This window comes from Rhipicephalus microplus, chromosome 5 (assembly GCF_043290135.1).
Source record: "Rhipicephalus microplus isolate Deutch F79 chromosome 5, USDA_Rmic, whole genome shotgun sequence".
NCBI classification, from domain to species: Eukaryota; Metazoa; Arthropoda; class Arachnida; order Ixodida; family Ixodidae; genus Rhipicephalus; species Rhipicephalus microplus.
In genome coordinates, this window is record NC_134704.1 from 59,242,313 (window position 1) to 59,347,518 (window position 105,206).

Consider the following 105,206-nt stretch of genomic DNA (forward strand, 5'->3'; position numbering starts at 1 on the left):
CGTGTTCGGCTGGGTTGAGTCATCGGTCGGGGACGGCCCTCGTACAGTCTCGCGCCTCTCCCCCGCCTTCGCTGCGTATCGCGCCGACGAAATGACGAAACCTTCTGGAATGTCGCGCTGAAGGTATTTAACCGAGCAGCGGAGATGAGATCATCAGGAGAAGACGGAAGTTAGCGCAAGAGCGCGTAGGGTATCCCGCCGTGTAGTCGGCGAAGGTTTTGTCCGTGGAGACAAAGCAGGAGAAGAAGATGATTTCCACTTGAGGGGTGACGACTCGAGCTACAGGCAAGAGTGGGTGTTTACCGCTATCGAGCGAAGACGCGTGGCGACAGCTGCGTGTGTGAAGCCGACGTGTTCGGGCGAAGAAGTTTGAAGCTTGGAGAGTGGCCAATTGAAGACGCGAGGCTTCCTGGAAGAGAAACTTCGAGGGCGCGGAACGACAACAACGCTGGACTTTGAGTGAGTGATTCTCGGAAGAGTATCATCCAGACTTTTGTTCCAAGAACTTTGGACTGGATAGGTTTTCTATCTTTTTAGTCTTTAAGTGTCTTGGTTGTTCAATGCATGCGACTGCATTGTAGTGCGTATCGTTGTCTGTGTCCGTTGTTTTGAGTGTGGCTGATTGTACTGTGTAGTACAATGTTTGATTGGGGACGTATTGTATGTAACTATTGTGGAGTGTGCATTCTTGTGTAGGGTTTTCGATCTGCCATTTTCGAGAATATAATATTTGTTTTGTTTATCAACGCTCGGCTCTGACTTGTTCTTTGGGCCACAGCCGGCGTCCGCTGGCACGCCAAAAAGGACCACTGCTAAATTGTCCACGCTTTCGTGGTGCGGTTCAGGGGGCCGATACTTCGGCCCTTGGAATTAGCCCGGCGATCGCCTCCCTAATTAACGGGACTGTGTGACAATTAATCTGGCGTCCGCGACACAGGACCTTTTGGTGCACAGTGTGTACAAAGTAGTGAGAAAGAGCCTCGAGTTGTTGATAGTGCTATCGGAACGATTTGGTGTGTTGTTCAGTGTTCTCGTTAACGAGTGCAGGGGAGTGCTCCGGTAGACTCATTTAGGCAGGTACTTTTTGCACGCGGCAAGGTTTTATTTGCGAGACACCATGGATCTCGAAAAGTTAGTAGCTCTTGGTGAGAAGATGGGTCTTTCTGGCGCCGAACTACGGAAGTGGGTCACCCAGAAGGAAAAAAAAGAAAAAGAGAGTGCCTAAGAAGAAAAGGCAGCTGAGCTGGAAAAAGAAAGGTTGGCGGTCGAAAGAGCCAAAGCGGAAAAAGAAGCTGAGTTGGAGAGAGAGAGGTTGGCAGCTGAGAGAGCGAAAGAAGAAAGATAGCAGCAATTGAAATTGGAGCTCGAGAGAGAAAAGTTGGCAGCTGAAAGGGCGAGTGAAGAAAGAGAAGCAAAGGAGCGACAGCTGAAAGAAGAAAGAGAGGCAAGGGAGCGACAGCTGAAAGAAGAAAGAGAGCAGCAATTGAAGTTGGAGCTGGAGAAAGAAAGACTGGCAGCTGAGAGGGCGAAAGAAGAAAGAGAGGAAAGGGAAAGGCAGCGACAACACGAGATAGAACTCGAGCGGCTCCGTTTGCAACAGCGAAGTGAAACTCCCGTCCAAGCTAGAGTTGAAGGCAGCGAACGGGAAGATCATGGCTTCCGCTTGAACCCAAGCAAGCTGCTCGTAGCGTTTGATGAAAGGAAGGACGACCTTGACGCGTACCTTCACAGATTTGAGACGATTGCAAGGAGCCAAAATTGGCCGGGACATCAATGGGCAACTGCTTTGAGTACTTGCTTGAGTGGTGAAGCGCTCAGTGTGTACGGTAGGCTGACGCCGACCGATGCAGCCAACTATGCAAAGGTGAAAACTGCTTTGCTGAAGCGATTTAGATTTACTGTGGAAGGATTCCGGGACAGATTTCGGACAGGAAAGCCAGCTGACGGTGAGACGGCTACACAGTATGCTGCCCGACTTTGCCATTATTTCGACAGATGGATTGAACTTTCAGGGACAGCACAGGAGTACGATGAGCTTAGAGAGCTCCTAATTAGAGAACAATTTCTTACTAGTTGCCACCCAAGCCTGTCGCTGTACTTGAAAGAGAGGAGAGCTAAGTCACTTGAAGACATGCTTGAATTGGCTGATCGATTCCTGGAAGCGCAAGGTGGAACTAATTTGGCCAGGGTCAAAAAGGAGTGTCCTGAAGATTCGAAGAAATCGGCTCCCGAAGAAAAGACGCGTGCACCAGAGAGCACTCCGCGTTGTTTTCTGTGTAACCGAGTGAATCATCACGCGAAAAACTGTCGAACGATCTTTACGAGCCCTACGGCGGTAAAATGCTTTAAGTGTGGTCAGACTGGGCACAAAGCAGACGCATGTCGAAACGAAGCGAGTCAAACTCACCAGGTATCCTGTCTGCAAGCGGCACCGAGATCTAATAATAATGCCGTCACCGATGGATTCGTAGAGTTGAAGAATGGGGAGAAAATTCCTATTGTGGGTTCTGTAATGTCCAAACAGCCAACCGGTGTTACGAAGGGAATGCCAACGCTGCCTGGAAAGGTTGCAGGCAAGAAGACTACCGTTCTAAGAGACACCGGTAGCTCCACGGTTATCGTGCGGAGAAATTTGGTACGGGAAAGTGAGTTGACAGGCAGAACGAAACCGGTTTGCCTAATTGACCGTACGGTTCGGATGCTTCCCGAAGCAGAGATTGAGGTGGAAACCCCGTACTTCAGCGGGAAGGTTACCGCTCTATGTATGACGACCCCCCTTTACGACCTTGTCATCGGAAACATCGCCGGGGCGTGAGGACCGAATGATCCGGAATGTTTGGGAGAAGACCCTAAGATAGAGCCCTCGCCAACCCAGGGACCGCGAGATACAGTGGAGGAGCAGCCCGTGACGGATCTCACTAGAGCCCAAGGCGAAGCCGCGGCGCAAGAGACAGTGAATGGGAAGATGATTGTGTTGAATGAGTTCACGGGCCGAGCAACTGGACTTACGTCGGCACGACCTCAACCGACCGACAGTGTAAAGGAGACGGAGTTGGCCAGCCGGGCAAAATGTAGAGACATGATAAAGCTGGTAAATAAACAGACAGGACCCGTCGAATGTTATGACCCATTAACGGTGTCGGAAGTGACAACGATGGCTGAGACGACGCCTCAGATATCGTCGTTGGAAAGGGCTCACCGAAAGAGAACGTGGAAACACAAGAAGAGATCGAGCGAGCGAGCACCGCAAGAAAGGGCGCAAGCGCCGCGCAAAGTACACAGGATAAGTGCTGAAGTCGAATCAGAATGTGTTTGGCAGTGTTGAGTGCCATATGTTGTGTTAATGTTGTGTTATCTTGTGTCGCAAGTGTCGACGTGTTTGTGCTGTGATGTATAATGTTGTATAATTGTGGTAAACACAGAACTTTGTTCGTTTGTATTGTTTGGAATGTGTGATGAAGCGTTGTACTCATGGACCTGCGGTTATATTTCACGTGTGTGAGATTGAATTGTAATATCCAATCGTATTGAGTGATATATTGTGAATGTGACGTGTCATGAGCGAAGGACTATGTTACAGTCTTTGAGAGTGTGGGGGCTGTTCGCGCTCGTTTGTGTGGTTTTGAATATTATGAGATAATATTCCTAAAGTGGGGGGCAGTGTCACAGAACGAGCGCTCAAAATTGGCGCGCCGCCAAATTCTTGCGATAACGCGCCTGAATGACGCCGCGAGGTCAAGGGAAAAAAGAAAACAAACATCTAAAGGCTCCCAGGGCGCGCGACGCTCTCCCCTCGGAAGCGTGGCTTCGCCGATGAACCTCCTCACCCCACAGCGGCGGCTGGGCAAGCACTGGAAAGTTCTAGAAGGAAAGGGGCGTGTTCGGCCGGGTTGAGTCATCGGTCGGGGACGGCCCTCGTACAGTCTCGCGCCTCTCCCCCGCCTTCGCTGCGTATCGCGCCGACGAAATGACGAGAACCTTCTGGAATGTCGCGCGGAAGGTATTTAACCGAGCAGCGGAGATGAGATCATCAGGAGAAGACGGAAGTTAGCGCAAGAGGGCGTAGGGTATCCCGCCGTGTAGTCTGCGAAGGGTTTGTCCGTAGGGACAAGGCAGAAGAAGTGAGGTTTCCTGGAAGAGAAACTTCGAAGGAGGAGACGGAAGTTAGCGCCAGAGTGCGTAGGGATTCCGCTGTGTAGTCGGCGAAGGTTTTGTCCGTGGAGACAAAGCAGGAGAAGAAGATGATTTCCACCTGAGGGGTGACGACTCGAGCTACAGGCAAGAGTGTGTGTTTACCGCTATCGAGCGAAGACGCGTGGCGACAGCTGCGTGTGTGAAGCCGACGTGTTCGGGCGAAGAAGTTTGAAGCTTGGAGAGTGGCCAATTGAAGACGCGAGGCTTCCTGGAAGAGAAACTTTGAGGGCGCGGAACGACAACAACGCTGGACTTTGAGTGAGTGATTCTCGGAAGTGTATCATCCAGACTTTTGTTCCAAAAACTTTGAACTGAATAGGTTTTCTTTCCCTTTAGTCTTTAAGTGTCTTGGTTGTTCAATGCATGCGACTGCATTGTAGTGCGTATTGTTGTCTGTGTCCGTTGTTTTGAGTGTGGCTGATTGTACTGTGTAGTACGTTGTTTGATTGGGGACGTATTGTATGTAACTATTGTGGAGTGTGCATTCTTCTGTAGGGTTTTCGATCTGCCATTTTCGAGAATATAATATTTGATTTGTTTATCAACTCTCGGCTCTGACTTGTTCTTTGGGCCACAGCCGGCGTCCACTGGCACGCCAAAAAGGACCACTTCTAAATTGTCCACGCTTTCGTGGTGCGGTTCGGGGGGCCGATGCTTAGGCCCTTGGAATTAGCCCGGTGATCGCCTCCCTAATTAACGGGACTGTGTGACACCTTCCAATCCTGTGGTATTGCAGAAGTTTCCAGAGACTGTGAAAAAATCTTAGATAGAATTATAGCGGATAACATTTCAGTATTTTTTAAGAATTTGGGGTTAATACCATCATCTCCGGGGGAGGAAGGTTTCAGATTCCTTATCAATTTGGCAACACCCACCCAGTCTATGATTAATGGATCCATGGGTAAATAATTGCAGGCAGGGAAAGGGGACAAACAGTATGGCGTACAGGTCACAAATACCGACGAAATACCGTATTTAAGGCTTCTCAGCACATTTCACTTGGGATCATACAGTCGTCTTCAGACATCAGTTCAATTTTCTTTTCACTTTTTCCGTTGATGGTTAGCCAAAATCTACGGGGATTAGTTCTAAGCATAGAAGGGAGGGTAACTTCAAAGAAAGAACGCTTAGCCTCGGCAAGCGCGTGCGCATATTCATCGGCTGATTCATTGTACGCAGCCCATCGGTCAGTTGACCTCGAGCATTTGGCTTTCCGAAAAAGGCACTGCTTTTTATTGCGTAGTCGCTTTAGGGTCGGTGTGAACCACGGGGATTGAACAGTATTCGTAATTCTACGCAGTGGTACATAGTGGTCTATTAACTCAGACACCTTGGATTTGAACCGATGCCGGTTTTCGTCTACAGAACACTGATCAAAGTTTTGAAACAGTTCTTCGGTGAATATTTCAAGCTCCCTATTTATTGCAGCATAGTCTGCACGTTTATAGTCTCTGAATGTTTTGGAGGTTTTCTGTCGTCTGGAATTCCTGTTGGGAATAGTAAAGTGGATTGCTGAATCGTCACTGAGACCAGGTATCACAGAAAGGGATGTAACAAGATCTGGGTGAGTTGTGAGGACTAAGTCTAGAATAGTTGAGCTGGTAGTAGTAACACAGGTCAGGTACTTGACAAGTTGTATTAGATTGAAATCTGAGCACACACTGATAAAAGATGCGTTTTCAGACGAGCTGGAGCTAGCACTTGGTTGGGGTAAACACCAAAAAATATCGGGCAGATTGAAGTCTCCCAGAACAAAGAACACTGCAGCAGGAAATCTAATATGTATCTCATTTAAAACATCATGAAATATCTCGGAAAAGCCTGACGAAGAATTTGGAGGCCGATAGCAGGCACAAAGAATGTAGTCTTTGTGGTGCAGGCGAATGCACACACAAATTAATACTAGTTCAGAAGCGACATTAACTTTGAAAGACACAAATTTATTTGATACCGCAATTAAGACGCCAAAACGGCTACCTCGGTCGTACCGATAAAGAACGTAGTTTTTTGCACCATGCAAAACTTCCCTGCTATCAATTTTCGCTGACAACCAAGTTTCCGTCAGTATGATTACATCTGCCAGGCACGCATGAACAAGGGATAATAATTCGTCACGCTTAATGCAGGAAAACTCACTGCATTGTATGCACTTCCTCACCGGGCTGCTTTTATGCCACGAACCATTGATGCAGAACCCATGCAAACGACGCGCGACCAGAGAATGATATGCGTGACCCGCGTTAGCATTTTATTACAGGCGCACCACGTCTGTCTTCATTTCTCAATCTCTCGGTTATTATTTCCTTTTGATTTCCCTTTCTCTTTTTTCTGTACTCGGTGCCAACTTATCTCGACATTGGAGCGAAAGCTATCAAAGCGGGGCTCTTGATGTCATTCGTATCATTATGCAAGTAGTACGGTAGCTCGCGCTTAATTTACGTTTTCTTCTCTCGCATCGATTGATTGATATGTGGGGTTTCACGTCCCAAAACCACCATATGATTATGAGAGACGCTGTAGTGGAGGGCTCCGGAAATTTCGACTACCTGGGGTTCTTTAACGTGCACCCAGATCTGAGCACACGGGCCTACAACATTTCCGCCTCCATCGGAAATGAAGCCGCCGCAGCTGGGATTCGAACCTGTGACCTGTGGGTCAGCAGCCGAGTACCTATCCACTAGACCACCGCGGCTGGGCGCGCCTGCTGTATAGGAAAATGAGTATTATGCGTCTGGAGCGACGTTATCCTGCTGCCGTCCGTTTCATACACTCCCCAGGTTGCTCAAGTCATACTTCCTTTTCATCGTTAAGGATAGATTCTTGAAATTAATCAAACTCTTTCACGCTAATAGGATGTCTGAGAATAAAAACTCAGTTTCGCCGCAGGGATGGATCATTTATTGTGGTAACAAAAGATTGGGAGGTTATACGCAGCCAGGTTAGCAGCTAACTCCCAGATATTTTCTTTAGCATTCAACCTGGCGTAACCCTATTATGCGCCGGCATGAGGAATCGCGGCCGCTGCTGCAACCACAACAACCTTTATGATGTCTGTAGCACGCAGGTATATCCACGAACTGTCTTGTAGTGAATAGGGCAAGGTGAGGCAAAACACGACATAAATTTGAATATACTGAATGCAGTTCTTTTTTTATTTCACGTGTTACCATGAAACGTCAATAGAAAAGCATTCCTTTGGGTACAAAATATGTGCTACATAAATGTGACCGTGCTACATCTGTTCGAATGGGTATTATAAAAAGAAATAAAAATGCACCATTTTGCCCCAACCTGCGGGGTCAAACGAGGCAGTGTAAAAGAAAAAAAAATCTTTTCACGTGTTGCAGTAGAGCCACTTGAAATTCCCTCCGTGGGCCCTCACGCAGTTTTTTTGAACCCAGCTTTTACTCATTTAATCCAGACAGAACCCAGCTCTCCTTTGCTCCAAACTCCTAGCTTATAAACACCGTCAGTCAATGTGCTAATGTTGTCTTTTGTTACATGCTAGAACATCACTGGTTTTTTTTTTTCACGATTGGAAGGCGTCTATGGTGTGACATGTCTTCTTTGTCTCTTTTTGCCGGTTTAATGCAGAACTGCGAGGGCATTACGGGATATTAAACTTCGTCAGCCGGGTTTTGTGAGGCAATAAATTTCGAAAATTCTATCGCTTGTGATTTTTGAATCTTAGTATAAGAAATGTGTCATTAAAACTCGTTTCCAACATGTGTTTGTGAACGGCTTGTCTTGGAGATTCTTCCCATTTTTTCATGGGCCTCTTGATAGCATTCGTGGGAACGCCGAACAACCTAAATGCAGCGTGAATGGAATAAGTTCTGTCCTTACCACCAATAAGTGCTTTTTCAAGTCAAACTCCTGCCAAGAAGCTCTATATGATATTTTCTTGTACGTCCATACCATTCTAAACAAATAATATAGAATATATGATGCGTGTAAGTAAATGTTTCACTTAATAAGACACTCTCAATGGCAGCTTCATGCCTTTTTGTCACTTTTTGCCCCTCTGGCATGCTCTAAATAAAAAAAAAATGTCTACTTTGGCCCCAGTCACCAAACGAACTAAACTTTTTGTCGTAAGTAGCTAGAAGTTTAAAGTAACACCATAAATACTTACATTGTTGTATTGACGCCGGAGTAGCTTTATGCATGAATCATAAAATTTTGTAGCGCGAAATTTTACGCTTTTTCAAGGGTCACTAACGCACTCACATTATCCGCACAATTTTTCCTGCCTGGACTATGTGAGTAATCATGCGCTTTCACACATAAAAAACGTTGACTAGAGCAAACGCCTATTGCTGAAATAGAGAAACAAATAAAAATATATTTGTGTTCGCTACATAAGTCGGCAAAGTCAAAATGCTGCCTTTTGCCCTGCAACTCATTTTGCCCCGCCTTACTCTACGAGATGGTTTCCTTGTAAATCCGTAGTTTGATCAACCGAGTGACCAGGCCCAGTTGATCAGACTAAGGAGTTCTCATCGGTTGGGTGCATCATCCCCGGATTAGCCTTCTCCCCTCTTCTGAGTGGGCATATGTCTTGTAGAACACGAGATCCCTTCCTTCCAAGCCGCGATAATCAGCTGTCCTCGCACGCTTTCTCTCGTCCATAGGACGTATGACTCGTGCAGGAATGTTATCGAGATGAATTTCATAAGGAACATTGCTATGGCAGGAAAAGCACACTGCGTTTTTTTTGTCCGTGTACATAACTGCTATCGCAGTAACAACAATAAGAACAAAACAAATGGAGAAGCCTCGTGGCACATTGCACTTACCCGTTACGTCTCCAAATGAGAGAGAGAGAAAACAAAGATACGACAACACCCATTCCAGTAAAATCAGAAATATTGACTGATGTTGCCCTTACAGTAGATGATGGCACGGCCCATAGTTCAGAACAGCGAGCAAGATCTGTCCTAAGACAGCTGTGGCCGTTTCTTGATGATGTACACAGCGGCTTGAAGGTGAGGGAACACATTTAGCTAAAAATGTTCATGCGCAATTTGTGCGTGTCTGGTGTGAATCAGTTGGCTGATAGACTCTCTCTTATTTCAGCTAGTGGACAAGAGCACAACGTATAATTTCAGATGAATTCTTCTGAAATACACATTGAGCAGGATAATGCGTTCGCGCTTATCATGAACAGGTATCAGCAGAGGCACAACTTCTAATAATAATACGCCATTCTCACACATTCTCTCAGCCTTGTTTGACTTTACCATCGACCAACGACGTTTCCTTGTTGGCGCCCTTTTTCAGCATGTACGTCTGGACGTAGAAATTTATGAACAATACGAGTCCGAGCAGTAGCTGCACGACACCAAACATCGCCAGTGGCCTTGGATAGCCGCAGTCATAGAATATCGGAATAGAATTGTGCACAACGATGAACACGAATTGTGCAATCTGCAGGCTTGTCAGGTACTTCTTCCACCACAGATACGGTCGCACTGACGGCCCGAGGGCCGCCAAGAAGTAGTACGTGTACATAATCACGTGCACAGCCTGGTTTATGAGCACTGCCAGTAGTGCCTGGCCCTCGTTACCGAAGTTCAGCCACACCCAGCCGCTGAGCACCACGAGGAAGTGATGGATGACGTGGAGGGCCGATATCTGCGAGAACTTCTTGCGGGCCACGAAGAAGAACGTGTCGAGGAAGTCGGCGATGCGGACGTACAGGTACCACCAGTTCAGCTCCGCTTCCTCCGCAGAGGGCCCGTCCCTGTTGATGCCCTGACAGAAGAAGCTGTAGCCGCCGCCGAAGTAAGTTGCTCTGGCGTACCGGTAACAGAAGTAGGCGTTAACCAACGCCGTCATGGCGTTGTAGGTCAGGATCGCGCTTCGAAGCTTGTATGGTTCACGATTCTTCATCCATCGGGGGCCACCGATCTTGGCCAGGTACACGTAGGCAAACAGAAGCGGGATGATGAGGCGCCCCTCGGTCACCACGCCCCATCTTTCTATCCTGGGGTCTCGGAAAGACCACACGTAATGGTACATGTCACGTAGAGATGCTATATATGTTAATGCGGACGTCGCCATGTAGATTTGCGTGTGAATGCAACTTGTCAAACGCCACGTGTGGTCTTACACGAGGTTTGGTGGTGACTGCAATTGCTGCGAGGCGTGGGAAGGTCTGTCGTGGGCCGTTGTCTCGTAGTGTGGTCTTCTAGTGAGAGGTCTCTGCGAAATGTCGAGCTGTCTTGCGGTTCCTTCACGTGCCTGAGCCCGGTGTAGGTGTACGGATAGACGAGACGTACTTAATGCAGGAAAACTCACTGCATTGTATGCACTTCCTCACTGGGCTGCTTTTATGCCACGAACCGTTGATGCAGAAGCCATGCAAATGAGGCGCGACCAGAGAATGATATGCGTGATCCACGTTAGCATTTTATTACAGGCGCACCACGTCTGTCTTCATTTCTGAATCTCTCGGCTATTATTTCCTTTTGATTTCCCTTTCTCTTTTCTGTACTCGGTGCCAATTTATCTCGACATTGGAGCGGAAGCTATAGAAGCGGGGCTCTTCATGTCATTCGTATCCTTATGCAAGTGGTACGGTAGCTCACGCTTAATTCACGTTTTCCTCTCTCGCATCGATTGCTTGATATGTGGGGTTTCACGTCCCAAAACCACCATATGATTATGAGAGACGCTGTAGTGGAGGGCTCCGGAAATTTCTACCACCTGGGGTTATTTAACGTGTACCCAGATCTGAGCACATGAGCCTACAACATTTCCGCCTCAATCCGCATCGTTAACGCGTTTAGAAAATTATATTCATGAAAATGTGAATGGCCTAGCACAACAAAACAGGCGATTACGTCAGGTCTTTGCCACGTTACGCAGCGAGCGTTGTAGTATAGGCGTTAATGTAAGAGTTCTGGCGAGAGGAAAAAGAATGCGATCGACACGGTTTGGGTGGATCCGTGAAACACATTCAATACGCACGCGAGGATTTTCCGGTGGAAAAAAAATAAAGTGGCCGTGGTCAAGGAAAAAATCGGGAAAGAACAAAAAAAAAGAGAGATTCTTGCAGTACAAACGTTTATAGTTGGCTTTCCTTCATCTCTCGCTACATTGTGAACGTGTTTCCCGAAAGTCCGCCGTATTGGTTATTTGCTGAGTTAGCGGCAATGAAAAGAGGGAAGAAAGGTCCTGGAAACTGTGGCATACTCCCACGCTGGGGTATTGGCCAAGAACTGGGTAGCTCTGATGAAATACTGTTAATCTGTTAGCTTACGTTTTTTTAAACTAATGAGAGAGCAACGCCAAAATTTAAATCAGAAATCGACAATTACAAATAACGGATATAGAAAATAAAGCGGATGGTTTCTGAAACAATAATAAACAATTGAATGAAGAAAGCAGTTTGGAAAAAAGCTATTTAGGAGTAATAATATTTTCTACAGTCTATATCTCTTTGAAGTTTTGGTAAACTCCTGCAAGGCATCGCTAACTTTCCCGACACTGAATCCTAGGGACAAAGCCCCCCCAAATAAAGTACATTTGGAGCGTTTAACTCCGATCTTACGAGACGGAAGACAGCATCTAATGTGATTTTGCGCAATTCAGCGTATCTTTTTACAATATATCAGATAATGGTCTGTTGTCTCAGGGACTCCACAAAAACCAGCAATTAGGGGAAGCAGCCAGATCAGCTCTGTGTAAATAAAAATTGAGATATCACTTGAATCACAATGTGTTGCACTACGTCTTCTCTTGCAACAACAAGAGGAGAAACCTGCCAAGTTGCCTATACCAAGCTATTTTGTTTAACAGACATAACCCTCACCACTGGAACTGAATGTTCAACAGGAAAAATATACTCGTTGCACACATACATTTTGTCATTTTGACGGGTGGAAGCATGGATGGACTGATTGACGCATGTACGGACGCATGGACGGAAACACAGGTGGACCGATGGACGTACGTATGGACAGACTCATGGGCGCATGGGTAGATGTATCGGTGGACGGAAGCACGGACAGACGCACGGATGGAAGGAAGCACGGACGGAGAGACCAACGAGCGCGTGGGCGCCCCACAAGTACTTCGGCTGCAGAAACTGAGACGGCGGAAGCAAATTCTTGTAGTTACAGCCTTGATCACCCAAGCACGCGCAATCGGACGATCGACATCCGCGATACAAAAATACAGAGCACGAAGAAACGTGACCGGCGTCCAGCTGCTGTGGTTGAGTAGCCTTCTCCGCCCGTGCTATTATGTCATCAAGGTAATCCTGTAAAAAAAGTTTTAGATTTACAGCAGTTAATAATATTATATCTCAGGCTCTGCGTCACGAAGCCACGATATCATGATGAGAAACGCCGTAGTGGAGGGCTCCGGACATTTTGGCTGTTTGGTGTTCTTTAACGGGCCACCGACATCGCGCAGTGGACAGGCATCTGGCAGTTCACCTCCACCTAATGCGACCCCCGCGGCTGGGATCGAACCCGCGACCTTCTGGTCAGACGGCGAGCACCATAACCAGTGTTCCAGCGAGGCGGACGAATTAAAATAAACATTCCCTTGCCCTGCAGGTCTCCCCAACCAACATTCTCCTGAGTGCTCCTTTTAGGGGCGAAGCAGGCACAGGGGATGCGATATGAGAGATAACGGTACTCGGAGTGTTCACTAGATGAACGCACGGATAGGCGGACAGACAGACTAGAAAACGGATGGACGGATGGACACACGGACAGACGAATGGGCGCATGGATGGACGCATGAATGGTCGTGCGGATGGACGGAAGCAAGAACGAACGGAGGGACGCAAGCACGGACGGGCTGACGGGGACTCTTTATAATAATATCTTCACCCGCGGGCTTCTTCGACAAGAGGTCGTCGTCACGCCAAACGAGATTGTCACGATGTGACTCGAAAATGTCGTCACGTATATACGACGAGATCGTCATGAAGTAGCGACATCTTTGCCTTGTATCGCGATATCTCCGGCATGTGATGGAACGCTTGCCGCGTGGAGGCTGTAAGTAAATCTTTGTGAAGTTTCTTTTCAGCCTCTCCATGCTCGCTCCGCGTCCTCCACCCCGGGTCTCCGGTGCCTGCAACGGCTGGTCGGAACACACATCATGGTGCACGGACGTCTACAACCCTTCGCTTCCATAGAAATGCGACCGCCGCGCCCCGAACCCAACCAATGATCGACTTTCGGGTCGCCAGTTGAGCACCGCGGCCAAAAAGGCCCCAGCGGCGACCGGTTCATGCGGAAATTCACTCGTGCTTCCCTGTCACTTGTTATAGGAGCAACGTGTCCTCCCACCAACACACCTCGCTAAGAATGAATGGCCCCGCCGCGGTGGCCTACTGACTAAGGTATTCGGCTGCTGACCCGCTGGTCGCGGGATCGAATCCCGGCTGCGGTGGCTGCATTTTAGATGGAGGCAATAATTTCGTAGGTCCATGTGCTCTGACTTGGATGCACGTTAAAGAACCCCAGGTGGTCGATATTTCTGGAGCTCTCCGCTACGGCGTCCCTTATAATCATATGGTGGTTTTGGGACGTGAAACCCCATGGCACATATCAAATCATAAGTAAGATCTGTCGCTCTGTGTGCCAGAGCAGATTATATACCCAATGGCGTTTGTAAAACCACAAAATCAAACTACATTACCATATCAACGGACCTTCATGCGTTAGCGGGCTTCACCGAAAACGCTCGCGCAAGGACAGCAACAATAGCGATACAAACACACTTAGCGTCTATACGAAGGCCTAATGCTATGTTCATCGTCGCAAACGTATACCTGTGGTGCGGCAGTAAGAAAGGCGTAAGGGCTCGCGAGACAACTATATGAACAGCGATACCTTTCAGCGTCAGCATTTCTCGGCATATAACAAATATTTCAATGAGTGCACCACTCTGATCAAAATGCCTCCGTTTGGTTTTTGTTTCTTTGTAGCTGGCTTGCTATTTATTTATTAAGTGCGATAGCGTTAAATAGCTTGCTTCGCAGAAATTTCGGCGTCGGTGTTGGCGTCGTTGGTTGTGAGCCAAAAATCAAAATGTTAGGCGTACCAAAAAAAAAATTGAGAATGATGCAAATAAAATAAATAATAAAAAAATGGCAGCATATCCACGGAATGAATGATGGAGAGTGGGGCGAAGCATTCGTCCGTGTATGCGTCCGTCTGTGTGACCGTCCATGCGTCTGTTCGTGCGCCCGTCCCTGCGTTCGTTCATGCATCCGCCCCTGCGTCCGTTCATGCGTCCATCCATGCATCTGTCTGTGTGTCCGTTCGTCCATATATTCAACACTCCAAGTCCCACCATCTCGCATCTTTTTATCATATATTCCCCATATAGAAGCACCGCCATTCAGTGAACATTCCAAGGACTAAACGAGAGGTGGCACACGCACACTTTCTTACGGCTTGCGCTTCGTGTCTACTTCCCACCTTCAACCACCTTGAGTTCATGGTATATACTAGTTCACTGTATTCATGGCACTGCGGCCCAATGCTCACTAAACCTTTCTAAAACCAAGGAGGTTACGCCCAGCGAGTGTAACGTAGCAACCTTTCCCTGTCAGATAGTGCTCAATGTACATGCCAGTGGCTGCTAATGTGAAATGAGAGACAGGAGGATTCAGCTTTTAATTTCTTACGGCTTGCGCTTCGTATCTGCTTCCCCCCTTTAACCACCTCGAATTCATTCATGGTATATACTAGTTCATTGTATTCATGGCCCCGCGGCTCAACGCTCGCTAAACCTTTCTAAAACTAAGGAGGTTACCCCCAGTGAGTATAATGTAGCAACCCTTTCTTGTCCGATAGTGCTCAATGTACATGCCAATGGCTGCTAATGGGGATCGCAGCGTGCGCGTTGACTAAAAGCCGAATGCTCCTGTCTCTCATTCTCCATTCGCAGCCATTGGCATGTACATTGAGCACTATTTTTTATTGTTAAACAACGCACAGAAGAAATCTCTCACCGGCACCACCTTGGAGGTCAAATGTTATACCTATTTCGAATATGTGCCACTGGTGGTTACGTACTACGAGGGACGCCCAAGCCCCTAAATATTCTAAGTGAGAGTAGGAACCAAACCAGGGTCTTTCGATTCGAAGTGAGGATCAAATCCGGGTCGTTCGCGTGGCAGGCGGATGTTCTACCACACGGTCACGCGTCTTTTTTTTTTTTTTGCTTTATTGCCTGTTCATAGGCGCGTACATCAAAGCACAAGCAGAACAAAGCAAAGCAGTAACAGTCCGACACAAACTAAAATTCCCTTGGTGCTGCCAAGGGCTCTACCCTCGACAACCCCTCAGGTACAATTTCCCGAGTTTTCTTGTGAATACAGTGAAAGGAACTTTCTCTGCTTGAAAATGCAGTGAAAGTATAGCTTTCATGTTTTACTAACACACGCGTCCTGTATACATTCTTCGCAATGCAACATGAAATATTGCAGTTATTGTGTAAGGTACAAGCAGCCATTGAAATCGGGCGCCAGATAATGTGATTATCATAATGACTTCGTGCTTTAAAACGGGTCACCCGCTACAAAAGGCACAGACGCTGCTCCGCCCGTTCCCTTAAAGGCGCGTAGTGGGCGCATAGCAAGTTCGAAAAGGTTTCATGATAATAAGGGTTGCAGCGCGAGCACGAATCTGCTAGAAGAAACAGACGAAAGTCGAGGTACGAAAGGCAAAGAGGACAACACGAGCGCTGCCTCTTTGCCTTCCGTACCTCAACTTTCGTCTGTTTCTTCTAGCACATTCGTGCTCGCGCTGCAACCCTTATTATCATGAATTCAAACCAGCTAGCCCAAATCGCCATTCTTCTTCGAAAAGGTTTGCAGTACGCACTAAAAACGGGATGTCGCTATTGCGTTCAACTTTTAAAAGCGAAGATTTAGGGTCTCGTAATTTTTCTATTGTTTGAGTTGCTGCGCAGATATAGCAATGTGGGTTGCTCGAGTTGTATGAAGGCGACAGCATTAGAGAGCTCGTTTCGCAGAAATTTCGGTGTTGGCGTCGTTTATTGTGAGAGAAAAATCATCTTGACCGCGACCGCACAAAATTGAAAAGCATTCAAATAAAATAAACACTTCCGGTGTTTAAATGATAATCGATACCAGGTTTTCTGCGTGGCAAATAGGTGTTCTACCACGAAGCCACAATATTTGTTTAAACTGCTTTGAAAAAAAAAAACATCCTCCGAATGCCATCTATAGTAGACGTGGTCTCCTTAAAGCGTCATACATTGTGTGGCGTAAGCGTATAATCGCGCCAGGTGTCGAAAGGTGTGAATCGAGCAACGAGAGGGTGTTTTAAAGGCGCACCCGTTACAAAGCGCTTAGGCATATTGAATCATCATCAGAGCGAAACCTTCAAGAAAGCAATCAGCTATGTAGGTTCGCGCGTTGCCCTTCAGATGCTGATTCGCATAAAAAATAGCTACGGCGTAGTGGGCACTTGACAAGTGTGCTTACAATAGGCATTCAACGATACTTCGAAACGGCTTATGTTGCGTACGTGCGCAGTCGTTCGCTTCCCTGCGGCACTGTTGAAGCATGCACCGAGAACCGAAGCGAGCTATCAGCTCTGAAGGTGGTGCGCGTGAGGCTCGATTGCGCTATCGCCGTCTACAGGGTGTTCCATATCATAGAGTTTCCCAATATACACTATAGTGAACTCTTGCGCTAGTGTCTATGGGAGCTGCAACGCATGGCGCTTCAGTGAGCATGGGAATGACGAGTAGTACACACATTTGTCTAATCTTCGTACTTGATTGATTCGTGGGGTTTAACGTCCCAAAACCACCATTTGCTTATGAGAGACGCCGTAGTGGAGGGCTCCGGAAATTTTGACCACCTGGGGTTCTTTGACGTGCACTCAAATCTGAGTACACAGGCCTACAACATTTCCGCCTCCATCGGAAATGCAGCCGCCACAGCCGGGAATCGAACCCGCGACCTGCGGGTCAGCAGCCGAGTACCTTAGCCACTAGACCACCGCGGCGAGGCTAATCTTCGTACTTCTCGCCTGCTTTGGCTCCGTGTGTGTTCGTGTGGCTTGGAGCTGTTTCCTCATAAAAGAAAAATCAGCAAATGTTCAGCGGTTGCGCTTAACCACCTTATTATTTTAGACTTAGCTTTCCAAACCGAGTCACGAAGTTCGAAAGAGTTGAATTTTTCTTTCGAAACAAAACCGAAACCTAGCAATAAACGAAGCCGCAAGCATGATTCGCCACCCGCAAGTACGAAGACTAGGCAACTGTGTGCACTACCCATCGCTCCCACGGTCGCTGAACGATGGCAGCGACAGACTCCCCTCGTGTTAATTTTAGGAAACTCTATGTTCCATATAGCTTGAGCTAAGAGTTTGAGAGTGAAAGGCACTTATCAGGCGAATTGAACAAATGCACACTACTCGCACTAGCCTGTAGGTACTCGGGCTATTTTTGATTTCTCCCGACACTAACTAATTAATAATTTTTAATTACCTATTTTTAAAAAAAATATGGGCTGGAAACCTAAAATATAAACACTGAGATGTAGAGCCCTTTCAGAAACCACCGACTAAATTGTTTCCTGTACGATACGTCTCGCGCTGTTATTTTTTGCACGTTGTGAAGAAAGCCGCGAAACGTGAAAAGAAGCTGTGTGACGGACCACGAGCGCAATGCTATAGTGCTGCTATAGGCTTTCTTTACAACGCGGAAAAAAATAACAGCGCTAGACGTATCGTACAGGAAACAATTTAGTTGGTGGTTTCTGAAAGTGCTCTACATATCAGTGTTCATATCTTGGGTGTCCAGCCCATAAATAAAATAGGTAAATAAGAATTAATAATTAATTAGCATGAGGAGAAATAAAAAAAATAGCCCGAGTACCTACAGGGCTGGTGCGAGTAGTACGAGTTTGGTTCAATTCGCCACTGAAGTGTCTTTCATTTTCAAATTCTTGGCTCAGGTTATGTGGGACACCCTGTATGTTCTTGAAGGTGAAGCTCAAGTGTCCTTCGATTTCGCATATCCGAACACGAATCTTTGCGTCCTCAGGCGGATTGCATAATGCCGTCGGCCGAGTAAATAGAAGTTGCGGCCAACGGAAGGGAGGAGGTATATACATATATTAAACCATCAGCGGTGAAGATATAAATGACTTAATGACCTTGTGGGGTTGATCCACTTGTCTGCTGTGTTGCACTGCTGAAAGGCGGCACGCGAGTGTAAGAAAATATAACTTTACCGAGACTTCGAAACAAAAATAAGCGTAGACCTCTTTCGCGGGGATGTACAGATATCGTCAGGGACAAAAGCTCTGGTAATGAAATCGGAGTGTGATCACTAATATCGGAGGCAAGCACAGAAGTTTGACAAGCTGCCATAGAACCGAAGCTCTTCTTTGTACCTATACTCTATAAAACCGACTGATCCAAGTCGTATACTACAAATGCAGTAAAATACAGTGCTCTAGACAAAAATACTTATTATCAAAGGCACTGCCATGAAATCTAAGCGGGTATACCGTGAAAAGAGAATTTTCAAAAGATTTTGGCACTGTCAAAAAGGTTTTCGCATCCACCAAATAAAACTAAAGATTAGAAAAACTTACTAACCAACCATCTTTCAAATGTGAAATGTACGTAATTGTGTACGGTCGTCGTAACAATGTACACTACATCGGCATATATTGATAATTAATACCGTTTAAAAGCCGACTTTTAGAATGTGGTGCAAGTGCTATCGATTGCAGATTGAACATTGTTTTTTTTTTAGAGGGAAGTTTGGAGGGGAAGAGAAAGTTGTTACAGGTTAACCAGGACTGATTTTGGTTCGCAATGCGACACTCGGGAGCTAAGTTTGCGCGGTTATTGCAGACCATCACCACTCAACGCACCGTCATGTTTACATAACGGTTAGATCCTGACGCTTGGTACAACCTCCGTTGCCAGTGAGTAGGGACAATAGCGAAGAGAATCGACCTGTAAACATTTAACGTGTCGTAAGATATAACTATTTCCTTCAAGTCAGCAATATTCTGGAGACCTATTTTTACTAGGGTAATCACAGTATATCTGAACCATCTGTTTGTCTACTAGATTGCGGCATGCGCAAAGACAGTCTACATTTTTATTGACGACACCTAAATTTTCTGCGCACGCATCTGCCGATTTTTGTTAGGTTTATTCTTGTTTCATTAAACTTCAGTTTTAGACAGCGCTCGTGCTGTGGCCCCGCCGCGGTGGTCTAGTGGCTGATGTACTTGGCTGCTGACCCACAGGTCACGGGATCGAATCCCGGATGCGCGGCTGCATTTTTCGAAAAAGGCGGGAATGTTGAAGGCCCGTGTGCTCAGATTTGGGTGCACGTTAAAGAACCCTAGGTGGTCGAAATACCCGGAGTCCTCCACTACGGCGTCTTTCATAATCATACGGGGGTTTTGGGACGTTAAACCCCACATATCAATCAATCAATGCAAAACAATGACGAAGATAAGTAGACGCACCGCTACGCTCCGCTGACTCGACTTCACAACAAACCAGAGTTGCGTGGGGGGCAGACCACTTGAACAGACGCACCTGGCGTTGCGGTAGACGAAACCTAAAGTGTTTCTCACTTAATACTGTACTGTTATTACCATATATAGATAATACATATTTTCGAGAGAAAAACAAGCATGTTTGCTTTCAAGCGTTGTAAAAAGGAATTCATTAAATCTTGATGCCAAATATAGAACGCAATGGCAGAGCGATGCATACTCTGATGGTTGAATTTGCCCAGGTTTCACTTTTGCCGCATTGTCACGAAAACGTTTTGCAATAAAGTTGGCGTACAAATGAATGAAGCAAGTTCCAATCAAATAATTTCATATTACTTTGTTTCACACTCAGAAAACAAGCGTCGCCAATCTCAAGAACGTGAACCATCCGAAGCAGATCCGAAGCCTGTACTTCCCATAATTCCCATGGGGGTGCAAGCGCCTCTGAAGGAGCTCGCGTAGACACTAGCGCCAAATTCCTCTCTATAGGTGATATTGTATGAAACTCTATGGAAAACTATTTGTGAAACATTTTGTTTTACAGGTCTTAGGTGTTTTTCTTTTCTAGAAATATACACTTTCGCATCGAAAAGATCCAAAAAGAGTTCCAATTATATTTCTTTATTAAATCTGGATATTTCAATGGGTTACAAGAGGTCATACATCTGAGAATCAATTGTGCAGTTCTCTACTGGCAGTGAAAGTCGTGCGTCAAATACTAAAGTAAGGTATTGCCAAATGGCCGTTACGCAAATAATATATAACGCACTACTATAAATGATAATAAAAGTGAGTGATGAACTATTGAGTGTAACAAACTCTGTATACTAATAAATAAAAGCAGCATACAAGGGAGACAAAATACTTCGAGTATTTACAGGTTACGAATACAAGCAATGGTACAGCATAAATAAATCGTGTTGAAACATGCAAGTACAGCAAATCAAACAATGTAGTCCGCACACACTAGCATTACACAGTCGGCAATGTAAACGCAATGCGTGTGGGCCCTGTGCTCATTTGTGTACTGTCCGTACTACACAGGCCAGGTACATGAACTCATGGTTTGCGAATATAAAATATCTATTACCAAGAATTGTATATTCTTTTTGTTTCCTGCCTTCCTGATTTCAGGCAGCTTCTGTCATCGCCATTTTAGATCTAGAGCAGCATGTGCTCTAAATGCATTTGTATATATAATTCTCTGTATTTCACTAAGTGGGTCTTTTTTTTTCCTTTTGGGTATTTCAGCCGCCATGTAGCGCATCATTTCCCGCCACAAGGTGTATATACTATACGCAAGCTGTGACCAGCTGTCGTAAACATGGGCCCTCCTATAGTGGTCACGCTCGTTGGTATCTGCACGACGGCGGCGAGCCATTACGAAGCCATGTCAATATAAGTGATCATCTATGACCACCTGTCACGGACAAACAGTTTTGTCTCACCTGGAGGACCGAAACATAGAACATACGACGAAGATAGGGGCGTTATACACATACCGTAAGAAATGTGATGACAAGTTATCGTCACAGAGCATCATCCACGAAAACAGTTTTTCAACACAGCTAGCGCTGAGGTTCACATTCAGTCTTGAAAGACGCCGCCTAATAAGTAGACACAGTTGCAGATTAACTGGACACTGCGTAGCGTTTCATTGGCCTTTCTCCTTCGACTTTTCGGCCAGTGGTGGTCCGGACCTGCCACCGGCCCTGTAAGTCTTCAAGTAGAAGTTCGTGAACAGGGCAATGCCAAGCACAAGCTGAGCCATCTCGAGGTAGCACAGCCCTTTCGGGTAGGCGCAATCGAAGAACAAAGGTAGGGACGAGTGGGCGCAGACCACCACGAGTTGAGCGATTTGGATGGTGGTGAGGTACTTCTTCCACCAGAGGTACTTCTGCACGCGTGGACCCAGGGCAGTGAGGAAGTAGTAGGTGTACATGATGACGTGCACGAACGCGTTGATGCAAGTGCCCAGCACGGCCTGGCCGTCGCTGCCGAAGTTTAGCCAGATCCAGCCACTGAGCACGATCAGGGCGTGGTGCGACACGTGAAGGTGCGTGATGTGCGAGTACTTCTTTCGGACCACGAAGAACATGGTGTCCGTGAAGTCGGCGATGCGTACCAGAAGGTACCACCAGTTGAGGCTAATGACGGCCATGTCTCGCTCGCGGTCAGTGTCGATTCCCTGGCAGAGGAAACTATAACCACCACCGAAAAGAGTCAGCGGCAACATGCGGTACAGAAAGTAGGCGTTCGCAAGCACGGTGAAGATGTTGTACGCGAGGATAGCTCGCCTGACGTCGTAAGGCTTGCGATCTTTCATCCACCGAGGGCCGCCAACCTTGGCTACGTACACGTACGTGATGACCAGCGGTATGATGAAGCTGCCCCTGGTGATGTTGCTGTTCCATGCGTCTATTCGCGTGTCTCGGAACGACCAGACGTAATCGTAGAGTTCCTTCGGGTACGTGAGCACGGATACCATGGCGCCGCGGTTCAAACTCTTGCAGGGTTTCAAGTAGCCGTTTCGTCCTCGCCGGAGAGCAGCCGGCGCACTTGATCTCCGAACACAGCGTTCAAATAACGTGCACCGTGGCGTGCAGCATCAGCCTGGCAGCCCGACAGGTTCGGTGTTCTCAAAGGACGAAGTGTGGCCTTTGCGCGACGCAGCAACTCGCGCCTGCGTTTTATATACGCTGTAACGGCAGTGCCGTCTTGCGTTCTGGCACAGGTTCAAAAGGGCAAGCGCACTTCGCGCTCACCCAGTATACCCGCGAAAGGCATATGTTACGAATCTCATCGGCCTACCGTTTCTTTACCTCGGTAAAAGCTGTTATCAAATCACGAAAACGACCGTCTGTAGCCCCACGCCACCGACGTCGCCACTGTCACCGCTGTTGTTCGTAACCGCTATCCACGAAAGAGGAAAAAAAAACGAAAATGCTAAAACATTACGCCGGGTAGAAGAGCATCAGTGTTGTCACGACTTTTTTTATAGAAAGTGCATCAGTAGATTTTAAAATTGCCTTTGTGCTTAGTTTTTGCATCACAAATTCAACGCCACTATCAGCAACACACCGTAATGCACTGTAGCTTTCATGAAGCAATGCAAATTGTGATTCTGAGATGGTGTCTCGAAGGTGTCAACCAAACACCATTCAAGACTGATTAAATATACAGCAGTTTCTGATGGCTCTGAGCACATTGAAGCTTCAGTGTTTCAGGCGTGAAAGCTGACCTTCTGAAGAAGAAGGGCGGATTGAGAGTTTGACTGTGTCATTTGCATGAAGGAGCGGGCAAAGCATTTTCCCGAGAGGGGATCAGCTCATGGCCACTGGCAGGGGTGTGCAAAAAGGGGCTCTTACCTCTATCAAGCCACACCAGCCCCTGAACCATAACCAAGCTACACCAGGGCTATCCGACTCGCAAGGTCACGTTCAGCATGGCTTTGCTCCCCCCCAAGACAAAATCGTCCCGATGCCCATGCTCATGGGAAGCACATGGAGAGCAATGGGAGGCCCTAACAGATCTTCTTATAAGATGTTCTTGGAAGTACACAATAAAAATAAGTGCGGTAGAGGTGGTTCTGCGTATCCTCACTCTTTGTATTCGCACCCACAAGATTGCTTTACATCGCCAGTGATTTGATTTGAAACGCTTAAAGAACCCCAGGGGGTTGAAAATTGTAGAGCCATTCACTATAATTATTTACATGCTGGCCGCAAATAGCACAAACACAAGTAAAGGAACATACAAGGACAAGCACAAGCAGCACCAACAACTAAAGTAGACCGGGCGGAAACCTAGACTTAAGTAACAACATACAGACATGCGCGGCCTTCACACAGCCATCTCCTGTCGCCGACGAGAGGTCTCGCAAGTGGTGCCCCCCGTCCTCGGACTCCTGCGACCGTGTTTCCATCTTTCCAATCTCTCCTATCTCTCTTATGTCGTCGCTCGCTGTCCTAGCGCATCTATGTATATATATATATATATATATATATATATATATATATATATATATATATATATATATATATATATATATATATATATATATATATATATATAATCTTTAATCCTATCATTTTAATCTATCCTTACCCCCATCTCTTGTGAGCTACTGTTGAGGTGTCGCACGCTGATGCAGACAGTTACGGGGCTCACGTTTCTCTTCTTTTCCCTCTTATAACCACAATCTCTTCACACAGTCTTACGCTATCTAGGTATCAAACAATCTCTTCTCCTATACGTACATCGCCACCGACGGTTCCCTGATACACCTTTCACCTTTCTTTTTAATGTAATAGGCTTCCATCCACTTACGCGCAGTTTTATACCTACCCATACCTAGAATCTTACTCATTAAAACGTGGTACACACCCGCGCGCTTTACAATGCATAGGCAAGTGCGCAAAGCCATCCTTAATTAGATTTAATTCATGCTCCCTAACCCATTCATTAATACAGCGCCCGGTAGTCCTGATGTATGAGTTGCCACAAGAAGAGGGAGTCTCATAAACAACGCCTCTGGCACATTTCCCGTACATCGTGCCACGTTTCTTGCCTCATTTCTGACGGCTTGCCTCCAACCCCCGAGCAGTTCTCGGACACAGCTGAGCCAGTTTTACGGGCGCGGAAAAGGCGACAGGTACCCCAAACCGGCATGCTGCCTTTTTCAGGTTGCGGGAGACCTTACGAACATAAGGAATCACTGCATGTCTTACGGTTTCGGCTCCTTGTTCCCCGCGACAGCTTTAGTACTTTCACTTTTTGCTTTCCGCAAAAGTGCGTCGGAGACAGCTTCCAATAACGAGTCAGAGAAATTCGCAGCTTCAAATCGCTGGAGCTGGTTTTCGGACGATGCCTGCATCATGTGCGTGCACAATTTTTCGGCGTCTCTCATACCCATGTCGTGGTTTGGGACCTTAAATGCCGGCAAACATTACATTATAATCTATCTACTGCCGATTCTTCATCGTGAATCTCAGCGCGCTATTTCCCTTGGAAGTATATACCACTTAACCAATGCCTCCATCTTAATGCAATATTTTTCCAATTACTTTCGTATATAGAATGATTTTCTCCCTCTACGTGCATTCCAGCAGCACGTTTCAGGAAGATGTGCCCCGGAGCCATAAAGGCTTTTCAAAAAGCACCACCTGGATCTCGCAGCTGTAAGCACAGTCCTGTTAATTTTGATAGAGAGAAGTGGCAGAGAGGAAGAACAGGGGAGTGTAGCGTGGAAAGAAATAAATCGTTCCGGTAGTCAAGCTTAGTCGAAGAGTGCTTGTTTGCAAACTTAACACATATGTACAGTGAAATTCTTGCCAAATTTCAATGCGATTATGAAAATGCGTGAGTGGCTTTCCTGCAAAAGTACTTCGCACGCGGAAACACTGGCTAACGGGCTCGTTTAGCACTCTGAGCTTGTTGAGTGCTTGCGCACGCCTACTCATTATAGCGAATGTAGTTCTCGAATTGAACTGTAAGGCGTACAGAGCGAAAAGGCGATATGACCTGAAGGAAAGGCAGGGGGGGGGGAATTTTTTTTTCTGATATTTAGTTTTCCATGCGGTTCGTTTGAAAACTACATCCACTGACGAATTCCCACCAACTTTCTCGCAGTGTCATTAGAGCGAGCTGATTGACTTTTTCTTCTTTTGTCGGTCACATCAAATCAAACTCGTGAAAAACTAGCAGATTTTGTGATTGTTTCTGTAGGAAGCAGAGAAAGTCAGTACGTTCGGACACCTTATCACTCAATCAGCACAAAAATTTAAAAATCAGTACATCTACTGATAAGTCAGCAGCCGTGGCAAAACTGAATGGCATTCGAGCCCGCGCCCTCTGCGAGAAAAGAACCAGTATTCTACCACGGAGCCACGCTGTTTTTGTGTTTTTTTTCTTCTTGATATTCTGGTGCAAAGGGCAGAGTAAGATTAGCATACACACAAGTACATTTTGAAACGCTGATAAAAGCTGTTCAGTCTAGAACATTTTCATATTGTTAAGCACATCAAGTATAGTAACCCAATGATGTGAAACAGCCTTGGCTTGCACAGACGTAGGTTTTCTTTGCCGAGGACTTCCAAGCACCGCGTGCCTCTGTAGAACACAAAGCTACGCTGGTGCTTGGAAATCTTCGGCAAACAGAACCACTGCAAGCTTCGTATCGGGGAAGGAATCACGTTAACATGTGTGTTAAAAGAATTCGTTGCTGTGCTCTTTGGTTCGTAATCTTAAAACTTGGAAGTACAACGTCGAAGAAGACAAGAAGGGACACAGATTGACAGGACAGGCTGCAAACTCACAACTAAGCTTTATTCAAAAGTCTCCCTAAATATATAAAGTTGAGTGGCGCACGCAGGCGCAGTGCACATCACATTCTACAATGCTAATCATTATCAGCAGAATAACAAACATTCATATCACAACGAAGTTTCTAAGAACAGTTTTTCCCCTACTGCGTAGCACAACAAAAGTGTCACTACTACAATCACCTTCTTGATTTTTAATGTAATAAGCCTCCGTTAAATTGCTCGCCGGCGCACTTACACTTCTGCCGAGAATTTGCTAGACAGCACTGGTTCACATGCACAGGTATCACAATGCATAGGCACAATAAAATGTGAAATTATTTTTAACATAGCCCCGCCGCGGTGGTCTAGTGGCTAAGGTACTCGGCTTCTGACCCGCAGGGCGCGGGTTCGAATCCCGGCTGCGGCGGCTGCATTTCCGATGGAGGCGGAAATGTTGTAGGCCCGTGTACTCAGATTTGGGTGCACGTTAAAGAACCCCAGGTGGTCTAAATTTCAGGAGCCCTCCACTACGGCGTCTCTCATAATCATATAGTGGTTTTGGGACGTTAAACCCGACATATCAATCATTTTTAACATATCACTCGCGTTTCCGTGCCAAATTGTTGACACAATGACAGCCCTGTCCGATATAAACCCCTTTCCCAAGTACGCAAATCCCAAGGTGCATGTGACTAATAGTCGTACTTGCTTTTTTACGCACGGCGATTATTTAAGCGGTCCTGAGTTACGAGGGCACAGCCCCAACCAGTTTATGTCGCGCAGAAAAAACTGCAGGTACGTTGTACCTGGTAGCCGCATCTTTTAAACTGTGTGCCACCTCGCGCACATACAGAAGCACTTCTGGCATTTTTTTCGGCACGAGCAGAGACGAGCTCGTGCAGGACATTGCGCCCTGTACTCGGTTTCTGTCTTCCTTCTTGTCAGATATTGCGCTTCCAAGTTTCAAGATTGAAAAAAAACATGTGTATTGCAACGATTTAGAAGAGTAATGTAACAAATAGGCGTCATACAATGCGAATTGCGCAAATGGTGGGTCGTTTAATGCTGTCAACCCCTAACAAAGGGCTCAGTAATAATTCTTTGTTATCATCACAGCATCAACAATCCGCACATAATGCCTTAAGGGTGTGTAGCGGGTACCACGCCTCTCTGAAGAACGTGTAATGGTACAGTGGGCTTGTTCCTATTTCACAAAAATTTGTGTGATTTATGGCGTAGTGGGTACCGTGCAAGCGTTGCTGTAGTAGTTTCTCGAGGAGTGTTTAAAAAGGGGCTTTAGAAAGGCCGTTTTTCGAGCTTTCGACGTGATTGTGCGGTGCATTTAGCGCAGGACTTGTGTTTTGTGTCCAATTCTCTGTAGAGTTATATTTCCTCGCACTCGCATTCCGTATCTCAGGTGAGCAGGCCAGAGAAGCAATACCGAGAGATGATTATCTATTACGCTTCTTCAACGCCGAAGGTTTAGGGCGTGCCTTCTCCGTTCCGTTGGCCGCGACCTCTGCTTACTTGTCTCGTGACCTTATGCGATCGGCTTGAGGCCACAAAGATTCTCTTTTCGATATGCAATAAACTCATTCCACGTGCGAAGTAAAATAAAACAAGGCAGGGCCGTCGGAAAGAACGTGTACGAATTCAAACGGAAGCGCTTTCATAACAGTGAAGAACATGTCGCAGTCATTTAGGAATTATTTACATGCCAATAGGTGCTGGTGCTGCAAGGTATCGGTATCTCGCTGTTATAGTTGCCTTGGAAATGCCACAGGTATGTTACAGCCTATGACCATGGGGTTAGGCCTTCCTAGACGAAATGTTTGTTTGTGTCGTTGTTATAGTTCCCCTTGCGTGAGAGCTTAAGGGGTATATAGATGCGAGGCTAGCTAACGCGGGAAGATCCGTTGATATGATAGTAATTTCTTCTTATACGGTTTCGCGACTGCCATTGAACACACTCTCTGCATGCACTTGCGCGCACAGCGACAGCTGTTAACGAGATATATTGGCGTATAAGGGTAGGCTGCTTGTAAATAAGAAATGAAAGAAAGCACGTTTTAATTTCAGAATGAACTAGTCACAGCTTCGCTCCAGCTGGTCGCGGTGCCCGTCTGCTGACCAAAAATTTCATCGGTTCTATCTTGATCGCCGGGGTCTCAATTAGATGGAAGTCAAGAGGGCTAGACTTCTGCGCACTGTCTGATGACAGTGCACTTTAAAACAAGCCAGGGGGTCCAAATTTCGGAAGCTCCTCACTATCGCATGCCTTATAATCATATCGCAGTTCTGGCTCCTAAAACCGCAAGTATTAGGAGGTCTTGGTTTGGACTGCATTTAGTTGGTCCGAGAACCCGGCGGCCAACAGCCATGGCGAAGCCACAACGATCATGCTTATACACGACAGCGATAAGGATGCATAACACAAGGCATTGTGATGATGATATATACAGATGAAGATCTGTAAGTTAAATGCCCACGATATTATGTTTCCGTGGTGGTGGTGGACAGTAGCCATAATTTCGGCCTCGGAAATGGTGTTTTTCTGAAGTGGATCCATCAACTGCATCTACTATTCCAATTTACCGGCAACATAATATTACATAAATAAATGTTATCACAATACACGTGTTGAATCTATGTGACAAGAAGCTCCCGCACAACATATCAATTAAATGCTGTAAACTACGTGCCATTCATGGCGTGGAATTTCGTTGTGTGCAGGATAAGGTGTATTAATATCATGCAATGTGTTTAACTGAAGTACAGCGAAAGTAGCAGCAGTATACACATACTTCTATTTTTTTTTGCCACTATACCATGTACGTAAGCTGTAGGAATGACCAGTCCACAAAAGAAGTGAAGCCGCAAACGTGAAGAGAATTTCGATTAGGGAACTAAGCACCTGGAATTTTAACTTCATCACTGTGTACGGCTGTGAATCACGGCGTCGTGGCTTCCGTGCTCGCGAGCACGAATGGACTCTGCGATTAGGTATGGTAGTTCCCGAACACGCGGCTAGATGAATTGAACAACATCACCAGGAGCAGCTTCGTTACGCAAGTAGAAGGTAATGCACCACTAGTAATAAAAACGTGGGTGTCAAACTAACTCTATAAAGGAAAAGAACAATACAATGTGTAAATAAGCAGAAGTAGTGTCCAACATATTGTCACAGAACGAGCGCTAAACAAGAGCGCGCCGCCAAATCCTTGCGACAACGGGCGGCAGAAACGCCGCGAGGTAAAAAGAAAAAAAAAAGAAAGCAAACATCCAGGGCTCCCGGGCGCGCGCTCTCCCCGCAGAAGCACGGCTTCGCAGACGATCCTCCTCACCCCACATCGGCGGCCCAGCAAGACCGCGATTTTTCTAGAACGAAGGAGGCGGGGTCAGACCGAGTGAATCATCCTCGGGAGAGGGCAGTCGAACCGTCTCGTGCCTCTCCCCAGCCTTCGCTGCGTATCGCGCCGACGAAATGACGAGAAACATCTGGAAAGTCGCGCGCAAGGTATTTAACCGAGCAGCCGAGACGAGAAATCAGGAGGAGACGGAAGTGAGCGCCAGAGTGCGTAGAGAGTCCGCCGTGTAGTCGGCGAAGTTTTTGGTCCGTAGGGACGGCTCGAGCTACAGGCAAGAGTGTGTGTGTTTACCGCTATCGAACGAAGACCCGTGGCAACCGCTGCGAGTGTGAAGCCGACGTGTTCCGGCGAAGAAGTTGAAGTTTGAAGAGTGGCCAATTAAAGACGGGAGCTTTCCTGGAAGAGAACTTCGAGAGCTGCGGAACGACAACAACGCTGGACTCTGAGTGAGTGATTCTCGGAAGAGTATCATTCAGACTTTTGTTCCAAGGACTTTGGACTGAATAGGTTTTATATCTCTTTAGTCTTTAAGTGTCTTGGTTGTTCAGTGCATGCGACTGCATTGTAGTGCGTATTGATGTCTGTGTCCGTTGTTTCAAGTGTGGTTGATTGTACTGCGTAGTACATTGTCTGTTTGGTGACGTATTGTATGTAACTATTGTGGAGTGTGCATACGTGTGTATTGTTTTTGATCTGCCGTTAATGAGAATATAATTTTGTTTGTTTATCAACTCTCGGCTCTGTCTTGTTCTTTGGACCACAGCCGGCGTCCGCTGGCGCACCAATAAGGACCACTTCTAAATTGTCCACGCTTTCGTGGTGCGGTTCGGGGGGCCGATACTTCGGCTCTTGGAATTAGCCCGGCGATCGCCTCCCTAATAAACGGGACAGGTGTGACACATATACAGAACACAATGTACATTCACTAGTAATGTGTACAAACAAGGAAAAAGTCTGACCGTGAACCACTGACGTCGAAATACGTAAGTGCAGTGTTCTGAACGATATAATCAGCCTACAATAACACGTATGTGGTGTCGAAGCTGCAGACGTCCAAGCATCAAACATTGCTCGTGTCTGTGTACTGCCTCTTCTACACATACTAAGCTCATACAAGTGGCTGGCAAATTGAAAACATTGAGCACCACATATTTCCTCCTTTTTCCTGTCCTGTTCTCCAGCTCTTAGAAAATTTCTGTCATCAATTTCCTTTCCCTACACAGAGTAGCATATAGGTGCCCGTTTGTCACCAGCGTAACTATCAGTACTGCAATAAACAGATTTCTCTAACTAGTTGTCTAGTTGTTGGTGTTCAAGTCATGTTATAATGAATTGTATCTCTCAGCTGCTGTAATATACACGAACTGAGACCAGTGGCCGTACGCCTGCGACCTCCTAGCGTTCGCACTTGTTGTGGGTATCTGCACAACGGCCGCTGGCCATTAGAACAACATATCTTTTATCCATCGACATAGTAATCGCATATGACCTCTTGTCGCGGAAAACCGATTTCACCCATTTGAAGGCCAGCAACATTAAAACCTACCAGGAAAACTGGATTGTTAGAAGTGAACCGCAGTGCCTGAAAAACAATGGCAAGTTCACGTCAAAGAACACCACCAACGCTAGCACTTTTTAAGCTACGTTAAATTGAGGTACAGACTCAGAGTAATGAAAGACACCGCCTAATCAGCACACCTGGTTGCAGGTTCGCCAGATGATGCGTGGTGGTTCATTGATCCTTCTCCTTTGCCTTTTCTGCCAGCGGCGGTCCTGACCTCCCACCGACTCTGTAAGTCTTCAAGTAGAAGTTCGTGAACATGGCAATGCCGAGCAGAATCTGAGCCACCTCGAGGTAGCACAGCCCTTTCGGGTAGCCGCATTCAAGGAACAAAGGTATGGACGAGTGGGCACAGACCACCACGAGTTGAGTGATCTGGATGGTGGTGAGGTACTTCTTCCACCAGAGGTACTTCTGCACGCGCGGGCCCATGGCAGCGAGGAAGTAATAGGTGTACATGACGATGTGCACGAACGCGTTGACGCAACAGCCGAGGATGGCCTGACCATCGCTGCCGAAGTTTAGCCAGATCCAGCCACTGAGCACGACCAGTGCGTGGTGCGACACGTGAAGGTGCGAGATGTGCGTGTACTTCTTGCGGGCCACGAAGAACATAGTGTCCGTGAAGTCGGCGATGCGTACCAGAAGGTACCACCAGTTGAGGCTGATGACGGCCATGTCTCGCTCGTGGTCAGTGTTGGTTCCCTGACAGAGGAAGCTATAACCACCACCGAAAAGAGTCAGTGGCAACATGCGGTACAAAAAGTAGGCGTTCGCAAGCACGGTGAGGATGTTGTACGCGAGGATAGCTCGCCTGACGTCGTACGGCTTGCGATCCTTCATCCACCGAGGGCCGCCAACCTTGGCTACGTACACGTACGTGATGACGAGTGGTATGATGAAGCTTCCCTTGGTGATGTTGCTGTTCCATGCGTCTATTCGCGTGTCTCGGAACGACCAGACGTAATCGTATAGTTCCTTCGTGTATGTGAGCACGGAAACCATGGCGCCGCGGTTCAAACTTTTCTGGGGTTTCAAGCAGATGTCTTGTCCTCGCCGGAAAGCAGCCGGCTCACTTGATCTCAAAACACAGCGTTCAAATAACGTGCACCGTGGCGTGCAGCATCAGCCTGGCAGCCCGAGAGGTTCGGTGTTCTCAAAGGACGAAGTGTGGCCTTTGCGCGACGCAGCAACTCGCGCCTGCGTTTTATATACGCTGTAATGGCAGTGCCGTTTTGCGTTCTGGCACAGGTTCAAAAGGGGCAAGTGCACTTCACGCTCACCCAGTATACCCGCGAAAGGCATATGTTACGAATCTCATCGGCCTACCGTTTCTTTACCTCGGCAAAAGCTGTTATCAAATCACGAAAACGGCCGTCTGTAGCCCCACGCCACCGACGTCGCCACCGCCACCGCTGTTGTTCGTAAGCGCTATCCACGAAATAGGAAAAAAAAAACCGAAAATGCTAAAAAATTACGCCGGGTAGAAGAGCATCAGTGTTGTCACGACTTTTTTTTTATAGAAAGTGCATCAGTAGATTTTAAAATTGTCTTTGTGCTTAGTTTTTGCATCACAAATTTAACGCTACTATCAGCAACACACCGTAATGCACTGTAGCTTTCATGAAGCAATGCAAATTGTAATTCTGAGATGGTGTCTCGAAGGTGTCAACAAAACACCATTCAAGACTGATTATATATACAACAATATCTGATGACACTGAGCACATTGAAGCTTCAGTGTTTCAGGCGTGAAAACACACCTTCTGAAAAAGACGGGCGGATCGAGAGTTTGGCTGTGTCATTTGCATGAAGGAGCGGGCACGACATTTTGCCAAGAGGGGATCAGCTCATAATAACCGGCAGGGGTTGTGTAAAAAAGGGGCCACTTACCTCCCTCAAGCCGCACCAGCCCTTGAACCACATCCAAGCTACACCAGGGCTATCCCACCCGCCAGGTCACGTTTAGCATGGCTTTGCTCCCCCCCCCCCCTCCCCCGAAGACAAGATCGTCCCGATGCCCATGCTCATGGGAAGTACATGGAGAGCGATGGGAGGCCCTAACAGATCTTCTTAGAAGATGTCCTTGGAAGCACACAATAAAAATTAAGCGCGGTTGAGGTGGTTCTGTGCATCCTTAGCACTCTTTGTATTCGCACCCACAAGATTGCTTTACATCGCCAGTGATTTGATTTGAAACGCTTAAAGAACCCCAGGGGGTTGAAAATTGTAGAGCCATTCACTATAACTATTGACATGCTTTGGCCGCAAATAGCACAAACACAAGTAAAGGAACATACAAGGACAAGCACAAGCGGCACCTACAACTAAAGTAGACCGGGCGCAAACCTAGACTTAAGTAACAACATACAGACATGCGCGGCCTTCACACAGCCATCTCCTGTCGCCGACGAGAGCTCTCGCAAGTGGTGCCCCCCGTCCTCGGACTCCTGCGACCGTGTTTCCATCTTTCCAATCTCTCCTATCTCTCTTATGTCGTCGCTCGCTGTCCTAGCGCATATATATATATATATATATATATATATATATATATATATATATATATATATATATATATATATATATATATATATATATATATATATATATATATATATATATATATATATATAAAATCTTTAATCCTATCATTTTAATCTATCCTTACCCCCATCCCTTGTGAGCTACTGTTGAGGTGTCGCACGCTGATGCAGACAGTTACGGGGCTCATGTTTCTCTTCTTTTCCCTCTAATAACCACAATCTCTTCACACAGTCTTACGCTATCTAGGTATCAAACAATCTCTTCTCCTATACGTACATCGCCACCGACGGTTCCCTGATACACCTTTCACCTTTCTTTTTAATGTAATAGGCTTCCATCCACTTACGCGCAGTTTTATACCTACCCATACCTAGAATCTTACTCATTAAAACGTGGTACACACCCGCGCGCTTTACAATGCATAGGCAAGTGCGCAAAGCCATCCTTAATTAGATTTAATTCATGCTCCCTAACCCATTCATTAATACAGCGCCCGGTAGTCCTGATGTATGAGTTGCCACAAGAAGAGGGAATCTCACAAACAACGCCTCTGGCACATTTCCCGTACATCGTGCCACGTTTCTTGCCTCATTTCTGACGGCTTGCCTCCAACCCCCGAGCAGTTCTCGGACACAGCTGAGCCAGTTTTACGGGCGCGGAAAAGGCGACAGGTACCCCAAACCGGCATGCTGCCTTTTTCAGGTTGCGGGAGACTTTATGAAAATAAGGAACCACTGCATGTCTTACGGTTTCGGCTCCTTGTTCCCCGCGACAGCTTTAGTACTTTCACTTTTTGCTTTCCGCAAAAGTGCGTCGGAGACAGCTTCCAATAACGAGTCAGAGAAATTCGCAGCTTCAAATCGCTGGAGCTGGTTTTCGAATGATGCCTGCATCATGTGCGTGCACAATTTTTCGGCGTCTCTCATACCCATGTCGTGGTTTTGGGACCTTAAATGCCGGCAAACATTACATTATAATCTATCTACTGCCGATTCTTCATCGTGAATCTCAGCGCGCTATTTCCCTTGGAAGTATATACCACTTAACCAATGCCTCCATCTTAATGCAATATTTTTCCAATTACTTTCGTGTATAGAATGATTTTCTCCCTCTACGTGCATTCCACCAGCACGTTACAGGAAGATGTGCCCCGGAGCCATAAAGGCTTTTCAAAAAGCACCACCTGGATCTCGCAGCTGTAAGCACAGTCCTGTTAATTTTGATAGAGAGAAGTGGCAGAGAGGAGGAACAGGGGAGTGTAGCGTGGAAAGAAATAAATCGTTCCGGTAGTCAAGCTTAGTCGAAGAGTGCTTGTTTGCAAACTTAACACATATGTACAGTGAAATTCTTGCCAAATTTCAATGCGATAATGAAAATGCGTGAGTGGCTTTCCTGCAAAAGTACTTCGCACGCGGAAACACTGGCTAACGGGCTCGTTTAGCACTCTGAGCTTGTTGAGATCTTGCGCACGCCTACTCATTATAGCGAATGTAGTTCTCGAATTGAACTGTAAGGCGTACAGAGCGAAAAGGCGATATGACCTGAAGGAAAGGCAGGGGGGGGGGAATTTTTTTTTCTGTTATTTAGTTTTCCATGCGGTTCGTTTGAAAAATACATCCACTGACGAATTCCCACCAACTTTCTCGCAGTGTCATTAGAGCAAGCTGATTGACTTTTTCTTCTTTTGTCAGTCACATCAAATCAAACTCGCTAAAAACTAGCAGATTTTGTGATTGTTTCTGTAGGAAGCAGAGAAAGTCAGTATATTCGGACACCTTATCACTCAATCAGCACAAAAATTTAAAAATCAGTACATCTACTGATAAGTCAGCAGCCGTGGCAAAACTGAATGGCATTCGAGCCCGCGCCCTCTGCGAGAAAAGAACCAGTATTCTACCACGGAGCCACGCTGTTTTTGTTTTTTTTTCGTCTTGATATTCTGGTGCAAAGGGCAGAGTAAGATTAACATACACACAAGTACATTTTGAAACGCTGATAAAAGCTGTTCAGTCTAGAGCATTTTCATATTGTTAAGCACATCAAGTATAGTAACCCAATGATGTGAAACAGCCTTGGCTTGCACAGACGTAGGTTTTCTTTGCCGAGGACTTCCAAGCACCGCGTGCCTCTGTAGAACACAGAGCTACGCTGGTGCTTGGAAATCTTCGGCAAACAGAACCACTCCAAGCTTCGTATCGGGGAAGGAATCACGTTAACATGTGTGTTAAAAGAATTCGTTGCTGTGCTCTTTGGTTCGTAATCTTAAAACTTGGAAGTACAACGTCGAAGAAGACAAGAAGGGACACAGATTGACAGGACAGGCTGCAAACTCACAACTAAGCTTTATTCAAAAGTCTCCCTAAATATATAAAGTTGATTGGCGCACGCAGGCGCAGTGCACATCACATTCTACAATGCTAATCATTATCAGCAGAATAACAAACATTCATATCACAACGAAGTTTCTAAGAACAGTTTTTCCCCTACTGCGTAGCACAACAAAAGTGTCACTACTACAATCACCTTCTTGATTTTTAATGTAATAAGCCTCCGTTAAATTGCTCGCCGGCGCACTTACACTTCTGCCGAGAATTCGCTAGACAGCACTGGTTCACATGCACAGGTATCACAATGCATAGGCACAATAAAATGTGAAATTATTTTTAACATAGCCCGGCCGCGGTGGTCTAGTGGCTAAGGTACTCGGCTTCTGACCCGCAGGGCTCGGGTTCGAATCCCAGCTGCGGCGGCTGCATTTCCGATGGAGGCGGAAATGTTGTAGGCCCGTGTACTCAGATTTGGGTGCACGTTAAAGAACCCCCGGTGGTCTAAATTTCAGGAGCCCTCCACTACGGCGTCTCTCATAATCATATAGTGGTTTTGGGACGTTAAACCGGACATATCAATCATTTTTAACATATCACTCGCGTTTCCGTGCCAAATTGTTGACACAATGACAGCCCTGTCCGATATAAACCCCTTTCCCAAGTACGCAAATCCCAAGGTGCATGTGACTAATCGTCGTACTTGCTTTTTTACGCACGGCGATTATTTAAGCGGTCCTGAGTTACGAGGGCACAGCACCAACCAGTTTATGTCGCGCAGAAAAAACTGCAGGTACGTTGTACCTGGTAGCCGCATCTTTTAAACTGTGTGCCACCTCGAGCACATACAGAAGCACTTCTGGCATTTTTTTCGGCACGAGCAGAGACGAGCTCGTGCAGGACATTGCGCCCTGTATTCGGTTTCTGTCTTCCTTCTTGTCAGATATTGCGCTTCCAAGTTTCAAGATTGAAAAAAACATGTGTATTGCAACGATTTAGAAGAGTAATGTAACAAATAGGCGTCATACAATGCGAATTGCGTAAATGGTGGGTCGTTTAATGCTTTCAACCCCTAACAAAGGGCTCAGTAATAATTCTTTGTTATCATCACAGCATCAACAATCCGCACATAATGCCTTAAGGGTGTGTAGCGGGTACCACGCCTCTCTGAAGAACGTGTAATGGTACAGTGGGCTTGTTCCTATTTCACAAAAATTTGTGTGATTTATGGCGTAGTGGGTACCGTGCAAGCGTTGCTGTAGTAGTTTTTCGAGGAATATTTAAAAAAGGGCTTTAGAAAGGCCGTTTTTCGAGCTTTCGACGTGATTGTGCGGTGCATTTAGCGCAGGACTTGTGTTTTGTGTCCAATTCACTGTAGAGTTATATTTCCTCGCACTCGCATTCTGTATCTCAGGTGAGCAGGCCAGAGAAGCAATACCGAGAGATGATTATCTATTACGCTTCTTCAACGCCGAAGGTTTAGGGCGTGCCTTCTCCGTTCCGTTGGCCGCAACCTCTGCTTACTTGTCTCGTGACCTTATGCGATCGGCTTGAGGCCACAAAGATTCTCTTTTCGATATGCAATAAACTCATTCCACGTGTGAAGTAAAAACAAAAAAAAGGCAGGGCCGTCGGAAAGAACGTGTACGAATTCAAATGGAAGCGCTCTGATAACAGTGAAGAACATGTCGCAGTCATTTAAGAATTATTTACATGCCAATAGGTGCTGGTGCTGCAAGGTATCGGTATCTCGCTGTTATAGTTGCCTTGGAAATGCCACAGGTATGTTACAGCCTATGACCATGGGGTTAGGCCTTCCTAGACGAAATGTTTGATTGTGTCGTTGTTATAGTTCCCCTTGCGTGAGAGCTTAAGGGGTATATAGATGCGAGGCTAGCTAACGCGGGAAGATCCGTTGATATGATAGTAATCTCTTCTTATACGGTTTCGCGACTGCCATTGAACACACTCTCTGAATGCACTTGCACGCACAGCGACAGCTGTTAACGAGATATGTTGGCGTATAAGGGTAGGCTGCTTGTAAATAAGAAATGAAAGAAAGCACGTTTGAATTTCAGAATGAACTAGTCGCAGCTTCGCTCCAGCTGGTCGCGGTGCCCGTCTGCTGACCAAAAATGTCATCGGTTCTATCTTGATCGCCGCGGTCTCACTTAGATGGAAGTCAAGAGGGCTAGACTTCTGCGCACTGTGTGATGACAGTGCACTTTAAAACAAGCCAGGGGGTCCAAATTTCGGAAGCTCCTCACTATCGCATGCCTTATAATCATATCGCAGTTCTGGCTCTTAAAACCGCAAGTATTAGGAGGTCTTGGTTTGGACTGCATTTAGTTGGTCCGAGAACCCTGCGGCCAACAGCCATGGCGAAGCCACAACGATCATGCTTATACACGACAGCGATAAGGATGCATAACACAAGGCATTGTGATGATGATATATACAGATGAAGATCTGTAAGTTAAATGCCCACGATATTATGTTTCCGTGGTGGTGGACAGTAGCCATAATTTCGGCCTCGGAAATGGTGTTTTTCTGAAGTGAATCCATCAACAGCATCTACTATTCCAATTTACTGGCAACATAATATTACATAAATAAATGGTATCACAATACACGTGTTGAATCTATGTGACAAGAAGCTCCCGCACAACATATCAATTAAATGCTGTAAACTACGTGCCATTCATGGCGTGGAATTGCGTTGTGTGCAGGATAAGGTGTATTAATATCATGCAATGTGTTTAACTGAAGTACAGCGAAAGTAGCAGCAAGTATATACATACTTCTATTTTTTTTTTGCCACTATACCATGTACGCAAGCTGTAGGAATGACCAGTCCACAAAAGAAGTGAAGCCGCAAACGTGAAGAGAATTTCGATTAGGGAACTAAGCACCTGGAATTCTTACTACATCACTGTACGACTGTTAATCACGGCATCATGGCTTGCATGCTCGTGTGCCCGAATGGACTCTGCAATTAGGTACGGTAGCTCCCGAACACGCGGCTAGATGAATAGAACAACATCACCAGGAGCAGCTTCGTTACGCAAGTAGAAGGTAATGCACCACTAGTAATAAAAACGTGGGTGTCAAACTAACTATTGAAAGGTAAAGAACAACACAATGTGCAAATAAGCAGAAGTAGTGTCCAACATATACAGAACACAATGTACATTCACTTTTAATGTGTACAAACAAGGAAAAAGTCTGACCGTGAACCTGTGACGTCGAAATACGTAAGTGCAGTGTTCTGAACGATATAATCAGCCTACAATAACACGTATGTGGTGTCGAAGCTGCAGACGTCCAAGCATCAAACATTGCTCGTGTCTGTGTACTGCCTCTTCTACACATACTAAGCTCATACAAGTGGCTGGCAAATTGAAAACATTGAGCACCACATATTTCCTCCCTTTTCCTGTCCTGTCTTCCAGCTCTTAGAAAATTTCTGCCATCAATTTCCTTTCCCTACACAGAGTAGCATATAGGTGCCCGTTTGTCACCAGCGTAACTATCAGTGCTGCAATAAACAGATTTCTCTAACTAGTTGTCTAGTTGTTGGTGTTCAAGTCTTGTTATAATGAATTGTATCTCTCAACTGCTGTAATATACACGAACTGAGACCAGTGGCCGTACGCCTGCGACCTCCTAGCGTTCGCACTTGTTGTGGGTATCTGAACAACGGCCGCTGGCCATTAGAACAACATATCTTTTATCCATCGACATAGTAATCGCATATGACCTTTGTCGCGGAAAACCGGTTTCACCCATTTAAAGGCCCGCCACATTAAAACCTACCAGGAAAACTGGATTGTTAGAAGTGAACCGCAGTGCCTGAAAAACAATGGCAAGTTCACGTCAAAGAACACCACCAACGCTAGCACTTTTTAAGCTACGTTAAATTGAGGTACAGACTCAGAGTAATGAAAGACACCGCCTAATCAGCACACCTGGTTGCAGGTTCGCCAGATGATGCGTGGTGGTTCATTGATCCTTCTCCTTTGCCTTTTCTGCCAGCGGTGGTCCTGACCTCCCACCGACTCTGTAAGTCTTCAAGTAGAAGTTCGTGAACATGGCAATGCCGAGCAGAATCTGAGCCACCTCGAGGTAGCACAGCCCTTTCGGGTAGCCGCATTCGAGGAACAAAGGTATGGACGAGTGGGCACAGACCACCACGAGTTGAGTGATCTGGATGGTGGTGAGGTACTTCTTCCACCAGAGGTATTTCTGCACGCGCGGGCCCATGGCAGCGAGGAAGTAATAGGTGTACATGACGATGTGCACGAACGCGTTGACGCAACAGCCGAGGATGGCCTGACCATCGCTGCCGAAGTTTAGCCAGATCCCGCCACTGAGCACGACCAGTGCGTGGTGCGACACGTGAAGGTGCGAGATGTGCGTGTACTTTTTGCGGGCCACGAAGAACATAGTGTCCGTGAAGTCGGCGATGCGTACCAGAAGGTACCACCAGTTGAGGCGGATGACGGCCATGTCTCGCTCGTGGTCAGTGTTGGTTCCCTGACAGAGGAAGCTATAACCACCACCGAAAAGAGTCAGCGGCAACATGCGGTACAAAAAGTAGGCGTTCGCCTACTTTTTGTATATATATATTGCCACGTTCCATTTCCCAAGTTTTTGTTATCGTCCCAAAACACCACACGATTCTCAGCGCAAACCGTGCCTGCAGTTTTCGAGAAGGTTCGGGACTGTAGTAGATCATTTCGATAAGATCACGCCCCCTGTGCGAACGGTACAGATTGTTCTGGAACCTACGCCACCGCCAGCGATAACGCTAGAACATTCGACGGCAAGAGTATAAATGCCGACGCGCTTCACCGCTTGCCAGTTGTTGATCGAAGGCCGACGCTCCGTTCGCCGCTATCAGTGCGAGAATGCTATCTGTGCAAGACTGCTGCTGTAATTAGACTTTCCCTTTACCGGGCACAGGTTCACCCAAATAAACAGTTAAATCCCAACACGAAGTTTCCTGTCTTCGGCCACGTCACGACCCCGCGACATCTGGTGGAGGTGCTGCTTCGTTCATGTACCGGACGCCCCCGTCAAGCCGTGAACCCAGCCCCCGTCGCGGAGAAGACACCGACGCCAACCAAGAGCAGTGAACAAGCTGCCGACAGCAAGGTCTCCCACCGGAGTACGGCCTTCTACAAGACAAGGCGCGGAAGACCAAGACCATGACCTCGACTGCAGCGACAATGACAACCGGAGCGTCCCAGCCCGCGATCGTCATTCATCAACCCAGGGAACCACCAACGTTCCTTGGCTCATCGTTTGAAGACCCGGAAACCTGGCTAGAAACATACGACCGTGTGGCCGCCCTCAGCCACTGGGACAACGAAGAAAAGCTCCGTCGTGTGTACTTCTACCTGGAAGACACCGCAAGGACCTGGCTAGAGAATCGGGAGTCCACGCTCCGAACGTGGGATGTCTTCTGCGGCGCATTTCTGCAAACGTTCGCGAGCGTCGCTCGCAAAGAGAGGGCCGCTGCTCTACTCGAGACCCGGGTTCAGCTACCAAATGAAAAGGTTGGAATTTTCACAGAAGAGATGACCCGCCTGTTCCGTCACGCTGACCCAGACATGCCTGAGGAAAAGAAAGTTCCTTTCCTCATGCGAGGGGTCAAACAGGAGCTTTTCGCGGGACTATTGAGGAATCCACCGAACACCGTCCAAGAATTTGTATCCGAGGCGACCACCATCGAAAAAACGCTGGACATGCGCACCAGACAGTATAATCGTCGCCTGAATCCAGAATGCGCTGCTGCTCAAGCCAGTGACTCCGACGACCTGCGTGAAACGATCCGAGCGATCGTGCGGGAAGAGCTCCGCAAACTGTTGCCTTCGGCGCAGCCTCAAGTGGATTCGATCGCCGACATTGTGCGAGAAGAAGTCCGGCAATCGCTTCGAATTCTCCAAACACCACCGCCCGAGCCAGAAACTATGAGCTACGCCGCTGCAGTGCGCCACAACGCTCCTCCCCGTCCACGCGAAAACGCCGCCCCGTCGCAATTCCGTCGCCAGACGCCACCGCCGCCACCACCCCCACCGACGTCCTTCCGTTCCCCAGCGGGCCAGCGCAGTGCACCGAGGAAAACGGACGCTTGGCGTGCACCTGACAACCGCCCGCTCTGCTACCACTGCGGCGAGGCCGGGCACACATACCGCCGTTGCCAGTACCGACAGATGGGACTGCGTGGCTTCGCCGTAAATGCACCGCGTCCGCAGCCAGGAGATCGGCCACGTGACATCGCCGACTACCTGGCAGGAACTCAATGGACACCACGAAGTCCTTCCCGTTCGCCGTCGCCCAGCCGCCGCATGTCACCGCACCTCCGGCAGTAATCTGGCCCAACGCGGGGCCGGTCTCCTAGCCCGTATCCGCGAAACTAAGGGCAGCAACCGATGGAGGTGCGGTTGCTGTGTGACGAACTACCGAAGATCCTTCGACGACGACACCGCCGCGACGGAGCTTTTTGAACACAACACCAACCAGGCAAAGCCCTGAAGGCAAAAAGCTCACTTACCGAAGGTGGCCGGACGACGCAACATGGAAGCAGCGGAACAAGCCGACGCAGCCGTGACCTGACGCCACGCCCTAACTGTAATGCAAGACGGCGAACTAGCGACCTCGACGTTCTTATCGACGGCCACAGTGTGACTGCTCTCGTCGATACTGGAGCCGACTATTCTGTCATCAGTGGGTCGTTCGCCGCAAAGTTAAAGAAAGTTAGGACAGCTTGGAAAGGCCCTGAATTCCGCACAGCCGGAGGTCATCTCGTAACGCCCGCAGGAATCTGCACAGCGAGAGACACAATTAACGGCCGTATTTATCCTACAGACTTCGTAGTCCTACAGCGTTGCTCGAGAGATGTCATCCTTGGCATGGGCTTCTTATGCCTCCATGGTGCTGTCATCAACCTAAAAACAAGGTCGATAACGTTATCCACAGAAGAAGCACTACCGCCCCGCACGCCGTCAGGACACCATGCCTTGAATGTGCTGGAATAACAAGTCACCATTCCGCCTCGCTCAAGCGTCATTATTTCAGTCGGCGCTCCTAAATCATCTGACTTGGAAGGCGTCGTTGAAGGCAGTTAGCATCTGTTGATCACCCGAAATATTTGCGCCGCAAGAGCAATTGCAGAGCTGCGGGGAGGCAAAGCAACGGTTATGCTCACGAATTTCAGCAATGAGTACAAACATGTGAACAAAGGAACAACGGTCGCATACATCGAAGAAATTGTCGAAGCCACCAGTGCTTTCGCCCTCGCCGATTCTGCGGAACATGCTCAGAGGAACCAAGCCCCTGCCATAGCTTTCGACGTCAGTCCCAGACTTCCAAACGATAAGCAAGAACAGCTCAAGGCCCTGCTCCTGCAATACGAAGATTGCTTTTCGTCGTCATCGAAAATTCGGCAGACCCCAATCACGAAACATGGCATCATAACCGAAGAAAATGCCAGACCACTCCGTCAGAGTCCGTACAGGGTTTCGACGCGAGAACGTGAGGCCATGAAGAAACAAGTTGATGAAATGCTGCGAGATGACATTATCCAGCCGTCCAAGAGTCCATGGGCATCCCCCGTGGTGTTAGTGAAGAAAAATGATGGGACCCTACGTTTCTGCGTCGATTATCGCCGCCTGAACAAAATCACAAGAAAGGACGTGTATCCTCTCCCGTGAATAGACGACGCACTTGATCGGCTTCATAACGCCAAGTACTTCTCGTCAATGGACCTCAAGACTGGCTATTGGCAAATCGAAGTCGATGAAAGAGACCGAGAGAAGACGGCGTTTATCACACCAGACGGCCTCTTCGAGTTTAAGGTGATGCCCTTCGGCCTTTGCTCAGCGCCTGCAACTTTTCAACGCGTTATGGATACAGTACTGGCAGGATTGAAGTGACAGACTTGCCTTGTGTACTTGGACGACATCGTCGTGTTTTCCTCGAATTTTGACGAGCATCTTCGGCGCCTTGAAGCTGTACTTCAAGCCATCAAGACGTCCGGACTCACACTGAAGCCAGAAAAGTGCAGATTTGCGTATGAGGAGCTCTTGTTTCTGGGGCACGTTATCAGCAAGTCTGGAGTTCGTCCCGATCCACGGAAAACAGCCGCCATCGCCGACTTCCCGCCGCCCACTGACAAGAAGGCCGTGCGCCGATTTCTGGGCCTGTGCGCCTATTACAGGCGGTTCGTGAAAACCTTCGCCCGCATAGCCGATCCTCTCACTAACCTGCGATTTATCATTAGTGATTGGCTCAGAATCTATAAGGATTGAACCGATAGTGAAAACTCTGGGAGTTTTTTTCCACGAAAACATGCTATGGAAGGATCAGGCTGAGTTTGTCCATGCTAAACTTTCTCGTACTGTAGGTATCTTATCGCGCTTACGTTTTCTCTTGCCACAAAAAATTAAACTCTTACTATATAATTCGCTATTTTTATCTACATTAAGCTATTGCTATCTAGTATGGGGCACCACATCGGAAAAGAACTTAGGCCGAATATATAGATTACAGAAAAAGGCTGTGCGCATAATTACAGGTGTTCCTCGCGATGAACATTCCAAACCCATTTTCGAAGCCCTTAATTTACAACCAATGCCTGAGATATACAATACAATTTTAATGAAGCGATATCGTACTTCCTTAAAGAATCACGACTCTTTTCTTACTGATTTAGCGCGTTTGACACCCTATACCTGCCCCTATAGCACACGAGCTACCGATGACTGGAAAATTCCTTACACACGTACTAACTATGGTCGCCAGATGATGAGCTACTTACTGCCACTAACCTTAAACAGTTTCTTACAATAAACCATTTATACTGCTCCGTTTCTGTAAATGTTTTTCAACGTGTTAATAAAATGCAAATCGGCATGACCTTGAAGTACATGTTTTGATATTGTATAATAACTGATGATCTCATGCTGCTGTTGCTGTTGCTATGTTGTCAAATGGTGCGAAAGCCTTCGTCAAGCCTTAATGGCTTTTTGCTTTCGCCCCACAGCATCACTGTTGTGACTTTTGTAATGTCTCCTGTGATGTCGGAATAAACTGAATTGAAATTGAATTGAAATTGAAACCTTACTAAGGCCGACGCCGAGTTCAAGTGGGAAACGCCACAGGAACACGCTTTCCAGGAGCCTAAACATCGCCTCCAGACGCCTCCGTTACTTGCCCATTTCGACGAATTCGCCGAGACAGAAATATATACTGACGCAAGCAGCATAGGTCTTGGCGCCGTTCTTGTGAAGAGGGCTGACGCACTTGAAAGGGTTATTATTTACGCCAGCTGATCGCTATCCAAAGCAGAAGCAAATTATTCTACAACAGAAAAGGAGTGCCTCGCCATCATCTGGGCTACGTCGAAATTTCGCCCCTACCTCTACGGCAGGCCCTTCAAAGTTGTGAGCGACCACCACGCCTTGTGTTGGCTAGCCACCTTGAAGGACCCTTCAGGTCGCCTCGCACGATGGAGCCTGAGACTTCAAGAATATGATATTACTGTCATTTACAAGTCCGGCAAAAACACTCCGATGCTGACTGTCTCTCTCGTGCGCCTGTCGACCAACCGCTACCCGACGACCCGGATGACGACTACTTCTTAGGAACGATAACTACCGACGACTTCGCTGAACGATAGCGGGCCGACCCGGAACTTAAGGCCCTAATAGAATACCTCGAAGGCAGGAACACCGAAGTCTCGAAGGTATTCAAGCGCGCACTTGCGTCGTTCTTTCTACGAAACGGTCTTCTACAAAAGAAAAACTTTTCACCGCTTCGAGCTAAGTACCTCCTTGTGGTGCCTTCAGCTCTGCGACCAGAACTCCTCCAGGCCCTGCACGACGATCCGACGGCAGGGCACCTCGGTGTTTCTCGCACGCTCGCGAGGATACAAGAAAGGTACTACTGGCCACGTCTTACCACCGACGTCACTCGTTTGTGAGGACATGCCGGGACTGTCAGCGACGCAAGACACCGCCAACAAGGCCAGCGGGACTTCTGCAGCCAATTGATCCACCTTGCCGACCTTTCCAGCAGATTGGTATGGACCTACTGGGGCCGTTCCCGACGTCGGCTTTCGGGAATGGGTGGATCGTGGTAGCTACCGACTACCTCACCCGCTACGCTGAGACAAAAGCCCTGCAAAAAGGCAGTGAATCCGAGGTAGCTAAGTTCTTCGTCGAAAATATCGTCCTACGTCACGGCGCCCCGGAGGTCCTTATCACCGACAAAGGAACGGCATTCACTGCCGACTTAACTCTCGCGATCTTGGCATACAGCCAAACAAACCACCGCCGGACGACAGCGTACCACCCACAGACCAACGGCCTCACCGAGCGGCTTAACAAGACAATCGCCGACATGCTGTCAATGCACGTCGATGTCGAACACAAGACGTGGGACGCCATTCTTCCGTATGTGACCTTCGCATACAACACGGCGGTGTAGGAGACGACGCAGATATCTCCATACAAACTGGTCTACGGAAGGAGCCCGGCAACGACGCTCGATGCCATGTTACCCAACGTCACCGACGAAGAAAACCTCGATGTGAGCGAGTACCTTCAACGCGCTGAAGAAGCCCGACAACTTGCGCGTCTCCGTATCAAGAATCAACAGATGACCGACAGCCACCGTTACAACCTTCGACGACGCTTCGTGGAATACCAGCCCGGTGAACGTGTTTGGGTATGGACGCCGATACGCCGACGTGGACTAAGTGAAAAGCTTCTGTGACGGTACTTCTGACCGTACAAGGTGGTTCGACGTCTCAGCCCACTTGATTACGAGGTTGTCCCCGACGGCATCACGAACTCTCAACGACACTGATCGCGACCTGAAGTCATCCATGTCGCGTGCCTAAAGCCGTTTCATGCACGTTAACAAACTGAAACAGTGTTTTTTGTATTATTGTTGTATTGTAATTTATTCATTCTACTTTCTTGCATAACTATTGTACCTTCATCTTTAGTGAAAGCATCGGGACGATGCCTTTTTTCAGAGGGGGGCAATGCCACGTTCCATTTCCCAAGTTTTTGCTATCGTCCCAAAACACCACACAATTCTCAGCGCAAACCGTGCCTGCAGTTTCCGAGAAGGTTTGGTACTGTAGTAGATCATTTCGATAAGATCACGCCCACTGTGCGAACGGCACAGATTGTTCTGGAACCTACGCCACCGCCAGCGATAACACTAGAACATTCGACGGCAAGAGTATAAATGCCGACGCGCTTCGCCGCTTGCCAGTTGTTGATCGAAGGCCGACGCTCCGTTCGCCGCTATCAGCCCGAGACTGCTATCTGTGCAAGACTGCTGCTGTAATTAGACTTTCCCTTTACCGGGCACAGGTTCACCGAAATAAACAGTTAAATCCCAACAAAAAGTTTCCTGTCTTCGGCCACGTCACGACCCCGTGACAATATATATGTCACGCTATGATGACTGGGAGACGTGGCCAGGCTCATATGCCATGTTTATTCCATTCTGCCTTTTTCCTCCTCAGCTTCTACCATCACTTCATACGTCCCACGATTCCCCCGAAAGATGGCACAGGTTACAAAATACAACAAATTGAAAACAAAATAAACAAAATAATGGCCAAATTCGCAGTTTCACGTCCCGACGAAGTTCCACAGTCTCACTAAATTTTCAAGGCCGAGGGAGCAGGCCGGTGTTTTTTATGACGACTCTGGTGGACGAGCTTGACTGTTGCGTTTCGGACAGAGTGGGCTACACATGGATACTGACAATGCTGCTTGAACTCCTCTGGGGACTGAGCAAGGATGGAATGCATTGTTGCATCGGCAGCTCGGATGTCGTCGGGGTTTTATTTTTCGTCGAGAACGGTGCAATCCCGGTGCTTGTTGCTTTCGTGCTTTTTGACAGACTGTGATGAAGTGCCTCAGTGCTTGCGGTGTGCGAGCAGTGCTTCCGCGTCTTTCTCGGCGTTTTCTGTGGTGGTGCAATCGGTGTAATAGCTGAGGCAGGGAGTGTCTCTGGTGACTTTTCTTTGTGCGAAAGTGTCTGACGTCTTGAATAGGTCTTTGTTTTCGAGATATTAGTTTCCGATGTTCTTCAATTGGTGAGTGCACTTCCGTTGAATTTCGCGTTTTTCAATGCCCTCGTTGCAGTCTCTTTCGTTGTCTCCTGAGTTTGTGTACTTCGCTTTGCTTGCTTTGCTGGTGCTGCTCAGGAGATGGCTGTAGTGGCGCCCCTTCTGGAATTGGGAATTCATTTCCTTCGAGGTTTGATGCGCCCTGCAGACAACTGATGCATGGCGAAATGGTGTCTTGCTTATCGGGCATAGTTGGTAATGCGCCATCATTGCTAGCATGCTCTTCAAAAGCTTCCGTAAAGTGGTCCAGTATGAACGCCTCTGGCAGACAACTGCGTGTGAGGTTTGGTGTATGTATTACCTCTGCATTGTTTCGGTTCTTGGAGCTGTGAGCACTGGACGGGGATACCATATAGGTAACGTGGCATTTTTAGGTTCGGACTGCACAGCCTGCTGAGCCATAGAAATAAAGTCTTGTGATAAAAAACACCTTTTCGAGTCGTCATGGCATGGTTGGTTATTTTCCCGATGCGTCGATGGTTCACCTATTGTGAACACGGTGTCCTTACAAGGCAGATGGTTAGCGTTACGAGAACCCGAGGAGCCACGGGATGTAAAACCGGGTGGCGGGCCATGTATGCGAGACGAAGAATAGGGAGCATCAAGTGGTTGAGCAACGTCTCGTGTCATATGCTGAAGCGATGATTTTAGAAGTGTCGTCTTGCGTGTAAAACGGAGGCCTGCACGATGGTTGTGGTTTTCCCGAAATACGCTTGGTCGCATGTCAGTGTACTCATGTTCCACTTTGTGTTGTGGCAGTGGTCGATTCATGCTGGGCGTTCGTAAGCTTGAAGACTGCTTGTGAAATTGACAACCGAGTGCGATTGCCTGTGGATGGTAGGTTATAAGCGAGTCCTCGTCATAGTCGTCATTGTATTCTTGAAATCGTATGGTCATTTCTTCTTTAATCTTTCTCCGTGACTCGTAATTTTGAAATATGTGAGTGAGGTAGAATTTGAAAGCCTCACCGGATATTTAGTCGGTAAAGTTGATGATCATCTCCCGTTTCGACCATGATGCAGCGGTAGCGTGGAACTCGTACAGGTAGAACCAGTCCTGTACGGGTCCATCGTCTGCTGCTCCGGTGTACTTGGATATGTCAAGGTCGGCCGATGAATCTGTCATGGTGCTGGTCGTTGTGTCCTCGTTGAAGATGAATCGGTAGTGGATGTATGGTCAGGGCGTCTTGTGGGGAACTGCGTCGATGATGAGCGACTGATGAAGGGGCCGGCAGGTCTCCATCCTGTCGACTCGTGTGACGCTATGATGACTGGGAGACGTGGCCAGGCTCATACGCCATGTTTATTCCATTCTGCCTTCTTCCTCCCCAGCTTCTACCAACCATCACTTCATACGTCCCACACACACACACACACACACACACACACACACACACACACACACACACACACACACACACACACACGCACACGCACACGCACACGCACACACACACACACACACACACACACACATATATATATATATATATATATGTGTGTGTGTGCGTGTGTGTGTGTGTGTGTGTGTGTGTGTGTGTGTGTGTGTGTGTGTGTGTGTGTGTGTGTGTGTGTGTGTGTGTGTGTGTGTGTGTGTGTGTGTGACGCTAGATGCGGGAAGCGTGACCTGGCTCACACGCCATGTTTTTTCTAAAGCACTTCTTTCTCCGCTTCTACCATCAGTCACTGCCTTCCTACGTCACAGGATTCCTCCTCGCTCCAATAGAATGCGTGAACTACAAACTACATAGCATAAACAAGTGGCGTATCATCACAAAAAATGTCAGAAATTGCAGTAGTTCCACGCCATATGAGAGTTGCGTAAACTTGCACAAAATATTCACCGGAGAGGGTAGCAGTCCGGTGATATCAAGCGCAGCTCTGGTGGGCGAGGTTGGCTGCTGTGTACGGGACAGCACAAGCTTAGCTGTAACGCGGAAAGTGGTGATGATACAGCAGTTCTTGCGAGGAATGATCAGGGTTGGAACGCCTTGGAATACTCATAGCACAAGTTTCGCAGACGTTGGGTTTTCTGTCGCAAATGGTACGCACGGTGCACTACCAGTTTGCGTATTCGTTGGCTGATGGAGTGATGCATTTGTCTCTCTGCAAAACAGGATGTGGTTTTACACCGCTTGTGTCGTTTTGTCCTCTGTTGTTTCAGTCACTTTGATCATAGGCTCTGTCTTGAACTCTGCTGGAGAAAACTTGTTTGATGTTTGTTTTCGGGAAAATGTCTTAAATCTGAAATCTTATTTCTCTCGAGGGAGACATCTTGAATTTGCCGTCGCTTCACTTGACTTGCTTGTAGACGCCTTCGTTTAACCCTTGAGTGATCTTCCGATGATGTTTGTGTTCGTCGTGGTCCTTGTTCGTGTAGCTCTTGGAGTCTCTGTTGTTGTTGGACTTGCTGACTTTGATGATGTTGCTGCGAAAAGAGCTGAGGTGGCAGCCTTTTTAGAATATGACAATGTTTTTCTTGGAAATTTGACGTAGTGTCCAGTCGGTAACTGTTTCAACTCTTTTTAGGCAGTGAAGTTGGTAGGACAGATTTTACTGGAGGAACATCAGAGGTGCCTGCGACAGCATTCATTATGTAGGCTTCTGGCACCTGGCAACCTGTAAGAGTTGCTGCCGAGTCTCCTGCGTTTGGGCTTTCAGATAACTGTGCTCTGAATGGTGAGATCGGAATAGGCATGGTTTGGTCGGATTCTAGTTGGGAACGACTGTCTTTCTGTGCAACGAACGATGCGAGCTCTTCTGGCACATGAAACTGAATTGTAGGACCCGGGCTTGACTGAGTATGCTCCGAGCTTCTCTGCTCTATTCCGACCATATAATGAACGTGTGAGACGAGAGGTGGGCGTTGTGAACGACCGAAGATTTACGCGATGGAAAAGCAGGAGGTTGGTGAATGCGTGAAGGCTGCTTTTTACTCTGACGACAGAGTGCGCTTGTCTTGAATGGTGGGTTATAACCAAGTCTTCGACGTAGTCGTCATTGTATTCTTTAAACCAAATGATCATTTCTTGTTTGATCTTTTCCCATGATTCGTCGTTTTGGAATATGTGGGTGAGGTAGAATTTGAAGGCGAAGGCCTCACCGGAGACGTAGTCGGTACAGTTGGCGACCATCTCCCGTTCCGACCGTAATGCAGCGGTAGCGTGGAGCTCGAACAGGTCGAACCAGTCCTGTACAGGTCCATCATTCACTGCTCCGGTGTACTTGGGGATGGGAAAGTCAGTCGATGATTCTGTCATGATGCCGGTAACTGCATGTGCCTGAGATCACCTCTTCTGTGGTCGATATTCAGTTGAGGCATATCGCCGGTGGCTTCGTGAATGATGTGAGGCTGAACAGCGGTGGCCAGGTCTTCATCCTGTCGACTCGTGTGACGCTAGATGTGGGAGACGTGGCCTGGCTCATACGCCATGTTGTTTTCTAAAGCACTTCTTTTTCATGTTCTACCAACCACCGCTATCTTCTTACGTTTTATATATATATATATATATATATATATATATATATATATATATATATATATATATATATATATATAACTTGTGGCTTGGGCGTGCGCTAGGCTCGCATGGGAAGAGACAAACGAAGCAGATAAGAATAGCTGGGCAACGGTACGGGTGTTGTGTCTTATTTCTCCTTGACAATGGCGCAGTCGTGGCGCCCTTAGCAGACTCACCAGCAAGGAGACCGACAGCCCTATTCTGAGCAGCATCATGGAATCCATTAACATTATTCTGTCACGTGGGGTAACCCTAGCTGCACAGTGGGTACCTTCGCATGTGGGTATTGCGGGCAATGAAGAAGCGGATCGCCTTGCTTCGTCATGCACCCATGATGGCTGTGACTGTCCGGGAATTCTATGAACGATTGGCAATGCTCGTCTGCTTATACGCCGACACCGCCTAAAGCAGCACTCATACCAGCGTGTGGCGAATGGATCGTTCCCTCCCCGGCCGTGGCTTGCCTCGTAGTTCCCGAGCGGTGTTGTACAAACTAAGAGTGGGCTCTGAGCCGGTGCGTGAGCCGATGCGTGAACCATCAAGGGCGTGTGGACAGTCCGTTGTGCGCAGCTTGTGGCTCCGGCGAAACACTTGAGCATCTCGTAGTGCATTGTCCCACATTTGCTACGCAGAGGTCTTTTTTGATTAAAGGGACCCTGAAATGATTTTAACGGTTTTTACAAACACATTGGGCCTGTTGACCAAGTCCCACGGGTAATTTAGAGACCGATTTGAGCTCTCTGCGTAAACTGTGTAATTTATTACAACGCCTTAAAGCTGCGATTTGTTCCAGATTGCGGCAGATCGCTGCGACTCGGTCAAACGCGTTTTCAAACACCCATACACCAGGCGACACGCTCTGCCCCACTGACATCATTGTTTTCTGCGGATCTGTGTATGCACATGAGGAGGATGAGGAGGTAAGTTTATTTACGGAAAGGCAGAGAGGTCGGCCTGAGCGATAGCTTGCTCTAGCCTGCTACTCTACACTGTGGGAAGGGAAAGGGGAAAAGAAAGATTAATGGATGACGATGGTCAGATAGAGAGGTGAGTATGTAGTGTTCTTTCTAGCTGAGACACATTTTATAGCCGCGCACATAGTCCAGTGGTTTCTAAAAAGGTAATAACTGCTCTTGTGACCGCAATTGCACTGTTGGTGTCTAGCCAAGGGCCCAACATGGTCTCATCAGTTAATGACCTACTGCGATATGGTTCAGTAGAAGAAATCAGTGTGTGTCGTTCACGTGCGTATGCTGGGCAGACACAAAATATGTGCTCAAATGTTTCTGGCACATCACAGTGTTCACAATTAGGACCAGTGTCACTGCGACCGATGATATGTGCGTAACGTCAGGTGTACGCTACACCAAGACGAATGCGGTGGATCATACTTGTGAGTTGCCGTTTCAATTTAGGAGGCATGCGGAACCTCATTTCCGGGTCCCATTTGTGAAGTTGCTGGTGTCGCCGTTCCGGTTTGGTCCAGTGCTGAAGTGTGTAACTGCGCATCACGCAGCGAAGCAGGGCGTTCGTGTCAGCTCGTGAAAACGCAATGCGTACTTCAGGGGCACTGCTTAAGGCATTTTTAGCTTCAGTGTCCGCCTCTTCGTTTGCTATCACGCCGCAATGAGCGCGAATCCACTGGAAAGTTATAAGATGACCATTTGTTGAAGCAGCCTGAATAAGTTCTGTGATTTCTATTGCCAAGCTGTAATACGGACCTTGCTTCATGATACAATTAATGGTTTGCAAAGCGGGTTTTGCATCACTGAAAATCGTCCAGGCTCGAGGTTGCTCTCCGGAAATAAACCTTATTGCCTCCAGGATAGCGACAAGCTCTGCGGCAGTTGATGTGGTTTTATGGTCCACTTTGAATCGTCGAGCGAAATAATAATAATAATCGCGCAGGGCCGTAACTAAACATTGTGGCTGAAGCCACCTATACATGTCCTCGGGGGTCGTTGGCCGCGCGGGTCTGTTCTTCAACCGGGAACGCCGTCTACGCTTCCTGAATTATGGACTCCACTGCCCGACCGCTGCAGCATCTACTCATTGAACCATTTGGGGACGGCGTCATTCCTCTTCGATGTAGCAAAACAACCATTTGGGCTGGCTGGCAACGGTTCATTATGGAAGATAGAAAAATGGGGCGCCGTACGTAACTCGGATTGGAGGAGATAACAACACAAGCTTACTTCTATCTTCCATAATAAGCCTCTACGGTGGTTCCAGGGTAGCATCTGATAAGGACCTCGCTGTAACCTACGTCTGAGAAGGCGTACGGGTTCCATTCGTTTGGGAACATTAGGTATGCTACCGGTTACTCAAATTGTGGTCGCAAGGCTCTTTCAAAGAGTGAGCTTTCAATGGATGTCGATCAGGTTTTTTAGCGTATATTGCCACCACCAAGTCGATACGCGGCGTCCTCTTGCCAGAGACTCGTGTCACACTTCTCGTGCTGACAACCTCTAACTCCGGACTCTATCGCCCCCTGAGCTGCTGAGGGGAGCTGTTCAAGCTCCCTCTTACAACGGTCCCACCACAGTTAGCTCCATTCCACCTCCTATGGCCAACATTGCCACTGGCTTCATTTGCGGGTCGTGGGATATCGCGGCGGACCTGCGGCGTGTTATTTCGCGACTCTGCCTCGTGGTCAACGCCTTCACAGCATCGACCTATGCGCTGTTTCTTGCGGCCTTACCAGAGCTACACGATATTGATGTTGCATTGACCACAGTTGCCGCCCAAAACCATGAACAGACCTCACCAAAGAGCCGCAGAAAGCTTCGGCGTACGCAGAGCTTTCCTGCCAATTCGTCTCTTGCGTCGACATGTTCCAGAGTTTCGTCTGCCGTACCACCATCGCTGGCCGCCTTCGAACTCCCACACTTTCGTGCCTTCCAGGATGTCTTCCACAACTGGGTTGCCAGCGTCACGTTCTTGGAGCACGCACTGCGTGAACTCAAGAGCAGAAGTGGGACATGACCATTGATCGCCTTCCGAATACAGCCGCAGCATGGCACTGGTATAAGGCGTGAGGCAGCAGTCCTGGGTAGATGAGCACCAAGCTCATCGCTGCATTTGAGCGGATTGACTGCGACCTCACTGCCACCACCCATTACAACCTCACCGCTACCGAGGACGGGTCTCTAGAGGAGCACCACGACGAGGCTTTTCACCGTGCAATCCAACAAGAACTGGACTCAAACAGTGCTCTGACACTGCACTGGTGTACAATGCAGGACTAACAAGACAAGAAGCTGAGGCTTCATTTCCTCCACAGAAGCTGCTACCGTGCGCCCCAAGCTCATCTTCCTTAGCTGAGCTGGACGCGCCGGCTCCCCTCGTACTCAGCACGCTGTCCCTCCAGACGCCGGACGAAGCAGAGAGCATGTTTACCCGAGGCAACCATCTGAAGGATGCAGGGACACACCTGTGTGTGATGGAATAAGCAGCCTTTTATAAAGAATAATAACCAATGTACTGCAGTGCAGACCCTCAACGCCCTACGGATGAACGGATGGACGGGATGGAGAACCATGTGTCCAACCCGCGGGAGTTCAGCGAGAAGGCTTCACCGGATGAGAATGCGCGCAGTGAAGTAGCCCTGCAGCTATTTCCTCTGCCTTGTGACGAAATAGCGATCGCGAAGAAACCTGCGCTGGACTTGACAACACCGGCTTCCGAAGAGAGAGCTAGATCCATGCAGAGACGTCGGGCATCGATGAAAACAAGGAGAGCGAGCAACCCCATTATTAGAGGAACTTGGCTGCAGAAAAATATTTCTAAGTTTCCTCAAACACGCAGAATGCTCTTGGTGAGTGTCCTAGCCACATTTTCGGTGCTGACAATCACATGGATTTAACCGAAAATACCAAGGCGCGTATTCAAAAACGCTCCTTCACTCAAGGGCTTCCCTCGACTTGAAGTCAAGCCGGAGCGGGCTCCTCCACTCAAGGAACCGCTGCGTTTCATGAACGCTCCTTCACACTTCCTTCGCCAATGCAGGCATCGGAAATGCTCCCTTTACTTGAATGAACTGCATGCGCCGAGAAAAGCGTCTGATAACGAGTGTATTCGTAATTGTGGTTAAGAATTGCCTATCTCTGTACAACAAAAAAAACGCCTTTCTAAGTTATTCGTTTTTATAAATGAACATTCCAGCAAAATTCATGCATTTAGAGTTGTAGCATGGTTTCCCCAAGTCTTTTGCAGGTAGAGTTAGCCAAACCCCCGCTTCAAGTTTGGCAACAGTCGCACCCAGGCAACTTAACGAACAGCCGATGGCGTTTCGTCTACTGCTGAACGTTTCTACGGGCTTCGTTTGCTTCGTCTCGTAAGGGTCTAATAATTGCAGTTTATATTTATGGTAGTGTCTGCTTGTGTATCATTTGAGACCGTACTTTCGCCGGGGTGACTAACGAACTACGTGAGTGATGACAGGAAGCACAACAGATGGTTTCTTGCTTTGTTTACTTTCGCTTTGTTGTGAGCCTTCTGATCACTAATGTAGCCACCAAATGGATAACGTGGTAAAGTGAGTAATGTTTACTATATCTCACATTACATTGACGTGCTTTCAGAATTCACCACCGCATTGTGTACGAGAATTACTCGTACGTAAAGTCGTTCTCGCTACGGGAGTACGTGCACAGTTCCTAATTTCAGGGGCCTGTACAATGCTTATTTTTCTAATTTACTGCAAATTTCAACGTGGCACTTTCGTAGTTGCTCGCCCTGCCGCGGTGGTCTAGTGGCTAAGGTACTCGGCTGCTGACCCGCAGGACGCGGGTTCGAATCCCGGCTGTGGCGGCTGCATTTCCGATGGAGGCGGAAATGTTGTAGGCCCGTGTGCTCAGATTTCGGTGCACGTTAAAGAACCCCAGGTGGTCTAAATTTCCGGAGCCCTCCACTACGGCGTCTCTCATTATCATATAGTGGTTTTGGGACGTTAAACCCCACATATCAATCACTCAATCAATTTCGTAGTTGCTTCTCTGCGCATAATAGAAAATTACGAAAGCAATGCTCGCAACTGCTATTCAAGGTTATAACAGGGCAGCGTTAAAAAGTAGGCGTGTTATACCCGTGGCTGAGCCTTCGAATTAGACTGCTACGTAAGTTAAGAAAAGCCATTATGTGCCTTTCTATTGCTGAAAAACGCATTTTAGAGTTGATGTTAAGTTGATTATCAATTGATGTTGATGATCGATTAGCAGCATATATAGTCGTTTATCAGGGACTGGTGCGTGCGCGCGTGCGTGTGTGTGTGTGTGTTTGTGTGTGTGAGTGAGTGTCAATTTTAATATTTTAAACTTCCAAGGATGTCTGAGTAATCACTTATTGTTTTTTCATTGTTCTTCTATTTACCATGCATTTTTGGATGCGCCTAACTTGACAGGTTCGAGTAGACGTACCCTTTGAATCTGTGTAGCTTTCGTCTCCAAGTTCACACAGCGGCAACGTCTTAAATTTTTTTCCCGTCTTCTTCGTCTGCAAGCTCAGAAGCACAATCGTTAGTGCACGAATGACGTTAGTGCACAAATGTTAGTGCACTTATGTTCTGACTTTTATTTGCAGAATATGATTGCCGGGAATACCTGTTGAAAAGGATCGTGGTGTCTTTGCTGCAATCCAAAGCCTCGGCAGTACATATTTTATAGGAGACGTTTTATTCTTTTGGAAATCATATAATTGAAGTCGCGTCAACTTTCGGTGCTGTTCTGTTTTAAAAACAATCCTGTGGGCTCTCTCAACCTTGGAGAAAGTGTCGTCAAGAAGCAGCGTATTTTACTCTGCTGATTTAACGAAGACCGCTGCAAAAAGTGGTAAAAATGCTCAAGAGTATTGCAGTCATTTCGGATACATCTGGTAAGAATTCTTTAAATAATATATCCACGATTGCTGCAACATTAGCATGTCTGCACGTTGAAACCACGCCATCTCCGTTTCGTGGAAGGGGAGTGGTGCTGCTGTATATAAATTAAGTCTAATTTTTTTAGAGCTGATTTCTTGTAGAATCGGAGAAAAAGTGATTTTTGCGATCCTGTCTCATCATGAAAAGACAAGCGTGACGATAATTATGTTTTGATAAATGAACAAAACAGAAGTTGTGAATGGCGAATCAACCTTTATTGCATGTGGCTGATGAAGAGCAACGGGGCAAACACAAGAATGCAGCTGCAAAGTGTTTATCAATCAAAAATATGCAACCTACACACTGTAAAGATAAAGTATGAGCTCGCAGGACGTCATAAATAAGATCGAGGGAGTAGACACCATAGCGTGCCTAATGCAGAGCAGCTGCACGCATTCACTGCAGGTTTTGTCCTCTTGTATACAGTCGTGAACTTATGTGATTCTTAAGAGAGAAAAGAAGATAAAAGTGAGCCCCATAGCTGTCTGCATCACAGTGCGACGCCTCAACAGTAGCTCACGAAGGATGGGTGAAGGAGGCATTAAAAGGATAGAATTAAAAGGTATATATATATATAGAAAGAGGGGGGGAAAGAGAGCGTGACGCAGGGACAGCAACATTCGGAAGTATACGATAGGAAAGATGGACACGGTCACAGGAGTCCCAGGACAGGACACCACTCAACGAGAGTTCTTGTCGGCGTCAGCAGATGGCGTAGGGCGAACCAGCCGGCCAGAGCGGCACTGTCGTCGGAAATCACGAAATACAGAGAGCGAGTCATAGTCCTGAAGACTCTGCAATGCATTGCTAATACGGCAGATTTTAGGACACCTTTTCTCTAAGTTCTTTTGTCGGCAGCCGGTGCCCTGCACAAAAGAGGCAGGAAATAACATTAGAAAAAAACGTAATTGCTCGGACACCAAAGCCGCATTTTTCTTTACTTCTAGCGGTGCACACATTCATTATTAGTTCTTGCGTACAAGAACAGACATGGTTGAATTATTGAGCTTTGACGATTTCGACACATATTTGGCTCAGGCACTTGGGCAGCTGACCAGGCATATGGTTACATAAGTTCATTATTTGATTGCACGAATCAGTTCCACAGCCAGCAATTCTTCCTCGAGGGGGGGGGGGTAGGGGTTTAATTGTAAAACAAAAATAATCTCATTAGGTATCTGCTGTATTTCTATTTCATATGTTTACGTTTTTATGTGACACTTCATGCATTCTTGCGTACATTCAGGTTTCAAAGAGCATGACACTCTGCTTGATCCCCTAAAGGTCGGCTTGGTTGTTCATTGGTATTGTGAGCTGCATAGAAACTGTATACAGGAGCTATGCTTCACGCGTAGTAGCAACAGCAGCACACTTATTGTGCCCAAATGTATTGTTTTGCTTTTCCTAAACTGTCGCTAATAGTAATCTGGCCGAAGCAGGACAAAATGAAAAAAAAAAAACACATGAGAACTTACCTTCTCGTTGATACAGATGGCCGTCTAACGGAGGTATGCTTCACCGTAAATTTCGGCTATGGTAGCCAAGATTCACCAGAGAGGAAGCCACTCTGAAGTACGGTGAATGCAGCGCATCGAAAGTTTGCTATTACGTTTTCTTTCCGCTTGCTTGTCAAGCTTTCGTGTCGCGTTTAAACTTATGTGGTGTGCGAGCTTCATCGAAACACTTCAAAGCACTGGCATCCGCAATAAGTCTTGAAGCACTCGAACTGCGCGTATACGCACACCCGAGGGCAGGCAATCCACTGGCTCATGCACGGAACACAACACATCATGGAACTAGGGAGCGGTCATCTTGACACCACGTCCGCCTGTCCCGGCGCCACAGTAGCAGTTGCCGAACCGTTCGATGACAGTAGTAATCCCATACCGTCTCTGCCGAAAGAACGCGGAGGTGGCAGCCTAACTAATCGAGAAACGCCTTCAAAGCGAGACGGGCTCCACCATGGACGCGATGTTGACGCAGAAACCTCACTCCAGGGAAGATTCAAGGCAGCTCGATCGCTCCCTTGACAATCTCGAGGAAACGCTCGAGATTTTCTTGGGCGAAGGAAGTGTTTCAAGTGAAGGGCGGTTTGTGCATGGGAAAACGACACTCAAGGAGCGTTTCGAGTGAAGGGTCGAGTCGAGGAACGTTTGTGAATACGGGGGGCAAGAAAGCTTGCCGGCCATGGTGTCTCCTCGAATGCTGTTTCGGCATCTTCCCATAGGCATGCTGCATCCACTGTTTCCCACGCGACCAAGCTAAAGCCGGCCGACATCAGCATGCGTTTCAGCTCGTCCGACGTCGCCACGTGGCTGAAACCAACCAGTGTGATTCAGCCAGGGTCGCCCACCAGACCTACCTACGGCAGTTCCACCAGCCAAGTCACAGCGTGGCCTTGACCGAGCACCACGATGCAGTCAAAGCCGCCCACCATACCAGACTAACGGCTTGCAGCCAGGGCCGACTGCCAGAGGCATCATTGGCACTTCGAGCCAAGACACTGCGCGGCCGTGACCGGCCTCCCCGAGGCAGCCAATGCCGCCCGCCAGAAGCATTACTTCTACCCTTGGTGGGTCAGAGCTGAGGACCTCTGAATGATGCCACCTTCGAAGCGACGGCCAACGCCAAAGGAGGGCCAATTTTGGCTGCACCGCATGTACGCAGCTTGGCCGAGTGTAATGATGATGAAGTGTGGCTCGGGTGCACTAGCATGGGAAGAAAAAGACGAAGCAGAATAAGAACAGCTGGCCTACGATACGGGCGTTGTGTCTTACTTCTCCCTGACAATATATACATATATATATATATATATATATATATATATATATATATATATATATATATATATATATATATATATATATATATATATATATATATATATATATATATATATATATATACTCCTGATGAAGGCCAGACTCTGGCCGAAACTGTCGAATTAAACACTTCCGTTGTTACCGTTCTCTTGGAGGATCTACTTGACTTATATATATATATATATATATATATATATATATATATATATATATATATATATACAATGTTGAACCATTCGCCTTTGTAGGCATGATTCGCCACGTCATGCACAATCGTCATCAGAACTGGAAATGATTCCTATTCTCTTTATAACGGCAACCTTCTTCGTTCTCTTATAGGCCCAAGGCGTGAGTTGTTCAACCATGTGCATACGCTGACGTGTTGATTTTTCCCCCTTCACGTAATTGCAAATCTCATTGCGTGGCATTGCATTGCTTATGCATCGATTACGGATATGTCCTTCTGCATGGACATAAGGCTTAATTCAAAAAGAGAGAGAGAGAGAGAGAGAAAAGAATAAGGGGGCATGCGGGGAGGTCAAGTAGGACTGAGGCCGGTAAGTTAATTCCAACTTCTGTAGTAAATGGTACTATATGCCATTTGTACCGATGTCTGGTGAAGGCTGACGCTATCTTATTGTATTGAGAAACTGTATTGAGAAACATGATTCCTGTGCTTCAGGGGCCGATGAACCGCCCCTGAAGGTGTGGGATAGTTCAGAGAGTGAATGGATCACGCGAAAAGGTAAGCGTCATTTGCAACGCTGACCGTAGACGCCCGGACAGACCTTGCTTGTCCTTGATTAAAGATGTCTCAAGGTCGAACTGCCCTGAAACAGCCTCGACACAGTTTCTGTCCGTTATTCTCTGTCGTTCGCGATTGTTATCAAACCCCGACCAGGCAACGTTGAAGCTTCGGGCATGACGTGCAGAAGGGCTGTTGGAAAGTATCGGTATACGTGATCGCAGTGTTTGTTTATTCAAGACCACGCGTTCCACTTGGCATTTCTTCGTTTACTCAAGATACTCTGGGCGGCTGTAAAATCGAATGTTGCACAAACGAGGGCGCAAAAAAAGAGGAGAGGGGGAAGCGTCCCCTTCGCATACAGTTTCATGGCGGTGCGACGGCACGTCCGTGACCGATTCGATCAGAACCGTGCCTGCGAGCAACAACATAGAAAGGGCCATCGGTGAGGGTTTACGTCTCCTTTCCAGTACACAGAGAATATGGCGTCATTCGGTCGCCTAGCCTATGAAAACCTTTTCAGTGCGCCTCTTAATGCAGGTGTTGCGCATTCATATGTAATTCTGGACGTTATACAATAAAGAATCAGTGTGTTCATTGCAACACCATTCTGAAAACCTACATCGGCCCTCCTTTAAAATTGTATGTATGTATGTATGTATGTATGTATGTATGTATGTATGTATGTATGTATGTATGTATGTATGTATGTATGTATGTATGTATGTATGTATGTATGTATGTATGTATGTATGTATGTATGTATGTATGTATGTATGTATGTATGTATGTATGTATGTATGTATGTATGTACGTATGTATGTATGTATGTATGTATGTATGTATGTATGTATGTATGTATGTATGTATGTATGTATGTATGTATGTATGTATGTATGTATGTATGTATGTACGTATGTATGTATGTATGTATGTATGTATGTATGTATGTATGTATGTATGTATGTATGTATGTATGTATGTATGTATGTATGTATGTATGTACGTACGTTCGTTTCCCAGTGCCAAACTAGAAATACAATCACAAAGAACTGGTCACAGTGATTCACTAGCAGCGATCACAAGTAACTAGTCCACATTAGCCTCGACAATTCAGAATCAAAGCGAAAATTGTTTTGAAATTCGAAAATATAAAACAATGAGAAATGTCTTGAGTTTACAGAGCAGGTCAGTATGCGATTAAATGTCAGCTAACACGCGAAAGATTTCAGAGTAATGACTTTGAAAAATTCGTTATTGTAGTTTTTAGAATAAAATGTTGGCGCGACAAATTGCGGACCGGTGTTGTCGGAAACTCTGCTGTTCAGATACTTCAAATGTGTGATTTCAAGGTGTTCCGAAAAATGCAGCTCACCGATCTGCGGCATTTATTTATTTTTTTTTCGCTTTGTTGCGCATCTGTTAACTTTGTGCGCCCAGCTTTTGATGCTTTTCAAGTTCCTATAATTATTGCAAAAGAGTCAGCAACATAAATAAAAGTTACTTGTTACATTTCCAACATAAATCTTTGCTTCTAAGGTACAAGACATTTCTGTCAAGTTGGTTGGTGGGTGTTATGTGAAAGGCATTGATATGCCTGTCGCGTGCGATCATACGCCTCTGCAGTAAACTGCTCGTGAGTTTTCGTACTCCTCTGTCCAGGTCACATTATTGCAAAAGTCGCGTGCTCTAAAGCTCGCATCATACCAGTTACGTAACTAATCATTCGCTATAAAGGTAATTTTGTTGAGGAGGAATTCGTTGTCCAGATACTCGAATGTAGTTAACAGGCGGAGACAGGGTTGACCCTATTAGGTTCTGAAACGAGAATTGGGAAATGTTGTATTCACGCGAACGAAAGTTAAGGCTGAAAGTGTTTTTTTTTTTCAGATATATTACGAAATTCGCGTTCACAAGAGAAGCTTGCTCAATACACCGTTATATTTTTCTAAACATAAGGATCGTAAGCTCTGAATGGCAGAATCAGAGTATGCAGGTGCAGGACATGCACATTCGCTAATTCATTTTTTTTAAGTGCGTAGCAGAATGGGACAAGCTGTCTGAAGAAGAAGGATATTGTAAAAATGCAGAAACACTTGTATTTATGTTGTAGCCCCCCTTGCTGTAATGCTCGAAAGCAATGCGGGGTCATTTTTGAATGAATAAAAAAAAGAACGGAAAGTCAAAGAGCAAAAGCACTTACAAATACAAACCTTTATTAATTAGGCCTGCGCTATTTCTTTGACGTGTGAGAGAAGAGAAGTATAGTAAAATGAAGTAAAAGCAGGTAGGTCGACCATAATTTTAGCATCCGGTTTGCTCCCCAGAACTAAGGTGAGGGAGAAGGGGAGAGAAAGAAAGAAGGGCGAAGAGCGATGTAGACGCGCGTGAGAAAAAAAAAATTGGTGGACGCTTGAGATTCGCCTTCAAAAGCAGATTGCGCTTATGTGTTTGGGACTAGTGCCCATCGCAATCTCAATGGGCAGCCCATCTTCGCTTCTCAGCGGATACGTCGACCGTAATGCAAGGAAACTAGCGTCCGTGCTCGCGAACAGTGGTGTTTCAAGCTATACCTTAGAACGCCCTACTGCAAGGACATCTGCCAGGTACCAAGGTCCTACATATATATATATATATATATATATATATATATATATATATATATATATATATATATATATATATATATATATATATATATAGAGAGAGAGAGAGAGAGAGAGAAAGAGAGAGAGAGATACGTGGGCGCAACTCAACACGTGAACCGACACGGCTTATCGATTTGTTATTGCTTTTTGGTCATGCCGATCATTTAAATCTTTCCGCGGGCTTTGTAATGGTCTAGGCCTTTGAAACACTCACTCGTTGCGCAAGTGGGATGTTTTGAGGCCTGGCTTGATTCTACGCTTCTGCCACGCATTTTTACATGCGCTAAGGCAACTCCTCCAACTGCATCACATTTATTTATTCTTTCCCGAAGCAGTGTCAAGCAATTGGGGGGGGGGGGGGGGGCTACAACAACTACTTGCCGCGCTGAAGCCCTGGTTCTCACTCTCAGTGAATATTTTATTGCGATAGCAGTTAAATGAACAAACTTCGCGTATTTTCGTTGTTGTCATCGCCGTCATGTCTCGGATATGTATATGCATGTATGTATTTTAAAAAGGCGCGAATAAAAATGAATCAAGACAAATGAATTTCGAAGCACCCGACCAGGGGTTCGAACCAGCTCCTTGTTTTGCGGCGCACTGTGTTAGACAACTCAACCTCGTGTCATGCATACGCTGGCGTAGTAAAGCTGAACTATTTATATAAACCGTTTTCCGCTGACGATACGAAGATCTCAGAGGGGGGTTTGAGCCTGTTTTTGTTACTTATTTCATTATCATCTTTCTCAGTTTTTCACTAAAAAAATACAGCTTAGTGCGGGAGTACTATAGTCTGTACAGTATATAGGCTAGTTCAACGCAACAAGTTGAATAAGTACTTAACGACGACATCGATTTTTGATGGGATGACAGTTCGGTGTAGTGTTCCAGTATTGGCTGTTCTGACAGTGACTGATCGTCAAGGCGGGCCAACAAAGCAGCCAGCCGCCGTCAGTCCCTGCGGTAGGGAGGAAAACGTCAAGTAACGTGTTTTATAGATTGTTCGCTGCCGCATTGCTTGCAAGCTGCACGCTGTCTTTCATACCGATTCGGAAGGGAAAAAAATGTGGTGAAATCAAAATCAAGTTACAGTCGTCAAAGCACTGTTGTCTTGAATCGCGAGAGCGTGGACGTAGACCTACGTTGCCGAGACGGGTCCAGGCGGTGCAGTCGTGTGCACTGTAAACTTTGTATGCTCCACATTGCAATCACGTCTTCAGAATCCTCGCAGCATGCGTTCCTGAGAGTATAGGTGTGGCAACACAGCGGCCATCAGCACCAAGTGCCTCCTTGCGGTGCCACTGTGTCGCGCCACACTCCACAAACGCATTGAAAGCCTTGGAAGGAGTAAAGGTCACATTGATAGAGGTTCAGCTTGTGGACGTTATGCATCAGTACTTTGAGAACAAACTTTTGTACGTGATGTAATCTAACTGTAGCCTTCAATATACGACTTTGATGATGAAAGGAGCTCAGCGTAATCTTCGCCCTTAGTTACTACCTTTTAGGTTATTTGTTGTCTAAATTAGTGTCCTCCACTGACGCATTCAAAGGCACCCCTTGCCGACTACGAAGCGTCGAGTCTTTGAATGGAGGTCACAAAACGACGTTCGGAACGCACAGATTCTCGGAACCCGAGGGAGGAAAACCGCGTTTCCCACTTGGCTGCGCCAGCGCTGAACGTTTGCGATTCCGAGGAAAATCATTTTCGGCGATATGTGCGCGGGCGAGTATAAGTGACTTTCGTTCCGCGCTGCCAGAGGTTCTTTCGCTCATCGGTCGTTGTTTGAACAAGGCTGTTGATGGCCCTTTCCGGATAAGTCTGCGCGCAGTTGTCATGGACGGTAACTGTATGTCAGTAGCGTGTCCGAGCTCCATGAGTCGAAAATAACGTAGTCAAAGAAGTAGTGAGGCGAGACGCGCCGCCACACACACACACACACGCACGCACGAAAAAAAGAGCATAAGCGGATAGAAGACCTGCCAACCTGCGAGATGGCCGTTCAGCATCGTTGACTAATATGACTGCTTCCCGGTGCATGCATAGAGCCCTCTGCGGATGAAAGGCACATATCGAAGAGCGTGCCTTTGCGAATACCGTATATTCTTGATTCTAACGTGCCCTTGATAGTAGAACGGGGAGAACGTATGCAGGGTTATCAAAACACATAGACCGCGTGCAGACCTCGGACGCTTCGTTAGCTGCCCGCGGCTTCACGAGGGATAAAATTTTTGTGACTTTGCTAAATGTTACACGCATTATTTACGCTTTAGCTAGAGAGAGAAAGCACTTTCGTGATGCAACCTTTACGGTCTCCATGTGTTCAAAAAAAAAAAACCGCCGTAGAAAATCTCGATACTTCAGAACGCGTGTACGAATTGCCGCCATTCTTTGATCCATACATAGATATGGCAGCGTTAATCATTACATAGAAATGACAGCGTTAGGCGACATATTACTCAACCTCTACCTTACTCCACCCAGACATTCTTAGAGATACTGCCCGCCCTCCCCTTCTGGCTTTAAAACCGAATGAGCCCACAGCTCGTGCATGTAACCTCTGTTTTTGCAGCGTGGGTAATAACCGAGCTGATGCAACAAATGGGTACCAATTGCGCATTAAGTCCGATGTCATGATGCACTATTATTTCTTCAGAGTTTACGTCCCACCACAATCACTTACGCCAGACTCACCTGTGCTCAGATGCACCGAACAACCCCTTATACCGTAATAACCGCAAGTTAATGTACGTGCAGGCGGAAATGAGGCCGATGACCATATGCGCCCCACGATAACAAATGCGAAGAAGTTGCATAGATATACCTATAAGCTCTGGTATTAGGTTTGTTTTCAGCAAGAGAATGCTCTTTACACAAAAACACATGAAAACTTGTTTGCGTGCTATGCTCAAACAAAGTGGGCGTTATGCAGGATGTTTTTATCTCCTCCAACTGTTAATATTTCTGGGGTCAGATGGAGCTCACTGCAGCGCCAATCTGCGCAGAAAATATTGCAACACAACTTGACATACCGGATATGTCCTTTTTACGACACCAGTAGCTCAAGCGAAAACTAAACTTCGTTATAATTAAAAACCAAAAACAAAAAACAGTAGCGCAATTAGAAAGGACCTTATTGTGGTTCTCAACCTTAAGATCACCGAGCCATGGTACTCATTCGAGATCGAATCCAACTTTCGCTTTACGTACATACAGTTTGCACACCTTCACTTTACATGCATGACACGCATGTCATGGTCATCATGTTTGGATGTCTCATTTACTTTCGTCGTCCGTTCGCGGGACGTAATGACAAATCCTGTGAAGCTAGCGGAACGACCACGTACGCATCATGAACGTGGCATGTAGTCGTGTTGTTACGTGACACGTTTGTCATGATTGTCGTGCTTGCAGCAGTGATATACCTTCGTCATCCGTTCACGTAACGTAGTATCAAATTTGGTATATGTGAAGCTAGCGAAACGACCGCAAGCGCACCATGAGCGTACGGCGTGTAGTCATGACTTACATCACATGTATGCCATGATTTCCACGTTAATGCCTGCCGCTTATGTTCGCCATGCAGTCACGTCATACCATACCCGTTTTGTAACATGTCATGTGAACGAAATCACCGCAAGAGCAGCAAGATCATGACATGTAAATCATAACATTCATGACTGGATAGATAGATAGATAGATAGATAGACAGACAGATAGATAGATAGATAGATAGATAGATAGATAGATAGATAGATAGATAGATAGATAGATAAATAGATAGATAGATAGATAGATAGATAGATAGATAGATAGATAGATAGATAGATAGATAGATAGATAGATAGATAGATAGATAGATAAGAGTCGCCGAAGTTCGCTAAGAAATGCTTCGCATTTATTACACTACACGCAAAACCAGACAGGTATCGTGTCGGCCGCGAAAGCTGCCGTGCTGTCCCTGAGGTCTATCCGAATATCAAATTGATCAGGCTCGCACGGGCGTCTGGGCCACTCAAGGCTTGGTAGGCCTCCACGTCGTCCTATCTCTCTTTCCGACCAGACCGACCTAGGTCAACGGTATTGCAGGTATCGACGAAACGTGCACTTACGATACCGCGCCGCTTCCGGGACACGCCAAGGTTGACGACGGGACAGGCATACCACTTGCGATGGGCGACTGCAATTAACGTGCACTGCGAGTCTCAAACGTGCGCCTTAGGTTCATTAACGCGGGAAGTGCCGTGAAACGCGGTACACGCATCTGTGCGAGGACGAAATTCTGCTGTGAGGACTGCTTCGCTCTAAGGCGTTATCAAGGTTGCAGACTTCAGATACGCATAAACCACCTCTGAGATCAACAGTAAAACAATCACTGTGCCAGAGGCACGCGTGGTTGATTGATATGTGGGGTTTAACGCCCCGAAACCACCGTATGATTATGAGAGACGCCGTAGTGGAGGGCTCCGGAAATTTCGACCACCTGGGGTTCTTTAACGTGCACCCAAACCTCAGCACACGTGCCTACATCATTTCTGTCTCCATCGGAAATGCAGCCGCCGCTGCCGGGATTCGATCCCGCGACCTGCGGATCAGCCGCCGACTACCTTAGCCACTAGACCACTGCGGCGGGGCGAGCACGCGTACTGAGCCAGAGGTCTTCATTGAAGATAGCAGCGGATTATGATCTTGGCTTCGGCCGCGTCAGGGATGGTAAAAAGACTCTGTATATCAGCCGCCTCTCAGTCTCACTAGATGGCCCATAGTTGTTTTGCATTGGCAGACTGCATTTTGATACTGCACATGTGCGCATTCTAGTAGACACTGTTCTAGGGCGGCGTGTTCTGTTGTAGTTTAGAAGACTTGTTTAAACTGCATTAAGACGACAACTCGTTTGACGTCCGGTGCTCTATAACGTGCACTAACTTAATTAGCATAGTACAGTGGCCTTGTTGCTTACTTCGCGCAGTTTGAACGGGTCTTCGAAATCGAATAACGAACTAGTCTAATAGCATGTCTGACTTCTTAGCTTACACGAGTCGTTTGGGCACAGTTCGGAGTACACGCCACGTATATGTGCACGTAAAAACTTACTGCAAGATTTGGAGAAGCGCTTTAGCCTGTGTGTCAGTGTGCCTTCGTTTCGTCCATGTCCACTAGCGTGCGCTGCCTTTCCAACTATGAATGTCATGATGAATGCACTGCTTTTCGTCCGTTTATATTTCCAAACATGAATCTTCAACTCGCCCAACAAACAGAATTACCGCAAGAGGTGGTCTATACGCGGTCGCCATGTGCACCCAAAATAGATTCAAGAAAAAAGTGTATCCGAGCTTCAGAACAGGCGAAGCCTAATCGTTCACCGTGAAAAAAAAAAAAAAAACGTGGTTGATCTGGGCCTTCCTATAGAAATCTGTATATTACGATAATAAAACGTGTCTTCAAACAGGTGGTTGAGCGTTTACTGCGCATTGTTTCAGCAACAGCAACAAATTACAAAATCACGTGCAGAACGGCAAGCAACTCGAAACGTGCAGCGCACACCACAAGCAGAAATCACGCCCGAAATCAGCCAACACAGGATGAGCGTGTGGATTCACGACTGTCACAGCTCGACATTGAAAACGCGATCATTAATCAGAAAGAAAGAAGCACGTACGAAACGAGTGCACACATATTCGCAGGACAAGCGCGCACAACTGTCACAATTCTCCCTGCGTCGTGTGTGGCCTTCGTTCTCTGCCGTAATACGAGTCCGATAAGCGCGCGCGCAGGAGAGAACACGTTCTGTGGAGGCGACGACCTTTGGGCCACTTTAAGCGCACCCAGCGTTCCCGACGTGAGCCCGTCGCGCCATCTGGCTACTGATAACGAAAACGCGCTGAAGTTTCGAAGCTGTGAAATGCGCCAAACGATGTATGGTGTATACAGATGACTTGCTCTTAGAATACCTGATGGCATATGCTCTGTGGCGTAGTAGTTAGCGCCACACGCTGCGAATTGAGAGGCAGCTGGTTCGATTCCACGTGACCAATGCTTGACTTATCGTCTTTTTAAATGCAAAGTACTTCTTAGCGAACTTCGGTGACTCTGAGCGTATCTATCTATCTATCTATCTATCTATCTATCTATCTATCTATCTATCTATCTATCTATCTATCTATCTATCTATCTAGCCGCCTACGACTTTTAGCTCTCCGGGCCGTTTTAATAATAGTCCCGATACAAAAATTGGTTTGGCATAACATGAATGACGAGCATAAGTGGACTAGTAATAACATTAAAATCATGACATCTATGCCATGAATGTCATGGTGTCACAGAACGAGCGCTAAAAATGGGCGCGCCGCCAAATTCTTACGGTAACGCGCGGAAGAGACGCCGGGAGGTCAAAAGAAGAAAAAAAAATTGCCCGCAGCTTCCCTCGGGGGAACACTGAGGAGGATGCGGACCATATAATTGGTTAACGGGGTGTTAAAGTGCGACTTACTTGGGTCGATGGCTAAATTGGTTAACGTGGTTGTGAAATGGGGTGTTAAATTGCGACTTACTTGGGTCGATGGCTAAATTGGTTAACGTGGTTGTAGGAGGGGGTGTTAAATGAGTGAACACGTACACACGTATGCGAAAGGGCGGCGCTGGTCGAAGGGACGTCGATCATTGTGTTTGTGGATTCGTTGGAATTCATTTCACCGCGACCTTGGACGTCGACGCGCCGTACAAACCAACCGCCGAGCGGCAACTGAGCGAGCGAGCGCCGACCTTGAGTATATATACAGCACGATGGCGCATGCACTGTCAGCTGTTGAATGTTCTCGAAGCGCGACGCCACATGCGCGTCCACTGGAGAATCAGGAGAATTGTAGATGTCGAACGCGGTGTGTAGAGGAGGAAGGGTGCACAGATGGTGGAGGAGTGAAGCGCGCGCGGTGTGTAGAGGAGGAAGGGATGCACAGATGGTGGAAGAGTGGGCGACGGCGCATGCGCGCGCGTCAGCTGTCGAATGTTCGAGAAGCGGTGTGGACGGCGCGGACGGCGCACTACAAGGCGCGAGTATAAGATGCTCCGCATCTAAAAAAGAAAACAAACATCCAAGGCTCCCTGGGCGCGCGCTCTCCCCTTGGAAGCGTGGCTTCGCCGACGAACCTCCTCACCCCACATCGGCGGCCGAGATAGCCCGCGAAAGTTCTAGAACGAAAGGGGCGTGGTCATACCGAGTAGAGTCATCGGCCGCGGAGGGCATTCCAACCGTCTCGCCCTCTTCCCAGCCTTCGCTGCGTATCGCGCCGACGAAAGGACGAGAACTTTCTGGAATGTCGCGCGGAAGGTATTTAACCGAGCAGCCGAGACGAGAGATCAGGAGAAGACGGAAGTTAGCGCCAGAGCGCGTAGGGATTCCGCCGTGTAGTCGGCGAAGGGTTTGTCGGTAGGGACAAATCAGGAGAAGACGGAAGTAGCGCCAGAGTGCGTAGGGATTCCGCCGTGTAGTCGACGAAGGTTTTGTCCGTAGGGACGAAGCAGGAGATGAAGAGGATTTCCACCTGAGGGGTGAAGGCCCGAGCTACAGGCAAGAGAGTGTGTTTACCGCTATCGAGCGAAGACGCGTGGCGACAGCTGCGTGTGTGAAGCCGACGTGTTCGGGCGAAGAAGTTTGAAGCTTGGAGAGAGGCCAATTGAAGACGTGAGGTTTCCTGGAAGAGAAACTTCGAGGGCGCGGAACGACAACAACGCTGGACTTTGAGTGAGTGATTCTCGGAAGAGTATCATTCAGACTTTTGTTCCAAGAACTTTGGACTGAATAGGTTTTCTATCTCTTTAGTCTTTAAGTGTCTTGGTTGTTAAATGCATGCGACTGCATTGTAGTGTGAATTGTTGTCTGTGTCCGTTGTTTTTAGTGTGGCTGATTGTACTGTGAAGTACGTTGATTGATTGGTGACATATTGTACTCACTCATTGTGGAGTGTGCATACGTGTGTATTGTTTTTGATCTGCCGTTAATGAGAATATAATTTTGCTTGTTTATCAACTCTCGGCTCTGACTTGTTGTTTGGACCACAGCCGGCGTCCGCTGGCGCGCCAAAAAGGACCACTTCTAAATTGTCCACGCTTTCGTGGTGCGGTTCGGGGGGCCGATACTTCGGCCCTTGGAATTAGCCCGGCGATTGCCTCCCTAATTAACGGGACCGGTGTGACACATGGTTTACATGATCTTGCTTCTCTTGCGGTGGTTTCGTTCCCATGACATGTTGCAAAACTGGTATGATGACTGCACGATGAACGCAAGTGACAGACCATAACGTGGAAATCATGGCATGCGTTTAGTGTAACAACATGACTACATGCCACACTCATGATGCGCTCGCGGCCGTTTAGTTAGCTTCACATATACTACATTTAGTATTATGGGACGTGAATGGACGATGTCCAAACATGACAATCATGACATGCGTGTCATGTAAAACATGACTACATGCTACGCTCATAGCACGCTCGCGGCTGTTTGGTTAGCCCCACATATAGCAAATTTGGTATCACGTAGCGTGAACAGGCGACGAAGGTAGATGACTAGTCCAAACATGATAATCATGACATGGAAGTCATGTACGGCATAATTTACGTCTGCCTCGTAACGTTGTGCTGATTTTGAAGTGACTCAACAACCTTCTTCATTCGTGCTTCGCGTATGATCAATTCAGTGCTGCATGTGGGATCTGCCCATTTTTTTTTCTTCGCAGTCTGTAAGTGCATATTTTTTTTCAGTGTCGTATCCGTGACGGAAATACGTCAGCGGAACCATAGCGGACTGCGCCATACAGCACTTTCGTGTTAAAATTTTCCCTACGAGTAAATAAGTCATCGCGGAAGCAAAGGGTGACTCGCCATATACTGCTCCTTCTTTTACATACGCATTCTTACACGAACGAGGACCCCCTGCATTCGGCTTCGAATAAGATCGACTGGACTGCCCAAATGTTAGTGAAATTCTATGTGTTCTCATTATCGCCCTTCGTAAGTTTCTTAGTTTGTCCACTGCTCGGACGAGCGTGAGTGTACCCCAAGACGACTGGCTGAGCGATGGCGAGCCGCCCTTCTCAGCCCACGTGCAGTGGACCAAATCTGGGCTGTCCAGCGAGCCAGGGCTATCGCCGAAGACATCGCTCGATGCTCAGCGGAAGACAGCTCCTGGAGGCCTAGCCCGGGCCAGTAATTCCTCGTTGGATCCTTAATAAAGTTTATTACCTACCTACGTCATGTTTTCAATATATTAGTCCCCTTTTCCTTCTCCCCTGGGTAGGCCTGCTTCCACCGCGGTGGAGCAGGGGCCATCGTGCTCTAGCTGCTGCTGACCTGATGGTCGCTGGTTCGATGCCGGCCGCGGCGTTCACATGTTCACGGAGGCAAGATGCCAAAGGCCCGTGTAGTGTGTGATGTCAGTGCGCGTTAAAGAACGCCGAAATTTCCGGAGCCCTCCACTACTGCGTCTCTCATAACCATATCATGGTTACGGGACGGAAAACCCCGTACATTATTACGATGCAGGCTGATTAACTGACACCCTACGTTGTAGCAATTTCACCGGCGCTTGCTTAGTAGACCTACCTCCCTGCCGTTTTCTCCCTCTTTATCTTTCTTTCTCATTCTATTTTGAATTTTATACTAAAGAGCGGTCGGTGAACTGATTTTGTGAGGTCGTGGGAAACGGCGTGAAACTACTGCAATTTCGAGGGTGTCTTTCCGAGAAGCCGGAACGGATCGGAATGTTTTGTCACTGTGCTGCTTGGTTACACTCGTTTTAAACATTCGCGTATACATTCTCTTCCTTTTTTTTTCTGTATAGCCTGGTGTAAATGTTTTGCAATTCCGCATACGTGACCGTGCTCACGTAATAGGGCGTGTCGCGTGCGCAACTATCGGTGATTCAGTTTTGAAAACTGTGGCAGCTCGTGAGAAAGTCAACGGGCATATCTTTATTTTCTTTTTTTTTTTTCCTTCGGTGCGTTCACATTCACACGCGCAACACTTCGCGTCGCTGTCAAGGTCACGTTCGTAGCGGGAGGAAGGAAAGTTGCGCATGTGCGGCTTGCGGCTTCTGCCCGGTAAACTTGTGCGCAAACGAACCAAATGGACACTAGTCGGGCAAATATAGAATTTCGCTCTGAATGCACATCGTTGCGAAAACTATCTCTTACCACGTATACCGCCATGTACAACCACACCTGACTACCACGCCTGACGGGCTGCTCTTGGACGCTACTCTTTGCGTCGGTAATCGTTAACGCATAGGCTGTCATTTCCTCGTACAGATGCCTCTGGACAATAGTCAACACGTGCGCGTGCACCAAGCAAGATATATTCAGCTGTTTTTATGGGACGAAAAATCCCACTGGACTCACTGCAAAATGAATGAAACATTCTAATATTCCGTCGTTATGGAGTCTTCCTTGTCAGCAACAGTGTATTGACACTAGATGGACTTTCTTCTGGTGAAGACCACAACGGTTTGTAACATTTTCTAGGTTTCACACAGGTTATTGGAATTAGCACACATCAGATTAGCAACTTCTCTGCCTGGGAGTTGCCAAAGCTGATCATTGCTATCACTTACATGTTTTGCAGCAATATGCAAACTGTTAACCAATATAGTCTTTAAAAATCAGGAAAAGGCGTGATTTGCTTGCAGTCTTCACAGTTGTTTTTACAGCGAAAGCAGTTATGAGATCACAACTCCGGTCTCGCGCAGCGCTGTATTGGTCCTCCGCCCCCACCGCCAGAGGGCCGCTCGAACCCGGGTCCGCTAGGTGCCAGACCAGTATTCTACCACTAAGCGATGCCGGTGCTTGGGACTTGTTGGCAAACTTGCCTTAGGCAGGCTTGATGTCGGGAAAGCAATCGCGTTAATGAGACTTTTTAAAAACAGCAAAGGAACAGCCAGGCATCACAAAATGTGAATAGCGTAACGATTTGGTCGTCTAATGCTCCATCCCATTACAAAAACTTGTTCTTGATCACCTAATAAGTGTGGCGAATACCCACATGAGGCATAATTCTTCATCGCCATCAGCTACTGCATGAAAAATTGGCACAAAATTCTTTGCAAGTGTTCAGCGGATACCACGCTTCTCAGAGGAATGACGAAGGATTGCATAGCGAATGTCGGCCTACTACCCTAAGAGAGAGAGAGAGAGAGAGATAAAGATACAAGGAAAGGCAGGGAGGTTAACCAGACGCACATCCGGTTTGCTACCCTGCACTGGGGAAGGGATAAAGGGGAGAAAAGAGGTTGCAGAAAGATGAGAAGGTACACACAATCACGAGCACACTCGGGGAGCACACACAGTTTACAGGCGGTCGCTCAGGTTTGTTGACTTAAGGTAAAGTAGCAGTGCTTTAGTTGCTTTCTGCGCAACTGAGGCAGATGCCCAAGGTCCTAGTATCTTCTGCACACAAAATGGTCCGGGGTCAAGTCGATTCAAAACCATCCGTAGCTGGCATCGCTGTGTGTCGTAGCAAGCGCAGCTGCACAGGACGTGTTCGATGGTCTCTTCATCTCCGCAGTAGTCGCATGTAGGAGTGTCTGCCATACCAATGCGAAAGGAGTACACCTTTGTGAATGCAACACCCAACAAAGGCGGCATAACAGTGTCGCATCGGAGCGGGAAAGTTGTGATGGTAGCTTTAGCTTGAGCGAAGGATCCAGTTCATAAAATTGACACCTTTGGAAGCTGGTAGACGACCAGAACGTGCGTGTGAGATCTCGAGCCAGCAGGTAAAGTTGTCTTGCTGCATCATTCCTTGATAGAGGAATCGGGACTACACAGGTTTCTTCATGGGCTGAGCTGGCTGCATCATCGGCTAATTGATTTCCGGTAATACCGATATGTCCAGTCAGCCATTGATATATAATATCATGCCCTCGTGCTAGAGCTTCATGATGGCAATGTCTTATTTCTTGTACCAGTTGGTCATGGCTCCTCCTACGCATGGCAGACTGCAAACTCTGAAGCGCTGCCTTCGAATCACAGAATATGACCCATTTTCCTGGACGTTCTTGAACGAGATATTGTAAAGCAGCCCTTATAGCAGCAAGCTCTGATGCCGTAGATGTAGTCATATGCGACAACTTAAACTTGATTGTCATTTCTGCAGCCGGAATTACAGCGGCACCTGATGAACTGATGGATGAGACGGACCCATCAGTGTATATCTGCGTTCGGTCTAAGTACAACTCATGTAATAATAGCAGTGTTGCTTGCTTCAATGCCACTCTGGAGTGACTGCTTTTCTTTTTGATTCCCGGAATTTCTTGACGTACTTGCGGCTGGTCGAGGCACCACAAAGGACATGCCGTTCTCGCAGCTGGCGTATATCCTGATGGAATGCTGTTTAGGTGCTTGGCTATGACGTATGAAAACGTAGCACGTGGTCTTCCGGAAGGTAGAAGGGCCAAGTGGTGGTCGGGGACTCGGCTAGCATGTCGAATGTGCGCTCTGAGGCAATCCACAACTATATATGTCCTGACCGGATGGTCTTTGGCAAGCATGATTGTGGCATAAGTAGAAGCGCATCGGGGCAGTCCTAGGCAGACACGCAGTGCCTGACCCTGCAAACTCTCCAATGAATGAGTATTCGATTTGCAAGTGTTAGTCACTACCGGCAAGCTGTAGCGCAATAGACCCAAAAATAGGGCCCTGTACAGCTGTAGCATGGAGGCCACAGAAGTTCCCCATGCTTTACCGCACAAGAATTTCATGACATGCACAATAGATAGCAGTCTTTACTTCAAGTACGCACAATGTGGGCTCCACGAAAGACTTCTGTCGATTATTATGCCCAGGAAACAATGCGTCCGTGCATATTTGACACTCTGCCCATTGATGTAAACAGGGTATGGCGTCATTGGTTTGCGTGTAAACGCCATCAACGCGCACTTCACAGTTGATATATTTAGGCCTTGTTTCTGAAGGTAGGCTGTTGTGAGGGTTGCTGCCCGCTGTATTCGTGCATGCACCTGAGGGCGAGTAACTGCAGCACTCCAGAGGCAAATATCATCGGCGTATATGGATAGGCACACCGACTTTGGCAGAACCTTCACCAGACCAATGAAGGCCACATTGAACAATGTGGGGCTTAAAACACCTCCCTGAGGTACTCCGCAGTAGGTGTAATGTTGGGCAGTTGTACCCTCATATGTTTGTACAAAGAAACCCCTGCCAGTTATATAATCTTTTATCCATTGAAACATTCGTCCACCAATGCCCATTGCTGCGAGAGAAGTGAGGATGGCATCGTGAGCTACATTATCATATGCACCCTTCACGTCAAGAAAGAGTGACACTGATATGCGCTTGCGACTTTTTTCTTGTTGAACAAATGTCGATAAATCAAGGACACAGTCAATGGAGGAGCGGCCCCGACGAAAGCTTGCCATGCAAGAAGGGTATTTGGTGTATCGTTCCAAGTACCACTCGAGACGAAATAGAACCATTCTTTCCATCACTTTTCCGAGGCAGCTTGCGAGGGCAATAGGGCGATACGCTGTCAAGTCCAATGGTGATTTTCCCGATTTCAAAAGTGGTATTAATCGACTAATTTTCCATTCTCGGGGAACACTGCCGCTGAGCCAGGAGTTGTTGAAGCATGTTAAAAGTTCTTTTCTAGCTTTTTGTCCAAGGTGTCCCAACGCACTATAAGTAATACCATCAGGACTTGGCGATGACATGCGCTTAGAAGCGACTAACGCACCTTCCAGTTCTTCCATGGTGAACGGAATGTCCATTTCTGGTAATCGCGTCTCAGGAACGATCACGGCGTCGATGCTCTCGTTCATAATATTCCCGGCAACTCTCGTGCAAAATTCTTCAGCCACCTCGAGTTCTGTTTTTCCATGATGGAGTGCCAAAGCTTTAAAAGGGTGCCGTTGTTGTGGAGAGGAGCGAAGACCACGAACTGTTCTCCAGATATATGACAGCGGTTTATGAGGGTCTAGAGATTCGCAGAATGCTTTCCAGCGTTCGCTCTCCAGTTTGTAAATGCGTCGTTGAATCTTTTTCTGGAGCCGCCTTGCTTCCCTCAGATCGTAAATAGATCTTGTGCGTCTGTATCGTCGTTCAGCACGCCTTCGTATAGCTCGCAATTTATCCAGTTCGATGTCAAACTGTGTTACTTTAGACGAAAATGGTAATTTACATTTGGACGCTTGCATAGCTTCCACTATGGTATTTTCCAGGCTGCAGGCGAGGCCTTCTTGGCAAGCGTTCTCAACACGCGATGTAAACATCGACCAGTCAGTGCCAATTGCAACACCGGAAGGGAAATTTTTTATGATACCATCGATCGTCACGTAGGTGGGTATGTGATCACTCCCATGAGTCTCAATATCGCAAAACCACTTAACTTTGTGAGAGAAGCACCGTGACACCAATGTCAGGTCAAGGCAACTGCCATACGTGAGACCCCGCAGATATGTGGGGGTACCATCGTTCATGATGGAAAGGTCGTAATCGGAAGCGAATGTAACAATGTTCCGGCCCCTGGCATTCATCCTAGTGCTCCCCCAAAGCATGTGATGGGCGTTGAAGTCACCGGTGATGATCCAAGGCCCATCGGTTCTCATTAGGATGTCTTTTAATCTGTCGCAGTCAAATCGCGATGACGGAGATATATATCCACCAATAAGCGTGAACGAAACTGCATTCTTCTTCACACGAAGACAAACGTACTGATTGTCGTCATTTGAACTTATTGGGTGCGAAAGATAAGTCAAGTCTGTGCGAATGTAAACAATTACTTTGCTTCGTTCTTCGCAAGCGGCTGAACAAAAAGCTTCATAACCGGACAATCTATAAGGCGTTGATACGTTTGGTTCGCATATGACAAGTATAGGGAATTGATTGGCCCGAACAAATTGGCGAAAGTCCGAGATACGGGACTTCATGCCTCTGGCATTCCACTGAAAAATCGACGCACTTTTAACTTCAGTGCGGAAGTGGAGATTTTGTTGAGCCATTGTGCTTATACGAAGTTAGCAAGAACTGGATTCAGTGCATCCAGTATTTGCAGTGCACTCTTAGCAGACGGAGATTGTATGCTGCTCAGTAGCGTGCGAATCGTGGCAATTAATGATTGCACGATTGCAGCCACTTGCCTGTCTTGGTTGGAAAGATCTCGAACCGGGACGATTGCAGTCACTTGCCTGTCTTGGTTGGAAAGATCTCGAACCGGGAGCGCGGACTGGCCGTCATGAAGCTCCTTCGGTTCGCTTGATGCTGCTTCCCTTTGAAGTGCAGGCCACTCTGTCGCAGTTAGGGTATGCTCACTGGCTTTGTCCTTTACAGCCTTTCCCACGGCATGTGGTCTGGGAGGCAAAGGAGGTGGTACTGATGAGGGATCACGCAAACGTGTCGAGGAGGTAGCGGGCGTCCTCGAAGACCGACGTCGACGTGAACGACGCCTTCTGACTTTAGGTGCGGCTTCTCGATGAGATGAGTGATCGCGCACCATCTCCTTCAAGATGGCAATTTCCTTCTGAATCCGCGGGCAGTCCTTCGATGTGGCTTCATGGGATCCATTGCAATTAGAGCATTTCTTGACAGTTGCGACGCACTTATCCGCTTCATGGTGCTCGGCGCAGCGGTGGCATACCACCGAATTCTCGCAGACGCTGCTCACATGTCCAAGTTTCATGCATTTACGGCACTGGAGAGGCTTTGGAATGAAAGGCCGCACAGCACGTCTGAAGTACCCCACCTTCACATGAGAGGGGAGTGATGTGCTCTTAAACGCAATCTTCACACAGCGAGACTTGCCTAGCCGGGTGACATCAACAATTGGAGTATCAGTTGTTGACTTGACAAGAAGTTGTAAGTCCTTATTGGAAATAGCGACATCAATGTCGTAGATCACGCCGGTTACTACATCACATCCCAAGGGAACATGAGAGCGCACCTGGTTGCCGTCCAAGTCAGTTACACTGCGCAGAACGCCCAACGCACTTGCGTGCAAAACGTCCACAGCCAGTATATTCTTTCTGGCGTTCACTCTTATGTCCGTGATCTCATTTGGCACGAGCGTTTCCAGAGACCTCGACACAGACTGTCTGTTAAGGCGTTTCATGCTGACGGTAGGAAGTGCAGGCAGAAACAGGATGGTATAAGTGTTCGATTTTGGCGCTTCACTTACAGTTTGAATAGTTGAGGATGAGGATGTCCTCATGTTCCTTCTCTTCGCCTTGCGGCTCAGCACAGGTTGGAAACCGTCATCTGAGAAGTCCTCACTGCTGAGATAGTAAGCATGAGTATCTTCACTGTCGCTGTCGCTCGCTTGTCCCATCCGCTTCCTGGAGGCGGTCGCCGCTGACGCCGCTGGTGCCGGCAGGCGCCCGGGGTGGTCTACTTCCATCCCCTCCAAGGGAGCAGCGGAAACTGATCAACAGACTTAAATTACAACTGAAATACGCCGGAGTTAGCAGAAGCAGCTCCTATTCAAAACACACTTCTTCGTCTTCCTTTGTGCTACTACCCTAAAATTTTCATTATTAATGCCGTGGTGGGCATCAAGCAAGTGTGCTTGCAGCAGTCATTCAATCAGTGTTTAGAAAAGGCTCTGAAAGGCCGCTCTTCTAGCTTTCGCTGTGACTGTGCACCGCCTTCTATGCAGGCCTGGCGTTTTTTTCTGTAGCGGCAGGCATATCCAAGGGGTTGAAGACATCATATGTAACAGTAATTAGGAAAGTTAAGTGAGTTTTTTTTAAATGCGAAGTATTTTTTAGCGAACTTCGCCAAATTTGAGCGTATCTATCTATCTATCTATCTATCTATCTATCTATCTATCTATCTATCTATCTATCTATCTATCTATCTATCTATCTATCTATCTATCTATCTATCTATCTATCTATCTATCTGTCTGTCTGTCTGTCTGTCTGTCTGTCTGTCTGTCTATCTATCTATCTATCTATCTATCTATCTATCTATCTATCTATCTATCTATCTATCTATCTATCTATCTATCTATCTATCTATCTATCTATCTATCTATCTATCTATCTGTCTGTCTGTCTGTCTGTCTGTCTGTCTGTCTGTCTGTCTGTCTGTCTGTCTGTCTGTCTGTCTGTCTATCTATCTATCTATCTATCTATCTATCTATCTATCTATCTATCTATCTATCTATCTATCTATCTATCTATCTATCTATCTATCTATCTATCTATCTATCTATCTATCTGTCTGTCTGTCTGTCTGTCTGTCTGTCTGTCTGTCTGTGTGTCTGTCTGTCTGTCTGTCTGTCTGTCGAGCCACCTACGACTTTTAGCTCTCCTGGTCATTTCAGTAATGACACCAATACAAAAATTGGTTTGGCACAATATGACTGTATGACGAGCATAAGTGGCTAATCATTACATGAAAATCATGACATGTATGTCATGAATGTCATGGTTTACATGGTCTTGCGGCTCTTGCGGTAGTCTCGTTCACAATAATACCGTAGCGTGCATCAAGCAAGTGTGCTTGCATCAGTTACCCAGTGAGATCTCCCACAGTTGGTATGAGCCATAAGTGAAGGGAAACAAGAACAAGAGTGTATAGAAAAGGCTCTGAAAGGCCGCTCTTCTGGCTTTCGCTGTGACTGTGCTGCGCCTTCCACGCAGGCAGGTGTGTTTTTTTTTCTGTAGCGGCAGGCTTATTCAAGGGGTTTAAGACATCATATGTAACAGTGATTAGAAAAGTTAAATGAGTTTACGTTTTTAATTAGTGAAGTAAGGCAGTTAAGTCAAATGGGAGAATTGAAGTCCTTCATGCCAAGAACTCATTGCCGCTTTGAGATTTCGGGAAAGCAGCCTGAAGTAATGACCGCAAATTAATGAAATTATTCAGAATTTTCCTGAAATTATCCGGCTCTTTATAAGTTGAGAGAGCAGAGTGTATACAAGATGAGTAACGTCCGATTATACACCCTTACAACAAGATTCTATTTCTGAAGCAAGAACACTTGGAAGGTAAACGAAACATTCCTTTCTCGTTTTGACCGCTTATCTTGTTCAAACTTGTGTTATACCGTTACTTATACGTGATACCGCCATGATGGCACACCGTGGTACACTCACAGTTAAGTCACGAAGAGCTGCTGTGCTCAAGAAAACAAGTCCCGGAAGTTTGAGAATGTTGCCCCTCTGAGAAAACTCTTGTCCGCAAGTTGTCGGCCGAGTCGTTGCTTTCCCGTACCTGAAGTTCACTTTCATATTTCCGTTTAAAGTTTCATTCTCATTTGCCCCAATTAAAATATGCGTGTCGCTTCGGCGCGGTTTAGTTGTGTGTTCTTTGAGACTGGGCTCATGTGGCCGCCTAAACATTTTTCGACGTCAGTGAAGCGTGAGACTATTAACCGGTAATGAAGTTTCTCAAGTTGCTTTGCACCGAATGAGGTCATCGCTAAGTCGTCGCGTGGGCTCGGCGGCCACGTTGCTCGCCTGCTGACCCGGAAGGGGCGCAGCGGTCGCATTTTTGGTGAAAACGAAATGCGAGTCTCGGTACTGTGCGATTGTGAACTTTATTGAAATCCGGCGGAACGAAATTATCTCAACCGCAGCACTGCAACTCCTCCCATAGCCCCAATCGCCTCGGCACGCAAGAAGCCTCCAACCAACCATGTTCTCCTTAAATTGGTCAGATTAAAAAAGAAAGTAGGTTTTGCGCAAACCATCCGCTTTTTTTTTTTTTTGCGCTGTGCGTTTAATCACTGAAACCAGGCTTCATATCGACAAATAAAGATAAGCGCATTCTTGCTCACACCTACGTACAGGCGCAACGCTGTCGCGCTTGTTCTTCAAGTAAAAAGAAAAAAGTTGATTATAATTTAGATATCTTATTTCGACATATTAAGAAATGACGTCGAGCTCTGAGGTAGAGCACGGTACGAGTGCTTGTTGGAACAACAAGGAATATCAAGGTGCTTCTGAAACGTTCGGCGAAATGTCCCATGTATGTTATCAAACGTACTGGTTATTAGAGTGCGCCCGCGCAAACTTATGAAAAGGCAGGCCAAGAAGTGCCGCCTATAATGCAAGTCACGAAAGTGAAAACAGTAGTCCACGCTGCGACCGAGCTAACGAATTGAATATGAGAATTCGTGTCACTGCAAAGTGGAGCAACGAGTTAGGATGAGGTTTTGCTTCAAATACGGCAAAACGACGATCGAGACTCGGGAAATATTAGTGGCTTATTTTGTGAAGCCGATAAATGTGTGTGCTTCAGTAATTGAAGTGCTTTAGAGACGGAAGTCAAAGTGCTTAGGATACATGGAGGGTATCCGGCAAAGTGTGACAACGGCGCTTTTGGGTGGTCCCACATGATAAGTTTACTCACAGTTGTATTCGTTTTATCAACCACTTTACGACCGACGCCGGAAATGTGTGTATATAGATAATGGCTGCCACATTGAAGGCCACTAGAGGTATTTTACTTGTAACTCTTGTTTCTTTCAGTACGTAACATTAGTACCGCATCACGTCCATGATGGCGTCATCACATCACATGGCGGATTGGTAAAAAAATGGACCGATCTTGAAGGCAGTGTAAAGCTACGTGAGGTGGTTAGATGCAGAAAGTGCAGACAGCACCTCCGATCCCGGAGGCAATTCATTACTGTATTTGGTGCGGAAAGCTTTCGTGCAATGGTGTCCGTAGAGTCGACTGAGAAGAAACAGAAAAAAACGCTTTCGCCTTCCTAATCCTTTTCGGCATAGAGTTTCCTCAAATTAACTCGAGTGGACTCCGGCACTGAGAACAATCGCAGTGCCGGAGTCCACTCGAGTTGCCGCAGGGACCATGGGAAAAATGGGAATGGTGGGTAGCACACAGATTTGCATATACATTCTTCGTACTTACGGGCAGCGAATCGCACTTGCGGATTCGTTTATTGCTTTGTTTTGGTTTTGTTTCGAAAGAAATAACAAACCCTTTTAAACTTCGCGAACAGATTTTAAATGATAAGCCTAAATGATTAAGGTGATGAGGCGCAACTGCAGATCATTTGCCGATTGTTGTTTCGTGACACAGCAGCTTTAAGCCACGAGAAGCCAAAAGGAACGTAAATTACGAAAACTACGCAAATCTGTGTAGTATACTCATCATTTCCATGCTCGCTGAAGCGCTGTGCACTGCAGCTCTCATACACAAGGTGCCAGAGACTCTTCTAGTATGTTTATAGGAAACTCTATGCTTTTAGGCTAGCATATAAGGAACCATATTCCTTTTTTTTTCGAGACAACTCACGAAACACTGAACTACTCAGTTTCCGCTGTTCGCCAGAATTCCTCTCCACGACAGATATCACCTTACGTTCGTGATGCTTTTTTCCCTCGGCAAACGTGAGCGGCGCGCTCGTCGCGTGCTGTAACGACACTGATCCACGCGGTAATGCATCGTCCTCATTGGTAGTACCAGGTTTACCACGCTGTTTCCTCCCCATCGAGAACAAAACAAGTGAGAACGCCGCATCGGGTTGTTGTCTTCGTCGAAGCCGTGTGCCGCCTGTCAGTACACACTCCTGTATGTGCTTTGCAAATAATTTGGCCTTGCGCTGCCGTTGGCTGTCTATATGTTTTCCTCGTTTAGCACGGTGACTGTTCCCTGTAAATGACGACTGCGCCAAGTTTCATTCCTGCCTCAGATAATAACGTTACCGTCCACCTCGGTGTTACGATGGCTACGGTGTCCACGACTGTTTAATTGAAGGTCGGTGATATCGATGCCGGCATAGATTTTCGCAATTTTATGGAGGTGGCGGTATCTTGTGCACTGTGCAATGTCAATGCACACTAAGTAGCATCAGTTGGTTGAAATTTTCGAAAATGTCGTGTACGGTGTGTCTCGTATTTACATCGTGGTATTGAAACGTAAGAGAGAATATATTAAATTTTTATCGTTGTAATTGCGATGCTTGCGTTGCTGTTCAAGTGCTGTCCAGCAGTGAGACACGCGAAGAGAGAGAGAGAGAGATAAAGGTGCAAGGAAAGGCAGGGAGGTTAACCAGACGCACATCCGGTTTGCTACCCTGCACTGGGGAAGGGATAAAGGGGAGAAAAGAGGTTGTAGAGACACGCGAAATTGTCTCAAGAAGTTATAACTCTATTAGCCTTCCCATGTAACGGTTATTGTTGTACCCATTATGACTTTCGTGAACATGTAAGTCAATGCTATATTCTAATATAGTGCAACACGATGCTTTGCATAGGGGTATTGTTATAGTTACACTTATAGTTACACCTATAATTACACCTATAGTTGGCGCGAGCCCATAGTGAATATTTTTAGCCGGAGGTGACACCACAAGATAGGCGACAAAATAGGTACGTGTCCTTTCTTGTTTCTTGAGGTTTCATTTCTTGTTTATATTATTACTATGCGGAATTTCAAGTAATTTCATCGAGGTGATTTCGGCTGCGCATCTCGAAAGCAAATGATTGCGTAATCTTGCATGCAACGTCGTCAATAACTTCACTCTTATATCTTTAAGGTCACGTCACTGCGCGCGAAATGAAACCCCCGAGCGTGATTATTTACACCAGCATAATCGTACTTATGAACCGAATCGGCATTCACGAAGCCATGTGTTATATGTGTCCAGTTAAAAGGCCGCAGTTCGAGAGCAGACAGATAAGACAAAAAACACGTTAGCATCTTTCCCGACGAAAGAAAGCTCGCAAGAACCTTAAAGGCTGGTGCACACCGGCGACTAGCATCAGTCGCGCGACCATTTGCGACTGGTCGCAAACAGTCGCGAACGGTCGCAAAGCGACTGCTTTGGCTAGTCGCTTCCTGACCGATTTTTCAGTCGCGCGACTGTCGTCGCAAAGCTGCAGGAACAAATCATCGATGCTCAATTTTTGTTGTTTGTTTTTTCATTGCGCTGGCGAGAACGGATAAAAACAAGAAATGCATTGCCCTATATACGCCATCTCCTGACGCCGACAAGAGCTCTCGCAAGTGGTGCCCCGTCCTCGGACTCTTCTGACCGTGTTTACATCTTTCCTATCTCTCCCATCCCCTCGATATTTCCTCGCTTGCTGGCTTAGCGCATCTTTCTCTCTATATATGCCTTTAATCCTATTCTTTTAATTCCTCCTCACCCCCATCCCTTGTGAGCTACTGTTGAGGTGTCGCACCGTGATGCAGACAGTTACGGGGCTCACTTTTCTCTTCCTTTCTCTCTTAGAACCACTTTGCGGCGCACTCGGTTTTCTCCGCTCACTCAGTTGGCGGCGATCAGCTGATCGGCGCCGGTCTCCCGAGTTCTCACTGATAACGAGATCCGGACATGACTCTCCGCTACGGCGACTTCCGGACGCTCGCATGCAACCTCTGCCGGTGTGATCATCTGTCGCTTTTTAGTCGCCAGTCGCGAATGGTCGCGCGACTGCTGCTAGTCGCCGGTGTGCACCAGCCTTTAGTCGTTGCTGCTAAGGCTTTTGTTCTATAGGCCTGGCTGTAGTGCTGTCGGTACCGTAAATATTCAGAAAATTGTGTGTTACTCTTGCCAAAGAGGTACATGCCCTGAAGCTGTGCCACTATTGTCAGCTGCGGAGCAACAACCTGACAATCACAATAACCGAAAGCGGCGTCAGATAATAACAATGAATGTGGATTTGGTACTTTCAACCTCTTATCTCGAGATTTGCGAATGTTTTAACTACGATACTTCAGCTGTAATGATAAGATATGGTAGCGCGTGAACTCCCTAGAACGAACAACCTTAAGTTTGCTCTTCAAGCTCGGCATTGATCGAGGAACTTTGCTCCTTATTGCAGCCGTCATGGTCAAATAACATATGTCTTGAAACTTGGTACTAAAGGTGTCGGAAACCTATTGCCACAGGCATCAACGCCCGCTGATGATTGATGCCCGACTAAGCGAGAAGGGGACAAACAACCAAAACTAAAAACTCAATATAATATTTTTTTTCTTCAAATGGTCGTAACTTCACATATGTGAAACTTAACCGTAAAATTACCTTATGGTGTATCTCACACCTGGCTAAATGGTTGATTGCCTCAATTTTTCGTCGAGTGCCATAAATGGGGCAGGAGGGGGTGTATCCAGGCAAGCTGATATCAGAGTTTGCGTTTAGTTCAATATGAATCCTTTGGTTTGGCGCATTACCAGGTCAACGAGGCATCGCTAACATTTCCGTGTTGGCTTCATGCGTAGCTTCAGTAGTTTACTTATTTTTTTGTGGGCTGTTTACTGGTGTGACATTTCAGAGCTGGAATAAATCACAGAATATGTAGATTGCCGCTCCTGTGAGCCCCGTCGTGGTGGTCTAGTGGTTATAAGGTACTCGGCTGCTGACCCGCAGGTCGCGAGATTGAATCCCGGCTGCGGCGACTGCATTTCCGATGGAGGCGGAAATGTTGTAGGCCCGTGTGCTCAGATTTGGGGGCACGTTAAAGAACCCCGGGTAATGAAAATTTCCGGATCCCTCCACTACGGCGTCTCTCGTAATCATATGGTGGTGTTGGGACGTTAAACCCTACCAATCAATCATCAATCAAATCAAACCGCTCCTGTGACTGCCGACTGCTTTCGCTGGCGCACGGCCAGCGTGCCCTTGCCTTTGGTGATGGTGTACGCGACACGCTAAGCAACGAGAACTCTGTATTCCACGACTGTCAAAGCTATATTTTTTGTTGTCTCGCTGCAGTGTTTTTCGACGATGGGGCAACGCGAGTTTTCGAACTATTATGCTATCATGCTCGTGAACAGTTGTCTCACAATTGCCTCAGCCAAGTTTTTATGTGCATATTGTAAGTATACGAGATTTGGCTTATGAAACTACTTTTCTTTCTCAATATTTCTTTCGTTTTTTTTTCTTTCCTGCATGCAATTAGCGAGTCACAAGGCGCAATAAAATCGCGCGTTGAGTACGGCACCTAAAAGGTCAGCAATTCAGGAAGATTGCAATTTGTCGCCGTGTAGGGTAAATGCGCGACGTCACTACCGCTTCTGGTTGTGACGTCATATTTTATTTTATTTTTGTTTGCTGTTAGTTGTCTGCTCACGTGGATGGTGACGGTGGCGACAAGCTGCGGACTACTGGATCCATGGGCTTCTATGGAAGTTACGCTACCAGCTTACTTATACCTTCGCGTCTATTTGCTTTTAAAAGGCTTAGTTTTCGTGGTGGTCCCGGCGGCTGGTGTCGTTATGACGTTGGAGTGATAATTGAAACATAGCTTTCCTAGCTGTATGTGAAAATTACGTGTGTGTCATTATGGGATGTACCATACGTTAATGTGGCTGTACCGTACCTTTTTCGCATATAACAAGCACTACCAAGAGAATGGGTATGTTGCCAGTTCAACGTGTAGCGCACGTCACATGAGTCGGTGTATGATTGTCGGTTGTCCCTCGGTCAATTGTCTTACTGCTTATCTCGGCTAGATGCCGAGATAAGCAGTATTTGGTACCCTCGTTTCTTTAGTTTATTACAGCTATAGAGCTGAACAATCATTCAAAGTTTCACACTACAATTTTTGGAAACGAGCCCAACAAATGAAATTTGAGTAAATCTTATATAGCAGGAGGAATGACCTTATATATAAAAAAAAAAACAGATGAACAGTACAACGGCACCTCATTGCAGTGTTCATTCAGCAGAATATGCTGCAGCCGGGCATTTTGCGAAAACTTCGTCGGCGATGCACGTGATCGTCTTCACAAAGTTGACCGATATGTAGCCCGAGCATGCTTCCGCCCTGAGCACACGGGCTTTGACAATCACCGAGGCAAGTTAACGACTGGTAAGCGATTCGTAACTTCTCGCGAACCACAACCCCGAGCGAGCGCCAACGGGCGCTGAACAACGCGTGAACAAATGAGCTCATACGAAAGACTAAATCTAAAGACGCAAAATATGGTTGGCAATTTGTTTTATTAGACACATATACAAGCAAACGTGTAATACGTGCAAAGTTTGTACAAAGACGTCTCACGCAAGAAGTGGATTTGTTTTTTTTTTCACATACACGTACAAAACAAGCTAAAATGCAGCATGCCACCACTAGTCAAGCGTGTCTTAATAAAAGTGAAAACGCTTCTAGAAAAAACTGCTGCTTAATATATGCGATCCTCTACAATGATGAAATGGTGCTTTTCTTCTCAATAAACGATTGTTATGTGTTCACGTAGCTTGGCCTTTTTCAAAGGAGGGTAGGTGACACCCATATTCTCGTTAATCACTTGTAATGATAAAATGGCGACATCAAACACTTCGTCATCTTCGCGGGCACTAGGTCGCGAATGTTAACAGGTGATCTCACATGCAGGGAGAAGCGTATCAATACGCCGTCAAAATAGACAGCGCACAAATATTCAGGGGCAAAAAAAAATATTCTATGCTGCTCCCCTTATACAGGAAGCTCGTCAGAAATGCACGACGCGAAAGGTCACTGAAATGTTCGCACATCGAATGAAATGCCATTCGCGTCTAAAAACTCACTCAGTCTTACGCGCTTTCGCTGTGTCCGAAACTCCGCTGCTCCGCGACTTGTAGGTCTTCAAGTAGAAGTTCACGAACAGCGCTATGCCGAAGCACAATTGCAGAATCTCGATGATGCAGAAGGCGCTCGGATAGCCGCAGTCGTAGAAGAGCGGAATCTGCATGTGCATCACGACGCAGACCATCTGGACGATCTGGATGGTGGTTAGGTACCGCTTCCACCAGAGGTGTTTGCGAACCTCCGGTCCCAGAGCGGCCAGAAAGTAATAGGCGTACATTATCACGTGGACGGACGCGTTCACACACACACCCAGAATGACCTGGCCGTCGTGGCCGAAGTTCATCCAAATCCAGCAGTCGAAGACGACCAGGAAGTGGTGGACGACGTGCAGGAAAGTAACGTGCGAGTTCTTCTTGCGCAGCACGAAAAATATGGTGTCCAGGAAGTCGCCTATCCGGACGAACGCGTACCACCACGCTGTCGTCAGGAGGGTCGTGGTGTTCTCGTCAACGGCCGAGTAGTCGATACCCTGGCAGAAGAAGCTGTACCCGCCGCCGATGTACGAGTGCTTGGGGAACTTAGCCACGAACAGTGCGTTGGCAATCACCATGAACAGGTTGTAGACTAGAATGGGAACCTTGAGCTCGAACGCGGGCCTGTCCTTCATCCAGCGGGGACCACCGATCTTGACGAAGTAGACGTAGGCGGCCAGTAGCGGGAACATGAACCGGGCGTCCGTTATGCCGCCCCACTCTTTGACCCGGGGATCCCTGTGGGACCATAGCCTTTCGAAGAAGCTTACCCCGGTTGGCCACAACAAAGGAGCCGTCAGTGACTCGTTCACGATGTCGGTCGTCATCGCTACCCACACTCGGAAATCACGCCGTCTCCGTTACTGTCTATATCTCGTCACTGTGTGCGCTAGCCGTGTAAGTAGCAGGCGATCGCTCACTATTCGACGGGTATCGTAGTGACGCGATGCGGCTCCGGTCCTTTCCTTAAGCTAAGCGAAGGGGACCCTCTCTCGTTTCCGCAACATCAGATTGCTACTTTCGCCGCGAATGTTACGCACCGTGTGCTCAGCCCCTTTCCACGCAATTGTATAAGCGCTGCGCAGCCCGAGGGAGGCGTGTAGCATGCACTTCCCTCACCCTCAGCTCAGTGACAGCCCTCGCCACTTGCACGTCCCATCAGCTACAACGCGCTCCTAAAACACAGATAGAGGCGGTTTCTTTTCAAAAGCCACGCGCGCGACAGAAGGAAGCAACTGTCGCACGTGTTGTGCGATCGACATACCGCGGAGAGCGAGTCTTTCTTGGCTCAGACCCAGACGCGGAAACGCACTTTTTATATTTTTTCTTAATCTGGATTTCCCACGGTCGGCGACTGTGTTCATCCCTAAGAAAGAGTGCTTTGATGGACCAGCGTGTACGTGAAACGGAACGAGTTTGTGACGCCGTCGCATCTGGAAGTACAAGCCTCACGATTCGTTTCTGGTGCACCCGCGTCTAGACGACAACCCCGCACAAAACTTGAGTCGCGCCCTAACGATTAAGGGCACGGGCGAAACAAGAGAGAGGAAGAGCATACAGAGAGCTAACCAAGCACTTCTGTGGGGTTCTTGCTTTGGTTTGATGCAAGTATAGCAACTTAATTGTAAGGCGGGATTTGACAAACATTCGGTGGTTATAAAAGACGGTTGGCACCACGCCGTGATCTGGTATACGTTGAGCAACCAGTCAGGTTAAGAGGCTGCGTCACGAGCAGGGCGATCACCTACTTATCGGCTGCACGAGGAGCGAACGCTCGCCACGCAGCCGCCGTTCTACGCTTGGCACATATGTGGGGGGTGCCGACGTCTGAAGGTGTCACCTTTGTTAACGGATTCCTCGCTCGTAGCCGTGGAAATCATCGGCACGAGGTGTGGAAATCATCGACTTCCCGCCTCGCTATATTGTCTCTGCTGAGGCGAAGCGCGTGCGAAAGACAGCAATTCTGCCTATCTCCGCTTGAACTGCCTTAACGGGTGTGATTGCGTATTCGATATCGGAATTGTAAACGCGTTTTACTCGTGAAGCGATGGCAGCCGCCTTCCAACTGTCCGTAACGTGCGTCCTTGATCGGCCTTGAAATCCGGTTGCGTTGCGGTTGCTTTCTCTTTATATTTTTTTAGACTTCGACGTTTCGCTTTGTGTTGTATCTGGATGTGCTAGACAGGAACACCGTTCTGATCTCCTATAGCGCCGAAGGTGCTGTGCGTAAGTGTATTTCCAAACAGTAAAAAGGTCACGGGCTTTCTTGGTTCTCTGTTATAGCTCGATGCTGTTATCTAGCAGTAACAAGTACAGCGAGAGGGTGAAAAGAGAAAGAACAGCAGAGAGAATAGCCGATGCAATGCTACAAGAAGATTAGCAGTATACATCTATGAAAGAACACGCGAGAGCGGAGCAACATGCAGTCCATTTTGCGGACCTAAATTGATTGGGAAAATACGAATACGACTGAATTAGTGCGCGTGTAGTATATATTCAAGTTAATCGTTTCGACCACTTGCGACCATTGAAGAGTTTGAATGACAAGTTGGTACAGTACAATATATTTTCCGTAAGTTTTGTGTATCAAACAGTAATGGAGTGGCAAGCAGTGCAGTGAGAGAGGTGATTCATTACTGTCTGTCGAAGTCTGTTCGAGAACCAATGGCTAGTGGGGTAGAAGAATGCGAAAGAGAGAGCTACGCCACAGGTCTAGAGCTTTTGCGCTAATTGGTTGGTTGATCGATTGTTTCGGACGGAGGTCTGAGGTGCCGCGTGAAAGGAAGTACGAAAGGCAGCAGTGGCGAAGCCAGAGGGTGGTTCGCGGGGGTTCACCTTCAAAATTTTAATATTTTCGACGCGTAAAAAATACGCACATGCATGCAAGCACACACCCGAACACAATTCATAAAAGAGTGTTGAAATCCTAACGCCATCAAAAAAAAAAAAACATTTCTGGCTGCGCCCGTAAGAGGCCTTAGCTTATGCGACATGGTCAAAGGTTTAGAAGGTTAACACGTGATTTCCTATAGGCGGCATGATTAAACGGCAGGAATTAATTAGACAAGGTGAGCAAAGCAGCACTTTTTTCATTTTTGCTGTTCTTTTTTAGGTTAGTTTGGTGAAGGTTTTTAACTGCACATGCGCAGTCAAGGTTGCGGGGTGATAAAGGGCCCTTCAAGTTGGTCATTAAGGTAGAGAAAACAGCTGCTGTTTCACCCTTGAACTCGCTGTGGTTTAAGGGCCCTCTAAGCAAGTTAGTAATCTCACCCAGAATAGGGATCAACGATTTTCACGCTATAGACACTTGGTGGCTCCGTTATATTTATTAGTCGCGGGTGATGTATGGCGGGCCGCGTAATTTTCTATATGGTAGAAATGTTAGTCGACTTTGCACGTGCGTGTGCGTCTGCGTATGTGCGTCACGTGTCACTTACGCTAGGCCCTAATCCTGCAAAATATCAAGCTCTAGAGCCTCGTGTGCTTATTACGCTATCTATGAAATTGCTCATGAATTTTTTGTTTTGTTTTTTTTTTGCGAAAAAGCAGCTTTTTGTTACGCACAACCAGGAGAAATGTAGTTTTTAACATACGACATAAAGGAAAAAAAATCTATGATTATATTACTAAAAAAAAGGTGCGAAATTGCACATCACTAATGTTTGCAGAGCTCTTCAAACATCAGAAATGATGAAAGCGAAGCTGAAAATTTGGTAGGCAGATTATGCGTATACAAAGATGCTGAATCACTGCCTTCACGTCGAGGCTAAAGGACCAGCAGGTAGACATCCAATAAGAAAACGATGGCAAGTGTTTCCATCGCCCGTCAAACTGCGAAAACAACCAAAGCTCTTTACAAATTTTGTTTTTCTTGTATGGAGACAGGTGATTTGCGCTGGTAATTCGATGTTGATGTGAAAATTTTTTTTTTTGCTTTTAGAGAAGGCATTTTAGAGAAGGCATCATTACAAAAAGAAAAAGAAAACGTGGTAGTGCTATTTTTACGAGTATAAGAGCGTTATGAAGGCCAGAAGCTCCTAAGCAAGGCTGCCACCCAATCGTAGGACTCTGGGCATGAACGACAACACCAATGAAGGCATGGACTCATCTGACACAGCTTGGTCTTCGTTGCCGAAGTCACAGGGACGTGCTGAGTCACAGTGCACATCGGTATCAGCGAAAACTGAACCAGCGACAGGTTCAGTTGCCTGAAGACCAAACAGTCTTCATAGTTCTTCAGTCGCTCCTAGGCGTGCTTTGCATGTTTGTCGGCAAGCTCAACTCACCATATACCCTCTGTCCATGCAACAAGTGCTTGATAGTCTGTGTCCAGTACTTGTCAATCTTCAGTAAACAATATTACTCGACTATCTACAGTGCAACATTACGTGGCCGAGATCCTGCATTCACTATAATGGAACACAGCAGTGTTTCTCTGTATATTCCTTTCTTTCCATCTCCCTGTCTTTTAATCGCTCATTCTCCTTCCCCCAGTGTAGGATAGCAAACCGAACGCGCGTCTGCTTAACCTTCCTGCCTTTCATTCCTTTTCCCCTTCCTTCCTTTTTTCCTTCCTTCTTTCCTTCCTTCCTTCCTTCCTAATCAAGAGTTTGAATAAAAAATACCAAATAAATTCACATGATTCTTTATGCATTCGTCCAAAACGACTCAAAGGCGAAAAACGTATTTTTTCCCCTACTCAACGGATCTGCTGGCCCATCCCGCTCCATAAACTCTCTGCACGTCACCTCGTTTTTCGTTCCCTCCCCAATCGATCCACTTTTGACCATGCGATGATATTGTGTGATTACGGCATCACGTGACATCATCGCACACTACTACCACGTCTTCCCTATGCCGCCATGGTGACCACATAGGTATCGCAATAATGCGACATAGCAAGACGTCATGTTATGCATGCGACATCATCGTGACGTTATATAACACATATCACACAACGCATGTGACGTCACATGGGTACTTCATCATGACGTAAACGACAACTTTTCCCCGTTTGATGAGGCCTCTAGAGCTTTAGTGCTAACATGTCTTGTATACCTGGCCAAGTAAAAGACAAGTAGTGCACGGAGCAGGTGGCGTTCTTTTCCTTTTTTTTTTTTTTGGCAAAGCCCCAGAACTCGAAGAAGACTGCAGTAGTGATGCGCACGTCACAGCATTGGCTGCGGGATATGACAAGGTGCACATTACGAGCAGAGAATTTCCGCAATTCCGTGCTTTCTGACAAAGTTCTTCGTTTCTGTTCACCGACCCCCTTCGTGCGTCACTGAAATGCTTTATGTTGCACAGTTCCTTTTGCTTGCGCAGACCCTGTAGAATAAGAACGCTCGCTCCATCTGCTGAATGGCAGGCTTACGAATAGCTGGGAAAGGAGGGGGGTGTAATGGTTTTTACTCTCTCTGTATCTCCTGCGTAACTTTCTGGAGGCACACACGGGCATGGAATAAAGTTGTGCGTGCGTGTGTGTGTGCGTTTGTGTGTGGGGGGGGGAGGGGGGGGAAGTGCTCTGACACATTTCAATTCACACACTGTATATCTTTCTCACTTTATATGTAGTACATAAAAGGCATGTATTAAGAAGTTGTTGTACATGGCTGTCCTGATATTAGAGCTTTTTCTCTCTTTTTTTGTTTGGCATATAGCAGGCTAAACTCATATCATTTTTCTCCGTCTTCTGTACGCTCTGTATGCTTTTCACAAACATCTTAGAAACGGGGTTAAATCAATTTATACGTCACTATTGCCTCCTTTTAATTGTTTCGGATTTTGCTTAAGGTTCGCTTCCATGGTTCTAGCTTCTCGAGCTCTGGAGAAAGAGAGATAGACAATGTCATACCCCGTGAGTTTTCCAGTTGTCTATAAGCTTCCCGTTGTCGTTGTTGGGCATATGTTCGTGGAGACATTACAACCAAATAACTTTCAATTTATCTGCGGAACCTCGAAGCAGCCAGCCTTCTTGAGTACCTCAGGTCTATCAGGTAGACAGGAAACCAGTCTCTATCATTGAAAAGGTGTTTGAGTTGTGGCACTACAGAAGACCTTCTCAGGACAGGGAAAACGAGACATGTAGCTGTCCACCATCCAAACTTCATGCATCATAAAACTGGCATGGAAATTTTTCCATCCTTATAGCGTCTTCATATGAAGTTGTATACTAAATATGGAGGCGAAAGGGGCTGGGGATGGAGAGAGGGAGGGGATCTTGTCATTATTTGAGGACCAGAGTTAATTTGATAAACCTCATGAGGTACACTCAACACAAGCACACGTGCGTCTTTTAAAACGCTTTCTATTCTTCAGATGTTCGAAGAAAATGGCTGCGTACTCTAGAATAAAGCTGCATTGAGTAATGGGGCACTTTTTGTATTTCGTGCACTCATACCCCGTGGGGGTCAGTGCAAGCAGAGTTAAGACAGCGTTCGGTTAATCATGGCGTATAGCTTGCCGTGTGGCAGTCACATGTTCCCCGGGTTGAGGCTATTGGCCCAGGTCCCTCACCAAACACGAAAAGTGACCTTCCGTGCCGGCAGCCATCGTCTTGAAGGGACACTGAACTGACTTATTGAATTGGTGTTGATTGATAAAGTGCTATCCGACAACTCTAAAGTCATTGACCTTGCCCTAATAAGTTCATTAGTAATGAAGATAATCAATGTCAAAGTACCAATTTTAAATCTCGCGCTGAAATCCGAGCGAGTGATGTCAGGAAGTTCAAAAGGTATTTGTCGTTTTTTGTTGACATTGACAATTATTGAAGACGATAGTCTTTCTTGGAGACCTTCGACGCAAAAATTTTGGTCTGTCTGTCTGTCTGTCTGTCTGTCTGTCTGTCTGTCTGTCTGTCTGTCTGTCCGTCTGTCTGTCCGTCTGTCTGTCCGTCCGTCTGTCTGTCTGTCCGTCCGTCTGTCTGTCTGTCCGTCCATCTGTCTGTCCGTCCGTCTGTCCGTCCGTCCGTCTCTCCGTCCATCCGTCTGTCCGTCTGTCCGTCCGTCTGTCTGTCTGCCTGTCTGTCTGTTTGTACGTCCATCCGTCTGTCTGTCTGTCTGTACATTTGTCTGTTTGTCCATGTTCTGCGCACGCCCGTCTCAGAGCCATGCGCTACGTTTTCCAAGAAAACCACCAGATACCGCTCATGGCTCACGTGTGACGTGAGTAGATGCGCTCGTTTGCCTTCGCTGCATGCTCGAGGCACTCTAACGCAGCGCCTCCAGAGTACCATTCACCAATTTCTTACACAGAACATCAAATAAATGTTTTGTTCACTCTCTCCACACGTAAGACTATCGTCTTTCGACGAGATTTGCAGATAACATGCAGATACGGGGCCAATTTTTGTTTACGTTATTTTCACCCTTACTGTTTATGTCACTGTAAGGAAACCAAGAATTACCGGCGCACGAAATAATATGAAACATTTCTAAATTAATTGGCAAAGCATTTTCGGCATATACTGGTTTTGTGTCTGATCGATTTGGGCTGCAGTAAAATAGGTGCAATTTAAGGACTACTGTGTATGCAGCGTTACATTTAATCGCATCTCATCTTTAAACTTTGAAGAACTGGTAACAGTGTGAAAGTTTAAAATGAATTTCGTCCTACATCTTGCAAGCTGTAACGTGTGTTAATTCTTAGGTTGGCATATTCGGTGCGGCGGTATATAGAAAAAAAAAACCAATAGCCATCATACTGCGCCATGCATGAAAACCTCCACTAGTATGAAAATTCTTTTGATTTGATGAATCACTTTTTACCAGCCTAAGAATCAAGTTTTTGTTTATTTACAATACTGCTAGCCTCGAGTAGGGGCCGTAGTAGGGTGAATTGACACAAGTACACACAAAATAACAATGCAAAAAAAGATAAAGAACATGCTGCGTAAAACAAGAATGGTATTACAAATAACTACAAAGTAGAAAGTAAAATGTACCCAGCAAAAAAAATGTATATTTCACACTCTCATATATTAAAGAGCGCCTGAAATTTATCCCCGTCGTCCACATCAACACTTGAACTATCAAGCTCGTTCCACTCGAATACTGAGTGAGGGAAAAAGAAATACTTGAAGATACTGTTTTTTTTTCTTTGAAAATGAAGTCATGAACAGATTTCTGCGTCTGAAGAGGCCTGAAGCCTGAAGAATGTGTGACGTATTTATGAGTGTTGCTTTTTAGTTTGCCTTTCACATCTTTAAACATAAAACGAAGGCGTGCAATCTTATTTTGGTCCGATAGTGTCCACAAACCTGCTCTACACTTTAGTTCAGTAACAGACGTAATACCATATTGGTTGAAGATAAACCTGACCGCTTTATTTTGCCCCATTCTCAGTTTATTGATATTAGCAGCGGTAAATGGGTCCCATATTATGTTTCCACATTCAAGAAGAGGTAAAACAAGAAACCTGTACGCTAAACATTTATTGTCCTTAGAAGAATCATGAAGGCATCGCTTCAAATAATGTAATTTAGTCATGGTGACATCTGAAATACGGTTTATGTGTTAATTCCAACGCAGATCATGACTGATGTGAAGACCCAAGTATATTTTAATTCAGAAACACGTAAAAGTTGGTTACCGTCTGCTGTATAGTCAAATATAATTGGGTGCTTCTTGATTATAATGGTCAATACAAGACATTTATCATAATTAACGCACGTCTGCCACGTATCGCACCACTTCAGTATGAGGTGAGCATTCAGATTTATTTGGTCATCATGTGAACTTACAACAGAATATAAAACGCAGTCATCAGCATACAATCGATCGAAGTCTCGAATTACAACCATCGCCGATGTCATTCATAAACAGCAAGAACGGTAAGCGTCCTAGTACAGAACCCTGGGGAGCACCTGATGATACAACTGGTAGAAATTTAGAAGGAAGTTCATTGTACACGACATACTGTTGCCGAGATGTCAGGTATGCTTGTAGCCAATTACAAAGGCGAATAACTTTTTTAGTGCTTCGCGAAACCTAATTTGTATTTTTGTGTGGGTAATTTTATTGAATGTCGTGGCGAAGGCCGAAAACAATGTATCAATTTGATTTCGGTCATTTATAGCGGAGGCAAAGTCATGTACTGCTTCGACAAGCTGGGTTGTAGTCGGAAAACCTGACCTGAAGCCATGCTGAGCGGGTGACAGAACAGAATGTTCATCAAGAAAAGAAGTGATATGTTTATGAATGATGTGTTCTAATAACTTGCAGCAAGAACAGGCTAGAGCAATAGGACAATAATTTTTATAAGTTGTTTGTCGACACTTTTAAATATAGGAAAGAAAAATGGTATAGGTGTAACCTTAAGAGACAAGAAGAGAGCAGAGTGGATTAGGGAACAAACGGGGGTTAAGGATATCATAGTTGAAATCAAGAAGAGGAAATGGACATGGGCCGGGCATGTAGCGCGTAGACAGGATAACCGCTGGTCATTAAGGGTAACTGACTGGATTCCCAGAGAAGGCAATCGGGTTAGGGGGAGACAGAAGGTTAGGTGGGCAGATGAGATTAAGAAGTTTGCGGGTATAAATTGGCAGCAGCAAGCACAGGACCGAGTTAACTGGCGGAACATGGGAGAGTCCTTTGTTCTGCAGTGTACGTAGTCAGGCTGATCATGATGATGATGATGATGATGATGATGACTTTTAAATAAAGGCCTTGTTTTGGACAGTTTCCAGTCGTCTGGCAACATGCTTGAAGATAGAGATGGATTGAACATAAGAAGTTAGAATTTTTGACGAGCATTCAGCATACTTTTTTAAAGAATCATTTGGTATTTTATTAGGTTCAGAGGGCGTTTTCTCTAATTTAAATGAAATAGGAAACACTCCCGTTTCATTGATCTACAAATCACCCATGGCAGGCAAGGCTTTAAATGCAGGAAAATGAGGTGTGCATGAGTTATCACCAGTGAAGACGGATTTGAAATGTTCATTAACTGTGTCACATATTTCTATTTCATCCGACGTTAACCGATTGTTTATCACAAAAGTGTTAGTGCGAGATGTTTTAGGTCATATGTATCTCCAAAGCTTTGCAGGTGATTCTTTTAGTAGTCTACTTAAACGAACATTGCAAAAAGTCTTAAGCTCATGACGAATTTCGCATTTATGCCATGAAGACAACAACTTGATTTCAGCACGCAGGCTATCAGTGTTGCATTTCTTCTCTTGAATTTTAAAGCGGTTAATTTTTCTTTTCGGGTGAATATTTCTAGTGATCATTGCATTGGACACATTGGTTTTCCTAAGCTTAAACGGACTGAAGAGCTGCATACAAGCATGTACAGTGTTCTTGAACTTTAACCAAATTGCATTCACATCTCATCAGAATTATTTCTTGTGTTTTCAAGAAGTTCATTGAAAAATAGTTCTAATATATCTATAATACTAGTATAATCGGCCGAAGAAAAAAGCAGGTAAGTGAGTTACATTAGTGGACATTCTTTTTTTGTAAAGAAACTAAATTGAACTAAGACAGCTTTGTGGTACGCAATCTCATCAACTATATCGCATTGAATTTCACCGGGAATGTTGCCACGTGCAAATACAAGATTTAAAATCGACATGCTTATATCTTGAATGTGTTTGTGCTCTTTGACTCATTGGTTTAAGTCAAAGCAAAACGCAATGCCTATTAACTCTTCGTTATTAGCGACGTTCCTGTTACCAGCTGAAAAAGCAGACTAATCATAGATGGAAGATTGAAATATCCACATAATACAATCTTGGTATTGCTACTTGTATTGTTTTCTAGGTGGTCTTTTAAGTGTTGTAGTATTTCTAGATGAGAGCCTGGTGGTCTGTAAACTACACCAACCTTCACACAATATTGATCACAGCGAATCTTGCAGAATAAAGCGTCCGTGTTGAATGGGTCATTCGTGCGCACAACGTTTCCATTTTTCTTGAACAATAGAGCTACGCCGCCGCCCCTTTTGTTGCGATCTCGACGGTCAACTTCCGATTCGGGAGGGACGAATTCACTGCTTTATATGCCAGCGTGAAGTCAAGTTTCGGTAAGTGCTATCACGTCCAGATCGTGAACGGAAATCAGGTATTATAAATCTGCAGCTTTTTGTTACACTATTTCTGCAGTTAACATCCATTAGTTTCAGTGAATAAGAACCCTTTGCGTGTCACGAAAGAGGGCGCTTTGTAACGGCTGTAATATGATCATTTTCGTCATTCCACGTGTAAAGTTTTTCCATTCACAGATACTTTAACAAAAAACTAGCGTCACGTGTTTCTTGCAGGCTCGTTGACAGGCAGTGCAGTCCAACAATTTTTTTTTCTAATAGCATGCACTTTTTGAGAAAAATTTTCCATAACGTACTGGTTACAACCCTTTAACCAAAAAAAAGTTGTTCAATATCAAAATTTTTTCGTGGTAATCAATAAGCTTTAAAATAATCAGTCGAGTTTTGCTTGTAGATTTTGCTCCAAACCCATGGTGTTTTTTTATGCCACTAATTGCTACGTTCAGTTTACTCCGAAGAAAATTTTTGCTTGCTGTCTTAAAAAGCAATTCAATAGTTTCATCCTGTGGCTCTTCGAGCCCATAAATGATGATATTGTGGCACCTGCTGTGGTTTTCAACTTCGTCAACTTTATCTGCGTCTATGTCTCTGTTTTGTGTATGTCTGTGTTACGCGCGAAAGTGCTTTACTTATCTGGTGCAACACTTCTCGGGCTAGTCTTAGTTAACAGGCTCTTCAAATTGCAGGTCAAGAAACAGTATGTGATGGTTGATTTTACCAATTAGGCCACTTTTGAATAATCATAATAAAATAAAAATCGCTTGTAATCGGGTTTTGTTACGCTTGTATAATAATAATAATAATAATAATAATAATAATAATAATAATAATAATAATAATAATAATAATAATAATAATAATAATAATAATAATAATTGAATTCATATTTCTCGAACAGCAAATGTGGGTTTGTACGGTTCGATTCTTAATCAAGACGTAGGAGAACTTCGGATTTCCATCCGCTACGGTGAGTCAAAGGTTACCGTTCTCGACTGCTGAGCCTATTAGCCGCGAGAAGTTGGATTGGCGCCGCCTGAATGACGTCACGGCTTGAATGACGTCACAGCACGGAATCTTGGAATCTTGATGTGGCGCGCGTATACATAACACGCCCTCGCTTCGAACGCCGTTGCGCTGTCAGTGTTCACGTTTTGCTTGTCTTGCGCTTAAAGTAAATGACGGAAGCAGCAGCAGTGGTGTTCGTGGTAAAACAATAAAAAACTTAACTTTGTTTTTGTTTTTTTCAGTAGAATTGCCAACGTGGTGCCTGCGCTTCAGACTACACGTTTTGATGAGGTTTATTATTTTGTCGCACTGATTACTTCGAAGATGGGTTCGATTCTCGGTCACGGTAGCCGCACTCCGATGATGGTGAACAGCAAGACAATGCATGTGCAGCAGGTTAAAAAAAAATGCGAGGTGACCACAATTACTCTGCAGCCTCCTTCGCAATCATGTCGCGCTTCTGAAACGTATACGACAGCATACTTGCATTACAGGCTTCCTCGTTCACGGGCGATTCCTTTAGAAAGATGTGATTGTTTTGCCTCCACAATTGATATCTGTATCGGACGCATCAAGGTAAGTGCTGGCAGAGTTTGTTTTTTTTTTTTCTCCTGCGTGGTTAAGTTAATAATATCGAGTGTCGCAAAATATCTCGAATGCGCTCGCCCGAGATTACCGCCGCAACTGTTCCGTTATATTTCCTTGCGTGTGGTTGCTCATATTTCATCACGTTATTTAGCTTCATGTTTTGGGGAATCATTTTGGCACTCAGTTTGAATACAAAAACACGTTGAAGGTTAGTTGCAAAAACTGCCAATGAGTTTAGATAGTGTCTACGTTCAACATCCTAGCAATTCTGTGCTGTCACGCTTGTAAGTACCTGTTTAGATAGCCACCTGATGAATAAATTTTTTTCCCACGGTGGATTACCCCAGAACAGTATCCATCTATATATGAACATGTCGTGCGAGACCAATCGTTGCTTCACGGAGCCAAAGGGCGTTTCCTTATCACCTGGGCCACGAAGCGGCGTGCGCCATTGAAACAGTTCATTTCAACCTTCTGGCGTTTGCTTTGAAAACGATTGCTATCAGCAGTGCTCCTACGTGAAGTAAACATTACCGCTTATGAAGTGGTGGTAGATCTATTCAGCTGTTCAATGTATGCGACTGCGTAATCCTGATGACTGTTGAGAAAAAATCTGTGCATGAGATCCGAGAATTCCGGCAAAAAGCCCCAGGTGGTCGAAATTTCCGGAGCCCTCCACTACGGTGTCTCTCATAATCACATGGTGGTTTTGGGACGTCCAACCCCGCATATCAATCAATCCGTCAATCAAATCAGAATTCCGGAAACTACTTCGTGGTTTGCAGCGTGGCTTTTTTTTTCACTATTATAAGTGATTGTGTATAAAAGACAGATCCATCTAACGTCTCCTGCATCCCAAAGCGAAATTTCGCCTCATGGGCTACATTATTCGCAGAGGCAGACATAACTCGCACGGGAAGTCGCAATGCTGTGGGTAAACTGAAAACATCCCAATTTGATTTGTGAAACTTCGACACAAATGTTTAGTCGCATAGTCTGTGCCAAGTTCTGATGAAGTTGAAACCATTTAGCACGAATATCTTCTTAACATTGATTTCGTCGAGTACTTGCATGGTGAAAACAACTAATGTTTCGTTGTCCCGCACGTTCATTTTCAAAGTGGATCCGATCCATACTTTAGGCAGCTCAGTCAACTTTTAACAGCAACAAATACCTTTACTTTGTACCTCTAGTAGTCTACTACTCGAAATTGAGAAGAAATCAACCTCGTATCGCTGAAGAGCTGATACATGGCGGGCTCGGAAATAAGCGAGCGTCGGCATGCGTCGGTGGCTGAGCAGGCGAGTCCGTGCTGTGACGTCACTTCGCCGCGACTGCAGCGACGCCAGCGTTCGTTCTATGGGTCGCGGGTTCGATTCCGGCCACAGCGGTCGCACTTCCGTGTAGGCGAAATTCTGGAGGCCACTGTACGATGTCAGTGGACGTTAAAAGAACACAAGACGATCGACATTTCCGGCGCACTCCACTACGGCGTCCCTCGTAATTATATCGTGATTTTGTGATCGAAAAGGCCCGCTTATTCTTAATTAGTTTCATATTCCACACACTGCCTTAATAGCATTTTAGTTTTGTAGCGCCATCTGTTAAGTTTGCAAAGAACCGCAGAAATTGCGTTAAGGTCTTTCTTCAACAGATGGCGCAACCTGTCCACGCACACCGATTCACTCGCGCAGAAAATCTAAGAAACGTTTTATTCTCTCTCTCAATTTTCGGTAGTTCTAGCGTAGCCGCCTCATTACGTGGACAATATTCCAAGCACCGTAGCATTGGCAACGTGTCATGATTATTTGGAAAGCTGGTTTGTTGCTTACGAACATTTCGCTAAAGCTTCACTGGTTTCACGAAGTGTCTGGCGACGTTGAAATGTGCCACGATGAAATGTTTGTTGCGACTTCTCTGCGCAGCTAAGCGACCTTGCAGAGAAGGCAGCTTACAAAAGCCAACTGTTTTCTTTTTCTTTTTTTTTTCATTTTGCTTTTCAGCTCATTATTTTTGTTGGTGTTATACATTAAAGTACTTCAGTGACTGGGGTAGTATCATTACACACGTTCAGTACTTTACTCATCTGCTACAGTGAACTTCACCAGTAGAAATTTAGGTAATAGAAAAAAGCGTGAACATGAGATAAAAAATCAGCCTCGTACACCCACCCAGATCCGTGATCCATTTTTTAATTTCCCTTGCTTTGATTGACAGTGCTGGTGCGCGCTAATCACGAGACCTGCCAGAGAGTTTCGCTCAAACATCCATCAGCTGCTCACTTTCTCGTCCAGTGATTACTGTTTTTGCAAAAAAAAAAAGAACAGAAGAATACAAAGATAGAAATGTGGGCTGACCATTGCACGTTCTTTACAAATACCAAGAAGCCCTTCTTCGATAGAGTTGTCGAAGAAGGAATTTGTATTTTGTCGAGGAAATCTGAAGGATGTGAGCACTCGTGGCTGGTTTTCTGTAGGATTCCTCGCCAGAGCTAGGTCACAATGCTTTTTTTTTTTGTTTTTTTCATCACGATTCCCCGTGGGAGAAAGTTGTCTTTCGCAGATTTTTTTTTTTTTCCGCAACCCGTTAAATGTACGAAGACCACACAGGGGCAACACTTCGCACTTCGTCACGCATTGAGCAAAAGCACAAAACAAGCTTCGCATGAACACGATTCGTTTTTATTTAAACCACTTGAGGAATTAGTTCGAAATGAATGTGCATATTGTGGTATCTGGACTACACGACTCGAAATCCTGCAATGTCGTATGGGTATTTACGTTCCACATCACTGGTTGATAAATATAAACGCCTCCGGGAAGGACTGGTTTATTCGGGTTCTCCGGTCAATGTTTCTGTTTTGAGCAGCTTTATTTATTGCTGTTAATTTGTGATATAGTATTTTATGTGGAATACCATGTCATTAAAAGAAGGTGACATACGAGCATTAAAAAATACGGGAGAAGAAAACAGGCTCGCCCCTGTCTAGAAGAACTTCCTTTGGCTACTGCTTGTGAAATGTTTTGACATCAACTACATAAATATTCAAATGCCTTCTATAGGTAAGAGTTAGAAAAAAAAATATTTACAAGTAGTAAGGAAATTTCTGGTTCCGGAAAGTGGTGCTTAGCCTGCTTATGTGACCCCGCTGAGGCACGGCATACCACGTATGAATACTGTAAACGCCTATTACCTATACATTGAACTTACTTGATGTACTTTCTAACTTTACTATTCAACATATAGTCAGTGCAGGCAAATCACAAAACCATCTGCATTGCTACGCTTCATATCTGGAGAACTGCAGAACGTTTCTCATCAGGTCCAACTAGTTAGTCAGCTATAGGGAAAAAAACCTCATCAAGATTTCTGTAATTATCTCTTTAA

At 46.4% G+C, this 105,206-nt stretch overlaps 2 protein-coding genes, 1 long non-coding RNA gene and 3 pseudogenes across 4 annotated transcripts; all 6 read right to left on the bottom strand.

Annotated features, from left to right (window-relative positions):
* Window positions 1-9,045: 9,045 nt before the first annotated feature.
* On the bottom strand, window positions 9,046-10,512 carry LOC119174492 (very long chain fatty acid elongase AAEL008004 pseudogene; annotated as a pseudogene). Its single transcript, XR_012895367.1, has one exon. The product of XR_012895367.1 is annotated as a very long chain fatty acid elongase AAEL008004 pseudogene (transcript).
* A 9,825-nt stretch (window positions 10,513-20,337) lies between these two features.
* On the bottom strand, window positions 20,338-22,541 carry LOC119173848 (very long chain fatty acid elongase 4). Its single transcript, XM_037424630.2, has one exon. The coding sequence runs from the start codon at window positions 22,218-22,220 to the stop codon at window positions 21,387-21,389; it is 834 nt and encodes a 277-aa protein (XP_037280527.2). The 5' UTR covers window positions 22,221-22,541; the 3' UTR covers window positions 20,338-21,386.
* A 3,497-nt stretch (window positions 22,542-26,038) lies between these two features.
* On the bottom strand, window positions 26,039-32,166 carry LOC119174489 (very long chain fatty acid elongase 4 pseudogene; annotated as a pseudogene).
* Window positions 32,167-35,833: 3,667 nt separating this feature from the next.
* LOC142817799 (very long chain fatty acid elongase 4 pseudogene) lies at window positions 35,834-40,398 on the bottom strand (annotated as a pseudogene).
* A 17,226-nt stretch (window positions 40,399-57,624) lies between these two features.
* Window positions 57,625-60,116, bottom strand: LOC142817270 (uncharacterized). The gene is made up of 2 exons (XR_012895142.1): window positions 58,907-60,116; window positions 57,625-58,297 (listed from the first exon to the last, which is right to left on the bottom strand). It is a non-coding gene; the product is annotated as an uncharacterized LOC142817270 (long non-coding RNA).
* A 28,439-nt stretch (window positions 60,117-88,555) lies between these two features.
* Window positions 88,556-90,266, bottom strand: LOC119174490 (very long chain fatty acid elongase 4). The gene has a single exon (XM_037425411.2). The coding sequence runs from the start codon at window positions 89,999-90,001 to the stop codon at window positions 89,138-89,140; it is 864 nt and encodes a 287-aa protein (XP_037281308.2). The 5' UTR covers window positions 90,002-90,266; the 3' UTR covers window positions 88,556-89,137.
* Window positions 90,267-105,206: the final 14,940 nt, after the last annotated feature.

Excerpts from the sequence above, each read along its gene's own strand:
- LOC119173848 (XM_037424630.2), bottom strand. The coding sequence starts at position 22,220 with ATGGTATCCGTGCTCACGTACCCGAAGGAACTCTACGATTACGTCTGG.
- LOC119174490 (XM_037425411.2), bottom strand. The coding sequence starts at position 90,001 with ATGACGACCGACATCGTGAACGAGTCACTGACGGCTCCTTTGTTGTGG.